The following is a 110,342-nucleotide window of genomic DNA, read 5'->3' as shown; positions in this document are numbered from 1 at the left end:
TCTTTTTATCACAGCAACCATCAAAAGCCCAGTGATGCAGACATCATTAAACATAATGGAGCACAATCGAATCTTGAAACTCTACACTACTCCATGGCAGTGTCCAATAGATGTCGTGAGTTGCTGCAATTCCCTCAAAAAATTAAAATGTCTTTTGGGCTGGGCACTATGACTCACACCTGTAATCCCAGCACTTTGGGAGGCCGATGCAGGCAGATCACTTGAGGTCAGGAGTTTGAGACCAGCCTGGCCAACATGGCGAAACACTGGCTCTACCAAAAATATAAAGATTAGCTAGGTGTGGCAGTGCATGCCTATAATCCCAGCTATTCAGGAGGCTGAGGCAGGAGAATCGCTTAAAACCAGAAGGAGGAGGATGCAGTGAGCGAGGTTGTCTTACGGCACTCCAGCCTGGGCAACAGAGCAAGACTCGTCTCCAAAAAACATAAAAAGATAAAATATCTTTTGGTAGCACTGTGAGTTCATTGTGGCACTCTGGGCTACCTCAGCACACAGTTTGGAGACTGAAGATTTGAGGAGTCTGCCTACTCTCTTTATGCAATGCGCCTCCTGGATTGTTCTTGGAAAGTTTGGGATAATTACACAGAGGCCAGCTGATTTAGCCAAAGGAAAAGCACTTGAATCTTCTCCGCAGTTTGGGGATCAGATATATGCAAAGGAAACTGACTGCCTAGGGGTTCAGAAATGAGACGCTGAAAAAAGATTATCACTGATGAGCAAATCTAGCAGGATGAACCAGACTCAGAAGACTTGAGTATTTAGAAAGCAATGCTGCCAGGTAGAGTGCAGAGTGATGTTTTACCTGACACCCATCACTGACCAGCATCACCATCCCACCCCCCTGTGCCTTGGAAAGAAGGTCATGAAAATGAAACTATATCACCAAGGCCAAGCAACACAACTGTGAGCCCACTCTCTAGGAACTGGACAACAGTATGGTGAAGACGTCTCCCTTCCAGCCTATCTTAAGTGATGGCAGCTTGGTACCAGTCCCAAGAAGCTGCAGATGTGAAAGGCAGGTCAGCCCCACAGGGAACTGCCAAAGGAAAGAGGCATTGGCTTGCGCAGGGAAACAGAAAAACAACAGACTTGGAGAGAGTGGCTCTGATTACACATGAGACACTCTCTCCAACACCCCATTCCCTGCATTGGAAACTCCTGGAGAGAAAAAAGAAAGGGGAGGGAGGAGCTGAGCTCTTCCTTCATCCTGATGGCTATAAAAACTAGGGGGCAAGCTTTACTTCCTCAGGGGACTTTTCAAGCTACACTACCCCCAAGTTTCTGATATGCCTCCCTGGGAGGACACGCTTCCCCATCCTCCAGGCTGAAAATCACTAAAGCTGTGAGCCATCATTTGTTGTGAAGATATCACATTTTTACATTTGTTGAGGTATAAAACAGACTGAGAACCACTGTGTCCGTGACCTTACCTGAGATCAATATGTGGGTGGGATTTAGGGCACTTTTGGATTCCTCATTCATTTATTCAGCAAGCAAGTATTGAGTACCTACTATGGATCAGGCACTATTGTAGATGCTGTGGGCATTTAAAAGTAAAGATATGAATTGGTGTTTATGAATGGGTATTTTTTTTTTGAGACAGTCTCCCTATATTGACCTAGTCTCCCTATATTGACCAGGCTGGTCTCTAAGTCCTGGGCTCACGGAATCCTTCCACCTTGGCCTCCCAAAGTGCTAGGATCACAGGTGTGAGCCACCACACCCAGCCAACAACGTGAATATAGTTAACATTATTTTGCACTTAAAAATGGCTAAGATGGTACATTTTGTGTCATGTGTTTTTTACTACAATTTTTAAAAGTAAAGATATGGTGACTGCCCTCAGTGGGGCTTTCATTTAAACTGGAAAGAAACATCTGTATAAAGCCAGTAATACAGGTTGTAATAAATACCAATCAGGGTGATTCCCAGCAATTGCACTTCTTTGGTTACAGCCCCAAAGTCAGAGGTAAACCTGAATGTCCAGTGTCCTTGCAACTTGACACTGACCCCTGGCCACCTCCTAGAGGTACACAACTGATCTAAGCTGTTCCAGTTTTTGAAACTTGGAGAAAGCTGAGACTGGAGCTGCTGCCCCCGTGGCAATGCCCACAAACTCCAGCTGTGGACACCCCAGCGCTGCCAGCTTCCTGTCCTTCCCAGCCCTTGTTGTTCAACTCCATCTCTAGGTCTAAAAACTATAGCAGAATCCTTCCAATATCTTCCCCTAGTTACTGAAGCTAGCCAAAATTATTTTGTTCGTTTCAATAAAATAATCTCAATTAAAACTCAGACCAAAGTGTTCCTTTTGGGAACCAAAAATTGTCAATTGATGAGGACTTGCTGGTGACAGAGGAGGGGAAGTCAGAAGGAAAATAACATAGCTGGGTTATTTATAGGTTAACATAGCAAACTCTTGCCCCATAAGCAAGCACTTCAGCCTGAAGGGGCTTCTCGTTTCTTTATTAAAGGCATGGGGTTATTTTCCTATTGGATGTGTGGGATGTGGAGTTGTGTGTGTAACCCAAGCTATGCAGGGTTCCTCCCGCCTTTTCAGGTCGTTATTCAGTTGCTAAACCTTGCTGGTCTGAGAAGACAGGAAGGAGGAAGGTTTGGGAGGCTGTGGCCTGGAGCTGGGGCTGCCTTTGTCTCTCTGGCAGCCTGAGCTGGGACTGGAGCCTAGGAGAGCCCCAGAGAGGGAAAAGATGTGTATAAAGGAAGAGAGAAGGGACATCTTAGGAAGCTCCCCTTTTTGGATGATACAGCTGGATTAAGTTTCCTCCACAATTCCTAGCCAACGGTTGTCCTTCACGCCTTTCTGGCACGCGCAGTGTCCCTGCAGGTGGGAGGGTAGCGTCTCTGTTCACCCAACCGTTCATTTCTACCCAATGTCGGCCACAGAGCCACAATTAAAGAGTTCAGCAAACGTTTACTGGGCTGTTAGGCGCAAGGGTGGAGAGAGGGAGAGGAGGAGGACGGCGCCAGAGAAAGAGCCAACAGCTTCAGAGGCAGCTGAAAAAATCCGATCTTGGGATCCAAGAGGAGAGTCCTCACGTGATTCCTCGAAAACCTCGCGGATTTCTGGGCAGGAAGTCAAAGGGCTGGCGCTAGGGAACTCGTGGGTTTCGAAATTGGAAAGGAGCGAGGGAGACTTGGAGGATTTAGCGGCGCAGGATCGAGGTCAGCGGGAAAGCGGATCTGAGACGTGGCTTCTAGACTCTGACCCGGAAGGTGAGCGGGGCTCGGGGCCTGAGGCATTAAAGCCGTTGCTCGGGAAGACGGGAAGGAGGCGGAGCCGAGCTTAGCTTTGACTGACAGGGAACCGCAGCAGGGGCGGGACTCTGCTTCTGACTGGCAATGTTCCAAGAAAGGCGTGGCTTATTTTTGACCGCGAGGTTTCGGGGGCGGGGCTTGAAATTGACAAACTTCGCTGGGAAGAAATGGGGCTTGGCTCTGACCTGCAGGGCACCGACCCAGCCAGACTAGGCTAGAGTCTGGCATAGCCCCACAGTGCCAGAGCTGAAGCTGGCCTTGACCACCTGTCCTTAGGAAGCCGACCTCATTGGTTCTGGTGATTCTGGAAACGAGTAGGATATGCCCATTTGAACCCCTCCCTATGGCCAGCCTAAACTTAGAACAGGGACAGAGGGAAGGTTGTGGTTTTTCCGGTCTTCATAATAGGCAGGATGAGGGCTCTGGAGCAGATGAGGCCAGGCAAGGGGAAGAAGTTGGAAGGGAAGGCCAAGGACACCAATGCAGGCTTCCAGAGAAGGTTCCTGGAGTCTAAGCTCTGGGAGGAAGACAGGAGGCCCACCCAAGAATGGGGCAGAGCACTTTCCAGTGAAAAACGTGCTGCTCCTCGACCCAAATGTTGACTTCTGAGGAAATTTCCAAGTATATGGAGGCAGTTTGGAAGGTATAAGTGGCTACGGTTTGTCCTTTGAAAGCCTGTGATGTGCCCTATAGCTAACTCTTTTGATGTATTTGAGAAACTGGTGTGGAATTAGGAAGGAAAGATAACAGAGAAGCCCACTAGTGCCCTGGCCAATCTTTTCTCTGACATGGTTTATTGTTATCTGTGGAGTAAAGATAACTATTATAAATGTTCTTAAGGGTTTTGTTTTGCAGAGATTTCTGTACCTCACTCCCCAGACAGGGTTATCTTACATAGATTTTTCTAGTAAAGTATTAGGTTGGTGCACAAGTGATTGCGGTTTTTGGCACCACAAGGCCTCTTTTCATGGGAATTGCCAAAGGCCAAAACTGTAACTGCAGACAGAGCTTCAAGAGTTGACCAAGAACTCCATTGGGCTTGGTGATTGACAGAACAGGATGAAATTTAAACTGGTTATCTAGGCGAGGCATGGTGGCTCATCCCTGTAATCCCAGAACTTTGGGAGGCCAAGGTGAGTGGATGGCTTGAGCCCAGGAGTTGGGCAACATGGCAAAAATCATCTCTACAAAAAAATACAGAAAATTAGCTGGGTGTGGTGGTGCGTTCGTGTAGTCCTAGCTGCTTGGGAGGCTGAGGTAGGAAGATCAATTCAACCCTTGAGGTCGAGGCTGCAGTGAGCTGTGATTGTGCTACTGCACTCCAACCTGGGTGATAAAGTGAAACTCTGTGTCAAAAAAAGAAAAGAAAAGAAATAAAGTAAAAATAAAAAAGAAAAGAAAGACATGGCAAAAGCATCTACATTCCCCCTCTACCTGAGTACATACTTGGGGTGCCAGTGTGAGGACCGATTTTCTAATCTTAGAGCTCCCTCTGCTGGGGGATGAGACTCCTACACAAAGGGAGGAATGAGACCTTGACTTAGAGGGAACAGATGGAAGTCTGCAACCAAAAGACCCTTTCTGGGCACTCAGGACATGGAATCAAGTGAAGGCCAAGAAGTAGACAACTTTGCAGTTTATTGAGTAACAGCTGGCTTCATAGATGTTATCACTGGAGCAGGTTGATGGGGGAAGCAGGAAAATGCTCTCAGAGGATCCCACTGGAGCCCTTTCATCTGCCCTGCCCCACCCACCACTGCAGTCAGAGGTCATGGGAGTTGGGATCTGACTACACTCTGTGAACTTACCACCACCCATTCCATCCCCAAGCCCATCTTTTATGTGGACTAGCCACTGAAGCCTGGGCCCTTCCTCTTCTGGGGGGGGGGGGGATGGAGGTAGGTACAGGACCAAGGCTCAAGAAAGAAAAGTTAAAGTGGGATGTTTTGCTGAATGTCTAACAAATGTTAGTGGAACAGGCTGGGCGTGGTGGCTCATGCCTGTAATCTCAGCACTTTGGGAGGCCAAGGCAGGTGGATCACCTGAGGTCAGGAGTTCGAGACCAGCCTGGCCAACATGGTGAAACCCCATTCCTACTAAAAATACAAAATTAGACAGATGTGGTGATGCTTGAATGTAATCCCAGCTACTTGGGAGGTTGAGGCAGGAGAATCACTTGAACCCAGGAGGCGAGGGATGCAGTGAGCCAAGATCACACCATTGCACTCCAGCCTGGGCAAAAAGAGTGAAATACCATCAAAAGAAAAAAAAAGACAAGACAATGGAACACTAAATTCCCTGTCTTAACATTGTACATTTGGGGCGTAGTTGCCTTTGAGAATGTGGTAGTTACACCCTCTCTGATACCTATGGAATTTAAGCACCATTCCTACAGCTGTGTCCTTCAGGAGGGGTGCAGTGGGAGCTCTTAAAGGGGAATGCTTGCTCTGCCTTTGTGGCTTTTTGGTTGGGGAAGGGAGTTGGGATTATAGGACTTAGATTTGAGGTCATGATGTCAGAACACACCAGGAGCTCCCAAGACTGTCCCTGAAGATACCCATGCTGCAGGGTGGGGTGGTGGGGGAGACAGCAAGGGCAGTACAGGACACAGACACTCCTTTGGTAGAGAGGAGGAGGGGAAATGGAGCTGTTCCAGGATACAAGCGATGGCACTAAGGAATGCCTAAGTCCCCTGCCTTGTCCCAACATGCCTTGTCCCAAGCCCAGTCGGCTTGGGGAGCTAGGTATCAGAAACCTGAAGGATTCAGCCCACTTTGTCCTGCTAATGTCTCCAAGTCTCTGTCCTGAGGTCCTGGGGCTCCTATGATGTCTAAAAGGGATGAGGTACCACCAAAAATAACTTGGCTGGTATAACAGTTTAGAGAAGGAAGTCCCACCTGTAGGCTGGCTTACAGGCAGGTGGATGTGAGGCTGAGAAGGGAAGTCAGATGTCAGAACATACCAGGATAGCATTCCTGCTCTTAGCTTTCAGGATCCAACGTTCACATACACACATGTATCATGTATGTATATGTGTGGACACTCAAGCACAGGAGGGAGGGGTTATGTGCTCTGCTCTTTGCAACCAGAGGAAAGGGGAGGAAAAGCCTTATGGAGGTATCTCCCCCAGCCTAATAGATAGCTACCCTCAATGGCCATCTGCTCACCAAGGCTCCTGCCCAGTGCGAGGCAGTTAGGCAAGTGGCAGGGGTGACATGACTCCACTAAAGCAATAGCCCAAGGAGGTGAGGGAGGGACAGAGGCTGACCCTCCTCAAAGCCCCTTGTTGTAGTAAACCACTTCAACACTGGGGTTTTGCTCATGGATCTGAGCTCTCAGCTCTGGTTCCAGCTTGCTCACGTGTATGGAGCTGCAATAGAACAGCACAGTCCAGTTAATGTCCCCTGAACCCAACCCCACTCAGGCCCAGGGGTTGCCATCCCACCTCCTCCCAGGCTGAAGAATCCTCTCTCCTCTCTACTGCCAGAAGGACTGGCTCACTGTCATTGCCCCACTCCCAGAATCCGCGGAGTGCCTGACAGGCCTCCTTCCTGAACACACTGGAGGATCCTAGGTCAGCTGGTCCAGAGATGCAGAGTCCAATCCAGAGCCCCCCGCCCAGCCCAGCGACAGCACTTACCTCTTCTGGGGGAATAGGGCACAGCACAGGGGGGTCGCAAACACCAGGCTGGGGGAGACAAGTGTTGAAGGTTTGTAAAGCTTTGGCCTTAGGGTGTTCCCTCCCTGTACCCCGCCCCATCCTTGGAGATAGCCCCTAGGGGTGGAGATTGATTAAAGCTGAAAGGACCTTTTAGGAATAGTAAACCCAACCTGGACATAAGGTTCTGAGGAAAGAGACCCCCACAGCCAGTCTAAGTGGCAGAATCTGGAATTAAATGGGCATGAAACTGCTGGATGGCACCAAAAGGTACATTTCCATGGTTTCCTCTTATAGGTGAAGACTGTAACCCCCTCAACTAAATGCCTGACCTTCAAGAACAGGGACCACCCCCTAACACACTCACAGACCCTTACAGGTGTCCAAGACATACACCTACTGAATGTATGAATGGATGATGTCTATAAACATCTTTTTTTTTTTTTTTTTTAAGACAGAGTTTCGCTCCTGTTGCTCAGGCTGGAATGCAATGCATGATCTTGGCTCACCACAACCTCTACCTCCCTGGTTCAAGCGATTCTCCTGCCTCAGCCTCCCAAGCAGCTGGGATTACAGGCATGTGCTACCATGCCTGGCTAATTTTGTATTTTTTTAGTAGAGACAGGGTTTCTTCATGTTAGTCAGGCTGGTCTCAAACTCCTGACCTCAGATGATCCACCTGCCTTGGCCTCCCAAAATGCTGGGATTACAAGTGTAAGCCACCGCACCCAGCTGTCTATAAACATCTTAAAGGCAATTCATACCCAGCCACATCCACCATGGATAAGGCACTCCCACACACCCCAGCTAACTCCTTGCATACTTACCAGAAGCCCACCAGTCCCACCTGCAGGGGTGCCCCCAGCCAGGGTCGGCGCTATGGAGAGAAAGAGAGACAATGGAATGGCTCGTGTCTCCTGCCTCACTAACTGTTACCCATTTCACCTGCCATGGCTCTATCCCATTAGCCTTTCCCTGGGGCCCTTGGAACTGTGGCCCTTTTATTTCCTCCAAGGCGATGACAGGGCTGGGACCTCCAGATCGTACCCTTCCACTCCAGCCAGGCCTGTCTGCTGATCACCCTCCCTGCCACCCCATGACACATTCCCACCTCTCAGAACTGGTTGCCATGTCACTCCCTGGCCTTCTTTTTTCTTCCCTCACTTCCTCCAGGAGCTGATTTCTTCAGGAAACCTCCTCTGAACCTCCAGTCACTTCTTTCCACCCCAGTGGCATGGATCTGACCCTTTCCAAGCACATCTCCTCCTCGGCACTCTTCTCAATTTGCTCTGGCCACAGGGACCACCAGTCTGTTCCTCAAATGTGCAAACCCTCCTGCTGCAGTGCCCCTGCACTGACTTTCCTCTATCCCAAACTCTTCTCTGCATTCCTTGGCTCTGTCTTTCTCATCCTTTGGGGCTTTAGAGACCCATTCTCTGTGTAGACCATCCTATCTACACAGCTCTCCCCCATGAATCTCAATTACACTGCCCTACTGCTTTCCTACAAAGCATGTATTATAATTTCCAAGAATGTATTGGCTGGGTGGTGGTGGCTCACGCCTGTAATCCCAGCACCTTGGGAGGCCGAGGCAGTTGGATTACAAAATCAGGAGTTCAAGACCATCCTGGCCAACATAGTGAAACCCTCTCTCTACTAAAATACAAAAAAAAATTAGCCGGGCGTGGTGGTGCATGCCTGTAGTCCCAGCTACTTGGGAGGCTGAGGCAGGAGAATTGCTTGTACCCAGGAGGTGGAGGTTGCATTGAGCTGAGATCACACCACTGTACTCCAGCCTGGTGACAGAGTGATACTGAATCTCAAAAAAAAAAAAAAAAGGAACGTATTTATCGGATGCCTCCATGTTTACTTGTTTCTGCATCAGACTACAAACTTCATGAGGACAGGGGCCATAACCATCTTGTTCAGTGCTGTCTCCTCAGCCCTAAAACATGCCTGGTGCAGAGTTGCTGCTCAGTCCATTTGTAAATAAATAATTCCGTGAATAAGCCAGAGCTTGTTCCTGTGCTTTGCTTCTGTGTCCTGTTTGTGTCTGTGTGTGCCTGTGCGGCCATGTGTACCTCTAAGTATGGAGGCACTCGGGGGTGAGAGAATGAGCATGAGATCCAGTGTGGCTGTGACAGAAGCCTGTGTGTGTGTCAGAAGCCTCTGAAGTAACACTGGGAAAGTTGGTTTCCTTCCCTCATCCTCTCCTCTCCTCCTGCCCCCGAAGTGTTCCTTTACCTCAGCCTGGTTCACTCTTGTGGAATGAATGAAGGGGGAGGGGGAGGTGCAGGGCTCAGGAGAAGGGCTGGCAAGTCTTAGAGAGTCAGGCCAGGCTGGAGAGAGGGTTGGGAACTGGTCACTTCTTCCAGTCACCACCACTTCCAGGACAGGAGAGGTAGAGTCACCTACCTTCAGAAAGTCTTTCTTCTCCAGAGTGTCCATGATCAGTGGGGGGATGGCTGTGGGAAGAGCAGGGCCAAGAAGGAGAGAGTTAGTAGTGGAGTCAAAGTCAGAAACTGTGAAGGGTGACCCCTCACATCTCCCACTCTCCCCAGAGTCCTCCAAAGCCCCTGACTGCACCTGCTTCTCTCAGAGCCTCCCATGCCCCACCCAGCCACTCCCACCTTACCCATGGCAGGAATCGCCATGCAGATTCTTGAAATCACCACCTGGAAAATTCCCTGCTTGGCTGCAGTCGCCGAGTAGCCAAGCCTCTGACCTGCCTCGTCAGTCACCGGGATGCCCACCTGCAGCTCCCTGCAAAAGGAAGGGGGTTGGCATCAGATCCCGTCTGCAATGCCCAAATGGGCAGCAGCTTCACAGCGTTCCCCTCCACACCCCAGACTCAAAGGCTGGTTCTCCCACCTGAGGATCCCAGGGTCAGACTGAGCCAGGACCCAGCAGCTCATGTCTAAGGAGGGAGAGGGACATCCCCATTCTGAGTCAGTCTGCATGGCTGGACAGTGTGCTACATTATACTGGGCATGCATATGCCAGGAGTCGGGGCCACTGACCTCTGCCTCATCAGGGGGATGTTGATGCAGTTGGCAGCTGCCACCGCTGCAAAGGGCACAAATCTGCCGACCAAGGGGGGCAGGTGCTGGGGAGGAAGGGTGTTGTTCAGTGGCCTGGAGGGCCATGGGGTGGTGAGGGACTCTGGGGAGATATGGGGACATATAGGTCAGGACTGGAGGTGTGATGAGGAAGGAGGAGGCAGACAGAGGATGAATGGGGGGCCAGGGGAGTGGAGGCCTTTACCTTGGTGAGGGATTTGAGTCCCAGGGCCGTGGCCACAGCTCCAGTGGTGGCACTCACATAGGCTGTCCCTAGCTGCCTGTGGATAGAAGAGCCAGGTCACAGGAGAGAGGTGAAGAGTCCAGCATGCAGCCCTTTCCTTTAGCAATATGCCAGATTCTCAACACATGAGGCGTAGAAGGGGAAGCTCATCTCAGAGCAAGCCCTCCCTCCATCTCCAGCCTGAACTTGTCTGGAAGCCCCAGTCGCACCCTTTGAAGAGGGCTGGGTCCCCCACAGCATACACAAGAGGACCTCATGCCTTCAGTTAGGCAGGGTAAGTTGAGGCAGGGCAGGCTGAGGAGAGGGTGCTGAGCACTGGCTGCATGAACCACAGGGGAACGGGAGAGAAAGGAGAAGGCACTTGTGGACTGGGAGAGGAGGGTCGGACAGGACTGTGCAACTGCTGCTGGGGGCTGACTCTCACCCCACGGTGATGGGAGCGTCGCCACTGCGGTTCGAGTAGTTAACAATGGCATTGAAGGACTGGTTCACCCACTGCCAGAACACCACAGTTGGGGTCTTCCTGAGGGAACAAAGACACTCACTTCTGATCCCTCGACAGTGGCCCTCATCTTTGGGCCCCTGTAATGAAACCAAAGGTTATTCTCCAAGCCTAAGAAGGGACCCAGGTGATAGCCCTGGAACCGGTTCTAGTAACTGCAGTGTGCCCCACCCCCTCCATTTATACAAACACACCTACTGTCTCTGGGGCAACTGAACTCCCAAGGCTGAGTTCTGATGAATGGAAGGGATTCTAACACAACCTTTCATTCACCCACTACTCTGCCCCAGTTGGCCCAGACAAGAGGCACCTAATCAAGCCTTGCTCTAGCTCAGGGCATTCAGAAAGGAGACATGCAACAAGACCTGCCTGTAGAATGTGAGCATGCAGCCGGTGATGGTCATGTTCATGGGCACCTGGGCTGACATGCGGCCAATCAGGACCACCTTCTCCCCTGTGTCCGGATGGAAGGCGGAGTCGTACACATACTTGGCCCTCCACAGCTGGTCCTCAGTGATCCCTGGGGTTACCACACCGGCCCTGCAGAAGTTGGCAAGGAGCAGATTTCGAGGATCAGTAACAGTGAAAAAGTGCCGGGTTCTGCCCAGGAAAGTACTTTGGTCCCAGCGAGGTTCCTGGGTTGTTGTCTTATAGGCAGTTCACCCATTTTCTGCAGGACAGAAACAACGGTTAGAGTGGGGGTCCAAGGGTCCAAGGGCTCCAGCTAGGGGAAGCTTTGGTGCCCCTGCCCTGGCCCCTAAGCTTACTGTCAGTCCCTTCAAGAGCTGTGTCAGAAGGCAGATCCACCCTCCCAGGCCCCACCTGCCCAGCGCAGGGTAACTGGACAGAGAACCAGGAACTTCAGCCCCCAATCTCAGCATAAGTGAGTTCCTTGTCTTTAGAGGAGGGCCAAAGTTTCCCAGAAATTGAGGCTCCTATTTCTATTTCCCTTCTAGCCACACAAAGAGGAGTACTCTTCTGTTTCTGCCAAAATGCTGGGCCATGGGTGATGGTTGTTTCCAGTGGGTCAAAAATGGCTGTGAGCATTGTAAGAATTTTTTCCTCCCAAAGATAAGGAGGATTCCCTCCTATCTTCCTGGGACTCCACTTTGAGCACCTCTATTCTTGCAGAGGGTGACCCAGCAACAGGATAGGTCCCTGTAGAGGTTTGTGAAACATAGAGCACCCCCTCCCATAAGTATTAATGCCATCTTCTCAATCGAAATGACCTAAAATCCTTTGAGTTAAAGCTCTGTACCTTAGTTATCTGTGATGCCAGCAGAGGGGGCCAGAGAGTGAAGGGGATTGAGGGACAGGCTCACTGTTAAGCTTGAGGAGGCAGGTAACAAACATACTAATCACAGAAAATGAGATCCTGACACACAGGGTCAGATGGTGGGGGGTTCACCTGTAGTTCTGCACGATGTTCCGAGAAGCTTCCAGCTGTGCCCCAGACAGCAGCAGATTTCGAGGATCAGTAACAGTGAAAAAGTGCCGGGCTCTGCCCAGGAAAGTACTTTGGTCCCAGCGAGGTTCCTGGATGTTGATGTCTAAAGGCAGTTCACCCATTTTCTGCAGGACAGAAACAAGGGTCAGAGTGAGGGTCCAAGGGTCCAAGGGCTCCAGCTAGGGGAAGCTTTGGTGCCCCTGCCCTGGCCCCTAAGCTTATCATCAGTCCCTTCAAGAGCTCAAGGTGACTCTAGATAGGTAAGCAAGAATGTGGGGAGGAGCTGTTTCCTGGGCAATGTCCGGGCTAAGGGACTTGCAGCGGCTGGAGGAGGGGGAAGGGAAGACCAGAAACAGGAAAACAGATCTCCTTGTGCTCTGTCCTGGTACAGATTTTCATGAGTGAGGATCCACATGTGTATGGTAGACACATGAGCAGCGACATCCCAGCTACGTGTGCTGCAGATGTACAAAAATATATAATGTATACATTACACACCCATGCTCAGGTTAGCTTTAGGCCCCAGCTGCCCTGAGACCTGGATACAAACCCCCAAGGCTTTTTTGAAAGATGGCATAAGACGTCCCACACTCCAGTCCCTGACTGGAGGAGAACAAGGCCTTACTGGCCACCCAGGGCTTATCTGTTCCAGATCTCAATCAGGGGACTCTGATGTCAGGCTGTGTGTGCATGTGAGCATGCACAAGTCCCCTTGACAGACCCATTTTCTCCAACTCACGCTGAATGACCCCAGGCTCTCCGTGGTCCCTGGCCAGGCAGAGCTGGCACAGACACTCATCCACCTCTCTCTGAGCCACCTGCCTCTGGATAAGAGCAGGATTCAGTGGTCGTTCCCTCCACCCAGCACAGAGAGGAAAGCCTGGCGCAGCCATCTGGCTGAGTTGGGCAGAATCCTACAGAATGACTAATCCTCTCCAGCCACACTTCCTCCCACGGAGGCAGACACGCCCTCCCCTCACACTCACATACCCACACACAATGACACCATCATGCACGCCCTACCTAGACATACAGACAGCACGGAGGTGCCCGGTATACATCAGTCCTCAAAGACTGTTACAGGCACACACGGGGCCCATCTGAAGACACTTGAATGTGTGGCTACACACAGCCCCACCCTGACATTCCTCCGCCAACCTCCCTTGTGCCCTGTGGACCTGCATAGAGGCAGATACTGACTGCACCAGGACAGTTTCAAGGCAGGCCCCCTTCTCTGACCCCCATTCTGTAACCCTGCCAGCCTGGGACAGCGAGCACTCACGCTTTCCAGGGCTCTCTGAAGCTCTCAGAACCGCCTTCCTCTCTGCCTCGGCTGTTGCCGCTGCCGCCGCCGGGCCCTCCCAGCCATCACACGGGACGTCACGCCTGACGCCGATCAGCAGGGAGGGGCGTGAGCTTCCCGGCCGCGCCCAAGCGGTGGGCCCGGGGATTGGCAGAGCCTGGGGGCGGTGGGTGTCATTTGAGGCAATGCCCCAAGTCCGGGCCACCGAGACTAGGCCCTAAGCCGCTTTCTAGAGCCAATCATACCTTGGGGATCAGTTCCGGCCCCCTCCCCAGCCAGAGAGAGGAATGGGTAGAGCCTCGGGGCGCTGTTTCCTTTGCATACAGCCCCCTGGCGGGCTTAGGAAGGCCCCAGGCCTGAAGCCAGGAGTCTAGGTGTCCAGAGAGAAAGCCCAGGGCACAGGTGGGCGGCATGGAGGGGCGGTCCTCTGCTGGTACGCCGGGAGGGACTCGGGTTACCGCCTGGCTTGTTTACTTGCTGGCTGCCTTGGCAATGGCCTCTGCCTGCTTGCCCCACTCGGCTCCTAACCCGGTACCCACAAGCTCTTCTTGCAGCAGCACGGCATTCGGCATTCGCATCACTTCAGAGCCCCGTTCCTGGCATGCCTGTGCCCCTTCCATGTCCCCAGCCCTCTCCCTGCTCCCCTTCTCTAGCCCCTAGCTCCACTGTGTCCCTGGTCTCCTTACACTCCCAACCCTTAGCCCTGCACCCCAGACGGTAGCCCCATCCCTGGGATGTGGAGGGGCAGACAACCCCAGTAACCCTGTGGTCTGCATCCGAGCAAGTGCATCAGAAGGATTCTTAGGATTCTTCCTGTCCTGGGACCAGCCGCCCCACCCTGCGACCATTCCACAACCGGGTGGCCAGAGACACCTTCTGACAGAGGAGGAGGATGCAAGTGAAGAAAGCACCCCGCAGCCATGCACACACTCACAACTTACCCAGTCACCACACAGAGCATGCCTGCAGCAAATGCAGGCTCACGTCCAGCTCTGCCCCGTGACATCACCCCATGGAGACCTCAAGGGTGCCCGCAGAGGGGTGGCAATTCCAGGAGCCCCGTTAGCTGGCTTGGCTCGGAGAAGAGGTAGTTCGAGCAGGAGGGGAACAAGCCAAGATCCAAGCCCTAAATTTACAGGATGCGATGGGGCGTTAGAACCAGAACTGGGGCGGGTAAAGAACTCTGCTACTGGGGACCAGGTAACGCGCGGCTGTATCCAGTGCCCATGGGAGGTGCCGGGAGGGAGTGACTGGCGGCCCTACCAGCCAATAGGAGCTGGGGGCGGCACAGGCCAGCCCAATTCCCGCAGCCTCCGCTGAGAGTGGGCGGGCTTGCCGGTTGCAGCGGTAGCTCTCGCCTGCGGGTGGTCCTGCCTGCAAGGCAAGCGGCGGCGCACCAGCGACCAGGTGAGGGGGCGCCAGACACAAAGGGGTGGCGGGCCTGAAGGGCTGAGTTGGGGTTGGGGTGCTGCATTCTGGGTCGCAGAGCTTCTCTGAGGGAATTGGCCCCAGGTTTTGCCCAGGATGTCATGGGACCCCTCTACAGCTGATCCTCCCCCTAAGCTTGGGAGAGGTCTATGCAACCTCTTTAGACCCAGAGTCGCAGCCTCGAGCCCAGGGGTGTCTGGGGGGCCTCCTCGGCCCCAGCTGTCTAAGGTCCACGCCCCCCCACCCCCACCACCTCAGGCCACCCCGTGCCAACATATGCATGAGAGAGGTGATGCCATGAACTGTTTGGACCTCTCTTTTGTCTCACACCGCTTGAAGTCCAAGGGCCCGCAGTAATCCCAACTCCACTCTCAACCTCTGTTGAGGACTGGGGACTAGAGTAGATGACTCAGCTGCGAGCAGTAATGAGGGATGAAAGGTTCCCACCGGCCTTGTGTAGTCAGCGACAGTCCACAATGGTGCCTGGACAGGGCAGTTCTCTGGCCTGGGGTGAGACAGGAGGGGAGCCTAAGGCATGGGAGGGCAGGTTGCTTAAACCAGCTGGGAGGGATGGAAGTTCTGGGGGCAGCAGGGGAAACATTTACACCCCTCCCTTGTCCTTGCTCTCCCTGTCCAGGCCTGGAGCTCACACTTCTGAGAGGCAGCGCAAGCGAGGTCCTCCGTTGCTTAGACCCCAGCCTTGCACAGAGGCTCATGGAGCTCGAAGCACGAGGGGCTGGCCTCTCCAGGGCTAGCAGATTCCTTCTGGACCCGTAGGGTGCCACCCCAGCCCAGCCACCATGGCGCATGGTTTCGCAGTGGGCTTCGATCCACTGGGCCTAGGAGACCTAAGCTCGGGCTCTCTAAGCTCCCTCTCCTCTCGAGGCCACCTAAGCAGGGACTCAGGCTCCACCGCAACGCGATACCTGCTAAAGAAGCAGCAGCGGTTGCTAAACGGGCCCCCCCGCGGAATCCGAGCCTCATCACCCATGGGACGAGTCATCCTCATCAACTCCCCCATCGAAGGTGGGGGCGGGGCCCAGCCACTGGCGTCAGTTGGGAAGGGTGGGGGTAGGGAACAGTGGGAACTCGGCAGGAGGAGGCAGAGCCAGTATGAGTAGGGGAATTAAAGAGATGGGAGTCACAGGGAGGTGGCAGGCCACCTGGGAACCCATATACTCTTTCTCACCTGCCCTTGAGCTCTCCCCAATCCAATCCTGCAGGGCCCCAGGGTCGGAGACAGGTTGGAGGAGGGAGATAAGGCCCTGGCAGCAGGGAAGGGCATGTGTGTGGTCTGCTAACCCCAGGTGGGCAAGGCAGGGGATTGAATTGGCCTCTTCCTCCAGATCCATTTGTGTACTTCGGAGGGATGGGGCAGAATGGAGGAGTACATCTTCCATCCACCAGTCGATTGTGTGACAAGCTCTGTGCTGGGTTTCCAGGAGTCAGTTCCAAGTGGGTAGACAGCATTCAGGGCTTCCGTGCAGGAGGGGAAAGAAGGCAGCAAAGCAAATGTTCAAAAAGGGAGGGTTGAGGGTGGGGAGGGAGCTCCCTCAGAGAGGGGGAGACCTAAGCTTATGTAGTTGCTTAATGCCGATTCAAGGAGCATCAATTCTATACCAGCTCTTGGGGGGTGTTACAGGGAACCTAGAGAGAGATCAGGCTCCATCTTCACCTTCCAGAAATCTCCAGTGTAGCAGGACAGAGCAATAAGAACAGCCGGTGGCAGGCGTGAGCTATCGCCAACAAAGGCTGGAAGTGAAAAGCATGGAGCACGGTGGGTGGGCACTTAGGAGCCAGCCTGGCTGCAGTGACAGATGTGAGGCGACCAAGAGCTGGTGAGCAAGACAGGACCTTGAATGCTAGGGGCGGAGCTAGGCCCCCTGGGCCTGGGCTTTCTGTGGGCAGGACCAGATAAATATCTCCAGCTCCTCTCCTCTTTCTCAGCCAGCAGCGCTCCCCTGGCTGGATCCCAGGCTGGACTCCAGGCCCTGCTCCTCCCTCTCTGACCCAGCAGGGCATCTCTGTTCCCCTCCCCAGGCCAACGGAGCAGGGCTGGGGGTGGGGGGGGGAACATGTTGCTCAGGCAGCTGCTTTCCTCCCCCAGTGGCCTGGCACACTCACCCCTGTCATCCACCGGTCTATGTCTCACCCTCTGATGAGCAGCAGGGTACTGTCATTGAATGTCAATGAATCACCACTGTCATTCTGGTCAGGGAGCAGAAGTCTCCAGAGGAGCTAGGAGACATTGGGGAAAAGGGAGGCAGGCATCGCATCGCTACCTTTATTAGCCCCATTCTATTGAAGGAACTACACTATACTCCTCCCCAATAGACTCTCTTTCTCTTTCTCTCTCTGTCTCCCCCCACCCCTTGCCCATGTATGATGCAAGGGCTGTTTATACTTTCCCTCTTTTTTTTTTTTAAGAGGGAAAGGGTCTTGCTCTGTTGCCCACCTAAGCTGAAGTGCAGTGCAGTGGTGTGATCACAGCTCACTGAAGGTTCAAACTCCTGGGCTCAGGTGATCCTCCAGCCTCAGCCTCCTGAGTAGCCAGAACTACAGGCATGCACCACCAAGCCTGGCTAATTTTATCTATTTTTTTTTGTAGACACAGGGTTTCACCATGTTGTCCAGGCTGGTCTGGAACTCCTAGGCTCAAGCGATTCTCTGGCCTCTGCCTCCCAAAGTGCTTGGATTATAGGCATGAGCCACTGTGCCTGGCCTATACCGTCCCTCTAAAGATGCTGTTCCAGGAGTTTCATGATTGCTTTCTCCCTCTGCCTCCTGCTAGTGCCGCTGTGCAGCCAAGGAGGCAACATCTCTTAGCAAGTGAGAGACTGGGGGGTTGCTCTGACCACTTGGCCTCTACTCTGACTAGGCTGAGACTCTCTGAGCTCAGAATTCTCCCCTTTGCCTGAGCACAGACAGCTCCCAAGTCCCCACAGCCTGGAACCCTGCCCCATGTTATTATTTAGATCACTCCCATGGAGTAAAGTAGATGATAAGGAATAAACAGTGAGAAGGGGGACATTGCCACCTACATCAGCCCAATGAGGTCCCACCAGCTCCTTAAACTCAACTGGTCCCAGAGAAAATGCGTTACCTTTAATCCAGGAAAGCAATACCCTTAATGCATTTCTCTTCATTCTCCTAGTTTGTCCATCCATCCATCCACCCACCATCCATCCATTTATTCTTTCACTTATTAAAAAAAAACTTATCAAATACCAAGCACTGTGCAACATATTGGAGATACACTAGAAGAGAATTACAAAGACCCTACCATGATTGAGCTTACAGTCTAGTGAAAACAGATGAATAAGTGAACAATGACAAAGGACGGGAAGAGTCAGAAGGTGGTCATTTGATGATATGATAGAATAGTGCTTCTCAAACTTTAGATGCCTCAGAATTGCTGGAAAGTTTCATTCAGGGATTGATTGCAGTGCTCAGTCCCAGAGCTTCTGGTTCAGAGGGTCTGTGGTAAAGCAAAACAATTTCCATTTTTTAGCAAGTTCTCAGACCACACTGACACTGCTGATCCAGCACTATGCTTTGAGAAGCCCTATAAGAGGTACTCACTGGCAGGAGGATTAGGACACTCCAGGAAGCCTTCTCTGAGAAAATGGTGCTTGAGCCAGGAGGGGAATGAGGAAAAGGAGCTGGCCTTCTAAAAGCCTTGGCAGGAGCACTGCAGGCAGAGGGGCGCTGGAGGGGCTTGGCCTCCATGAGGAACAGGAAGAAGGTCAGTGTGGCCAGAGCTCAGCGAGGGAGGGGAGGGCGGATGCACGGGGAGTGGGGAGCCCAGGCAGGGCCTTATAGCGCATAGAGAGGAGACTGGAGGGCTAGAAGTAGGATCAGGTGTTGAAGTTTTTAATCAGGGAAAAGACATGATCTAATGTAAAAGCTGACTCTGGGTACTATATTGAGAATAGCTAAAGGGGGCAAGAGTGGAAGCAGGCATAGAGCCGGGGCTGCTATGGGATGCCTGGGGGAGAGGCTGGGGCAGTGGAGGTAAAGAAGCTTCCCTCCTTGCAGGGCCCAAGCTCCTGGAAAACCTCAGATTTCACATCCCCTGACCCAGGGCCCTAGGGAGGCCCCAATGAGGCCCTGAGGAGAGAGGGTTGGTAGCAAGGAAGCAAAAGACTCCTTGGCTAAGGCTGAAAGGCTCCTGACATCTGTGTAATCTCATCAGCTGGGCCACCCAGGTCTGTCCTGTACCACCCCTGCCCACAGACTCCCCCTAGGGATTTCCTTCTGAGCTGCCCTGGCTGTGCACTGTAACCTGACTTCTCTTAGATCAAACTGAAGTGTGTGTGTGTGTGTGTGTGTGTGTGTGTGTGTGTGTGTGATTTCTCCCTGTCAAGAAACACCTCTAGAGTAACCCTTACCCAAGAAGAAATCTCAGTTTCTCCTCTGGGATCCAACTTACCTCTCCGGCCTTCTTGCTTTTCTGTAACTGGAAGGCCTCCTCAAGAGCTCACAGCTGAGCCTCGCTGGCTCCTTCCCCTTCGTCAGTGCCCCCACCCCCCAACCCATCCAAGTCCCACCCATCGGACTCCTTAAAGAAACCTTACCCAGGCCGGGCACAGTGGCTCACGCCTGTAATCCGAGCACTTTGGGAGTCTGAGGCAGGTGCATCACTTGAGGTCAAGAGTTTGAGAACAGCTTGGCCAGCACAGTGAAATCCCATCTCTACTAAAAATACAAAAATACCCCCCCAAAAAAAAATCCCGAAAAAATTGGCCGAGCATGGTGGTGGGCACCAGTAGTCCCAGCTACTCAGGAGGCCAAGACAGGAGAATCACTTGAACCCGGGAGGTGGAGGTTGCAGTGAGCTGAGATCACACCACTGCACTCCACCTGGGAGAGAGTGAGACTCCCATTTCAAAAAAGAAAAGAAAAGAAAAGAAAAGAAAAGAAAAGGAAGCTTACCTGACAGCTTCAGCCTCTAGGAACCCCCTTCCTCGCTACTTTCCCCAGTGTGATGGAGAGGGCCGCCTTGGGCACATACATACTGCAGTGTGATGTGGTTTGGGGTTTCTTTCTCCATGTAGCCAGGTAGTTCCTAGAACCCTGGCTTTCAGAATCAAAGAGACTAAGAGATGGAAGGGGCCTCAGGGATTCCAGACAGAGATTTGCTGGGTCTCAGCTTGCATGCCTCCAAAGATGGGAAGCTCACTATCTGTCCTAGAAAACCTCTTTCATTTCAAGGCCAGGGTGGTGACTCACTCCTATAATCCCAGAACTTTGGGAGGCCAAGGTAGGCGGATCACAAGGTTAGGAGTTCAAGACCAGCCTGGCCAACACGGTGAAAGCCCATCTCTACTAAAACTACAAAAATTAGCCTGGTGTGGTGGTGCACGCCTGTAATCCCAGCTACTCGGGAGGATGAGGCAGGAGAAACACTTGAACCCGGGAAGTGGAGGTTACAGTGAGCTGAGATGACACCACTGCACTCTAGCCTGGGTGACAGAGCAAGACTTTGTCTCCAGGAAAAAAAGAAAGAAAACCCATTTCATTTCCAACAGCTGAATGTTTTAGAGTTTTTTCTTACAAAATCTGCCTCTGTCTAATTCCACTGTGTGGGCAAGAGTACTGCAGGCAAGTTCTGTCTTCTGGCTCACACAGTCAAAAACATCTAATGCTTTCCACAAGGTAGCCCTACAACCATTGGAAGATAGAGCTAATACACTAATTTATGCTGCAAGCTGATGAGGCCAGACACCCTCAACTGTGCCCCATAGAACAGAATCTTGAAGCTTCTTGTTTGTCCATCTGACCCTCAAAGTAACAGAATTATTTATTAATTTGGCTTACCCCAGGCCCATGGGCATGTGAAGCTCAGTAAGCATTGATACACACACACACACACACACACACACACACACCCATATTAGGCAGGAAGGAGAACAGCATTTTTTTTTCACTCTGTCACCCACGCTGGAGTGCAGTGGTGTGAACACAGATTACTGCAGCCTCGACCTCCTGGGCTCCTGCCTCAGCCTTCCATGTAGCTGGGACCACAGGCATATACCACTACAGCCGGCTAGAGAATAGTGTCTTTAGCATAGAGTTCTGTCCCACTAACCTCATCTTCCATACCCTCCTGTCCCATGGTCTCAAAATCACTCAGAGGGGGCAAGACATGTGGCTCACACCTGTAATCCCAACACTTTGGGAGGCTGAAGTAGAAGAATTTCTTGAAGCCAGGGGTTTGAGGCTGATCTGGGCAACAACATGAGACCCTGCCTCTACAAAAAAATTAAAATGAATGCAGGCACAGTGGTGTACGCCTGTGGGCCTACTTGGAAAGCTGGGGCAGGAGGGTTACTTGAGCCCAGGAATTTGTGGCTGCAGTGAGCCATTATCACACGACTGTACTCCAGTTTGGATGACAGAGCAAGACCTTGTTTCTTTAAAAAAAAAAAAAAAAATCACCTGAGGGGACTTAGAAATTGACCGTCCTCACCCACTGCATTTAGGGCCCTATGTGCCTGTGTGACTGTGCCCAGCAACCCAGCCTTTGCAGGCCCCAAGTTGGGGAACGCAGGGGCCCTCTGCACCCAGAATGAATATGGGGGCATCCCTAAATCCCTGTCCCTGCAGCCAACAGTGATGAAAGTGACATCATCCATGCAGTCCGGGTGGAGAAGAGTCCAGCAGGGAGGCTGGGCTTCAGCGTTCGTGGGGGCTCAGAGCATGGCCTGGGCATTTTCGTCAGCAAAGTGGAGGAAGGCAGCAGGGCAGGTAAGCAGAAGCCCCAGGATGAAGTCCAGGCTTAGGATGTGACTCCAACCTCAGAATGGAAGGCAATGCTGCTGTCAGGGACAGAGGGAAGAGGGCCTGATTGATGGGGGGGACAGGGCCCACCCTCAGGGCAGAATGGTTTAAGGGACAGATCCCTAGGCACTGGGAACACTCAGCCCCTGCTCTGACGATCCCCACTCTGATCGAGGAGCTCAGTTTGACCCCAGGGAGCTTCATCTGATAGGGGAGGCTCAGCCCGATCCTGAGGACCCTTCTCCCAAGTGCCCCATGCCAGCCACTCCCATCCTGTGGTACAGAGCGGGCTGGCCTGTGTGTGGGAGACAAGATCACGGAGGTGAATGGGCTGAGCCTAGAGAGCACCACCATGGGTAGTGCGGTGAAGGTGCTGACCGGCAGCAGCTGCCTGCACATGATGGTTCGGCGCATGGGCCGTGTGCCGGGCATCAAGTTCTCCAAGGAGAAGACCACATGGTGAGCAGCAACTCCCTCATTCTGGCCCTGGCCTTGCCTCAGCCCACCCCAGCCCTACCACCACCCAAAACTCACTGGTGGGAGAGGCTTCTGCTCCTTCTGCTCACTGGTGCAGGAAATGCAGGATATCCCAAGGCCTGACCTCAAAATAAGAAGAGGCAAATCTCTCCCCTGCCCTCCTCCAATATCTCTGCTCTCCCAGATCCCAGTGGCCCTGTTCCCACATTTCTGCTGCTGCTGCTGCTGCTGTGAAACCCAGGGACAAATACTACCTCCCCACAGGGATGCTGGAAGGATTAGAAATGGGGCCTAGCCTGGGCAGCATAGTGAGACCCCTTCTCTAAAAAAAGCCGGCATGGTGGGTGTGTGCCTGTTGTCCCAGCCACTCAAGACACTGAAGTGGAAGGACTGCTTGAGCCCAGGAGGTTGAGACTGCAGTGAGCCATGATCACACCACTGCATTCCAGCCTGGGTGGACAGAGCAAGATCCTGTCTCAAAATAACAAAAACCAACACAAAAAGGAATGGGCCTGTAACATTGCAGCTGCTCAATAAAAAGAGGTGATTAGGCTGGTTTCCCAGCTAATGAACCTATGTCCCACTGAAGATCTCAGGCCTGGGGAGTCCCCCAAAGGCAAGCCCTACTTTCCCTGAAGTTGGCAGAGCTGTTGGGAGGGTGGTGGGCAGCAACAGATGGAGAACCCAGCCTGAGGGTCCCCTGCTGTCGTCCAGGGTGGATGTGGTGAATCGGCGCCTGGTAGTGGAGAAGTGCGGTTCGACACCATCCGACAGCAGCTCAGAGGATGGTGTCCGGCGCATCGTCCACCTCTACACAACCTCTGACGACTTCTGCCTGGGCTTCAACATCCGCGGGGGCAAGGAGTTTGGCCTGGGCATCTACGTATCCAAGTGAGGGCAAGGCAGGAAGTTTCTCAGGGTAGAACTGAGAATGCCCTCTGGAGTGGGGCCCAGGCGGGGACATGGGGATGGTCAGCAAGTGAGCCTGGCCAACCACCTGTCTCAATGAGGGTCTGGGAGTCGGGTGGGAGGCCCCAGTAGGAGGGTCAAGGAGCTTGACTGGGACAATCTTGTGTCAAGAGAAGGGGGTCTGGAGCAGGGTGAGGGAGGGCAGGCCAGGGGCCCATCAGACTAATCCCTGATCCCTATCTCGCCCCAGAGTGGACCATGGTGGGCTGGCCGAGGAGAATGGCATCAAGGTGGGGGACCAGGTCCTGGCAGCCAATGGCGTCAGGTTTGATGACATCAGCCACAGCCAGGCCGTGGAGGTGCTAAAGGGCCAAACACACATCATGCTGACCATCAAGGTGGGTGGAACTGTGGGGGTTGGGAGAGGCCAGGCTAGAGAAGGGGCTCCCCAGACCACCCTAGTTCTTAGTTGTGCCCACTGCTCTGCAATTGATGACATTCCCTCGGCCACTAGAAGGAAGACAGGCATTGTTCTCATCCCTATTTTGAAGAAGAAACTGAGGTTCAGAGACACACAGCAACTCACGAACAGGTCACTTCTTCAGCTGGTCAGTGACTGGGCCTGGTTCCAGTTCTACTCCCCACAGTGCTAGAGTAGTGCCCTTTCTTATGAAGGGTGGAGGCCTCCGATTGAAAGGAACAAATATCCAGCCCAGAAGGGAGGGGTGGTGGTTATGGCTTTGGGCAGAAGTTGGGTGGTGGGCATCCCCAGGGCATAGAGCAAGGAGGGCTGGGCTGGGGCCAGAGGTTGGATTTCACGGGAGTTGGCTGGATTCATTATTCATGTAGGTCTCACACTTCTCTGAAGATCAAGTCTTCTCACTCTGGCTCCTGGAGGAGTGCGGGCTCACTCTCCCCTGGTACCCAACCCCAGCCCCTGCTCTACCCTTCTGCTTCCCCAAGCCTTCACCTGTGTGGTCATTGGGTGCCTCCTCTGCCGCCCTCCCCCACCCATTTCCACCTCTCATCCATCCCATGTTTCCTTTTCCTTCCTCTCAGATTATCCCAAAACACATCTCCTCACTCCCACTCTGCCCCTCCTTCATTCAGCACTTTTTTTTTTTTTTTTTTTGAGCTGGAGTTTCCTTCTTGTTGCCCAGGCTGGAGTGCAATGGCGCAAACTCGGCTCACCGCAACCTCTGCCTCCTGGGTTCAAGCGATTCTCCTGCCTCAGCCTCCTGAGTAGCTGGGTTTATAGGCATGCACCACCACACCCAGCTAACTTTGTATTTTATTAGAGATGGGATTTCTCCATGTTGGTCAGGCTGGTCTCGAACTCCCAACCTCAGGTGATCCACCCACCTCACCCTCCCAAAGTGCTGGGATTACAGGCATGAGCCACTGCACCCGGACATTCAACAATATTTTTGAGCACCCGCTATATGCCAGCCATTGTTCCAGATACTGGGCCTACAATAGTGAACAGGACAGATGAGTTCTCTGCTACTGGAAGGAGACAGACAAATCAACTAGATGCTTGCAGATGGTGACAAATGCACTAAGGAAATTAACAGAGAGATGAAATGGAGTCATTCAGGAAGCCCCTGTATCTTGGGGTCAGGAGAGGCCTCCAGGCAGAGTGAACAGCAGGTGCAAAGGCCCTGAGGGACAAAGGAACTTGGCATGTTCACAAAGAAAGTGGCCTTCGTGGCCAGAGCATGATGAATTTGGAGGCAAGAAATGAAGTTGAAAGTTTACTCCCATCCTGTCACCCTGCTGCATTCTCACTGCTCCCCCTTCCCTCCTGTGCCCATCATGCCCTCCCCAGGACACCGGCCGGTACCCTGCCTACAAGGAGATGGTTTCTGAATACTGCTGGCTGGACCATTGTAAGTGGCTGAGATCGCCAAGATTGGAGAGAAAGGGCTGAGGCCTGAGGGTGGGGCCAGGATCTCTGAAGAAGAAAAGGGCCAGGTGCGGTGGCTCCCACCTGTAATCCCAGCACTTTGGGAGGCCAAGGTGGGAGGATTGCTTAAGCACAGGAGTTTGAGACCAGTCTGGGCAATATGGGGAGACCTCATCTCTACAAATAATAATTTTAAAATTAACTGGAATAGTGGTGAGGGCCTGTGGTCTGTGCTACTCGGGAGGCTGAGATGGGAGAACTGCCTGAGCCCAGGAGTTTGAGGCTGCAGTGAGCTGTTGTGCTACTGCACTCCAGCCTGGGCGACACCGTGAGAAACTGTCTCAAAAAAAACAACAACAACAACAAAACAAAGCCAGGTGCGGCGACTTATACCTGTCATCTCAACACTTTGGGAGGCTGAGGTGGGTGGATCACCTGAGGTCAGGTGTTCACGACCAGCCTGGCCAACATGATGAAACCTCCTCTCTACTGAAAATACAAAAATTAGCTGGGTGTGGTGGTACATACCTGTAATCCCAGCTATTTGGGAAGCTGAGACACAAGACTCACTTGAACCCAGGAAGTAGAGGTTGCAGTGAGCCAAGAATCACTTGAACCTGGGAGGTGGAGGCTGCGATGAGCCAAGATTACACCCTTGCACTCCAGCCTGGGCAACAAGAGCAAAACTCTGTCTCAAAAAAAGAAAAGAAAAGAAATAGGTATTATTACCCCCATTTTACTCATGAGGAAACTGAGGCTCTCAGGGATGACTGGGGACTCAGCAGGTAAGCTGTGGTGTGGGAATCACTGCACTCCAGCCTGGGCCATAGAATGAATGAGACTCTGACTCGAAAAAAAAAAAAAAAAAGTAAGAAAAGGACAGGAAACAAGACGCTTCACACAGTTCACACAGTCCAGAGCTATTTTTGGGCTCCCCTCTGAGAATCTGCGGATTCAATACAGGCTCTCCTAGAGTCTGGAGTCTCAGTGGATGATTGGAGAAGTGACATGCCCGAGGTCAGTGGCGGCATTTTGGAGCAGCGGGTTCCCTACCACTGAGGTTCTAACCCAGGCTGCTGCCTGACCCTGCCTCCTCCACCCCTAAGCCCAAGGGTGGTCTGCAAGCCCGGCAGGGCCCTGAAGCAAGCCCGCTGACCCCTGGCTTCCCCACTCCCTGCAGTGAGCAACGGGGTGCTGCAGCAGCTGTCCCCGGCCTCCGAGAGCAGCTCCAGCGTTTCCTCGTGCTCCTCTAGCGCCCCCTACAGCTCGGGCTCCCAACCGTCGGACCGCAAAGACGTCTGCCTGGGACCGGAGAAGCCCGGCGGCCGCGGCCCAGGCTGGGGGCGGGCAGACACAGCCATGCAAACCGAGCCTGATGCGGCAGGCCGGGTGGAGACCTGGTGCAGCGTGCGGCCCACCGTCATCCTCAGAGACACCGCCATCCGCTCAGAGGGACCCCCGCCCGGCCGCCGCCTTGATTCTGCGCTCTCTGAGTCCCCCAAGACGGCTTTGCTGCTGGCCCTCAGCCGACCCCGGCGCCCCATCACGCGCTCCCAGAGCCACCTGACTTTGTGGGGTACGTGGGGGATGGGTGGCTGCTGCTCTTTCTACAGCCTCTGCTCCAAAACCTGCCTCACACCCGGGCTCAAACCTCTGTTTGCCCCAGGCCTTAACCCAGCCCCTGCCCAATCCAAGCTCCAGGCTGCTCAGACCCTGCTCTGGCCTCCACTTTAAATTAGCTCTGGACCCCACACTCACCCTTAGTCTCAGCTCCTGGTCATATCAGTTTGTTCCCCCAACCAGTCCTAACCCCAGCCCCTGGATCCTGGAGTTCCCTGGCCTATTCACGCACACACTTGCTCACACACACATGCTTCTCCAGCTGGCCCTCAAGGGAAATTCCTTACATAGCGACAGCTGTGCGTGGGGGAAAAGGTCAGAAAGTCAGAAGAGGAACCCCACTCCCACTCCCCCACCACCCCCTCCTCTCCTTTCTGTCTGCCCCTCCCCACACCCCTGCCCCTTGTCCTTTCCTTCTGCCCACTCCTCCAGCCCCCCGATTGCTCCCTCGTGTCTGCAGAGGAGAAGAAGCTGCGGAAGAAGAAGTCAGGGTCCCCTGGGGAGAAGGGTGCCCTGCAGCGCTCCAAGACACTGATGAACCTCTTCTTCAAGGGAGGGCGGCCAGGGAGGCTAGCAGGGGACGGGTGCAGAGAGGCCTGGACACTGGACAGCAGGAGCCCGGCCAAAGCCTGCCCTCGCCTGGACACAGAGAAAGGTAAGTAATGGGTGGATCAGACAGGAAGACAGGGTCAAGTTCACTGGCTTCGGCATCCAGGAGTTCTGGGTTGAGATTCCCACACCACCTCTTACCTGCTGAGTCCCCACTCAACCCCTGAGAGCCTCAGTTTCCTCATGAGTAAAATGGGGGTAATACCTATTTTTTTTTCTTTTCTTTTTTGTTTTTTGATACAGTTTTGCTCTCGTTGCCCAGGCTGGAATGCAATTGTGCAATCTTGGCTCATTGCAACCTCCGCCTCCCAGGTTCAAGCGATTCTCCTGCCTCAGTGCTGGCATTACAGGTGTGCCTCACCATGCCCAGCTAATTACAGGCAAGTGCCACCATGCCAGACTAATTTTGTATTTTTAGTAGAGATGGGGTTTCACCATGTTGGTCAGACTAGCTGGTCTCGAACTCCTGACCTCTGGTGATGCACTTGCCTCAACCTCCCAACTTCTGGTGATCCACTTGCCTCAACCTCCCAAAGTGCTGGGATTATAGGTGTGAGCCACCACACCTGGCCAGTAATACCTATTTCTTTAAGAGTAGTGGGGAGTAAGTGAAATAGTGTATGCAAATCACTTAGTACATTGTCTGGCATACAGAAAGTGCTCAGAAAATGTAGTGGTCATTGTTATACTTCCTCATCTCCCCATTTTATAGAAAGGAAAACTGATGAATCATAGCATAGCGAGGACATGGGAGAGCTCCGATCAGATCCCTGTCCTCTTGGTGGTGGCAGCAGTAGGACACACTTTTCCTAGGGCATTTGGCTTCACCTCCCCTGGTCAGACTTCCATTGGCTCAATCCAGTTCTAGAAGCATCTTTGAGCAAAGCCATTTCTAGATTAGAGCTGGCAGAAAGGGCCTAGCCCAGGATGTACCCATGTCGGGGTCTGCCAAAGGATATTCACAAGAGGCCCTCTCATCTCTCTGGTGAATTTCAGAGACTAGACCAAGAATGGATGAGTTAAGACACTTGGAGTTGCACGTGACAGAATCTCAACTCATACTAGCTTTAGAAAGTATTTCTGCCAGGCTTAGTGGCATGTGCCCATAATCCCAACTTTTTTTTTTTTTTTTTTTTTTTTTTTGAGGCAGGGTCTCGCTCTGTCTCCCAGGCTGGAGTGCAGTGGTGTGATCGTGGCTCACTGCAACCTCCACTTCCCTGGCTCAAGTGATCCTTCCACCTCAGCCTCCCAAAGTGCTGGCATTACAGGTGTGCCTCACCATGCCCAGCTAATTTTTTGCATTTTTTGTAGAGATGGAGGTTTTACTATATTGTCCATCCTAGTCTCAAACTCTTGGACTCAAGCGACCTGCCCACCTCAGTCTCCAAAAGTGCTGGGATTACAGGCATGAGCTACCTCGCCTGGCCAATCCTAACTACTCTGAAAGCTGAAGCAGGAGGATCACTTGAGCTCAGGGGTTTAAGACCAGCCTGGGCAACATAGCAAGACCCTGTCTCTAAAGAAAAAAAAAGTAAAACTCTCTCCCATGAGTTGGCTTTGCTATTTTGTGGGCTTTGCTGACTTGGAGGTAAGATGGCCTCTATTGCATGGCAATCCAGGGGGAAAGCACTTCTCCTTAAATTTCAGTTCCAGCTGAAATCCCAGGGTAGGCTCGCCCTGGCCCAGCTAAGATCCTGTGCCATGCAGAATAAATCTCTCTGATGTGGGAGAGAACGTGCTTTTGTTCGCCAGTCTGGGTCATGTACCCACCCTGGAGTATATGGGCTAAGAACAGAGTTGGGTGGGTCCCTGGGGAAAATCAGTGTGCTGTTTTCAGAAGCGGGGTGGGTGTTGGGTCAACAAAACAACCAGAGGATGAGGAGCTGGACTCTGCTTCACCCAGGGGTGGGATGTTCTGGGGTCTCGAGGTGATGGTACCATGGGAGAGACAATCCCTTCCAATCAGGGCTGCCTGGCCCCTCTCTGGCAGCGCATCTCTCTTCCCACAGCTCCCAGGGCCCTGCCCTCTGCTGCTTCTCCTCCCACCTCTCTGGCCACTCCTCTGTCTCCTTCCAAGGCTCCTCTTTCTCCCTCTGTCCCCTGAAGGTAGGTATTCCCCCAAGCTCTGTCCCTGAGGTTCTTCCCTCCATACATTTGCTTCCAGATGAATTTGTATAAGCAGATCTCAGACTGCCCCCTTTCTTGATCCAAAACTGTCCATGACTCCCCACTGCCTGTGAAGGAAGTCCCTAACCTGAACATGGCCTTCAAGCCCCTAATGGCCAGCCTCTTGCCTCCGCATCCCAACTACTTCCAGCCTGAATTTTCCATTCCAGCTTGTCCTGAGCCCTCCTGACCCCCAATTTCAGACTGGGAGCCAGGGCCTACAGCTGAGCCTCTTTCTTCTTCATAGCAGGGGGCTTGAGGCCAGTGCAAAAGTTTGTCACCTGGAGACTGAGACGAGGTAATTCATGGATCCCTTTACTGAGGCCTGGTTTACGTAGAGCAGCAGATGAGGGTGCATGCTGGGGGCCAGCTAAGTGACTTCAGACTAAATTCAGTCAAAGTCACATGGGGATCAGGCAGCTGGACTGGTAGGTATTGGGGGCAGCTAAAAGAATGGGACCAAGCCTACTAGGAAAAATAGGGTGGCAGACAGATACTGGGGTGCATTTTAGGAGCTTGTGTTGGGACTCCCAAAGATAGATTCGGGGGTGATGAGGGAGCCTGTGCTGGGGCTCCAATGGGAATAGACTACTATGTTGGTGCATGTTCAGGGGCTCTGGGCTAAGACCCCACTAAGAGACAGACTGGTATAGGATCAGCAAGACAACCAGAGGATCCATGTTGGGGGCTCAGGGGCTGGGGTTGGTGCTTCGTTGGTGGGCAGGCTGCTGTGGGAAGCTATGGTGGGGTGCATATAGGCTAGGCTAGGATTCCGCCCCCAGCACCTGGCTCTCAGCTGGCCAGTTTTGGGGCCCAACCCTGCTGGGGAAGCCCCACTCCCTTCCTCTGATAGCTCTTGGCTCCTTATCACACCCTTTGGCTCCTGCCCCGCAGACCAGGAGAGGGGCCGGGCCCTGCTCTCTGCCAGGTCCTGGAGTCCCACCAGGCAGCTGCCCAGTGTGGATGAGCAGGTTCAGGCCTGGGAGAGCCGGCGGCCCCTCATTCAGGACCTGGCCCGAAGGCTGCTGACAGATGACGAGGTGCTGGCCGTCACCCGCCACTGTTCTCGGGTAAGCCTCCAGCCCATCCGCAGCCCTGACATATGCTCCCTCGGTCACCCAGCCCATCATTCAGGCCACTGTCCACTGACTGATTTCTGGGTTCAATGCCAGGAGGCTAGTGGTCAGTAAAATCAGAAGTCACCCCTGTTACACACAGACACATCTGCCAGCTCACAGGAAGAAAAGCTAGACAATCACTAGAACCTAAACGCCCATGGTAATGAGTCACACGAAGAGCTGTGAAAAAAAGAACATGAGGGGGTAACCCAGGAGACACACTTAGATGGTGTGGGTTGGGAGGCCATCCCAGAGGAGGTGATATTCAAGCTGAGAAGAGGAGCAGACAGGTGCCGAATGGGGGAAGTGAGTCCCTGCCTCTGCCCTCTCCCAGCCTTCATCATTCCCTGCATGCCACCCTCTGCTCCTGGGTGAGCCAGCAAGCCTGGCCTCATGCGAGGTGCCCTCCCCTGTTAATCAAGTTAGTAATCCTTTGCATCCCCTACACACCTCAACACTGCCCCCAATACCTAACTGTTGTTCTCTGCTCCCTTCCACTTCAAACAGAACCAGAGGCCCCCAGGTTGGGGAGGGAGTCAGATTTGAAGTTGTCCCTAGGGCCCACATGTTGGGGGGGGCATGGGGCACAGCTCACTCCTTCCAAGACTAACAGGTCCTCTGCTGTCCCTGTCTCACCAGAAGGCCAGGTGTGTGTGCTGGGCTTCATGTGAGGAGTCTGCACACTGTGTGTGAGGGCGAGCTGGGGGGTCTTAGAAAACTGTGGATTTCCTCACCCCTCACCTCTCTCAGAGTGGGGCTGTGTTGTATATCTGTGTGGTGTGTGCACTGGCATGTCTGTGGGGTACCTGGTTTGTATCGATCTGACTTCATGATTGTTGAGTGTGTGTGTGTGCAAGCACGTGTCTAGCTAGTGTGTGTGTGTGTCCATGCATTGTCACCTGGAGACTGAGACACAGTCACTTATGCATCCTGTTACCAAGTCCCATTCGCAGCAGAGCTGCAGATGGGGGTGTGTGCTGGGGGAAGCTAAGGGGCTTTGGGCTAAACTCTAGGTGTGACCCTCAGCTCTGAGCGCTAAGTGAGGCAGCGTGTACCAGCCTCCAGAGGGCCTGCAACGCCAGCTCTGACCACGAGGTGGAGCTCTGCATCTATCTCTTTGGCTGCTCTTTTCCCCTCATTTCTCCCCTCCCCTCTGCCCAAACCTCCCACTGGGCCCCCATACCACCTGCCAAGCTCAACCACTACCCAAACCTGACCCAAGCCCCCCACAGCAAGAGATCAGACCCTCTGCGATGGAGCCCTGGCTGGAGTGATGAATAAAGTTCTCCTAGTGACTGGGGCCCTGAACTCCAGGCTTCCCCTCTCCCCAAGTGAGCCATCTCTCTACAGCTGCCAGACCAGGAATCAGAAACCCCTCTCTGATTGGCCAGGCATGGTGACTCACGTCTGTAATCCCAGCACTTTGGGAGGCTGACACATGTGGATCTCCTGAGGTCAGGGGTTTGAGACCAGCCTGGCCAACATGGTGAAACCCCGTCTCTACTAAAATACAAAAGACAGCTAGGCATGGTGGCAGGTGCCTATAGTCCCAGCTACTGAGGAAGCTGAGGCAGGAGAATCACTTGATCCTGGGAGGTGGAGATTGCAGTGAGCTGAGATCATGCCACTGTGCTCCAGCCTGGGCAACGAGAGTGAAACTCTGTCTCAAAAAAATAAATAAAAATAAAAATAATAAAGAAGAAGAAAGAAATCCATCTCTGACTGCTGTCCACTCCCCAACTCACCTGGTGACCCCTTGTTTTTGGCAGAATAGAGTACAAGCTCCCGGCTCTCACATTAGAGGTCCTCCCCGATTCAACTCCCTAACCCACCAACCTCCACTTTCCCACGGCCACCACATAGGTTTATAAGAGCTATGACCTGCACAGCCTCAGGGACGCTACTCACATAGTCATGACCTGTGCAGCAGCCCTGCAGGAAGGCTCTTTATTGGACCCCATCGCCACATTTAAATCACTATCTGCTCATTTTTCCACACCATCTTTGCAACATTTTCTTCCCAACTTTTATGCTTTCCCTATGTCTATCCTCTAAGAGTCAGTGAAAATGCCACCACCTCCATGAAGCCCACTGGGGTCCTCCCGCCTTCCTCTGAAACTCCCTGTGCCCCATTGCCCGTGGTTTGTAGTTCATTGGGGTATGTGACTCAGCTGCCCCTCACTCCCACCAGACCCAGTTCCTGAAGAACTGAGACAGGGTCTTTATTGTTGTGCCCCCGCAGCCCAGTACAGGGCCTGGCACTTAGTGGGTGCCAAATCCAAGTCCATGGACTTAAAGCATGTGCACAGATGGGGCTGGTTCTGTACCATATGTGTCTCTCCAGACAAAAGGGAATGTATTGTTGATATGTGTATGTGTGAGTCGCTGTAACTGTGTGTGGCTTGGGGCCACACACATCGTTTGTATCTTATTTATTTCCAGAGGTTTATGAATGACTCACTCTGACCACCAGGGCATGCTCTGTCTCTGGGTCTGTGCCCAAAGAAAGTGTTCTATGCGTGCGTGTCCTCAACTCAGTCTCCCTCTCGCCACGAGGGGGCAGTGTGCCATCCAAGTAGGGTGGCTCCCAGTGTTTTCAGGTCTTCAGAGTCAGTGGGGTGTGGCTGGTGGCATCCGGGCAGTGCCAGGCAGAAAGGGCTCCACCCCCCGGGAACTGACTGGAGAGGCTTTCTGCAGAGCCACCCCTTCCCCAAGGCTCCCATTCCAGCCCCGAACAAAGCCTAATTTGTAGGTCTGTGTGCAGACACACGCTGGGACAACCAGGCACACAGCCTAGTGTTTGGCTCAAATGCCTTCCTTCTGCCTGGGATGTGGGGGTGGGGAGGAGAGTCCACTCCCTGCACATCCTTTTCCGGCACCAAGCAGGCAAGAGTTAGACTTCTCGGGTTCCAGTCCTTCCTTATCTGTGTGGCTTTGAGCTAAATCCTTCTCCTCTCTGAGCCTCAGTTTCTGCATCTGTAAAACAGGAATAACTAGTGCCATTTCTCAGGGTGGTTGTTGAGAGACCGTATGTAAAAGGCTTAGAAGAGTGTCTGTCCCAAACCTGTTACCGATGCCGTTGCCCTTGATTGCAGGTCTGTTATGACTACAGGCTTCTACCCCGTCACCAAGATCAGACCGAACTGTGTCCAGCTGGAGGTGGCGGGAGCCTTTCCCACGGGCTGGATGGGTCCCTACATGTGTAGGGGAAACACCTCCATGCCCTGGTGTTCCCCTCACCCGGCTCTGGAAGTCCCCACTGCTGTCTGACCTGTAGTGCCTCTGTCTGCAGTATGTGCACGAGGGAGGCGTGGAGGACCTGGTGAGGCCCCTGCTGGCCATCCTCGACAGGCCCGAGAAGCTGCTGCTGCTGCGGGACATCAGGTGGAGGAGGTTGCAGAGAGGGCTTGCGGGCAGGAAGGGGTCCCTGATTCCGCCCGCCCCCCCCACCCCGCCACCTCCTGAAGGCTGATTCACATCCTGGCACCTCCAGAACTGAAACCCTTCCTGCCCCTCCCACCCCTGCCATCTCACCGTCTTGCAGGAGTGTGGTAGCCCCCACAGACCTGGGCCGTTTCGACAGCATGGTGATGCCTGTGGAGCTGGAGGCTTTTGAGGCGCTCAAGAGCAGGGCAGGTCAGCAGTGGGGGGCAGGTTTTCTGGGTCCTGAGGCCTGCTGGGGGTGGGGATGGGACCTTGTGGTGGAGAGGACAGCAGAGATTGCCAGAGCCCTTTGAGCTTCGTCCATCCTGGAGCCTGGCGGGGTGCTTTGCTGCTGACCTGTTCATCTCTCCAACCAGTCCGGCCTCCTGCACTGAGACCAGCCCGGCAGGACACGCTGCCCAAGCGTCACCTCATCACCCCCGTGCCTGGTCAGTCAGAGTCCCCGAGCCCAGGGAGGGGCACGCCCTGGGAGATTAGGGAAGGGAGGATGGGCCTTCTACCCCTGTCCCCACAGGAGACAGTTGCGAGTTTGAGACACATTGTGTTTCCCTGAAGGAAAGCTCTTGTCCACCAGAGCCATTTTATCACACCTGCTGGTCACCACCTGTACTTTTATTTACTTAACAGTTGGTTTGAAACCCACTCACTTTTAAAATCTAGTCTCATTCTGTGCAGTAACCTCTGAGAAATCACATTTGGTATGCTAGTCATATTTTTTCTTAGACACTCTGAAATAGAACTGTAACGATTCCAATAGGAAGTATTAAAATGCAATTCTAGGCCGGGTGCGGTGGCTGACGCCTGTAATCCCAGCACTTTGGGAGGCTGAGGCAGTGGATTGCTTGAGGTCAAGAGTAGAGACCAACCTGGCCAACATGAAGAAACGCTGTCTCCACTAAAAATACAAAAATTAGCTGGGCTTGGTGGTGCACCCCTGTAATCCCAGCTACTCGGGAGGCTAAGGCAGGAGAAATGCTTGAATCTGGGAGGTGGAGGCTACGGTAGCCAAGATTGCGAGACCGCACTCCAGCCTGGGCAACAGAGAGAGACCCCAACTCAAAAAAAAAAAAAAAAAAAGAACATGTTTGTCGGCCTTCTGGTGGGTGGGCTGCACTGCAGTAGGGCCTAAGCAACCCCGGACCTGGCTCCCACAGGCCCCACACAAACCAAGGCAAGGCCTGGGTCCTGGAGAGGTGGCCTGGGTCCTGGAGAGGTGGCCTGGGTCCTAGAGAGGTGGTCCAAGCTGGGAGGGGAGGAGGGGGCAGCTGACCCTGGTGCTCTTCCTCAGACAGCCGCGGAGGCTTCTACCTGCTGCCGGTAAACGGCTACCCAGAGGAGGAAGATGACTGGGAGCTGAGGGAGCGGATGGGGGGCCTCAAGTTCTCTCCGAGTGCCTGTGCCCCCCGCCACCCTCATAAAGGGATACCCCCTCTCCAAGACGTGCCAGTAGATGCCTTTGCCCCCCACCAAAGTGCCTGCACACCCCCTCCCCAGCCACCCCCCGTGGCTCCCCAGCCCCCGCGGCATAACTGGCTGCTGACAGAGCCCCTGAGCCGAGCAGACCCTCTGCAGAGCCAGAGCCGGGGCCGGGCACAGAGCCGCAGCCGCAGCCGCAGCCACAGCCGCCGGGGTCAAGGCAAGTCTCCAGGTAGACGCTCCCCATCCCCAGCGCCAACCCCTGACCCCATCATGGTCAATGGGCGCTACCACAAGCCTCGGAAGGCCAGGCCCTCTCTGCCACGACCTCTGGATGGGGAGGCAGCCAAGGTGGGGGCCAACAAGCCAGGGCCCTCAGAGAATGGAACTGGGGGGATGGCAGAGGAGGCAGCCATGAAGACCCCTAGTGGCGAGCTGAAGACAGTGACACTGTCCAAGATGAAGCAGTCTTTAGGTGAGTCCAGGTGGTCCTGGGCCTGGCAGGGGACACTAGAAGTCTGGGCCTAGGAAAAGAATCTGCAAGGGGGATTGTCCAGGCACAGTGGCTCATGCCTGTAATCCCAGCAATTTGGGAGGCTGAGGGGGGCAGATCACTTGAGGTCAGGAATTCGAGACTAGTCTGGGCTACATAGCAAAACCCTGTTTCCATTAAAAATGCAAAACAATTATCTGGGTGTGGTGTCGGGCACCTATAATCCCAGCTACTCAGGAGCCGAACTGAGATTGCACCACTGCATTCTAGCCTGGGCAACAGAGTAAGACTCCTTCTCAAAAAAAAAGGAATCTGGGGTATTGGAGTGTAGTTGAACGGGGTCTAGATTTGAGGAGCTAGGATGTGGAGGATTTTGGAATCAGTTGAGATTTGAGTAGTAACCGAATATAGGGGTTTGGGGGAAGTTGGGGCCTTGGATTTGGGGATGGGATTCTAGGTTTTTTCAGGGAGCTTGCATTGTGGGGTCTGGCTGTCCTCTCACACAGTGGTTCTCCCTGTCACTAGGCATCAGCATTTCTGGGGGCATCGAGTCCAAGGTGCAGCCCATGGTGAAGATAGAGAAGATCTTCCCTGGGGGTGCTGCCTTCCTCAGCGGGGCTTTGCAGGTGGGTGGAGCTCAGCCCACAGCTGGAACTGGGCAGGAGGTGAGGCTGGCCATGCTCAGCTTCCAGCCAGATATGTTTAGCCCAGGCTGTGGGAGGAGGCTTGGCGTGAGGGGGTTCAGGTGAGCAGGATCAGCAGGCCTGGGGAAAACTCTGTCCCCTCATGCTAGCCTCAGCCTGAGCCCCAGTGGACAAAGAGCCCTTGTCTATGCCCCACCCTGCCCCCAACGACTCCAGGCACAAAAGTCTCATTGTCCATCCCCTCCACCCAGATGGCGGAGGAGTGTGCTCGCGGGTGGAGGTGAGAAGATTCTGTCTTCAGGTTGGGCGCTGGTGGGGGCTGACATGAGGAGGGAGGGATGTGACTCTCCCTCCCCATCCTAGGCTGGCTTCGAGCTTGTGGCAGTGGATGGAGAGAGTCTGGAGCAGGTGACCCACCAGCGGGCAGTAGACACCATCCGTCGGGCTTATCGAAACAAGGCCCGGGAGCCCATGGAGCTTGTGGTCAGGGTCCCAGGGCCCAGCCCACAGCCCTCACCCTCTGACTCATCAGCCCTTACTGATGGGGGCCTTCCTGCTGACCACTCCCCTGCCCACCCACCCCTTGATGCTGCTCCAGTTCCTGCCCACTGGCTCCCAGAACCTCCCACCAATCCCCAGACCCCTCCCACTGATGCCAGACTCCTCCAGCCAACTCCCAGCCCAGCCCCCCAGACTCGTAGTTCTAAGCCCACATCCTCCCCACGCATCCCATGACCCTTCCCCTAACCTCACATTCTCCCACTGACTCCAGCACTGTGCAATCCCCAGGACCTCTCCCACCAACTTCCTCAGGACTCTCCTCTTGCTCCTGCCCACCCTGCCTCCTCCCAGTGCCACACTGGTAGCTCCCATCTTTCCACTTTCTTCCCTCCTCAGCTCTCACTAAGGCTTTGCCTTAGTGTCCAAGGACAAGGTGCTAGTGGGCAGCCTGTGTCACCCGCATTCACTGCTCCCCCATCTCTCAGGCCAGGAATGGGGTCAAGTAACCCAAGGTCTGGAGCTTGGGATTGGTGGGCACTTTCTCACACCCTGGCCCTTACTTTATGAGTCGCCCAAGCCTTCAGGGACGCAGACTCTCAGATAGGGCCCTCAAGGGGTCAGTGCATCCATTCCCCAGCCCCAAGCAGCATTCTGTGCAAGGAAAAGGGTGAAAGGTTTCTAGTCCTTCAAACCCTGAGAGGTCATTTCATATTGCAGTCCACTAAGACCTCAGACTTTCCACTGGACATGTCCTTCCTCCATCATCTTTTCTCCCCGAGAGCTCTATGAGGGGTAGGGGAATAGCCAGCAAATAGACGGGGTGGGGGTCAAACAAGTTCCTATACTCTTTATCCAGCACATTCACATTTTTTTAAACAAAAACTTTTTTTTTAATTTTTTCTTTGGGTTTGTACAAGAAATTTACAGTGTGAAAAATACACAAGTGAAAATGAGGCCATAAATCTAGATGAAGGGAGAGGCTGCTTGGTCACAAACACAAATAAACAAGACATTTCTGAGTTCTTCCTTTGGTCTGACTTCAGCCCCCTCACTCCAGGAGGGAGGCTGCAGAGCTCGAACATGGGAACTGAGCCCAGGCCCGGCCCTGTCCCCCAATGTGGGCAGGCACATCTGGAGCAGCTGGTACCATCTGGCTTTCTCTGGCTTTAGGGTTGGGGGGAATGTGGAGAGGAGGGAACCCCTTCTTCCCAGCTCCCCTGGCTGGAGTGGGCTGGAAGCGCCTGTGAGCAGGGTTGGCAGTGGCACTGGCAGCAGCAGGAAGTGAAATGGACAGAGTGACAGGAGCCTCTGGGTGACAGTGAACATGGGGACCTTCGAGTGGTCTGATCTTGATCCTCCAAGTCACAGGGCCACCCCGAGTTCTTGGCAGAAGCCCAGAGGCCTGGATCCTAGGAGACAAGTGGCTCTGGGGCTCTCAGCTTTTGGGGTCCTCCGTGGACCCCAGGGCCTGAGTGGACCTGCAGCTGTTGCCCTCTGGCAGAGCTCCCTACAGAGCTGGGTGCTGAGGGCCCTAGATCTCTGTAGCGGTGATCTCCTCTAGGCAGATGCAGGGTGCCTGCTCGGCCAGGCCCAGGTCAGCGAGCTCCCGGGCCTCCAGCTCCAGGCTGAGCTGCTGCAGCTCCTGCTCTAGCTGCCGGTTGCGCCGGTACATCTGGATGTAGTTGTGCTGCAGCTGCTTCTGGTAGCGGATCACCTGCTCCTTCTCCGCCTGCCAGGCCAGCCGCTCCCCCTCAAAGCTGTCCCGCTGCTCCTCACCCCGCTGTCGCTCCCGCTGCAGCTCCACCCGCAACCGCTCCACCTGGGCCCGCAAGCTGCCCCCTACCCCGGCTGCTGCCCGCTGCACCTTGGCCTCATCACTCTCTGCCAGGAGGAACGGGTCAGCAGTGGCAGGTGGCATAGGGGGCTCCCGGAGTCCAGCCGCCTCAGCATCCAACTGCCCAGCTTTCTCCCGAAGCCGCTCAGCTTCTTGGCGGTGTCGCTGCAGCTCCTGGGAACAGGCTTCCAGCTCCAGCTCCCGAGCTCTGGCTGCCTCCTGTAGGCCCCGTGCACGGCCCTCACTGACCCGCAGCGTAGCCCGGGCCTCCCGCAGCGCCACCCGCAGGGCCACCAGCTCGCTGCCCTTCTGCACCAGCTCTGCTTGAGACTCCTTCAGCTGCTGCTTCAGCAGGGAGATCTCGCCTGATTTCTGGCACACCTGGGGGTGGGAGGCAGTGGGAAAGTATGGTGAGATGGGTTCTCCTGGGGGTGGAGGGACAGGCCCTGTGCATCATGCTGGGCATTCAGGAGAGGAGCTTCCATCTTTATCCCCATTTTACAGATGGAGACATTAAGGCAAGTCTAGTGATATGTCCAAGGTCATACAGTTAATATGTAGCCTAAGTGGAAAGCAGACCTAGATCTTTTTGCTTCAAAGCTGGTGTCTTCAAAGCATCATGAGACAATGTGGAAGCAGCACTGAGCCCTGGGGACTGGGTGCTGGCAGGTGCTGCAGGAGTGGGAGCAGCAGAGGGCAGTGTCCACATGTCTACTCAAGAGGTACTGCAGTTTCTTGGTTAAGAGCTCAGATGTTGGAGCCAGACTGCCTGGGTTCAGATTTTGGGCTTCAGTCTTTCTGGGCCTCAGTTTACTCATCTCTAAAATGGGAGGAGGGGAGACTAACAGTAGCCCCTCAGTGTTGTTAGGAGGATGAAACGATCTGCTCCATGTAACTAACATGCTTAGAATAATGCCTTCACACCACAAGCACCATGTTCTTACTACTGGCTGGCTGCAAGTGGGGCTACATGCCACCAGACCAGACCAACAAGGAGACCTCCCTCGCAGAAAGGGGCAGAGGGGAACCACATCTTACGGAGGTGAGGAAGGGAAGGCCCTCTGGGGGTGGCAGGCTGAGGGAGGGTGTAGCCGGGCCCCTTTTTCCAGGGTCTCTCCCTGGATGACCAGGCTCCCTCCCCCTCATGGTCTGGCCCACCTCCCACTTGGTCTCCTCAAGCCTTGGCCCGAGCTCCCGCTGTTCCCGCTCCAAGGTGGCACAGCGCCGCTCCAGCTGTTCACGCTCCTGCAGCAGCTGTGCGAAGTCGTCCTGCAATTGCCGCTTCTCCTGCTGCAGCTGGAACACCTGCAGCTGCAGCAGCTGTTGGGCCCGCTGTGCCCGCTGTGCCTGGGCCGCGCAGTCCTCTCGCAGGGCCTCGCGCTCTCGCTGCCAGTGCCGCTGCCGCTCCTCATATGCCTGCAGGTGAGAAGACAGACCCGGCTCCTGGGCAGTTCTCCCAACTCCCCACTCACCGTCTGCTCTGGCGGCCCACTTCTGAGGGCTCAGGAAGGGTGGATTCCATTAAACAACAATAATAATGGCAACAACAATACTAACTGCTCTTATGATTATCACAGAATCAAAAACAAGAGTAGGCAGACTGGGGGCGGTGGCTCGTGCCTGTTATCCCAGCACTTTGGGAAGCTGAGGCGGGTGGATCACTTGAGGCCAGGAGTTCAAGGCCAGCCTAGGCAACACAGAGAAACCCTGCCTCTACAAAGAACAAAAATTAGCCTGGTGTGGTGGCATGTGCCTGTAGTCTCGGCTACTTGGGAGGCTGGGTTGGGAGGATTACTTGAGCCCAGAGGGTTGAGGCTATAAGGAGCTGAAATCACGCCACTGCACTCTAGCCTTGGTGACAAAATGAGACCATGTCTCAAACAAACAAACAAAAAAAGCAGTGGCTCACGCCTGTGTAATCCCAGCACTTTGGGAGGCCTAGGCGGGTGAATCACTTGAGGCCAGGAGTTCAAGACCAGCTTGGCCAACACAGTGGAAACCTGTCTCTACTAAAAATTAAATTTAATTTAATTTAAAAAAAGCAATCACCTATATAGTACTTCCCAGGCACCAGGCATTAGTCTAAGCACTTTATAACTTTTGTCTTATTTAATCCTCATAATAATCCTATGGAGCTAAAAATATCCCTATTACAGATGAAGAAATGGAGGCTGAGTAAAGTTAGGCAACTTGCTCAAGCCCAAAAGACAGTATTGGGCAGTGAAGGTTTGAATCCCTGCGCTCTGACTCCTTTCCATCCCACAGGTTTCTGTTTTGTTTTGTTTTGAAATAGAGTCTTGCATTGTCACCCCTGCTGGAGTGCAATGGCGTGATCTCAGCTCACTGTAACCCCTCCTCCTGGGCTCAAGTGATCCACCTCAGCTTCCCAAGTAGCTGGGACTACAGGTACATGCCACCACACCCAGCTAATTTTTGTATTTTTAGTAGAGACGGGGTTTCCCTGTATTGCCCAGGCTGGTCTCAAACTCCCAAGCTTAAGCAATCCACCTGCCCTGGCCTCCCAAAGTGCTGGGATTACAAATGTGAGCCACCACGCCTCATGGTGGAAGCGGGTAGAGGGGCTACTCCACAAATTAAGCCAGATAACTGGTGGGAGGGCAGGGGGCTCACAACCACAACTACCCAACCCCCTTCCCTGCCAAAATGGAAATGCCCCTTGCATTCCCAGGGACATGGGATGTCCTGGCATGCCCCTTCCCCATCATTGCCTCTGACCACACCTGGCACAGGGTCGCCTCGTTCTCTTCCAGACCGTCCCGCAGCTGCTGAAACTCTGCCTCCCGGTCTCGGAGCTTTCCTTCCAGGACACAGTGTAGCAAGGCCTCGTCCGAAGGGGGTGGAGGGGGAGGTGGTGGTGAGCGCTCCCCACAAGAGCTGCTGTCAGGGGAGACCCGGGTACCACTGCCCAAAAGCCCCCCAGCCACACGGCCCCCCAGGGAGCCTGTGCTCTTGCTGGAGGAAGATCGGCCACTGTCTGAGTGGGAGGGCCCAGTAGGGGCCCCTCGGGCTGGCCCAGGCAGTGCCCCTCGCCCGGAGCCATGGGAAGGCAGGTGCCCGCCTGGGGAGCTGGTGGCTGGCTCGGCACCTCCAGTGCTGTAGGTGGGCAGGCTGGACAGTGAGTTTCGGCCAGAGTCAGACAGTGTCCCTGATGGGCAGCCACTGGCCCAGCCACTTAATGCCAGGGGTTTGTCAGCAGCAGAAGAGGAAGAGGAAGAAGAGGAGGAGGAGGCAGGGCCCCCAAACAGCTGCGTCAGGCTGCCCTGGCTCCCAGACAGCCCGGTGGCCCGAGGACCCATGAAGCTAGGCAGGGACGGAGCCCCTCGAGGTCTGGGCAGCACTGGCTTGAAGGCTGTTGGGCGGATCAGGATCTTCTCCATGTTCTGAAATGAGGTGCCATGTGACACTGGGGATAAGCTGCCCAATCTTGCAGAGCCCTTATGACACTCCCTGCCCTCCCATCTAGGGTCCCTAATGCCATATAGTCATAACAATTGCAGCCATGGGCGGAAAGCCTCCTGAGTGTCAGCTTTGTGTCAAGCAATTGAAAGGTTCATCCCCATTATCTAAATATTATCACTATCCCCATATCACAGATGAGGAAATGGAGGTTCAGCAAGGTGAAAGGCCTTGCCCAAAGTCAAATGTATAGCTGGTGCAGAATAACCAGAATGTAAGCAACTAGCACGTACTGCACACATGCTACATGCCAGGCACTATACTATACGTTATTTGACCTTCATTTCAGTTATAGAAACTGAGGCTCAGGTTAAGTGACTTCCCTGAGGTCACACAGCCAGAATGAGAGACAGCTGGGACTAGGACCCAGTCTGGTGACTCTGGAGCCCACACTCTTTCCTCGATATAGGCTTCTAAATTCCAGTTTCCCAAGGGGAGCTCCCGATGTTACCCAGGCACACAAGGAAAAGCCAGTCCTCACCTTTTCCAGCTTTCCAGAGACAGGGATGAGCTTTGGTGGTGGGCCACGGAGGTGGGCATTGCGTGCCCGCTGCTCCCGGGGATCCTCCACATCACTGCTTGGGCTGGGGGGTGACTCTGTCCGGAAGTCCTCGTTGACATAGGTGAAGCTGGTGACAGGGACAGCCTTCCTGGGGGGCACAGCTGGGCATAGCGGCTCCTGTGCCTCATAGCCACCCCGAAGCAGGCCATCCTGCTGGCGGAAGAAGGTGGGCCCAGGAGGGCCATGGTGGCGGGGAGGAGCTGGTCCCCCAGGGCAGGGCCGGCCTGAGATTAGGCTGCTCACACTGCCCATGGCTGGTGCTTGTGGGGCAGTGGCAGCTTCAGGAGCAGGTTCCAGTGGCACTGGCAGAGTCTGCACGATGGCCATGGTGGCAGAGGCTCAGGCCTGGCCAGCGGCCTCGCAGGTGACCTGTAAGCAGGGCAGTGGTGTCAGAGTCCCTCTACCTTGAGACCCCTCCTGACCCAGTAACAAGCCCAAGTAACTGATGCCTCCTTGACATCAGTAACAAGCCCTGATCCCCACCGAGACTCCCCCTTCAAGTGCTGGCATGAACCTCAATTCCCCCTGGGCCCCAGACCACAGTGCCCAATGTAGGTCTAAACAGGGCTAAGGATTGAGTTCACTCAGCAGAGATGCTGAGGTAATGACCACAAGGCCACTTGGCAGCAAAGACCCAGGCCCAAGCCCAATCCTGCATCCTCCCCAGAGGCCAGGACTCAGGTGAGGGAGGGGCCCTCTCTAGCAGCTCCCAGCACAGGTCTCTGGCCCTCTGAGCCAGGTGGCCTCATTACAGGGTAGTCTGGGCAGAGGCACCTCAAGGTTGCAATCAGCACCTGAGATGGTAATTAGGGAATAAAGAGCCAAGGCCAGGCAGTGCCCTGCCTCCCCCTGCTGGGCCTCAGTTTCTCCCAGAGAGGCGGCTAAACTGCCTCTCTGTGGATCTGGCTAAATAAGAAACCCATGGCTCTTAGGGAGTCCACAGGTGTCCTTCAGGGTCTCCTGCCTCCCAGAGGTGGATGCAGGCTCATACCAGTTTCCATGACAACTCCTAGCCTCTGCACATCCAATCAGGCCTAAAGGAGCCTCCACAGGCTCTGCCCCACTACCAACCTCTGTGAAACCCTACGGCTTTAGAAGGTCCCCAGAGAAACCCTGAGGGGAGGAAGGTAGATGCCCCGCCTTCACCTTTGTCGGCTGCTCCAAAGCCTCACTTCCAGGGAGCCCAGGCAAGAGGGCTCCACCTCCCCAGGCCCTGCTCCTTCCAGGAAGCAGATGTGAGCCTCCACCCGGAACCCCCTCCCTACTCCCAGTCCTGAGGCCACTGATGACCAGGACTTAGGCATCTGCTGAAGTCATCATGCAGAGCGGGGCCAAGAAGTGGACAGAGAATTGCACTGGGAGTAGGAGTGTGTGCATTTAGTTATTTGTTGTGTGACTACATGCACAGGAGCATGGAAATGAACACCATGTGTATATACGAAAATGTGTGTGAAAATATGAATGTGAGTCTATGCATGTTTGATGTTATCAGCACATTCACACACGAGTTCCCGTGTGAATTCACATGTGTATATCTTACAAAAGTACATGGGTAAGGGGTCATTCTTAGAAAGCCTGTGAAAGTTATAAATGTGAATTTGTGGTGTGTGGATGAGACGGTGCCTGGACAGATGCGTCAGCATATGAGTTTATGTGTGAGCTCCTAAGTGTTTGAGTGTGTGACTAGAAAGGTGAGTGCACCAGGGTGTGCAGGTGAGCCTGTAAATGTGGGCAGGTAGGTACCAGAGTGGTGGGAGCCTGGGTGGCTTGAGGACCAGCTGGTGAAGGGAGCCTCTTTCCTTCCCCCTCTGGCATGTGGGGAGAGGTGGGACATTAACTCCTTTGCCTGATCTGTTCCCCTTCTTTCTCGTATGCGCTCCATTAAATCCACTGCCCTCCTTCCCACCCAAGTCAAAAGACACTGCGAACCAGGAAGAGGTGTTCAGGCTGGGGCCAGAGCTGTGGGGAGCTGGGGGAGGGGTGAGCCAGGCCCAGGGAGCAATCACAGGCCTCTATGCAGGGCTGCAGCTCAGACCACCCCACCGGTCTCAGCCCCGAGCAGAGCAGATAGAGAACCCCTTCCCCTCCCCTCCCGTCTCTGGGTCCACTCCAGGGTATGGAAAGAACAGTGGGGAAGGGACTTAGGGGGCCCAGGGGGCTGGCACCTCTGCTGTATTTCCCCACTTCATCGAGCAGGGAGAAAGTGAAAACTGAAGGAAGGAGACAGACTCAGAGAAAGACAGGAACCCAAAAGAGACAAAGACTCGGAGAGGCCCGAGGGTCAGGCTGACAAGGAGAAAGCCAGGCAGACCCAGTGAGCCAGGGCCCCCCAACCCCATGGAGCCGAGGGCCCCTAAGTCCAAAGTGCCACAGAGCTGGGCCCTGAGAGCCACACACCCAGGGAGCCAGAGCCAGGAGTCTGGAAAGCCAGGCCCAGCCGGCCCGGCTCCCGCTCTTGGAGCCCGAGAGAGAAGGAGGGGCAAGTGGCGGCTCCATTTTGAGAAATGCGTTTGTGGCTGTGGGAGATGGGAACCCCTCATTCTCCTCAGCACTCCCTAAGCAATCACTCTGACCCAGGAGCATCCCCCTTTTAGCGGGCTGTGGGGAGCGGAGGGCTGGAGCTCGTCCAGGGCCGGCGAGGGGTCTGAAGAGTTGGGCAAAGTCTCCCTCCCACCCAAACTCCAAGAACCAGTCAAGCGGGGTCAAGTCTGCGATCACGAGTTCCCGCTCCGCGGCGGGAAGCGGGGAGCCCCCAACCCATTCTCCAGGGGCCAGACCCGCTTCAAGAAAGTGGGGGCGGCTGGGCAATGCCCTCTCCCCGCTGGACTCCACCGCGCAGAAGTTGGGGGCGCCCCAGGCCGCCTCCCAGCCCCGGCCCCCCCTCACCTCCGCCGCGCTGCTCCATGCTCAGCCCCAGGCCGCCCCCAGCGCTCCACAGGCGCGCCGCCCGGCTCCGGCCCCGATCCCGGCCCGCGCGCCGCCACTCCGAGCGGCCCGGGCCGGCCCCGCCTCCGCCTCCGCGGCGCCCCCCGGCCCAGGCCAGCCCCCGCCCAGTGCGAGTGGGCGGCGCTGCGCAAGGGAGGGTCCGAGGGCCGTCCCCGCCCCGGGCCGCGGACACGCTCCGGCACCCGCGTCACGCGAGTCCGCCGGGGCGCACGTAGGGGCTGCTCGGCGGCAGTCGGGAGCCCTCCTTCCGACGCCCTGTGACTGCGTGTCCGGGGACTTGGCTCGGCTCGGCGGCGGCGGTCACCCTCCGCCCCAGCCCGGGCCCGGGGGCCGGCGGCAGCTGGTCATTGTTACAGCACAAAGAGCCCCGGCGAGGCGGCGGCGGCCGCCCCTCCCCCTCGGCTTCTCCAGGCGAAAATTCCCTGACACGCTCTCAGCCTCAGGGTCCCAAGCAGGAGGCCGAGGGCCGGCCGCCCCCCACTCTCCGGTCCGGGGGCCCCGCGCCCTAGCGTGAGACGGTGGCCAAAGCTCGGTCCGCGCCTGCCCCACCCGCGGCGGGTTGCAGGCGGCAACCTGGGCTTCGCGGAGGCGGCGCCACCTGGCGGCCGACTCGAAGAACACACTCAGCCTCCCCCCACCACACTGGCCCTGTCCCACTCCCCGGCACGGTGTCCTTTCCCCCGCGAACCCAGGCCGGCCTCCCCTTGGGATCACTTTTTAAAAAGAGAGGCCATTTCTCAGAGAGGGGCAGTCCTGGCTCCCCAATATCACTGGGCGAGCCGGTTCCAGCCTACAGCCCAAACCTACACCAGCCTCACGGCAAACAACATTCCACTTTCTCAGGATCGCAGACATTTTCACCTTCTCGCGCACAACACAGTCCCTAACACCCACACGACCTTTCCCATAGGCAGCCTCACCACGCAGCCACAAGCAGTCTCAGCTGTCACGTGGGACCGCGTTCCTTCTTTCCATAATCTTCCAGTCCATGTCACACACAGACACGGTGTCACAGGCCTGTTGTGGAGAGGCTTCCACAATTCGCAGTCCTTCGCACCCAGTCACAGTCTCAAATGCACTTAGTCTCCTGGCCATCTTTCACACATTGACAGCCTCTATTGACATTCACTCACACGGACAACTTCTTACACACACGCCGTGCTTCACAAATATCCTATAGCACAGCCTTTCCCTTAAGGGTCTCGGTGACCCGGTCAGGTCAGCTGATGCCTGCATCCCTGGGCAAAGACAGCCTTTCTCCCCTAAGGACTCCCTCCCCCCCAGGGCCAAGGCCTGCCAGAGCTCGTCCGGGCCCCAGGAAGGAGCATCCCCCCCTTCCAGGCCACAGCCCTGGCCCGCTCTCAGCTCTATTTTTAGCTCTATGGATAGGGTTGTTTTTCTTTCTTTTTCCCTGGAAAGGGAAACACAGCCCAGCCACCCTCAGACTCACCCCAGACCCTCAGCCTCACAAGAACAGACTGAGCCCCTCTCCCCAGCAAAGCCCCCTCCTCTGGCCTTGCCCTGATCCCTGCCTCCTGGGGCACAGAGAGCCTCCTCCTCTTTCTGGCAGCCTGCCCATCTCAGGCAGCAGCTGGGCTCAGCGTGTGTGTGTAGGGGTGGGGGGGTGGGGCGGGGAAAAGGAATCAAGCTACTGCCCACTCCCTCATTCCCTGGGGGGAGGAGCTCGCCCTCCTTTTGCTAGGGGGGTAGGCCCACTCCAGTATTGAGGGGGCGTTTACACTCATGAATTTTCTCGGGGGAGGAGACTCGGAATCCCACAAAGAGTGGAAGTGAGGGTAGGAAGGGGACCCTCAGGCGCTCAGACAGCTGCTCTCTGGGCTGGGGTTAATAGGCGGGGGCAGCTGTCCACTGTCATCAAGGGCCTGTCTCCGAAACTTTCCGGGATGTAGACACCAAGAATGTGCTGGGAAGAAGGACGTCCAGGAGCCCGAGTTACCCCGGCCCTGCCCAGCAGCCCGGCCCTCCTGCTCCGCCCCGGCTCCAGGGGGCGCTGTGCTCCGGTGCCTGGGAGAGGGTTTATCCCGGCTCCAGGCGGAGAATGGAACGCCGTCCGGCCTGGGACCAGGCAAACGCGCCCGGGACTGGGGTTGGGGTCCCCGCCCCGTGGTGGGGTTGGGAGCACTGGCCACTGATCTGCGGAGCGATCACGTGCGCCACGCCTGTTTACGTCTTGGTCTTCACCTGCGGGCGGCCAGGAAGCAGGAACCTCTGGGTGCGTCCCACCCGGCCCGCCTCCATTGCGGGCACGGGGCTGCCCCTTTCCCCCACCCAATACGCGACCGCAGAGTGTCCTGGCCGCTGGGGGTACGCGCGCGCCGGCTGGCGCTGTCCCTGGGAGTGCAAGGGTAGCCAACTGGGCGCGTCCTTTCCGAGTGCTTGTGTATTCGCATGTCCCAAGTGCGGGCGTGGGTCTGTGCACGCGTGTGTGGGGACCCGTTGGCATGCGTTTCCGTGTCGCTTCCCTGTTCTGACTCTTCGCCTGCGCCCGACCCCACTCCTCATCCCCACCCCCAGCTTCTCCAGAAGCGGAAAGTTCGCTCTGGAGCGGGGATGTGCAGGAGGCGGGAGTTCCTGCACCTCCGCCGCCCACCACTCACCCAGCGCCAGCTGCGCCTCGGCTACAGCTCCGGCGCCGCTCCTGCTCCAACGCGCTCGCCTCCTCGCTGCGACAACGCCGGCTCCCTAGCTCGCTCCGAACTCTGGGCTCCGGGCTCCGGGCTCCCGGCTCCCGGCTCCCGGCGCCCGCCTGGCAGGACCTGGTGGAGCAGAGCGGGGCGGGGCAGGGCGGCTCAGGCCGCGCCCCCCACCCGGGGAGGGGAGTGGTCTGCCCCGCACCCCACCAACAGCCGACCCAGTGCCCAGCCCAACAGTGGCTAGACAGTGGCGGAGGATGCCTCTCTGGCCTCTGACTTCACAGCTTACCGGACTTGGTTTTCCACCTGGGGAAAAGGGGCGATCATCACGTGACCGAGAATTCTGCTACCTGGCTGCCTTAACTAAGCTGCCTATAGAGCCTGACTCCGCCACTCTCCCCCCTGCTCGGTTGGGAGCCCAACCAGTCCACTCTGGGCCCAATACCCAAGTACAAGGAAAACCCCTGGGAAGCACACAAAGAAGACTTGAGTTTCACCAGAGCAGCTCCCACCTACCCCCACCATGCACACACCTCACTTGGGGCCGCCCAAGCAGAACCAGCACAGCCCCCTCCCTGGAGTAGGTGTCTGCCCAGGTGAGCAGGCCTGCCGGTTTTGACCTCCCAGGGGGCATGGCTGGGCTTCTTTTAGACTCATAAAGTCCCACCCACAGGCACAAACAGGAAGTTGGCCTGTATTGCAAGGAGGCCCCAAGGGCTCCCTCCCACCATGTCACTCAAGGCAGCATGTGGGTAGGTCTACAGGTACTTGGGCCATATGAGCTGCAGGAGACCTCGGTGAGTTGTGGCTTCTGAAATCCATCCACTGCAGAGAATAAGCTGCTGGAGGACCAAAGCTGACCCCTCACAGCCAAGTATGACACACACTGTCCATCACAGGACAGGGCTGCAGATGCAACTGAACCTGACTCAGCCAGGCCTTTCCTGAATTCTCAGGGAGATTTTTTTGAAATGTTTTTTTCTTCCCAATCCACCGAACCTGCGAGTCAGGGAGATTCTTACCATCCAGTTGGCTGTAGGCAGACCAGTCCTGTCCCAGGAAATCTGCATAGGCCCTAGGGACACCGCACTGCTTTCTAGAATCCAGGGATCTGAATAGACTAGGCCTGATCATGACATGGGGTGTTTAAGGCAGGCATGGAGTAGAATGTGTCTGTGCAGGCAGTGGGGCTGGGGGGTTATTGGCTTCCCCTCCCCATCATTCTGGTTTGTGCTGTGTGGGGGTGTATACTAGAAGGGTGGGGCAAGACAAACAGGCAAGTCTGTATCTATCCCTCTATTCCCAGTTCACAGAGACCTAACAAAGGTCCCCTACTGAAAACTTCTAAAGGATCTCCTGAGAACCCACCAGGCATTCCAAGGAGACAGGAATGTGGAACCCACATCTTCCCAGGTAGGACACATCTGGTATTGTGCCTCTGGAAGACATGGCTGGGCTGCTGTTCAATAGTACAGGCTCTGGATGAGGCCTAGAACAGCCAACGGCTGGGAATGATTACTGTGGGATTAGGGAGGCCTGGCTCCAGCCAGTCTGGGAGAGACCCCCAAGAAGGGAGGCCCTAGAGGAGCTCTCCCAACCCACAGGTTCTTCCTCACAGACAGCAGCTTTCCAGCAGCCTTGCTCCCCATGTTTCAGGAGACATTTGTGGCCACAGTTCTCACTCCAGAGACCACAGACCCCTCCACCAGTCCCAGAAGCCCCTTCTTAGGTTGAAAGGAAGACCTTCACAAGGCAGCCCTGCTTCCAAAGGGAGCAAGAAACCTTCCCCCAAACCTTACAAAAGGATTCTCCCCAGCCCTCTCAGAACATCTTGCATTCTCACGACTCTTTCAGGCAAATCCAAAGGGAAACTGGGACTTCTGGATATCAGAGGACGAGAGATGAGAAGGTGTCATCATTTAGGCATATTTCTGACAGTGCCTCTGGATCACTTATTTTACAGTCTCCTCCAGGGCTTGCTAGATATGAGGATTACTGTATCCCTCCTCAAATTTCCAGAATGACAAATGTATGTGGTGGAGGATGGGAGAATGGGGCCCAGGTTCTACATTTTTCACAGATCTCCAGGAGTTCTGGCACACATGAACGTAAAAGAATCAAGGAGAGGGTACGGGAGATGGAGGGGGGTAGAGAGAATATGTTGAGTCTAAGTCCACTAGGGAGGTGAGTGGCTCACATCACAGAGGAATGGCCAGTCAGGGAGGGCCCGGGCATGTGGCCCAGGAATGAGCACCTGTGCAGGAGTCACTCAAGATCCTCAGGGAAGTTAGGCATGAGGACAGACCATCTTGCTTTCCCTAGGCCAAGAAGAGATGGAAAGGGGAGGTGGGGTGTGAAGGCCCCTTAATGTCCCTGCTTCCTCGGAAGCCCACCGCTCAAAGGCTGCAAGCAGTGGGAGGGAACCCATTTATTCCCAGTCCTGAGAGGGAAATTCAGCTACGGACTGGGGAGACACCTGGTGGATGAATAAGAAAAAGCACAGAAACAGAGGCAATGAAAAAATATTTTAGTAAAACTGGAAAAGGCTCTACAAAACGTCCTAACTCCAGGTGTCTGAGGCAGCACACAATGGCATCAGTATGTAGGTGGCAGGCACTGTGGGCTGACAGCTTCCTTCTACGGCTCTATGGCCAAGCAACCCAGCGGGTGGCAGCTCCCCCCCACCACCCCATGAAGCCCTGATATTGCAGGCTAAGCACCTAGAATCCGATTCTAGTCATTGCTACCTCGTGCCAGGCTCTACAAAGTGGGGAGCAGAGGGGCTTGGGACCCACCATATTACCCTTAGGCTCTTAAAGCCTGGGCTGGGGTTTTTGCATGAAGTCGCCTATGCCTCCCAGGTTCAGGGGGCCTGACCTCACTGCCTGGGTTCTGACCTGCTCATTCCTACCTCAGCGCTTGCTATTTCCTTTCCCTCTCCTGGATCCCCTTCTCTGGATGTTCATGTGGCTCTCTCCTTCTAGTTGTTTAGGCCCCAGCTCACATGCCCTCAGCTCAGAGACACCTTTTCAGACCACTTATCCACAATACCCTGCCAGCATGCTATCGAATTTCTATTTTCTTTTCCTTTTTTTTTTTTTTTCTGGAGACAGAGTCTTGCTCTGCTGCCCAGGCTGGAGTGCAGTGGCGTGATCTCAGCTCACCACAACCTCCGCCTCCTGGGCTCAAGTGATTCTCCCGCCTCAGCCTCCTGAGTAGCTGGGATTACAGGTGCGCGAAACCAGACCCAACTAATTTTTGTATCTTTAGTAGAGATGGGGTTTCACCATGTTGATCAAGCTGGTCTCGAAATCCTGACCTCGCGATCTGCCCGCCCAAAGTGCTGGGATTACAGGTGCGAGCCACTGCACCCAGCCCGCATTTCTATTTTCTTTACAACATTTTTCATGAACTAAAACTAGGTTTTCTGCTTATTTGCTCGTTGCTTGCTTGTCTCTTCCACTAGAATGCATGGGAGCAGAGACCTTATCTCTCTTTTCAGTGCTGTATATACAGGACCTTGAACAAAGCCCGGCACACAGTGGTTTCTAAGTAGTCTGCTACGTTGAATTTTCTCACTTCGGAAGTCTGCCCTAGGTTAGGCCCCTCAGACACACAGCTCATGATCACAGGATACAGAAGCCCTGTGTTTTACGCCCCAGCCTGCCTGTCCTATCAGACTTATTTCAGTGACTAGCTCTGCACCGCCCTCACTTTGAAGGCTTGGAGGTATCAGGCTGGTCAAGAATGGGGGCCTTGCCTGAGCAACTCTCAGATTTCTGTGGTGTAGCCCCCTTTTTGCCAGAAGAGGGCTTTTTGGCCACTGGTCCAGCTTCATCCTTGATCTTCTTGAGCCGAGTCTTGTTCTTTGGTGGAGTGGAGAAGGTGAGGGAGCTCTTGTTGAACTCAAGTGGGAAGATACCTACATCCCCATCAAAGCGGTTCTTGGACACCTGCAGATACCGTTTCCCTGGCCCCGTGACCAGCTTCCTGTCCTGCAGGATCAGAACGTTGTCTGCTTCCTGGCTTGCCTGGGGAACAGAGGGCAGAAAGAGGAAAGTGGGAGTAAGAAGACATGAACAAAGCAGAAAGGAAGGCTGACAGGGCAGGGAGGAGTGATAAGAATGGGAAGAGGGAAAAGTACTTCCCCTCATCACAAAGCTCTTTGAACTACTGACCATGATACTGGGGCCAATAAAAATCTTTCAGTTCCCTGACAAGCTTGCTGCTCACACACTGCCCATGCTGTTCCCTCTCCTGCTCCACAGTGGGCCACCCCATTCGACCTCAGCTTCTTCTCATTTACGTCTCAGTCTAAATGTCACATCTCACGAAGGAGACGATTCTCCTTTTTTTTTTAGAAGACAGGGTTTTGCTCTGCTGCCCAGGCTGGAGTGGAGTGCACTGGCGTTGAGCACAGCTCACTGTAGCCTCAACCTCCCAGGCTCAAGCAGTCCTCCCACCTCAGCCTCCTGAGTAGCTGGGACTATAGGTGCATGCTACCATGCCCAGCTAATTTTCAAAAGTTTTTGTAGAGACGAGGTGTCACTACATTGCCCAGGTTGGTCTCAAACTCCTGGGCCCCAGCGATCCTCCTGCTTCGGCCTCCCAAAGTGTTGGGATTACAGGCATGAGCCAGAGTACCCTGCCATTTCCCCCTTCTGCATTACTCTTTTTCCCAGCTCCATGTTTGCTACATCATGGCACATGATTTGTGCTCCTTGCCCTGAATTCCCTGTGTCCAGCCCAGGCCTGGTATGTAACGCATTCAGTGTATCACTAGAAGCTCCAGGATTGTGCTAGGCCTCATGCCCAAAAGGCCCTCCCATTTACCTGACTGTCTAATACCCACTGTCTACCAAACCTCAAACCAACCTTTGTTGTCACCCCCTCTGGGAAGTCTCCCAGATGTTCCAGGCTGACTCGGACATCTTTTCTCTTTGCTCTCCAAATACTTGTGCTGCCCTGTCATGGCTCTTATCACACTGAGCTGCAGTCTCTGTCTCACTGTTTCCCACATGAGAGGATGTGAGCTTTTGGAGGGCAAGGAGAGCAAAGAACCAGCTACTATCAGCCTTTGTATTCCCAGCACACACATTCCTCATGTCATGGCCCCAGAGGCACTGCCTCCTGCCTGCTCCAGACGGACAGTCAGGATGATTAAGGCCGAATGAGGGCTGTCCCTGGTCACACCTGCCCACGCTACTTTCCAAAGCTTGAGCTCCTCTAAAGGCCACTCACTTTGGCTGAGCCAAAAATGGATGCTGTCTGCAGTTCCTTGTCATCATCCTCTTTCCGGGGGTGAATGACCAGCGTCACATGACAGTTATTGTCTGTCGCAAACTTCCGAAAGACCCCAACAATGTAGTCTTGAGCTGCAATCCTGCCCCCATCCCAGCAACACAAAGAGCTTATTAGACAGAGAAGGGCAAGAGCGTACCCAGACTCTCGATTCATTCACAACTCCCCACAAACTACCACAACCCGCTCTACCTCCCTCTACCCAAGGACTCACTCAGATCCCTGTCCATACATCCTGCTGCCACACCCCACACCTCCATATGATGCACATGGGGGTGGTACGTGCCTGCACACATTTCAGAAAATAAGAGAGCACACCGTGTGTGCCTAGAGGCCAGCTGCCTGAGAAGGGTGTGTTGTATGTCCAAGCGGGCTCAAGCTAGACAAGAGAGGATGTCACCTGTCTGTGGACAGCTGCTCGTGACCCATCATGAACTGCAGGTTGTCGATGACCACGTGACAAATGTCGTAGACGTAGACCGCATGTTGCATTGTATCTACCACAGTCCTGAGAAGAGGAGAGGCAAGAAGGTAGACAAGCTGTCTCTAGACCACCCCAAGCAGAAGAATGGGCATCCTGAAAACTCTCCTGGCTGCCTCTTCTGCCCTTCTATTGTTATGATGATTTGAGATAGGGTCTTGCTCTCTAGCCCAGGCTGGAGTGCAGCGATGCAATCACGGCTCACTGCAGCCCCAGCCTTCTGGGCTCAAGCAGTCCTCCTACTTCAGTCTCCCGAGTAGCTGGGACCACAGGTGTGTGCCACCACCATGCCCAGCCTAATTAAAAAAAAGAAATTTATGGGGGGGGTGGCGGGTCTCCCTACATTGCCCAGGTTGGTCTCAAATTCCTGGGCTCAAGTGATCCATTCACCTCAGCCTCCCAAAGTGCTGGGATTACAGGCATGAGCCACATGTGCCCAGGCCTGCCCTATCATTCGTTGAAAAACTCCAAACCTAAGGAGCTGAAGGAATTCCTGCTGGAGCTGGAAAAGAAACCAGAGGTTCCTGAGTGCTGGAATCTGTCTGGGAAAGCGAGGTGCCTGAAACCTGGGAGCCTCACCTGATGCCCTGCTGCCCATGGAAAGTCATGAAATAGAGGGGCAGGTCCTCAAAGCGGTCGGCCCAGTGATCATATTTGTCCAGTTGATCTTCCAGCCGCCTCTCTGCAAACTGTGTCAGCATGACCCGGGCTAGTCTCACATTGCTGATCTCGAAGCTACCCCACAGTGTGTTCACCCCCTGGGAACACAAATCCAGGGCATACTCACTGATGAATGTTGTCTTTCCACTGCCTGTTGGCCCTGCATCGGGGTGGAACAGAGCTGGGTGAGGAGGAAGTCCTACCCGTGAAACCAAGACACAGCTCAGAGCTTTAACACTGGAGGGAAGCGGCAAACTTTCTGTTCAACATTGTCAGTGGCCCAAACCCACATGCTTTTGTCTCCTGATCCTCTGCCCCTTTACCCTAAGTAGTGATTTCTCAAAGGGTTACCTGTGAAGACCGTCAGCTCGCCCTTTCGATGTCCCTTCAAGATACGATTGAGGTCTGGGAAGCGGCTCCAAGGGAGGCCAGCTGCTTGCTCCACATTTGACAGTTCTCCTAGCACCTCCTCCCGAAGCTGCCGGAAAGACACAATAGACTTGTGCCAGGCAGGCAGGGCGGTGCGAAGAATACGAGAAAGATTTAAGCCTCTGTTCAGGGCCTCCAGGGGACGAGGCTGCTGATCACCTGGCCGCACCAAGGAGCATCGTTTGGGGTTCAGTTTTCGTGCAAACAACTTGGCCGCTTCCCAGGACCGAAGGTCATCCCCTAACCAGAATACAATCCGCCGGAACTGTTCCAGGTAAGGGAGTAAGGCGGGGGGTAAGCAGCTTGTTCCTTGGGGTAGAGTAAGGGTAGGCAGCCCCGTGGACTGGTTCAAGGCCAGGCTGTCAAGCTCACGACTCGTCAGAACCACCTCAGCATCTCGACGACTAATCAGTGGTAATCCAAACAGATTGTGGTAGGCACTGGGCTGGGGAATGGTGGTTTCCTCGTAGCTCACTCCATCCCCCTGGCATTTAGCCTGTAGTAGCTTCAGGCCTCGTAATCCTGAGCCCCCAGGGGAGAACCAAGGGAAGACAAGACTGCGGGCAGGTCGCAGATATCGCACACTGAAACGCTTGAGTGTGTCATCTGTAATGTTGGTAAGGCCAAACATTGTGTAAGCCAGCTGAACCTCCTCCGGATCAGGCAGCTCCGAGAGAGGTACTGCTCGGTTCCAGATCCTCCGGACCTCCTCACTGTCCTCAACTTCTGGAGCCTTACTAAGCAGAAGCCCCTCACTGGCTCCATCCCCTCCCCCCTCCACGCTAGCCTGGAAGTCTTCCCAGCTCCCCTCTGCTAGGCTGGTCATGCAGAGAAAGCGGCCTGTGGTCTTGTCAATGTAGAGGCTGAAAGAAGTGGTAACAGCAGTCTGGTCTTTGAGCTGCGAAGACTCTACAAAGGGGCTCGGTGTCCGCAGGCAACTGTGGCCATTCTGGAAGGGGATCCCACGCCCCCGCAAATACTGGCGGATTTCGGTTACAGTTACAGGCAACACTGGTATCTCCAACGCTGGGAGAGCCTTCTTCCTGTACCGTCTGCGAGGAGGCCCTGGGGCCAAGCCTCGGGGAAGGCCCCTCCGACCCATCCACTCCCCACGCTGGGGTAGGAAGATACGGAGGGGGTTCCCACCTCGGAGGAGGACCCACATTCCTAGCCAAATGTGGGAATGCACTACTTAAAATGCCTTAGGGGCCTGGTTAGCGTGCCTTCAATAGACCAGACTCTAAGTATACCCCACGCAGCACTCTGAGGAGCTCACTCTAGGCGCCTTCTTTCTCTCCATGAATTTCTCCTCTTCAGACCCTCTACGTTGCTACTTCACACATATGCCCAGCTACATGACCCTTTCACGTCCATGTCCTTCTACAATGGCTCCCTCACCTCTATGATCCGTTCCAGTTTCTCTCCACCCCCTCAGCTCTCCGACCCTCTATACAGTTCCTCACTGATACGCTTTCTCTGCATCATCTCCTCACCTCTACTACCCCTCCACAGCATCTCCTCGTCGTCCTCATCTCTGTAGCCATCGGCATCCTTTTTGTAGTCCCTTTGCCCTAGGCGCCAACTAGAGACCCTCTTCCGCTGCTCCTTCCCCTCACTGGGACGTCAACGCGGCGAGAGCGCCCTACACGACTCCTGCCAAGTCCCGAGCCCAAAGGAATACCCGTCTCTCTCGTTCTCCGTGTCTTCACTCTGCCCTACTACTCTGAGCTCCTCCGTGGCGACCCCCGGCCCCGGGTGACCACTCTCGTCTCTTCCACTTCGCCAGCAGCGTGAGTCTCCGGCACACGCTACTCGCCTTGACCTCGGAAGCACAACTCCGTGACGTGAGTCGTCGTCCCGGCACCGGAAGTCTCGACGTTTAGTCCCGCCCTCTCTCGCCGCTTGGACTCCGCTGCCTCTTAGCACTAGCTATGACTGCGCGCGGGACTCCGAGCCGCTTCTTGGCCAGTGTTCTCCACAACGGACTGGGTCGCTACGTGCAGCAGCTGCAGCGTCTGAGCTTCAGTGTCAGCCGTGACGGCCCCTCGTCTCGCGGCGCCAGGTGAGCCAAGGGAAGTACGCGGGCGCGGGCGGGGCCGGGGCCGGGGCTGGGGCTGGGGGTGGGGGTGGGGGTGGGGGTGGCGACGACTCCCGGGTAGGTCGACCCGGGTTAGGAGTCTTACTGCTCACTCTCCCGGGTCCCTTAGGGAGTTCGTGGAACGGGAGGTGATCGACTTCGCCCGACGGAACCCAGGGGTCGTAATATATGTGAACTCGCGTCCGTGCTGCGTGCCCAGAATAGTGGCGGAATACCGTGAGTGGGGCCACGCTCAAGCTGGAGAGCGGGATCGGGAGCTCGGCCGGCTAGCTTCCCTCTCGCCTGGCCGCACCGGCCAGCTTTCCGCTCACTCACCCGCTTTCGCCTGTCTCCTGCCAGTTAACGGGGCTGTGCGCGAGGAGAGCATCCACTGCAAGTCGGTCGAGGAGATCTCGACGCTGGTGCAGAAGCTGGCCAACCAGTCGGGCTTGGATGTGATCCGCATCCGCAAGCCCTTCCACACCGACAACCCTAGCATCCAGGGCCAGTGGCACCCCTTTACCAACAAATCGACCACGTTCCACGGGCGACGCCCCCGAGAGGTCCAGGATCCTGCCTCAGCCCAGCTGCAAGCACAGTGAAGAGTTGCCCACCAACTCCAACCCCAGGTAGACAAATGGAACCCATCAGTGGGGAAGCTGACACAGGTTCTGCTTGGGATAAAGAAGAGCTGCCTATCTATTTCCAGGGCCTGCTTCTGGGGGCAGTGACCTTTGTGAACCCTTAATTTTTATCCAAGTGACATCGCTAAAACCTGAGATGAGGAAGACTTCAAGGGTTTTACAGGGCCCTTGTTTTTGAAGTCCAAATTGATAATAATGATCTCAAAACACAATGAGAAGTTTCAAGGCTGGCTTCTGAAGAATCCCTGATATCTTATTGGTACAAGTGACCTACACAGAGCTCTTCTCTGCTCTGATGGGCTAGGCACTTTATATCTGTGTGAATGTTTGTTTAAGGATTTATAAAACCTAGGTTAATAAACTTACCCAAGGTCATTTCAGGTCTTACTTCAAAATGTGTGCATATGTTAAGCCCAGGCCCCAAATTTCATTGTTTAAAAATCCACGCAGAACATATAACAACCCTCAGGGTGGTTAGTTTCAAAGGCCATGTGTTTAATATAGGCCTGACCCTGAATGGGAGAAGGGAGTGATTCTCAGCCCAAGCCCTGGGTAACAAGCTCTCTCTGGTCTTAGCTATACACCTCCTTCCCCCAGGGCCCCTCTCTGTGCAGAAATAACATCTGTGTCCCTTGAGCCAGCTGGTGGGGGTGCTGAGAACCATGGGGAAGGGCAGGAAGGCTGACTAGTGAGTATTTTCTAGGCTTAGTTTTATTGTGTTTTGTTTTTAAAGAGGAAGATGGTGGAGAAATGAGAGGAAATAAAAATCTAGAAACCCTTGTAAGAATTCTTGAACTGCTTTTCTTGCCATGTCCTAATACCATAATTAATGAATAGTGTGAATCTTAATAAAAGGGCCTGTGTGCCTGCCAAGGAGTCAAGATGGAAACTGAATATCCCAGTTTCCTCTGCAAATAGTTGTATTAGGGGAGCAGGGCCAACCCTGGAGGCAGACATCACTGTAGCACCTTCTGTATAGGCTTGAGCCTGTCCCTGGTGATCAGGGGTGGGCCCATCTAGATGAAGCAGACTGCTCCTAGCTGTGGGGAAAGAGGGTGTTTATTAACCAACAGCAGGGGGAGGAGCTCCCCACTCTGTCACATGCCTGTTCCACCCAGGTAAGTGGGGGCATTCCTAAAGAAGTGTAGCCATTCTCACAATAAATACATTCATTGTGGGGTGGAGGTGGGAGAGGCTGGGTGACGGGCAGTAAAAACCCATGGGATTCCATGTTCTCAGCTACAAAAATAACAGTCATCCTCACCTGAGGGGCATGGGGGAGCTCAGTCAGGATTGATTGTCCCATATGGGCCTAGAGACTTCAGAAATCCTTGGACCCGGAAAGTGCCCCGGTGAGGTAGGACAGGGGTAGGAGCTAAGCATCCAAACTCCCAGCCTCTGCCCTTTGCATAGTTCCAAAAACGGGCTTCATGTGCCAGTTGAGACATCAGATTTATCAGATTTCTCCTCCCTTTCTCTGCTGTAGTCTAGGGGAAGAAAAAGCTTGATTCCCCCAAAAGAGAGGCTGGTTAATTGAGTGCAGTGTTGGTCATCCATCCTAGGGAAGGGCCTGTGAGGACAGCTAAGTGGGAAAGGAAATCTCCCTCTGAAATGTCCATGGGCCAAATCCAACAGACATAGGTCTGAGGCAGCAAGGGGAGGCTCAAAGGTATGTGTGAGTAGAAATGTAAGCACATGTGTGACACAGGTATGTGTTAAACCACATGTGCACGGGGATGGGACATGCCTGGGGCTCTGTCTCTTAACACTTGAGAATGACCAAGGAGAGTGGGGAGGCTGATTCACAAGGGCTGCACTGGAAGGGAGAGGAGGGGAGTGATGCAGTCTTACCTCCCTAGGCTGGCCCGTTCCCAAGCTCTTGCCAAAGAGGTCACCACATGGAGCTGGAGTTGGGGAAGAGGACCAGATAGGATGTGGCAATTGGGAGGGTACCCCAAGTCCAGAAGCAGGGATGAAACAAGAATGCACTAGGAGAAAGTGAGGGTGGGGGCACTGCAGCCCAGCTGATAAACATTCTTCCACGTGTGCCTGTGAATGTATACAGGGCTTAGGTGGCTGGCAGAGGTCTTGTCTGGTTTCAGGACCATCCAGCACACAGGGCCATGCAGAGCGTGGTGACATTCAGGCCATATGGAGCTGCAGAGCCTTGCCTGGGAGAAAGAGAAAGGGTTTGGGCAGATGAATGGAACAGGAGGATGGAGTCCTCTCCTCTAAGTGTTTAGGTTAAGGGGCTAGGAACTGGCTCTGGGTCTGCAGGGCACCTGGTCCTGAGGGAACACCTACCTCTGAGGAGCACCGATGGGCCTGGGCTGCTCACATGTGGGTCTGTGGAAACTGAGGAGGGGGCTTTGGCTGGGCCTGACTGGCCAGCCCTACAAGGACATCAAAAAGTTGGGAGGAGGGCATGGAGTGGGGGGAATGAAGTTCTGGTGGCTGTGTTAGGGACGCAGTGGCCCAGCCTGGGACAGGCGGGCTGGCTTGGAAGAGCATTTGTTCTGGAGGCTGGGCTCAGATGGAGCTCTCATCTAGCTGCTCTATGAGCTGCATGTGCTTCCTTTTCTCCAGGATGCGACTGAGTTCCTCGGCGAAGGAGCAGGGCCCTGCTGGTACTCCACTGTTGCTCTGCCTCAGGAGCATGTAGCTATTGCTATTCGCCCTTTGCAGCCAGCTGGGCAGTGCCACCAGGCCATTGGTCAGCTCAGCAGGTGGCGGTGGGGGCGGTGGAGGCCGTGGAACTGGGCCTCAGGCTCCCTCTCCAGGGATGATCTGGAGACAGCTGCCTTCCAGGCCCTCAGCCCCCTCCTCATCATCACCCTCATCTTCCTCTCCAGGACACTGGCCTGAGACTGTCTTTAGCTGCACAGCAGATCCTCCTGCCCGGCTGGCCCTACCCAGTGAGTATTTCCGTCGGCGCCCTCGTCTGCCTTCCCGCAGACAGGCCACATAGAGGAGGGAAGAGGCCAGGAATGAGGCAGAGGCCACCAAGTGCGGCAATGGTGAGCACATAGAGCAGTCACAGCTGCCAGCTCTGCCCCAGCTGTGGCAGGGATTTGCGGAGCTGGGGCAGGAGTGGCTGGCCGGACTGTGAGGCTATAGGAGGCCAGCAGGGTGTGGAGGCCATTTTCCTCAGCATAGCAGCCATACATGCCACTGTGCTCAGGCTGTGCATCTGTCACCAGCAGCCCATCCACGCCCACACGGTAGCCACCCTGCCCGTCGCTCAGGCCCATGCTCCCATTGAACAGCCACAAGGCTCGGGCCAGGTTTGATGGCTGGTCACAGGGCAAGAGGACATCATCATCCCGGAGCACAGAGCGGGTCTTCAGTGGTGGTGGTGGCCCTGTGGGGGATGGGGAGAGGTCAGTACCGGCCCAGCCCAGGAAGGGATTGGAGATGGCAACCCAGACTGTGTGTGCACTGCCAAGTCCCCGGCACCAAGCACAGAACCCAGAATCACAGTGACAGCTGACCAAGGCTCTGTGCTCATGCTTCCACATAAGGTTCACGCTGGCCCTTCCCAGGAAGCAGGCAGTGCCTTGGGCCCTTTTCCATGCTCTCTCCATGTTCTCATCCTCTCCTGTGGTTTCAGTTTCTGCCATCTGCCAGTAACTCCTAATCTCTACCTCAGACTTCTCTCGTGAGTGCCAGACTTGGATATCTACCAGGTGCTGGGCATCTCCACATGAGGTCTCTTGGGCGCCTGAAAGGCCAAAGCTTTTCTCCCAAACTACACTGGGTCCTTTCCTTGAGTTGCTACCACTATGAATGGCACCACCAGCCACACAGTTGCTTAAGTCAGAAACTCCTGGGAGTCTCCCTTCTCTTTTTCCTTTGGTTTTTTTTTTTTTTTTTTTTTTTTTGAGATGGAGTCTCATTCTGTTGCCCAGGCTGGAGTGCAGTGACATGATCGTGGCTCACTACAATCTCTGCCTGCCTGGTCCAAGCGATTCTCCTGCCTCAGCCTCCTGAGTAGCTGGGATTACAGGCATGTGCCACCATGCCCGGCTAGTTTTTGTATTTTTAGTAAAAATGGGGTTTCACCATGTCGGCCAGGCTGGTCTCGAACTCCTGACCTCAAGTGACCCACCCACCTCAGCCTCCCAAAGTGCTGGGATTATAGGTGTGAGCCACTGTGTGCAGCCCTTCTTCATCTTTGTATCTAACTCTCACTATGATTCCATTTCCTGCATCTGTCTTAGACCTGTTGATTTCTCTCCTTGCATGACTGCTAGCCCATTCTGGTCTCATGTAATTTATTCTGCATGTGAGGTATTTTATTTTATTTATTTATTTGAGATGGAGACTCACTCTGTCGCCCAGGATGGAGTGCAGTGTTGCAGTCTCAGCTTGCTGCAACCTCCACTTCCTGGGTTCAAGCGATGCTCCTTCCTCAGCCTCCCAAGTAGCTTGGACTACACGTGTGTGTCACCATGCCTGGCTAATTTTTGTCTTTTTGTAGAGACACGGTTTCACAGTATTGGCCAGGCTGGTCTTGAACTCCTTACCTTGTGATCTGCCCAACTCGGCCTCCCAAAGTGCTGGGATTACAGGCGTGAGCCACCGGCGCCTGGCCTGAGAGGTATTTTAAAAACACAGATCTGATCTTGCTACTCTCCAGCCTAGAACTCTTCAGAGGTTTCCTATTGCTTTTTGGATAAAGAGTAAAACCTTCAACATGGTCTCTGCCCGCTTGTCCAGCCTATTCTCCTGCCATTAAAACATGTCAGGCTCCCTCTGCCTGCTGTTCCCTCTGCTTGCATGTCACCCCACTACCATATGTCCTCTTCTTGCCTGGCTAACTTGTGGGAGATAGCATAGTATAGTGACCAGAAGCACAAAGTCAAGTCAGACTGCTTGGGGTCAGGTTTGAATTCTTTTTTTTTTTTTTTTTTTTTTGAGATGAGGTCTCACTCTGTCACCCAGGCTGGTGTGCAATGGTGCGATTTCAGCTCACTGCAACCTCCACCTCCCAGGCTCAAGCAATCCTCCCACCTCAGCTTTTCAAGTAGCTGGGACTATAGACCTGTGTCTCACACCTAGCTAGTTTTTGTACTTTTGGCAGAGATAGGGTTTTGCCATGTTGCCCAGGCTGGTCTCTAATTCCTGGGCTCAAGCAATCCGCCCATCTCGGTCTCCCAAAGTACTAGGATTACAGGTGTGAGCCACCGTACCTGGCCAGGTTTGAATTCTGGCCCAGTTTCTTAACAGCTGAATAAGTTTGAGCAATTTACTTATACTCAGTGGGCCTCAGGGAGGACCCTCATGGGGATAATAATAATGGCACCTTTCTCATAAGAATGCGGTGCGGTGGCTCACGCCTGTAATCCCAGCACCTTGGGAGGCTGAGGTAGGTGGATCACGAGGTCAAGAGATCGAGACCATCCTGGTCAACATGGTGAAACCCCGTCTCTACTAAACATACAAAAAATTAACTGGGCGTGGTGGCTCGTGCCTATAATCCCAGCTCCTCAGGAGCCTGAGGCAGGAGAATTGCCTGAACCCAGGAGGCGGAGGTTGCATTGAGCCAAGATCGTGTCATTGCACTCCAGTTTGGGTAACAAGAGCGAAACTCCGTCTCAAAAAAAAAAAAAAAAAAATGCTGTGAGGGTAAATGACATCATGCATAGAAGTATTTAGACCAGTTCCTAGCACACAGTAAACATTTTTTTTTTATTGCATTTTAGGTTTTGGGGTACATGTGCAGAACATGCAAGACAGTTGCATAGGTACACACATGGCAGTGTGTTTTGCTGCCTTCCTCCCCTTCACCCACATTTGGCATTTCTCCCCAGGCTATCCCTCCCCGGCTCCCCCACCCCACTGTCCCTCCCCTATTCCACCCAATAGACCCCAGTGTGTAGTACTCCCTTCCCTGTGTCCATGTGTTCTCATTTTCATCACCCGCCTATGAGTGAGAATATGCGGTATTTCATTTTCTGTTCTTGTGTCAGTTTGCTGAGAATGATGTTCTCCAGATTCATCCATGTCCCTACAAAGAACAAGAACTCATCATTTTTGATTGCTGCATAATATTTTATGGTGTATATGTGCCACATTTTCCCAATCCAGTCTATCATCGATGGGCATTTGGGCTGGTTCCAGGTCTTTGCTATTGTAAACAGTGCTGCAATGAACATTCGTGTGCATGTGTCCTTATAGTAGAATGATTTATAGTCCTTTGGATATATACCCAGTAATGGGATTGCTGGGTCAAATGGAATTTCTATTTCTAAGGCCTTGAGGAATCGCCACGCTGTCTTCCACAATGGTTGAACTAATTTACACTCCCACCAACAGTGTAAAAGTGTTCCTATTTCTCCACATCCTCTCCAGCATCTGTTGTCTCCAGATTTTTTAATGATCGCCATTCTAACTGGCATGAGATGGTATCTCAATGTGGTTTTGATTTGCATTTCTCTAATGACCAGTGATGATGAGCATTTTTTCATATGTTTGTTGGCTTCACGTATGTCTTCTTTTGTAAAGTGTGTGTTCATATCCTTTGCCCATTTTTGAATGGGCTTGTTTGTTTTTTTCCTGTAAATCTGTTTGAGTTCTTTGTAAATTCTGGATATCAGCCCTTTGTCAGATGGGTAAACTGCAAAAATTTTTTCCCATTCTGTTGGTTGCCGATTCACTCTAGTGACTGTTTCTTTTGCCGTGCAGAAACTGGAGTTTGATTAGGTCCCATTTGTCTATTTTGGCTTTTGTTGCCAATGCTTTTGGTGTTTTGGTCATGAAGTCCTTTGCCTACTCCTATGTCCTGAATGGTTTTGCCTAGATTTTCTTCTAGGGTTTTTATGGTGCCAGGTCTTATGTTTAAGTCTTTAATCCATCTGGAGTTAATTTTAGTGTAAGGTGTCAGGAAGGGGTCCAGTTTCTGCTTTCTGCACATGGCTAGCCAGTTTTCCCAACACCATTTATTGAACAGGGAATCCTTTCCCCATTGCTTGTTTTTGTCAGGTTTATCAAAGATTGTATGGTTGTAGATATGTTGTGTTGCCTCCGATGCCTCTGTTCTATTCCATTGGTCTATATCTCTGTTTTGGTACCAGTACCATGCTGTTTTGATTACTGTAGCCTTGTAGTATAGTTTGAAGTCCAGAAGTGTGATGCCTCCTGCTGTATTCTTTTGCTTAGAATTGACTTGGCTATGCGGGCTCTCTTTTGGTTCCATATGAAGTTCATGGTGGTTTTGTCCAGTTCTGTGAAGAAAATCAATGGTAGCTTGATGGGGATAGCGTTGATTCTGTAAATTACTTTGGGCAGTTTAGCCATTTTCACGATATTGATTCTTCCTAACCATGAACATGGAATGTTTCTCCATCTGTTTGTCTCCTCTCTTATTTCGTTGAGCAGTGGTTTGTAGTTTTCCTTGAAGAGGTCCCTTACGTTCCTTGTAAGTTGTATTCCTAGGTATTTTATTCTCTTTGTAGCAATTGTGAATGCCAGTTTGTTCTTGATTTGGCTCTCTTTAAATCTGTTATTGGTGTATAGGAATGCTTGTGATTTTTGCACATTGATTTTATATCCTGAGACTGCTGAAGTTGCTTATCAGTTTCAGGAGTTTTTGGGCTGAGGTGGTGGGGTCTTCTAGGTATACTATCATGTCATCTGCAAATAGAGAAAATTTGGCTTCCACCTTTCCTATTTGAATACCCTTTATTTCTTTTTCTTGCCTGATTGCTCTGGCTAGAACTTCCAGTACTATATTGAATAGGAGTGGTGAAAGAGGGCATCCTTGTCTAGTGCCGGATTTCAAAGGGAATGCTTCCAGTTTTTGCCCATTCAGTATGATATTGGCTGTTGGTTTGTCATAAATAGCTTTTATTACTTTGAGATATGTTTTGTCAATACCGAGTTTATTGAGGGTTTTTAGCATAAAGGGCTGTTGAATTTTGTCAAATGCCTTCTCTGCGTCAATTGAGATAATCATGTGGTTTTTGGTTTTGGTTCTGTTTATGTGGTGAATTACGTTTATAGACTTGCGTATGTTGAACCAGCCTTGCATCCCCGGGATGAATCCTACTTGATCATGATGGATAAGTTTTTTGATGTGCTGTTGCAATCGGCTTGCCTGTATTTTATTGAAGATTTTTGCATCTGTGTTCATCACGGATATTGGTCTGAAGTTTTCTTTTCATATTGAGTCTCTGCCGGGTTTTGGTATCAGGATGATGTTGGTCTCATAAAATGATTTGGGAAGGATTCCCTTTTAATGGATTATTTGGAATTGTTTCAGAAGGAATGGTACCAGCTCCTCTTTGTGTGTCTGGTAGAATTCGGCTGTGAACCCATCTGGACCTGGGCTTTTTTTGTGTGGTAGGCTCTTAATTGCTGCCTTGACTTCAGACCTTGTTATTGGTCTATTTATAGTTTTGACTTCCTGCTTTAGGCTTGGGAGGACACGGGTGTCCAGGAATTTATCCATTTCTTCCAGGTTTACTAGTCTATGTGCATAGAGTTTTTTGTAATATTCTCTGATGATGGTTTGAATTTCTCTGGAATCTGTGGTGATTTCCCCTTTATCATTTTTTATTGCATCTATTTGGTTGTTCTCTCTTTTCTTTTTAATCAATCTGGCTAGTGGTCTGTCTATTTTGTTGATCTTTTCAAAAAACCAGCTCTTGGATTTATTGATTTTTTGAAGTGTTTTTCATGTCTCTTTCAATTTTGACGATAGGGTGTCAATTTTGGATCTCTCCACTCTTCTCATAGGGGCACTTATTGCTATATATTTTCCTCTGGAGACTGCTTTAAATGTGTCCAGAGATTCTGGTATGTTGTGTCTTTGTTCTCGTTGGTTTCAAAGAACTTTATTTCTGCCTTTATTTCATTGTTTATCCAGTCAACATTCAAGAGCCAGTTGTTCAGTTTCCATGAAGCTGTGCAGTTCTGAGTTAGTTTCTGAATTCTGAGTTCTAACTTGATTGCACTATGGTTTGAGAGACTGTTTGTTATGATTTCAGTTGTTTTACATTTGCTGAGGAGCGCTTTACTTCCAATTATGTGGTCAATTTTAGAGTAGATGTGATGTGGTACTGAGAAGAATGTATATTCTGTGGTTTTGGGGTGGAGAGTTCTGTAAATGTCTATCAGGTTTGCTTGTTCCAGGTCTGAATTCAAGCCCTGGATATCCTTGTTAATTTTCTGTCTGGTTGATCTGTCTAATATTGACAGTGGAGTGTTAAAGTCTCCCACTATTATTGTGTGGGAGTCTAAGTCTCTTTGTAAGTCATTAAGAACTTGCCTTATATATCTGGGTGCTCCTGTATTGGGTCCATATATATTTAGGATCATTAGCTCTTCTTGTTGTATCGATCCTTTTACCATATCCCTTTACCATAATGTCCTTCTTTGTCTCTTTTGATCTTTGTTGCTTTAAAGTCTATTTTATCAGAGATGAGAATTGCGACTTCTGCTTTTTTTTTTTTTTTTTTGCTCTCCATTTGCTTGGTAAATCTTCCTCCATCCCTTTATTTTGAGCCTTTGTGTATCCTTGCATGTGAGATGGGTTTCCTGGGTACAGTACACCGATGGGTTTTGGTTTTTTATCCAATTTACCAGCCTGTGTCTTTTGATTGGTGCATTCAGCCGATTTACATTTAGGGTTAATATTGTTATGTGTGAGTTTGATACTGCCATTTTGATGCTAGCTGGCTGTTTTGCCTGTTAGTTGATGCAGATTCTTCATTTTGTTTATGCTCTTTAGCATTTGGTATGTTTTTGGAATGGCTGGTGCTGGTTGTTCCTTTCTATGTGTAGTGCCTCTTTCAGGAGCTCTTGTAAAGCAGGCCTGGTGGTGACAAAATCTGAGTACTTGCTTCTTCGCAAAGGATTTTATTTTTCCTTTACTTATGAAGCTCAGTTTGGCTGGATAGGAAATTCTGGGTTGAAAGCTCTTTTCTTTAAGGATGTTGAATATTGGCCCCCACTCTCTTCTGGCTTGCAGAGTTTCTGCCGAGAGATCTGCTGTGAGTCTGATGGGCTTCCCTTTGTGGGTGACCCGACCTTTCTCTCTGGCTGCCCTTAGTATTTTCTCCTTCATTTCAACCCTGGTGAATCTGACGATTATGTGCCTTGGGGTTGCTCTTCTTGCGGAATATCTTTGTGGTGTTCTCTGTATTTCCTGGACTTGAATATTGGCCTGCCTTGCTAGGTTGGGGAAATTTTCCTGGATAATATCCTGAAGAGTATTTTCCAGCTTGTATTCATTCTCTTCGTCACATTCTGGTACACCTATCAAACGTAGGTTAGGTCTCTTCACATAGTCCCACATTTCTTGGAGACTTTGTTCATTCCTTTTTGCGCTTTTTTCTCTAATCTTGGTTTCTCGTTTTATTTCATTGAGTTGATCTTCAACTTCTGATATTCTTTCTTCTGCTTGGTTAATTCGGCTGTTAAAACTTGTGCATGCTTCGCGTGTGTGTTTTTCAGCTCCTTCAATTCATTCATATTCCTCTCTAAGTTGTCCATTCTTGTTATCATTTCCTCAAATCTTTTTTCAAGGTTCTTAGTTTCTTGGCATTGATTTAGAACATGTTCTTTTAGCTCATGGAAGTTTCTCATTACCCACCTTCTGAAGTCTGATTCCGTCATTTCATCAGACACATTCCCCATCCAGCTTTGTTTTCTTGCTGGTGAGGAGTTTTGGTCCTTTGTAGGAGGCGAGGTGTTTTGGTTTCGGGTGTTTTCCTTCTTTTTGTGCTGGTTTCTTCCCATCTTTATGGGTTTATCCACCTGTCATCTGAGTAGTTGCTGACTTTTCGGTTGGGTCTCTGAGTGGATGCCCAGATTGTTGATGATGAAGTATTTCTGTTACTTAGTTTTTCTTCTAACAGTCTAGCCCCTCTGCTGTAGGACTGCTGAGGTCCACTCCAGGCCCTGCTTGTCCGGGGTACACCTGTAGCAGCTGCGGAACAGTGAGGGATGCTACCAGTTTCTTCTTCCGCTATCTTTGTCCCAGAATGATGCCCACCAAATGTCATTCTGATCAGTCCTTTTTGAGGTGACTATTTGGATATACAGAGGTCAGTGAGCTGCTTGAGGTGGCGGTCTGTACTTTATAGGAGCTCAAGAGACCGATCCAAGATGGCCGATCACTAACAGCTCGGGATTGTAGCTCCCAGTGAAAGCTCACAGAACGAACGACGCCACACTTTTAGACGAATTTTCGTCACTCACGGATCAGCTGATTCCCAGTGGAGGAGCCCCACGGGTCGCCAGCGCGACTCTTGTGGCCACCGCAGTGGTTTTGCCAGCGTCTCGGCGCAGCAGCTCTTCATGCAGAGCAAATGGGACTGCTTCCCCTACTGACCGGAGTTCGAAGCTCCGGGAAGTCAGAGCCGCTTGTTGCGGACTCAAGAGGGAAGCCAGACCAGAGATTCCCGGGCAGAAGAGCACCATCAGTCTTATCGCTGCTATTTAGGCTGCCACAGTGGGTTGCTCAGATCCCAGCACTGGGAATCAATAAATTGGATGTCGACTCAGAAACCTAATTAGAAAGGCGGTTCATCTACAATGAAGGGAAAAAAACAGCCTAAGAAGGCCGAGTATACTCGAAATCAGAACCCATCAGCAACGGAACAAGCCCTGATGGAAAAGGACTCATCAGCAACGGAACAAGCTCTGATGGAAAAGGACTCATCAGCAACAGAACAAGTCCTGATGGAAAAGGACTGTGTTCCATTATCTGAAGTAGGCTTTAAAAGGTGGATGATAAGAAACTTCTGGGAGTTAAAGGAACTTGTTCTAACCCAATGTAAAGAAACTAAGAACTTTGAAAAAAGGTTCGATGAAATGATGAAAAGAATAGACAATATAGAGAGGAATACAAATGAACTTATGGAGTTGAAAAATACAACACGAGAACTTAGTGAAATATGTACAAGCTTAAATAGCCGAATGGACCAAGCAGAAGAAAGGATATCAGAGGTCGAAGACCAACTTAATGAAATAAAACGACAAGACAAGAATAGAGAAAAAAGGATAAAAAGGAATGAGCAAAGTCTCCAAGCAATATGGGACTATGTGAAAAGACCTAATATACGTTTGATCGGTGTACATGAATGTGACGGAGAGAATGAATTCAAGCTGGAAAATACTTTTCAGGACACTATCCAGGAAAATTTTCCCAACTTAGCAAAGCAGGACACTATTCAACCCCAGGCATACAGAGAACACCACAAAGATATTCCTCAAGAAGACCAACCCCAAGGCACATAATCGTTAGATTCACCAGGATCGAAACGAAGGAGAAAATTTTAAGGGCAGCCAGAGGGAAAGATCAGGTTACCCATAAAGGGAAGCCTATTAGGCTTACAGCAGATCTCTCAGTGGAAACCCTACAAGCTAGAAGAGAGTGGGGGCCAATATTCAATATACTTAAAGAACAGAACTTGCAGCCCAGAATTTCATATCCTGCCAATTTAAGCTTTACAATTGAAGGAAAAATAAAATCTTTCAGGAACAAGCAAGTACTTAGAGATTTTACTACCACCAGGCCTGCTTTACAAGAACTTCTAAAAGAAGTATTATACATAGAAAGGAACAACCCGTATTCTAAAATATACCAAAAAGTAAAGAGCGTTAACATAAAGAAGAATTTACATCAATGAAAGGATAAAATAGCCAGTTAATATCAAATGGCAGTAACCCTAAATTTAAATCGACTAAATCCCCCAATCAAAAGATACAGACAAAATCTAACAGTATATCTAAAGATATACAAAGACTTAAAGGGTTGGAAAAAAACTTACCAACCAAATGGAGAGCAAAAACAAATAAATAAAAAGCAGGAGTTGCAATTCTCACAATTAATAAAATAGATTTCAAAGCTACAAGGATACAAGGGTAAGAGATCTTAACACCCAGATACATAAGACCCATAATGAGATTTAGATTCAACAAGACAGAAAATTGATAACGATATCCAGGACTTGAACTCAGAACCAGAACAAATAAACTCAATAGAGCTCTCCATTTTAAATCCACAAAATATACATTATCCCCTTTAAACACACAAAATATTGATTGGCCATTATTGATACCCATTTTAGGAATGAAGTAATATTTCTTTTTCCCTCTTTTTCTCTTTTTCCCTCTTTTTTCCTCCTTTTTCCCTCTTTTTCTTTCTCTTTCTCCCTTAAAAAAAAAAAAAAAAGAAACCTCAGTCCCTGAAGCTTTTAATCATTTTTCATCTTGCTAATGTAATTAGTGTGAGAAACATCTCTATTTCATTTCATTATGGAACCATATGTTTCTACTGCTGACATTAATGTGTGGAGTACTTGAATTTCATTCATATATCTATCAAGTCTAAATATCAATTCACTGACAATCCAAACGTATCACCAAACATGCAACATCTCACCTCCCCAGACGGCAGCATCCTCGCTCAGTTTACTTTACATTAGCCTTCTCACCTAGAATATTACAGAAATGCTCTATAAGAAATGCTCAAAGAAAAAATAAAAAAGAAACAGGTGGGTCTGAGGAATGCTCTCCATTTGCCCCTGACCTCTGCCTCACTATTCCAAAAAAAAAAAAAAAAAAGGAGCTCAAGTGCTGAGCTGTGAGCTCCATTGATCATTCAGGTCTGTTAGGCAGGTACGTTTAAGTCTGCTGCAGCAGAACTCATAAAACCCCTTTTTTTCCTCAGATGCTCTGTCTCGGGGAGTTAGGGCTTTCTTTATGAGTATCCGTTGCACTGTCCTGCCCAGCTAGGAGGCAGTCTAGTCACTATTTGCCTGCCAGGCTCCGCCCTGTTGCCATGGGCTCCGCCCTGTTGCTGTGGGCTCCGCCCTGTTGCCGTGGGCTCCGCCCTGTTGGTGGAGTCTCTCTCTCATGGCGGGTTACCTTGGCAACGGCAGGCTGCTCAATAGGGGCAGAATGCCTTGGTAATGGCGGACGCCCCTCCCCCACTGAGCTGCATTGTCCTGGGTTCAGCTGTGCCCGCAGTGAAACTCTCAATCCCGAGCGTTTTGAATTGTCGTTTTGTTTGTCCCTGTGGGTGTGGGAACCACCTAGCCTGATCACCTGGCTCCCTGCCTCAGAGCCCTTTTTATTTTTTTTAAGTTGAACGCTTGACTCTCTCCCAGGTGTTTCAGTCACCTGCTAATAGGGCACTGGGATCTGGTGCAGCGACCCACTGCACCGCCTCAAATGTCACTTCCTGGGAATCTCCTGGGAATCAGGAGAGAAGGGGAGTCTCGTTTAATCAGATGGATATGCTAATCTGCCCTCCCAAATCTCAGATTGCCGGTTTAACAGGGCACCCAGACCAGTGTGTTTTGTGCGGAGTGCCGCTGTGCTGTGGCGCCGGCCGAAACGGCCATGCCAGCCAAAACAGCTGCACTGGCATCCCGTCTCTCTTCTACATCTGGGAATTTCCCCATTCTGTGGGCAACAAAGATCCGTCTGGAAATGCAGCTTGCACTCACCCTCTGCGTCTTCACTGAGAGCTGCAATCATCAGTTGCTCCTGCTGCGCCATCTTCTTTTTCCTCCTCAACGTTTTTTTTTGAGACGGAGTTTCGCTGTTGTTACCCAGACTGGAGTGCAGTGACATGATCTTGGCTTACCACAACCTCTGCCTCCTGGGTTCAAGCAATTCTCCTGCCTCAGCCTCCCGAGTAGCTGGGACTACAGGTGCGCACCACCATGCCCAGCTAATTTTTGTATTTTTATTAGAGACGGGGTTTCACCTTGTTGACCAGGATAGTCGCGATCTCTTGACCTTGTGAGCCACCACGCCTGGCCCACAGTAAGCATTTAATACATCTTAGCTATGCTGATCAACTTTTGTTCTTTCTTCAGGTATCAGCTCAGTCATCTGAACTTCCATGGGGAAATACCCATTACCCTCCTGAACCCTTGTCATCCGCCACTTGGCTGAAAGCTCCAGAGGTGACAAGACATGTCACATCTTGAATGTGTTTCCTCATTTATAATTCATTTGGGCAGCAAATGTTTGTTGAGCATCGCTCTGTGCCAGGATCTGTGTTTGGGTCATCCTTACCAAATGCACATAGCCACAGCCATTCAGATACAAACATGCACATACAAAGGACAGTGAATGGCAAAAAGGACAGGCTGCTCGACTAGACCCACACTTGTGTGTGAGTCACTTACCTGTATCCCTGCTGCTCTCACAGCCTCGATTTCCTCTCTCTATGTCCTGTATCAGTGGTGTCCTGGGGACAGAAGATCAGCTTTCATGAATAAGGAGCACTGGGTTTCAGTTTCCCAGTGAAAGGGTGGTTAGGTCTGTTAGCAATAACTAGCCCCCGTTCTCCCCCAGTAGCCGTCAGGCCTTCTCTCCTCCACTCAGGCCACATGTGGTTCTCACCCCTCACCACTTCCCACCTGCTACCCTGGGACCTGTTAGCTGCGGTGGTGGCTGTCACACAGGCCTGAGTGCCAGGGTCCCAGCCACAGTAGGGGTCCCGGGCCAAGATGCAGTCATAGAAGGATCGGTAGCAGATGCAGCTGGAGAGTGGTAGTTGGATGACTCCGCTAGGAGCCCCCACGTAGAGGCTGTGCTGGGAGCCAGATAGGACAGTTGATTGGCCACGCCCCCTACTCATACTTACAGACCCCCAGCCTCTGCCCAACCTCCCCACTCCCTCCTCCTGTTTCAGCAAGGCTATATTAAGGGGATTATATGTTGCACTTCAGCAGCAGGGGCCGTCCACATGTGGGCACAATGGGCCGAGCCATCAGTGGATGCAACTTTACAAAGTCCAGGACCAGGGATGGGAAGGCTTGCGATGAGTTGTAGCCTTGGTTGCGCAATGAATCTGATGCGCTGGGGTGGGGATGGGGGTGATGAACCTCGGGACCCTACCACCTGCCTGCCCTCTCCACAAGCCCAGACCCTGTGGCCCTTCCCTGGGCTCTGTCTACTCAGCACTGGCCCCAGGCCTGGACTCACCGAGCCAGGCCGGGGCTCAGGCACCCCACCCTCATAGCGACCCCAACGCCGGGAACCATCCTGGTATTCCATATAGGGTCCTGCAAAGACAGCCTGCATCTCGGCCAGGTCATAGCGGCAAATGGCTGAGGCCTCCAGGGTCTTCCTAGGAATGGGACATAGGGTAGGGGGGCGAATTACATGGAGTCAAGCCGGCCCCCTGACCCATGCTCAGCCTGAAGCTTGCTGTTACCCCGGCCAACCCCAGCTGTAGTCCCAAGGGCCTCTCCTGTAGAGTCAGTGGACCACTGTATTCGTTCCCTGGTTCTAGCCTAGCTTGATGTGCTTAAAATTCTCACTTTGCAGCTGGACCTCCCCACAGTGGATCCTCTCTCATCCTCATTGACCTCTGCTCCAGCGCCTATGCTGTCCCCAGTTCCCTGCCTCCCCATGGTCCCTGCACTGACCACTGTGTGCTCAGCGTGAAGACTGCATAGAAGTGTGTACGGCTTGAGGTATCAGCATCCAGACTGCAGACCCCACGCAGCGTCTCATACAGTGGAATATGGCAGATGAGACGGGCTTTCAGGAAGGATGTCCACTTTTTCTACAGGATCTTCTTCCCTCCCAGGTCTCCCTGGGGAGGTAGAGGCATGGGATAAGGGACCAGGGTCAGAGATCCAGCCTCCATACCCATGCCCCGACGTCAGCCCTCTCCACCTTGCAGACGCGAGCCACACGGGCCACACGGTGGCTGCTGCGGCTCTGAGGGAAGCTGCCAGAGCCCTCCTCGGTGGCACGCTCCGTGAAGAAGTAATAAACCTTGTCATCGTCACCCACTGCACTGGCCTTGCTCTCCCGCACGAGGACAGAGAACACAAACTCAGCATCTGTGGGTCAGGCATTTGAGAGGCTTTTGAGACAGGCTGAGGACCCCTTTCCCCCACTGTGTCCCACATGAGGATGGAGAACACGAAATCAGCATCTGTGGGTCAGGCATTTGAGAGGCTTTTGAGACAGGCTGAGGACCCCTTTCCCCCACTGTGTCCCACATGAGGATGGAGAACACGAAATCAGCATCTGTGGGTCAGGCATTTGAGAGGCTTTTGAGACAGGCTGAGGACCCCTTTCCCCCACTGTGTCCCACATGAGGATGGAGAACACGAAATCAGCATCTGTGGGTCAGGCATTTGAGAGGCTTTTGAGACAGGCTGAGGACCCCTTTCTCCCACTGTGTCCCACACGATGATGGAGAACACGAAATCAGCATCTGTGGGTCAGGCATTTGAAAGGCTTTTTGTTTGTTTTTGACTCAGAGTCACGCACTGTCAACCAGGCTGTAGTGCAGTGGCATGATCTGGGCTCACTGCAACGCTGCCTCCTGGGTTCAAGCAATTCTGCCTCAGCCTGCTGAATAGCTGGGACTACAGATGTGTACCCCCATGCCCAGCCTTTTTTTTTTTTTTTTTTTTGTATTTTTAGTAGAAACAGGGTTTCACCATGTTGGTCAGGATGGTCTCGATCTCCTGACCTCGTGATTCGCCCACCTCGGCCTACCAGAGTGCTGAGATTACAGGCATGAGTCACCATGCGTGGCCTTGAGAGGCTTTTAGACAGGCTGGGGACCCCTTTCCCTCACTCCAAGGCCGACCCTACCCTTGACAACACACAAGAATGGAATGGATAGTTTCACCTTGGCATTCAGGGTTGGATAGGCAGCTGCCCAAGGAAGTAAACATGAAGAAATAGTCTCCTACCCCCCTGCCACTCTGTGCCTCAGCCCCCTAACCATTGAGCCAGTGCATTGGTGTCTCCTTGGTTCTCAGGGAGTGTGGGTGTTGGCTCCGGCGGATGTCGGGAATGCTCCAGAATTCGTACCTAGTGGCTGTGTAGAGGCCTCCATCTGGGGTGGGGACATTCCAGGAGAGACGTGTCATATACAACGGGACACATGACATATATATGGTGGCAAGTTCTAAAGATGAGATCCACATCCTAAAAACCCCATGCTTGTGCCAGGGAAGAGGGCCTGCTCACCAATGATGAGGCCTGTGAAGCCGCGGGCTGGGTCATAAGGACACTTCTCCTTCCCCTCCTCAAAGCTAGTTGGCAAGGTGAAGGCCTCAGCATCCTAGGGAACAAGGGACCAGCAGTAAGTGGTTCAGAAGACAGGCAAGGACAGTGACTCAAAGTCACATCGGTCTGGGGTCAGGGATCAGCAATCAGGGCTAGGGGCAGTTTGTATGGCAGATATACCAGGCAGCGATAACTTAGACATCCCCTGAGAACAACCTTATGGCCTAAAAACAATGTGTGTCTGGAGTTCCAATCCAGAGATTCATTCCTTGTCTCTGAAGAACATCTGAGCCCCCATTCCATTCTGGGACACATGCTGTACAGGGGATCAAGGCCTTTTGTTTTGGGTTAAATGAAGTCTGCCAGGTGGAGGTAATGAGGGGGAGGATGCTAAGTTAAAATGCTTTATAAACTACAAGCTTTTTATAAAGGGGAGTGGTGCTCCAGTGCAGCCTGCTGCCACTGGACTGCCCTGTATGTAAGTTCCCTTAATAAACCATACATCTCGGCTGTGGCTCATGCCTGTAATCCCAGCACTTTGGGAGGCTGTGGTGGGTGGATTATCCGAGGTCAGGAGTTTGAAAGCAGCCTGTCCAACATAGCAAAACCCTGTCTCTACTAAAAATATAAAAATTACCTGGTCATGGTGGCGTGTGCCTATAATCCCGGCTACTCAGGAGGCTGAGTCAGGAGAATTGCTTGAACCCAGGGAGTGGAGGTTGCACTCCAGCCTGGGTGACAGCAAGACTCCATCTCAAAACAAAAAACAATACATCTCTTTTGCCGGTTCTGAGTCTCTTCTGTGGCATCTCAAACATGATGCCATCCCTATTGAAGTCAGCAGGGATCTGGCACAGCACAGTTATACTCACAATGGCTGCACAGAGGGGCTGGAAGGTGTGAGTCCCACATGCATAGAGGTGGGTGCAACTGAGCCTCTGCAGGAACCGCACATGGTTAAATTAGCACTCTTGTCTGTGGGATGAGGTGGGGGAGGGCTGTGAGGCGGGGCGGGTTGGGGTGGAGGTGGAACCGGGGCGGAGGCCTGGAAGGCAGGGCAGACTGGGTGGAGTGCGGGGAAGGTCGCTGCTCTCTTAGCGCCCCCTACTCTAACACAATAGAGACAGTTTGAGGCGAGGCTCACACACAGCCGTCCGTCATCGGGCGACCCCCACACCCACCCCGCCTCTAGTATCTACGGCCCTGATAATCGCCCCCTGGTGGTGGCCTCTCCACCCCGTGCACCTTTCCACATGCTTATAGACGCGCACCATCCCCTGTAACCCTAGGACCCCTCCGACTTGTCTACTGCTGGGGACATGCAAACCTGTCCTGACATTGGGGGTTGGCGGACTCTCTCGGAGGGCCTTCTGGCCTGTCCTCTATCCTGGACCTCACTCCCTGCGTTCTTGCCACCCGCTTCTGCTCTCGGCCTAGAGCATGGAAGGAGGGCTGCCTTAGGTGGAGACTGGGCGTTGGGGGAAGCTCTGAACACAAGGCAGAGGCTCGATTCCCAGCTTCAGGGGCTGTTCAGCTTGAGGTGTGTGTGGGGGAAATGGGGTCAGGCCTGAAGGGGTTGAAGTAACAGCTTGACCTGAAAGGCACACAGAAAATGCTTTTTCTGGATAAATGAGCCACAAGCATTTATAGACGTTCACTCACCGAATCTTAACCCTAACCCAGGCTCACCTCAGGGACTGGGTCATTCAAACACCTGCCTTCCTCCAGCTCATCCTGGGCACCATTCTGTTTTTTTTTTTTTTTTGAGACGGAATTTTGCTCTTGTTACCCAGGCTGGAGTGCAATGGCGTGATGTCGGCTCACTGCAACCACTGCCTTCTGGGTTCAAGCACTTCTCCTGCCTCAGCCTCCCGAGTAGCTGGAATTACAGGCGTGCGCCACCATCCCCAGCTAATTTTTGTATTTTTAGTAGAGACGGGGTTGCACCATGTTGACCAGGATGGTCTCGATCTCTTGACCTCGTGATCCACCCATCTCTGCCTCCCAAAGTGCTGGGATTATAGCCTTGAGCCACTGCATCCGGCCCGGGCACCATTCTTATTCAGAACTTACAGTGCACCCTTCTAAGCAATCGAATACTCCGTCCTTCCCAGATTCAATCACCTTACCCAGCAGCCATCTAGGAAACCCCTCACGATCAAATCCCCAACTCCTTTGACTTGACTAGGATGGTCCTTCTTTCTGTGCGAACTTGAGTCCTGCCTCCTTTCATAGGTCACAGCCTATTTGAAATTAGCTCCCATAGTTCAAACAAAACCTGCGTTCAGGCCCTGAGCCAGCGTGGTCCTTCCTCTTCCATCCATGACAGTATTAATGTGGACCCAAGAGATGGACCAAAATTATAAAGGCCACAGGAACGTATGTGACTGACTCTGGCACGTGCCTAGGAGTCAGAACAGGATCCAAGTGGCTCATTTAACAAAAGGAACCTTGCGAAAGACACTTCATCCTTCTTTCTGGATTCCCCAAAGCTCACAGTTTGGCACTGAATCATATACAATCCCGTAGTTTGGATGGCTGTGACTGCAGACTGCTAGACAGCAGGGCCCACATCACAGTTCCACCTCCCCCAACACTCTGCAAATAGGATGTGTGTGGCAGGGAGAGGGAAGGTAGCTGGGGAGAAACACAATAAAAAGTGCATAAACACTTTTACAAAGAATATCCTGCTTCATTTTTTTATTTGTACCCTTATCCCATCCTGAGGAATTAATAGCCCCATTTTACGGATGAGGAAACAGGCTGTAAGACATTATGTAACTTGCCTTGAAATTCATTCTTGTGTTTACAGAGAGGACAATCAAGACGGGAAAAGTCTGGGAAGGAGGAAGCAGGTTAAGCCTGAAGGGGAAACACCACCGGCAAAGACAGTAATGTGTAAGCTTATGCACAGGCTTGTGTTGGGCACTAGGGAAGGGGCATGGAAGAGGGTAGTGAGTTTGATTTGATGAAGTGGGAGGGTTCCAAGTGGGAAATAAAAGGGAAAAGTGAGCTAGTAGTTTGAAAAAGACCACAGAAGAAAATCCTGAAAGAGTTGATGGACTGACTAAGGAAGTCTGAGCTGGGAAGACCAGTAAAGGCAGGGCTAAGAAAGAGGAATCAGGAGTTCCTACCAGAAAGTGGGTTGGTGGTAACAGCAGAGGCAGGGCAGGAAGACTGCTAGCCCCTCAGTGCCAGACAGGGGAAGCAGTTAAACTGGAGGGGCCCAGGTGATCCACCCGACCTGGCATGCCTGTTTTCTGAGGGCTGTTTTCTACAGAGAAAATGGGGATGAAAACGGCTCTTTGATCTGTATGTGGGTGGAAGATGGATGGCATTACCCAGACTTCAGGGGGCACTGAGGGAAGGAGGCCTGGCATCCACAGAACTCCCACAGCAGGATCCACTCACAACCATTCTGTCTATCCCTTAGCTCTGATGCAGGAGGCTGGGTTGAAACTTATCTTCTTTATAAGACCCAGATGCCGCACAACTCAAAACCCAAGGTAATGGCCCTTTTGTGGCCAACCCAGAAGCTCCGCTAGGCCCTCATGTCAGAGCTGGGGCTCTCTGAGAGAATGCCTGCTTCTCCCAACAATGAGATGCAACTGGGTCAGCAGCTGCCCATGCTGCCTGTGGGGGTGCCTTACGCAGGAAGGCCTGACCAGAGAGGTTTAATGGGCCTGCATTTTGTCCTGCTTTCCCTTTGTTCTTTCTAGGCATTCCAGGGAGACAGGAATGTGGAACCCACATCTTCCCAGGTAGGACACATCTGGTATTGTGCCTCTGGAAGACATGGCTGGGCTGCTGTTCAATAGTACAGGCTCTGGATGAGGCCTAGAACAGCCAACGGCTGGGAATGATTACTGTGGGATTAGGGAGGCCTGGCTCCAGCCAGTCTGGGAGAGACCCCCAAGAAGGGAGGCCCTAGAGGAGCTCTCCCAACCCACAGGTTCTTCCTCACAGACAGCAGCTTTCCAGCAGCCTTGCTCCCCATGTTTCAGGAGACATTTGTGGCCACAGTTCTCACTCCAGAGACCACAGACCCCTCCACCAGTCCCAGAAGCCCCTTCTTAGGTTGAAAGGAAGACCTTCACAAGGCAGCCCTGCTTCCAAAGGGAGCAAGAAACCTTCCCCCAAACCTTACAAAAGGATTCTCCCCAGCCCTCTCAGAACATCTTGCATTCTCACGACTCTTTCAGGCAAATCCAAAGGGAAACTGGGACTTCTGGATATCAGAGGACGAGAGATGAGAAGGTGTCATCATTTAGGCATATTTCTGACAGTGCCTCTGGATCACTTATTTTACAGTCTCCTCCAGGGCTTGCTAGATATGAGGATTACTGTATCCCTCCTCAAATTTCCAGAATGACAAATGTATGTGGTGGAGGATGGGAGAATGGGGCCCAGGTTCTACATTTTTCACAGATCTCCAGGAGTTCTGGCACACATGAACGTAAAAGAATCAAGGAGAGGGTACGGGAGATGGAGGGGGGTAGAGAGAATATGTTGAGTCTAAGTCCACTAGGGAGGTGAGTGGCTCACATCACAGAGGAATGGCCAGTCAGGGAGGGCCCGGGCATGTGGCCCAGGAATGAGCACCTGTGCAGGAGTCACTCAAGATCCTCAGGGAAGTTAGGCATGAGGACAGACCATCTTGCTTTCCCTAGGCCAAGAAGAGATGGAAAGGGGAGGTGGGGTGTGAAGGCCCCTTAATGTCCCTGCTTCCTCGGAAGCCCACCGCTCAAAGGCTGCAAGCAGTGGGAGGGAACCCATTTATTCCCAGTCCTGAGAGGGAAATTCAGCTACGGACTGGGGAGACACCTGGTGGATGAATAAGAAAAAGCACAGAAACAGAGGCAATGAAAAAATATTTTAGTAAAACTGGAAAAGGCTCTACAAAACGTCCTAACTCCAGGTGTCTGAGGCAGCACACAATGGCATCAGTATGTAGGTGGCAGGCACTGTGGGCTGACAGCTTCCTTCTACGGCTCTATGGCCAAGCAACCCAGCGGGTGGCAGCTCCCCCCCACCACCCCATGAAGCCCTGATATTGCAGGCTAAGCACCTAGAATCCGATTCTAGTCATTGCTACCTCGTGCCAGGCTCTACAAAGTGGGGAGCAGAGGGGCTTGGGACCCACCATATTACCCTTAGGCTCTTAAAGCCTGGGCTGGGGTTTTTGCATGAAGTCGCCTATGCCTCCCAGGTTCAGGGGGCCTGACCTCACTGCCTGGGTTCTGACCTGCTCATTCCTACCTCAGCGCTTGCTATTTCCTTTCCCTCTCCTGGATCCCCTTCTCTGGATGTTCATGTGGCTCTCTCCTTCTAGTTGTTTAGGCCCCAGCTCACATGCCCTCAGCTCAGAGACACCTTTTCAGACCACTTATCCACAATACCCTGCCAGCATGCTATCGAATTTCTATTTTCTTTTCCTTTTTTTTTTTTTTTCTGGAGACAGAGTCTTGCTCTGCTGCCCAGGCTGGAGTGCAGTGGCGTGATCTCAGCTCACCACAACCTCCGCCTCCTGGGCTCAAGTGATTCTCCCGCCTCAGCCTCCTGAGTAGCTGGGATTACAGGTGCGCGAAACCAGACCCAACTAATTTTTGTATCTTTAGTAGAGATGGGGTTTCACCATGTTGATCAAGCTGGTCTCGAAATCCTGACCTCGCGATCTGCCCGCCCAAAGTGCTGGGATTACAGGTGCGAGCCACTGCACCCAGCCCGCATTTCTATTTTCTTTACAACATTTTTCATGAACTAAAACTAGGTTTTCTGCTTATTTGCTCGTTGCTTGCTTGTCTCTTCCACTAGAATGCATGGGAGCAGAGACCTTATCTCTCTTTTCAGTGCTGTATATACAGGACCTTGAACAAAGCCCGGCACACAGTGGTTTCTAAGTAGTCTGCTACGTTGAATTTTCTCACTTCGGAAGTCTGCCCTAGGTTAGGCCCCTCAGACACACAGCTCATGATCACAGGATACAGAAGCCCTGTGTTTTACGCCCCAGCCTGCCTGTCCTATCAGACTTATTTCAGTGACTAGCTCTGCACCGCCCTCACTTTGAAGGCTTGGAGGTATCAGGCTGGTCAAGAATGGGGGCCTTGCCTGAGCAACTCTCAGATTTCTGTGGTGTAGCCCCCTTTTTGCCAGAAGAGGGCTTTTTGGCCACTGGTCCAGCTTCATCCTTGATCTTCTTGAGCCGAGTCTTGTTCTTTGGTGGAGTGGAGAAGGTGAGGGAGCTCTTGTTGAACTCAAGTGGGAAGATACCTACATCCCCATCAAAGCGGTTCTTGGACACCTGCAGATACCGTTTCCCTGGCCCCGTGACCAGCTTCCTGTCCTGCAGGATCAGAACGTTGTCTGCTTCCTGGCTTGCCTGGGGAACAGAGGGCAGAAAGAGGAAAGTGGGAGTAAGAAGACATGAACAAAGCAGAAAGGAAGGCTGACAGGGCAGGGAGGAGTGATAAGAATGGGAAGAGGGAAAAGTACTTCCCCTCATCACAAAGCTCTTTGAACTACTGACCATGATACTGGGGCCAATAAAAATCTTTCAGTTCCCTGACAAGCTTGCTGCTCACACACTGCCCATGCTGTTCCCTCTCCTGCTCCACAGTGGGCCACCCCATTCGACCTCAGCTTCTTCTCATTTACGTCTCAGTCTAAATGTCACATCTCACGAAGGAGACGATTCTCCTTTTTTTTTTAGAAGACAGGGTTTTGCTCTGCTGCCCAGGCTGGAGTGGAGTGCACTGGCGTTGAGCACAGCTCACTGTAGCCTCAACCTCCCAGGCTCAAGCAGTCCTCCCACCTCAGCCTCCTGAGTAGCTGGGACTATAGGTGCATGCTACCATGCCCAGCTAATTTTCAAAAGTTTTTGTAGAGACGAGGTGTCACTACATTGCCCAGGTTGGTCTCAAACTCCTGGGCCCCAGCGATCCTCCTGCTTCGGCCTCCCAAAGTGTTGGGATTACAGGCATGAGCCAGAGTACCCTGCCATTTCCCCCTTCTGCATTACTCTTTTTCCCAGCTCCATGTTTGCTACATCATGGCACATGATTTGTGCTCCTTGCCCTGAATTCCCTGTGTCCAGCCCAGGCCTGGTATGTAACGCATTCAGTGTATCACTAGAAGCTCCAGGATTGTGCTAGGCCTCATGCCCAAAAGGCCCTCCCATTTACCTGACTGTCTAATACCCACTGTCTACCAAACCTCAAACCAACCTTTGTTGTCACCCCCTCTGGGAAGTCTCCCAGATGTTCCAGGCTGACTCGGACATCTTTTCTCTTTGCTCTCCAAATACTTGTGCTGCCCTGTCATGGCTCTTATCACACTGAGCTGCAGTCTCTGTCTCACTGTTTCCCACATGAGAGGATGTGAGCTTTTGGAGGGCAAGGAGAGCAAAGAACCAGCTACTATCAGCCTTTGTATTCCCAGCACACACATTCCTCATGTCATGGCCCCAGAGGCACTGCCTCCTGCCTGCTCCAGACGGACAGTCAGGATGATTAAGGCCGAATGAGGGCTGTCCCTGGTCACACCTGCCCACGCTACTTTCCAAAGCTTGAGCTCCTCTAAAGGCCACTCACTTTGGCTGAGCCAAAAATGGATGCTGTCTGCAGTTCCTTGTCATCATCCTCTTTCCGGGGGTGAATGACCAGCGTCACATGACAGTTATTGTCTGTCGCAAACTTCCGAAAGACCCCAACAATGTAGTCTTGAGCTGCAATCCTGCCCCCATCCCAGCAACACAAAGAGCTTATTAGACAGAGAAGGGCAAGAGCGTACCCAGACTCTCGATTCATTCACAACTCCCCACAAACTACCACAACCCGCTCTACCTCCCTCTACCCAAGGACTCACTCAGATCCCTGTCCATACATCCTGCTGCCACACCCCACACCTCCATATGATGCACATGGGGGTGGTACGTGCCTGCACACATTTCAGAAAATAAGAGAGCACACCGTGTGTGCCTAGAGGCCAGCTGCCTGAGAAGGGTGTGTTGTATGTCCAAGCGGGCTCAAGCTAGACAAGAGAGGATGTCACCTGTCTGTGGACAGCTGCTCGTGACCCATCATGAACTGCAGGTTGTCGATGACCACGTGACAAATGTCGTAGACGTAGACCGCATGTTGCATTGTATCTACCACAGTCCTGAGAAGAGGAGAGGCAAGAAGGTAGACAAGCTGTCTCTAGACCACCCCAAGCAGAAGAATGGGCATCCTGAAAACTCTCCTGGCTGCCTCTTCTGCCCTTCTATTGTTATGATGATTTGAGATAGGGTCTTGCTCTCTAGCCCAGGCTGGAGTGCAGCGATGCAATCACGGCTCACTGCAGCCCCAGCCTTCTGGGCTCAAGCAGTCCTCCTACTTCAGTCTCCCGAGTAGCTGGGACCACAGGTGTGTGCCACCACCATGCCCAGCCTAATTAAAAAAAAGAAATTTATGGGGGGGGTGGCGGGTCTCCCTACATTGCCCAGGTTGGTCTCAAATTCCTGGGCTCAAGTGATCCATTCACCTCAGCCTCCCAAAGTGCTGGGATTACAGGCATGAGCCACATGTGCCCAGGCCTGCCCTATCATTCGTTGAAAAACTCCAAACCTAAGGAGCTGAAGGAATTCCTGCTGGAGCTGGAAAAGAAACCAGAGGTTCCTGAGTGCTGGAATCTGTCTGGGAAAGCGAGGTGCCTGAAACCTGGGAGCCTCACCTGATGCCCTGCTGCCCATGGAAAGTCATGAAATAGAGGGGCAGGTCCTCAAAGCGGTCGGCCCAGTGATCATATTTGTCCAGTTGATCTTCCAGCCGCCTCTCTGCAAACTGTGTCAGCATGACCCGGGCTAGTCTCACATTGCTGATCTCGAAGCTACCCCACAGTGTGTTCACCCCCTGGGAACACAAATCCAGGGCATACTCACTGATGAATGTTGTCTTTCCACTGCCTGTTGGCCCTGCATCGGGGTGGAACAGAGCTGGGTGAGGAGGAAGTCCTACCGGTGAAACCAAGACACAGCTCAGAGCTTTAACACTGGAGGGAAGCGGCAAACTTTCTGTTCAACATTGTCAGTGGCCCAAACCCACATGCTTTTGTCTCCTGATCCTCTGCCCCTTTACCCTAAGTAGTGATTTCTCAAAGGGTTACCTGTGAAGACCGTCAGCTCGCCCTTTCGATGTCCCTTCAAGATACGATTGAGGTCTGGGAAGCGGCTCCAAGGGAGGCCAGCTGCTTGCTCCACATTTGACAGTTCTCCTAGCACCTCCTCCCGAAGCTGCCGGAAAGACACAATAGACTTGTGCCAGGCAGGCAGGGCGGTGCGAAGAATACGAGAAAGATTTAAGCCTCTGTTCAGGGCCTCCAGGGGACGAGGCTGCTGATCACCTGGCCGCACCAAGGAGCATCGTTTGGGGTTCAGTTTTCGTGCAAACAACTTGGCCGCTTCCCAGGACCGAAGGTCATCCCCTAACCAGAATACAATCCGCCGGAACTGTTCCAGGTAAGGGAGTAAGGCGGGGGGTAAGCAGCTTGTTCCTTGGGGTAGAGTAAGGGTAGGCAGCCCCGTGGACTGGTTCAAGGCCAGGCTGTCAAGCTCACGACTCGTCAGAACCACCTCAGCATCTCGACGACTAATCAGTGGTAATCCAAACAGATTGTGGTAGGCACTGGGCTGGGGAATGGTGGTTTCCTCGTAGCTCACTCCATCCCCCTGGCATTTAGCCTGTAGTAGCTTCAGGCCTCGTAATCCTGAGCCCCCAGGGGAGAACCAAGGGAAGACAAGACTGCGGGCAGGTCGCAGATATCGCACACTGAAACGCTTGAGTGTGTCATCTGTAATGTTGGTAAGGCCAAACATTGTGTAAGCCAGCTGAACCTCCTCCGGATCAGGCAGCTCCGAGAGAGGTACTGCTCGGTTCCAGATCCTCCGGACCTCCTCACTGTCCTCAACTTCTGGAGCCTTACTAAGCAGAAGCCCCTCACTGGCTCCATCCCCTCCCCCCTCCACGCTAGCCTGGAAGTCTTCCCAGCTCCCCTCTGCTAGGCTGGTCATGCAGAGAAAGCGGCCTGTGGTCTTGTCAATGTAGAGGCTGAAAGAAGTGGTAACAGCAGTCTGGTCTTTGAGCTGCGAAGACTCTACAAAGGGGCTCGGTGTCCGCAGGCAACTGTGGCCATTCTGGAAGGGGATCCCACGCCCCCGCAAATACTGGCGGATTTCGGTTACAGTTACAGGCAACACTGGTATCTCCAACGCTGGGAGAGCCTTCTTCCTGTACCGTCTGCGAGGAGGCCCTGGGGCCAAGCCTCGGGGAAGGCCCCTCCGACCCATCCACTCCCCACGCTGGGGTAGGAAGATACGGAGGGGGTTCCCACCTCGGAGGAGGACCCACATTCCTAGCCAAATGTGGGAATGCACTACTTAAAATGCCTTAGGGGCCTGGTTAGCGTGCCTTCAATAGACCAGACTCTAAGTATACCCCACGCAGCACTCTGAGGAGCTCACTCTAGGCGCCTTCTTTCTCTCCATGAATTTCTCCTCTTCAGACCCTCTACGTTGCTACTTCACACATATGCCCAGCTACATGACCCTTTCACGTCCATGTCCTTCTACAATGGCTCCCTCACCTCTATGATCCGTTCCAGTTTCTCTCCACCCCCTCAGCTCTCTGACCCTCTATACAGTTCCTCACTGATACGCTTTCTCTGCATCATCTCCTCACCTCTACTACCCCTCCACAGCATCTCCTCGTCGTCCTCATCTCTGTAGCCATCGGCATCCTTTTTGTAGTCCCTTTGCCCTAGGCGCCAACTAGAGACCCTCTTCCGCTGCTCCTTCCCCTCACTGGGACGTCAACGCGGCGAGAGCGCCCTACACGACTCCTGCCAAGTCCCGAGCCCAAAGGAATACCCGTCTCTCTCGTTCTCCGTGTCTTCACTCTGCCCTACTACTCTGAGCTCCTCCGTGGCGACCCCCGGCCCCGGGTGACCACTCTCGTCTCTTCCACTTCGCCAGCAGCGTGAGTCTCCGGCACACGCTACTCGCCTTGACCTCGGAAGCACAACTCCGTGACGTGAGTCGTCGTCCCGGCACCGGAAGTCTCGACGTTTAGTCCCGCCCTCTCTCGCCGCTTGGACTCCGCTGCCTCTTAGCACTAGCTATGACTGCGCGCGGGACTCCGAGCCGCTTCTTGGCCAGTGTTCTCCACAACGGACTGGGTCGCTACGTGCAGCAGCTGCAGCGTCTGAGCTTCAGTGTCAGCCGTGACGGCCCCTCGTCTCGCGGCGCCAGGTGAGCCAAGGGAAGTACGCGGGCGCGGGCGGGGCCGGGGCCGGGGCTGGGGCTGGGGGTGGGGGTGGGGGTGGGGGTGGCGACGACTCCCGGGTAGGTCGACCCGGGTTAGGAGTCTTACTGCTCACTCTCCCGGGTCCCTTAGGGAGTTCGTGGAACGGGAGGTGATCGACTTCGCCCGACGGAACCCAGGGGTCGTAATATATGTGAACTCGCGTCCGTGCTGCGTGCCCAGAATAGTGGCGGAATACCGTGAGTGGGGCCACGCTCAAGCTGGAGGGCGGGATCGGGAGCTCGGCCGGCTAGCTTCCCTCTCGCCTGGCCGCACCGGCCAGCTTTCCGCTCACTCACCCGCTTTCGCCTGTCTCCTGCCAGTTAACGGGGCTGTGCGCGAGGAGAGCATCCACTGCAAGTCGGTCGAGGAGATCTCGACGCTGGTGCAGAAGCTGGCCAACCAGTCGGGCTTGGATGTGATCCGCATCCGCAAGCCCTTCCACACCGACAACCCTAGCATCCAGGGCCAGTGGCACCCCTTTACCAACAAATCGACCACGTTCCACGGGCGACGCCCCCGAGAGGTCCAGGATCCTGCCTCAGCCCAGCTGCAAGCACAGTGAAGAGTTGCCCACCAACTCCAACCCCAGGTAGACAAATGGAACCCATCAGTGGGGAAGCTGACACAGGTTCTGCTTGGGATAAAGAAGAGCTGCCTATCTATTTCCAGGGCCTGCTTCTGGGGGCAGTGACCTTTGTGAACCCTTAATTTTTATCCAAGTGACATCGCTAAAACCTGAGATGAGGAAGACTTCAAGGGTTTTACAGGGCCCTTGTTTTTGAAGTCCAAATTGATAATAATGATCTCAAAACACAATGAGAAGTTTCAAGGCTGGCTTCTGAAGAATCCCTGATATCTTATTGGTACAAGTGACCTACACAGAGCTCTTCTCTGCTCTGATGGGCTAGGCACTTTATATCTGTGTGAATGTTTGTTTAAGGATTTATAAAACCTAGGTTAATAAACTTACCCAAGGTCATTTCAGGTCTTACTTCAAAATGTGTGCATATGTTAAGCCCAGGCCCCAAATTTCATTGTTTAAAAATCCACGCAGAACATATAACAACCCTCAGGGTGGTTAGTTTCAAAGGCCATGTGTTTAATATAGGCCTGACCCTGAATGGGAGAAGGGAGTGATTCTCAGCCCAAGCCCTGGGTAACAAGCTCTCTCTGGTCTTAGCTATACACCTCCTTCCCCCAGGGCCCCTCTCTGTGCAGAAATAACATCTGTGTCCCTTGAGCCAGCTGGTGGGGGTGCTGAGAACCATGGGGAAGGGCAGGAAGGCTGACTAGTGAGTATTTTCTAGGCTTAGTTTTATTGTGTTTTGTTTTTAAAGAGGAAGATGGTGGAGAAATGAGAGGAAATAAAAATCTAGAAACCCTTGTAAGAATTCTTGAACTGCTTTTCTTGCCATGTCCTAATACCATAATTAATGAATAGTGTGAATCTTAATAAAAGGGCCTGTGTGCCTGCCAAGGAGTCAAGATGGAAGCTGAATATCCCAGTTTCCTCTGCAAATAGTTGTATTAGGGGAGCAGGGCCAACCCTGGAGGCAGACATCACTGTAGCACCTTCTGTATAGGCTTGAGCCTGTCCCTGGTGATCAGGGGTGGGCCCATCTAGATGAAGCAGACTACTCATAGCTGTGGGGAAAGAGGGTGTTTATTAACCAACAGCAGGGGGAGGAGCTGAGCCCAAGCTCCCCACTCTGTCACATGCCTGTTCCACCCACCTGGTGGTAAGTGGGGGCATTCCTAAAGAAGTGTAGCCATTCTCACAATAAATACATTCATTGTGGGGTGGAGGTGGGAGAGGCTGGGTGAAGGGCAGTAAAAACCCGTGGGATTCCACGTTCTCAGCTACAAAAATAACAGTCATCCTCACCTGAGGGGGATGGGGGAGCTCAGTCAGGATTGATTGTCCCATATGGGCCTAGAGACTTCAGAAATCCTTGGACCCGGAAAGTGCCCCGGTGAGGTAGGACAGGGGTAGGAGCTAAGCATCCAAACTCCCAGCCTCTGCCCTTTGCATAGTTCCAAGAATGGGCTTCATGTGCCAGTTGAGACATCAGATTTCTCCTCCCTTTCTCTGCTGTAGTCTAGGGGAAGCAAAAGCTTGATTCCCCCAAAAGAGAGGCTGGCTAATTGAGTGCAGTGTTGGTCATCCATCCTAGGGAAGGGCCTGTGAGGACAGCTAAGTGGGAAAGGAAATCTCCCTCTGAAATGTCCATGGGCCAAATCCAACAGACACAGGTCTGAGGCAGCAAGGGGAGGCTCAGAAGGTATGTGTGAATGGAAATATAAGCACATGTGTGACACAGGTGTGTGTTAAACCACATGTGCACGGGGATGGGACATGCCTGGGGCTCTGTCTCTTAACACTCTTGAGAATGACCAAGGATAGTGGGGAGGCTGATTCACAAGGGGTGCACAGGAAGGGAGAGGAGGGGAGTGATGCAGTCTTACCTCCCTAGGCTGGCCCGTTCCCAAGCTCTTGCCAAAGAGGTCACCAGATGGAGCTGGAGCTGGGGAAGAGGACCAGATAGGATGTGGCAATTGGGAGGGTACCCCAAGTCCAGAAGCAAGGATGAAATAAGAATGCACTAGGAGAAGGTCAGGGTGGGGGCACTGCAGCCCAGCTGATAAACATTCTTCCACGTGTGCCTGTGAATGTACACAGGGCTTAGGTGGCTGGCAGAGGTCTTGTCTGGTTTCAGGACCATCCAGCACACAGGGCCATGCAGAGGGTGGTGACATTCAGGCCATATGGACCTGCAGAGCCTTGCCTGGGAGAAAGAGAAAGGGTTTGGGCAGATGAATGGAACAGGAGGATGGAGTCCTCTCCTCTAAGTGTTTAGGTTAAGGGGCTAGGAACTGGCTCTGGGTCTGCAGGGCACCTGGTCCTGAGGGAGAACCTACCTCTGAGGAGCACCGATGGGCCTGGGCTGCTCACATGTGGGTCTGTGGAAACTGAGGAGGGGGCTTTGGCTGGGCCTGACTGGCCAGCCCTACAAGGACATCAAAAAGTTGGGAAGAGGGCATGGAGTTGGGGGAATGAAGGTCTGGTGGCTGTGTTAGGGACGCAGTGGCCCAGCCTGGGACAGGCAGGCTGGCTTGGAAGAGCATTTGTTCTGGAGGTTGGGCTCAGACGGAGCTCTCATCTAGCTGCTCTACGAGCTGCGTGTGCTTCCTTTTCTCCAGGATGCGACTGAGTTCCTCGGCGAAGGAGCAGGGCCCTGCTGGTACTCCATTGTTGCTCTGCCTCAGGAGCACATAGCTATTGCCATTCATCCTTCGCAGCCGGCTGGGCAGTGCCACCAGGCCATTGGTCAGCTCAGCCGGTGGCGGTGGCGGAGGTGGGGGCGGTGGGGCTGGGGCTCCCTCTCCAGGGATGATCTGGAGACAGCTGCCTTCCAGGCCCTCAGCCCCCTCCTCATCATCACCCTCATCTTCCTCTCCAGGACACTGGCCTGAGACTGTCTGTAGTTGCACAGCAGATCCTCCTGCCCGGCTGGCCCGACCCAGCGAGTATTTCCGTCGGCGCCCTCGTCTGCCTTCCCGCAGACAGGCCACATAGAGGAGGGAGGAGGCCAGGATGAGGCAGAGGCCACCAAGTGCAGCAATAGCGAGCACATACAGCAGTCTCACATCAGCTGTCAGCTGTGCTCCAGCTGTGGCAGGGGCTTGCGGAGCTGGGGCAGGAGTGGCTGGCCGAACCTTGAGGCTATAGGAGGCCAGCAGGGTGCGGAGGCCATTTTCCTCAGCATAGCAGCTGTAGTTGCCACTGTGCTCAGGCTGTGCATCTGTCACCAGCAGCCCATCCACGCCCACACGGTAGCCACCCTGCCCATCGCTCAGGCCCATGCTCCCATTGAACAGCCACAAGGCCCGGGCCAGGTTGGACGGCTGGTCACAGGGCAAGAGGACATCATCACCCCGGAGCACAGAGCGGGTCTTCAGTGGTGGTGGTGGCCCTGTGGGGGATGGGGAGAGGTCAGTACCGGCCCAGCCCAGGAAGGGATTGGAGATGGCAACCCAGACTGTGTGTGCACTGCCAAGTCCCCGGCACCAAGCACAGAACCCAGAATCACAGTGACAGCTGACCAAGGCTCTGTGCTCATGCTTCCACATAAGGTTCACGCTGGCCCTTCCCAGGAAGCAGGCAGTGACTTGGGCCCTTTTCCATGCTCTCTCCATGTTCTCATCCTCTCCTGTGGTTTCAGTTTCTGCCATCTGCCAGTAACTCCTAATCTCTACCTCAGACTTCTCTCGTGAGTGCCAGACTTGGATATCTACCATGTGCTGGGCATCTCCACATGAGGTCTCTTGGGCGCCTGAAAGGCCAAAGCTTTTCTCCCAAACTACACTGGGTCCTTTCCTTGAGTTGCTACCACTATGAATGGCACCACCAGCCACACAGTTGCTTAAGTCAGAAACTCCTGGGAGTCTCCCTTCTCTTTTTCCTTTGTTTTTTTTTTTTTTTTTTTTTTTGAGATGGAGTCTGATTCTGTTGCCCAGGCCGGAGTGCAATGACATAATCGTGGCTCACTACAATCTCTGCCTGCCTGGTCCAAGCGATTCTCCTGCCTCAGCCTCCTGAGTAGCTGGGATTACAGGCATTTGGCACTATGCCCAGCTAGTTTTTGTATTTTTAGTAGAAATGGGGTTTCACCATGTCGGCCAGGCTGGTCTCGAACTCCTGACCTTAAGTGATCCACCCACCTCAGCCTCCCAAAGTGCTGGGATTATAGGTGTGAGCCACTGCCCAGCCCTTCTTCATCTTTGTATCTAACTCTCACTATGATTCCATTTCCTGCATCTGTCTTAGACCTGTTGATTTCTCTCCTTGCATGACTGCTAGCCCATTCTGGTTCCATGTAATTCATTCTCCATGTGAGGTATTTTATTTTATTTATTTATTTGAGATGGAGTCTCACTCTGTTGCCCAGGATGGAGTGCAGTGTTGCAGTCTCAGCTTGCTGCAACCTCCACTTCCTGGGTTCAAGCGATGCTCCTTCCTCAGCCTCCCAAGTAGCTGGGACTACACGTGTGTGTCACCATGCCTGGCTAATTTGTCTTTTTGTAGAGACACGGTTTCACAGTATTGGCCAGGCTGGTCTTGAACTCCTGACCTCGTGATCCTCCCGACTCAGTCTCCCAAAGTGCTGGGATTACAGGCGTGAGCCACCGGCACCTGGCCTGAGAGGTATTTTAAAAACACAAATCTGATCTTGCTACTCTCCAGCCTAGAACTCTTCAGAGGTTTCCTCTTGCTTTTTGGATAAAGAGCAAAATCTTCAACATGGTCTCTGCCTGCTTGTCCAGCCTATTCTCCTGCCATTAAAACATGTCAGGCTCCCTCTGCCTGCTGTTCCCTTTGCTTGCATGTCACCCCATTACCCTATGTCCTCTGCTTGTCTGGCTAACTTGTGGGAGATAGCATAGTATAGTGACCAGAAGCACAAAGTCAAGTCAGACTGCTTGGAGTCAGGTTTGCTTTTTTTTTTTTTTTTGAGATGAGGTCTCACTCTGTCACCCAGGCTGGTGTGCAATGGTGCGATTTCAGCTCACTGCATCCTCCACCTCCCAGGCTCAAGCAATCCTCCCACCTCAGCTTTTCAAGTAGCTGGGACTACAGACCTGTGCCTCACACCTAGCTAGTTTTTGTACTTTTGGCAGAGATGGGGTTATGCCATGTTGCCCAGGCTGGTCTCCAATTTCTGGGCTCAAGGAATCTGCTCACCTCAGTCTCCCAAAGTACTAGGATTACAGGTGTGAGCCACCGTACCTGGCCAGGTTTGAATTCTGGCCCAGTTTCTTAACAGCTGAATAAGTTTGAGCAATTTACTTATACTCCATGGGCCTCAGGGAGGTCCCTCTTGGGGATAATAATGGCACTTTCCTCATAAGAATGCTGTAAGAATAAATGACATCATGCATAGAAGTATTTAGATCAATGCCTAGCACACAGTAAACACTTAATACATCTTAGCTATGCTGATCAACTTTTGTTCTTTCTTCAGGTATCAGCTCAGTCATCTGAACTTCCATGGGGAAATACCCATTACCCTCCTGAACCCTTGTCATCCGCCACTTGGCTGAAAGCTCCAGAGGTGACAAGACATGTCACATCTTGAATGTGTTTCCTCATTTATAATTCATTTGGGCAGCAAATGTTTGTTGAGCATCGCTCTGTGCCAGGATCTGTGTTTGGGTCATCCTTACCAAATGCACATAGCCACAGCCATTCAGATACAAACATGCACATACAAAGGACAGTGAATGGCAAAAAGGACAGGCTGCTCGACTAGACCCACACTTGTGTATGAGTCACTTACCTGTATCCCTGCTGCTCTCACAGCCTCGATTTCCTCTCTCTATGTCCTGTATCAGTGGTGTCCTGGGGACAGAAGATCAGCTTTCATGAATAAGGAGCACTGGGTTTCAGTTTCCCAGTGAAAGGGTGGTTAGGTCTGTTAGCAATAACTAGCCCCCGTTCTCCCCCAGTAGCCGTCAGGCCTTCTCTCCTCCACTCAGGCCACATGTGATTCTCACCCCTCACCACTTCCCACCTGCTACCCTGGGACCTGTTAGCTGCGGTGGTGGCTGTCACACAGGCCTGGGTGCCAGGGTCCCAGCCACAGTAGGGGTCCCGGGCCAAGATGCAGTCATAGCAGGATCGGTAGCGGAAGCAGCTGGAGAGTGGTAGTTGGATGACTCCGCTAGGAGCCCCCACGTAGAGGCTGTGCTGGGAGCCAGATAGGACAGTTGATTGGCCACGCCCCCTATACTCATACTTACAGACCCCCAGCCTCTGCCCAACCTCCCCACTCCCTCCTCCTGTTTCAGCAAGGCTATATTAAGGGTCACAGAGAGGGGCTACCTGCAATAGAGAGATGACTAGATTTTCCACAGACTGGAGCTCCCTGAATACTTGTGTCTCCTCAATAATGTGCATCCCAGAGACCAGGACTACGGCCTTGTGGATCCAGCCATCAGCTGGCATGGAAAGAGCAGAGAGTCAGATCGCAACAATGGGATCTGCTGGCAGCACCCTGCAAGAGGCCTAATCGGAACAGCTCAGGAGTCATGAGGTCCAGAACAAGGATTCAGCCAGGACACTGGGACCTCCCGACTAGTCATAGCAGGAATGAATGGATTCAGAAGCGTTAGTGATCAGGGCCAACAGGGATCAGGGCTTGGGATCAGAAGCACCTGTGCCCAGAAAGAGCAGGTCATAGGTGGGTCCAGCAGGCGTGGTGACAGGCGTCCCTGTAAGGTGTGTGTAGCGTACGTTGCGCTTGAGCAGCAGGGGCCGTCCACGTGTGGGCACAATGGGCCGAGCCATCAGTGGATGCAACTTTACGAAGTCCAGGACCAGGGACGGCAAGTCTTGGGATGAGTTGTAGCCTTGGTTGCGCAACGAATCTGTGATGCACTGGGGTGGGGATGGGGGTGATGAACCTCGGGACCCTACCACCTGCCTGCCCTCTCCATAAGCCCAGACCCTCTGGCCCTTCCCTGGGCTCTGTCTACTCAGCACTGGCCCCAGGCCTGGACTCACCGAGCCAGGCCGGGGCTCAGGCACCCCACCCTCATAGCGACCCCAACGCCGGGAACCATCCTGGTATTCCATATAGGGTCCTGCAAAGACAGCCTGCATCTCGGCCAGGTCATAGCGGCAAATGGCTGAGGCCTCCAGGGTCTTCCTAGGAATGGGACATAGGGTAGGGAGGTGAATTACATGGAGTCAAGCTGGCCCCCTGACCCATGCTCAGCCTGAAGCTTGCTGTTACCCCGGCCAACCCCAGCTGTAGTCCCAAGGGCCTCTCCTGTAGAGTCAGTGGACCACTGTATTCGTTCCCTAGTTCTAGCCTAGCTTGATGTGCTTAAAATTCTCACTTTGCAGCTGGACCTCCCCACAGTGGATCCTCTCTCATCCTCATTGACCTCTGCTCCAGCGCCTATGCTGTCCCCAGTTCCCTGCCTCCCCATGGTCCCTGCACTGACCACTGTGTGCTCAGCGTGAAGACTGCATAGAAGTGTGTACGGCTTGAGGTATCAGCATCCAGACTGCAGACCCCACGCAGCGTCTCATACAGTGGAATATGGCAGATGAGACGGGCTTTCAGGAAGGATGTCCACTTTTTCTGCAGGATCTTCTTCCCTCCCAGGTCTCCCTGGGGAGGTAGAGGCATGGGATAAGGGACCAGGGTCAGAGATCCAGCCTCCATACCCATGCCCCGACGTCAGCCCTCTCCACCTTGCAGACGCGAGCCACACGGGCCACACGGTGGCTGCTGCGGCTCTGAGGGAAGCTGCCAGAGCCCTCCTCGGTGGCACGCTCCGTGAAGAAGTAATAAACCTTGTCATCGTCACCCACTGCACTGGCCTTGCTCTCCCGCACGAGGACAGAGAACACAAACTCAGCATCTGTGGGTCAGGCATTTGAGAGGCTTTTGAGACAGGCTGAGGACCCCTTTCCCCCACTGTGTCCCACATGAGGATGGAGAACACGAAATCAGCATCTGTGGGTCAGGCATTTGAGAGGCTTTTGAGACAGGCTGAGGACCCCTTTCCCCCACTGCATCCCACATGATGATGGAGAACACAAACTCAGCATCTGTGGGTCAGGCATTTGAGAGGCTTTTTGTTTGTTTGTTTTTGACTCAGACAGAGTCTCGCACTGTCAACCAGGCTGTAGTGCAGTGGCATGATCTGGGCTCACTGCAATCGCTGCCTCCTGGGTTCTACAATTCTCCTGCCTCAGCCTGCTGAATAGCTGGGACTACAGGTGTGCGCCCCCATGCCCAGCTTTTTTTTTTTTTTTCTATTTCTAGTAGAGATGGGGTTTCATCATGTTGGTCAGGATGGTCTCGATCTCCTGACCTCGTGATTCGCCCACCTCGGTCTCCCAGAGTGCTGAGATTACAGGCGTGAGGCACCATGCGTGGCCTTGAGAGGCTTTTGAGACAGACTGGGGACCTTTTTTCCCCACTCCAAGGCCAACCCTACCCTTGACAACACACAAGAATGGAATGGATAGGCTCACCAGGGAATTCAGGGTTGGATAGGCAGCTGCCCAAGGAAGTAAACATGAAGAAATAGCCTCCTACCCCCCGCCACCCTGTGCCCCATCCCCCTAACCATTGAGCCAGTGCATTGGCGTCTCCTCGGTTCTCAGGGAGTGTGGGTGTCGGCTCCGGCGGATGTCGGGAATGCTCCGGAATTCGTACCTAGTGGCTGTGTAAAGGCCTCCATCTGGGGTGGGGACATTCCAGGAGAGATGTGTCATATACAACGGGACATGTGACATATATATGGTGGCAAGTTCTAGAGATGAGATCCACATCCTAAAAACCCCATGCTTATGCCAGGGAAGAGGGCCTGCTCACCAATGATGAGGCCTGTGAAGCCGCGGGCTGGGTCATAAGGACACTTCTCCTTCCCCTCCTCAAAGCTAGTTGGCAAGGTGAAGGCCTCAGCATCCTAGGGAACAAGGGACCAGCAGTAAGTGGTTCAGAAGACAGGCAAGGACAGTGACTCAAAGTCACATCGGTCTGGGGTCAGGGATCAGCAATCAGGGCTAGGGGCAGGTTGTATGGCAGATATACCAGGCAGCGATAACTTAGACATCCCCTGAGAACAACCTTATGGCCTAAAAACAATGTGTGTCTGGAGTTCCAACCCAGAGATTCATTCCTTGTCTCTGAAGAACATCTGAGCCCCCATTCCATTCTGGGACACATGCTGTACAGGGGATCAAGGCCTTTTGTTTTGGGTTAAATGAAGTCTGCCAGGTGGAGGTAATGAGGGGGAGGATGCTAAGTGAAAATGCTTTATAAACTACAAGCTTTTTATAAAGGGGAGTGGTGCTCCAGTGCAGCCTGCTGCCACTGGACTGCCCTGTATGTAAGTTCCCTTAATAAACCATACATCTCGGCTGTGGCTCATGCCTGTAAACCCAGCACTTTGGGAGGCTAAGGTGGGTGGATCACCTGAGGTCAGGAGTTTGAGAGCAGCCTGTCCAACATGGCAAAACCCCATCTCTACTAAAAATACAAAAATTACCTGGCCATGGTGGTGTGTGCCTATAATCCCGGCTACTCAGGAGGCTGAGTCAGGAGAATTGCTTGAACCCAGGGGGTAAAGGTTGCACTCCAGCCTGGGTGACAGAGCAAGACTCCGTCTCAAAACAATAAACAACAACAACAACAATACGTCTCTTTCGCTGGTTCTGAGTCTCTTCTGTGGCATCTCAAACATGATGCCATCCCTATTGAAGTCAACAGGGATCTGGCACAGTACAGTTATACTCACAATGGCTGCACAGAGGGGCTGGAAGGCGTGAGTCCCACATGCATAGAGGTGGGTGGAATTAAGCCGCTGCAGGAACCGCACATGGTTAAAGCACTCCGTCTGTGGGATGAGGTAGGGGAGGGCTGTGAGCCCCCTGCCTGACTAGAGGCCTCCTCCATTAGTCTAGCTTTGTAGTTTGGCTTTTGCCCTCACCCGCAGGACAAACGGTTCTTTCTAAGATACCTGTGATCATTTTCACTGCTCCAGAATATTTCCCAGAACTCACTGTCCTTGGCCTCCCAGTAACATGACCCTATTTCTCTCTTCTGTCCCTCAGATTATCTGACACCACTCTGCCAATATCTCCTGTGTCTCTTGCAGTTCCCTCCATCCCTGGATCAAGAGCCCCCAGGGATTCCACCACCCCAAGGTGCTTCTCCTCTCCCATCCGGCTCCTTCTCAGCAACTCTTTCTAATCTTGGAACTCCTGCCCTCCCTGTTGGGGCGATACAACCAAATCTATCCCTAGGTGCCAGCTCACTCTCCACCTGATATCCCAGAGATGCTTCAAACTCACCTTGTCAGGAACCAATCTCATCCTCCTCCGTAACCTACATCTGTCCTAAACCTGTTTACCCAGTCTTCCCACCTCACTTCATCCTACGACTCAACCTAGAAGCCAGGAATCATCCTTGCATCCTCACATCCACATTCAGTTCCTCTCCACAATTAATTCATTGTCCTAAACGTCTTTGATTTGGTCCACTTTTACTCCCACAGGCACCCAGTCCTAATTACCATAACCTCTTCCACAGACAACTGCAGTTGCTACCTGGAAGCTCCTCCCAACCTTCTCTTTTATAAGAATGACTTTTGTAAAAGTTATTTATTCAGCCAATGATGAATGCATGTACATAGCATAAAACTTAGAGAGTACAAAGGGGTATGTTATAAACAGGGAGTTTCCCATTTATCCCTGTCCTCCAGGTTGCCTGCAAAGAAGACTGCTGTTACTATTGCCTGAAGTTTCCTTCCAGAAATATTCTACCAAACAACACACTTTTGCTACTCTCCAACCACTTCCCAAGGGATAGTCTAAAAATGTAAACCTAGCCAGGTGTAGTAGCTCACACCTGTAATCCCAGCATTTTGGGAGGCTGACGTGGGAGGATCACTGGAGCCCAGGAGCCCAAGCCCAGCCTAGACAACACAGCAAGACCTCATCTCTATGTAATGACAGGTGCCTGTGGTCTTAACTACTTGGGAGGCTTAGGTATGAGAATTGTTTGAGCCCAGGAGGTCGAGGCTACAGTGAACCATGATTGTCGCACTGCACTCAGGCCTGGGCAACCAAGTGAGACGATGCCTGAGAAAAGAAAATGAAGGGGATCACACCACTGTATTGGCTCGTCAGTGACCTTAACACAGAGCCCCACATGCTCCTAGCTCTGTGTGATGGGGCTCTGCCCCTTCCTCTGGCCTCACTCGCTCTACTCCAGCCACACTGGTCTTTTCTGCCTGTCAAACACCTTCAGCTGCCACCCTCTTGACTTCTTTGCCTTGTTAATGATTCCTCCTCTTGCCTGTCACCCAAGGTTTAGGTCCATCCTGGGGTGACCTCCTGGTGTCTCCTCCTGCTCCCTCACCTGGCATCTGTTCCTCCTCTCCACAAGCCTGCTCAGGCCCCTTCCTCTGATGCAAATGATGCCCCCAACCTTCTCACTGCTTTTCCTGCCTCCAGATTCACGAAATTTTAATCCATCTAGAGCCCGGGGCCAGATAAATATTCCTATAGTGATGTTTCTCCAAGATGTTTACATTTTTTAAAGGGGAGTAGGGAGGAATTCTCTGGTCAAATAACTTTGAAAAGCACAGGTGAAACCTATCTTTACTGGGGTTGCTTCCTAGAGCCTGATGGATGTTGCCATGCATTGTGGGACTGGGCATGCAGCATTTCTCAAACTCATTTCACATTTAAACCCCTCCTTTGAAAATTAATGTTCCTCATAACATATTTTGGGAATTGTTCCTTTTTTTTGTATTTATAGTAGAGACAGGGTTTCACTATGTTGGCCAGGCTGGTCTCGAACTGACCTCGTGATCCGCCCCCCTTGGCCTCCCAAAGTGCTGGGATTACAGGCGTGAACCCCCGCACCCAGCTGCTTTGGGAACTGTTCTATAAAGCCTCACTATCCAAAGTGTGGTCTGGGGACCAGCAGCATCAACTTCACTTGGGAGCTTGTTAGAATTGCAGGCTCTTGGGCCTTTCCCGAGACCTAATGAGTTAGCATCTGCATTTATAATACACCTGGGTGATACATTAAAGTTTAAGAGCTTCTGAAGTATCAAATTGTGAGGGTGTTTGCTGTCACAGAATAAAATCCAAACTCCCAGCTGGGGATCTGTGGCCTTCTAGGACCTGGTTCCACCTGCCTCCCCAGCCCCGTTTTCTACCCATGTTGCACCAAGAGGCAGCCTTTGATGGAATCTCTTGGAGATGCCTTTTTAAACACAGCTGTCCCAACACTATCCCCCACCCACTGAATCAGAGTCCTTGGCCCAGTGGACCTTAGGAATTTTGTTGTTGTTGTTTTGTTTTGTTTTTTGAGACAGAGTTTCACTGTTGCCCAGGCTGGAGTGCAATGGCGTGATCTCGGCTCAACGCAACCTCTGCCTCATGAGTTCAAGCGACTCTCCTGCCTCAGTCTCCAGAGCAGCTGGGATTACAGGCATGTGCCACCATGCATGGCTAATTTTGTATTTTCAGTAGAGACAGGGTTTCTCTATGTTGGTCAAGCTGGTCTTGAACTCCTGACCTCAGGTCATCCATTAGCCTCGGCCTCCCAATACTACTGAGATTACAGGCGTGAGCCACCACTCCCGACCGGGAATTTTTTTTTTAAATTTTTTATTAGAGATGGTGTCTCATTATATTGTCCAGGCTGGTCTGAAACTCTTGGGCTCAAGTGATCCTCCTGCCTTGACCTCCCAAAGTGTTGAGATTACAAGCGTGACCCACCATGGCCAGCCTAGGACTGTTAATTTTTTAAAAGCTCTCCAGATGGAGCCAGACACGGGACTCCTGCAGACACTCTATTCTTTAGCTGGAAAGGCTGATAATTCACTAATGCCACTCCATGGAATACTGGGTACTTGAACTATTCCTTAACCAAAGCCTCATTTTTCTCAGCTGCAAATGGAGGACAATGCTATTTCATAGGGCTATTTTAGAGTTAACTGAGATAATAGCTAAATCAGCACGTTCTCTAGATGGTTTCTGACTTCATAGTGGTTCAATTTATTATGATGGCTTTATTGGGAAATAACTCCATCGTAACTAAGCATCTGTCGAGGTTACTTACTGTTTTTTGTTGGTTTGCTTTTGCTTTTTGAGACAAGGCTTTGCTCTGTTGTCCAAGCTGGAATGTAGTGACTTGGTTATAGCTCATGCAGCCTCAGCCTCCCATGCCCAAGTGGTACTCCCACTCAGCCTCCCAAGTAGCTGGGACGACAGGTGCATGCCACCATACCTGGCGAATTTTTGTATTTTTTTGTAGATAGGTCTTGCTATGTTGCCAGGGCTGGTCTTGAACTCCTGGACTCAAGCTATCTTCCCACCCTCAGCCTCCCAAAGTGTTGCGATTACAGATGTGAGCCGTCACGTCCAGCCTACTTACTGCTATCATGATTATTTGGGATCCCAGAGGAGACTAAGATGCCACTGCAGGACAAGCTAGTAGGCCACCAGATGTTTGAATTAGAAGTACTGTGTCCAGATGCTGGGTGCAATGGCTTACATGTATAATCCCATCACTTTGGGAAGCCAAGGTAGGAGGATTGCTTGAGGCCAAGAGTTCAAGACCAGCCTGGGTAACGTAGCAAGACACTGTCTCTACAAAAAATTAAAAATGTAGCTGGGCATGGCATGTGCCTATGGTCCTAGCTACTCAGGAGGCTGAGATGGAAGGATCCCCTGGGCCCAGCAGTTTAAGGCCACAGTGAGCTATGATCATGTCACTGTACTCCAATCTGGATGACAGAGTGAGGCCCCACCTCCAAAAAAAAAAAGTGCTGTGCTCATGGCTTGCCACTCTGGCAATACTTACAGGGTTTATTGTGGTTGCTGAGATTGACTGGCAGGTCTGTACCTACCTATCATTGTCCCCAACAACCCTGGCATCCCTGACTGAGGAAGAAGAGGAGCAAAGGAGCTGGGGACAGGGCAGACCACATACCTGGTTGTTTTTCCCTTTTTGATGACATTTGCTTTGCATCTCTGGGGAGGCTTCCCAGTGGATCTAGTGGGGGCAAAGGGAATAGGCTGATGCATTGACCTCAATACCTATTACTCATAGGACCAGGCAATAGGATCCCACAGAGCTGGGGAAATTGGGGTGAGGATCGATTTCAGGAGGAACATTGAATGCAAGGGACACCGGGGCTTGGAATGGCAGTGCTGTCTGACCAGGAGGCTATGGAAGCTAGCAGGGTTTCGGGAAGTCGAGGTCCCAGGGAGCTGGATAAGGATGGAGAGCCTCTGGAGTGGTCCAGGTTCCAGGGTCTGACCTCTTTGTGAGCCCCATCTCCTATGTCGTTGGCACTGAGAGAGTACAGGGCACCTCGGGCTCCCACCAGCAGCCTTGCTGAGGCCTCCTCCAGCAGCAGTGTTGAGTAGTTCTGGGCTTGGCCCTTGAAGTGCCGGATCCCAGAGAGCTCTAGGGAGAGTAGGAGCAGTGAGCCTAGTCCTGGGGTGCCTCCCCACCCCTAGCCCTGACTCCTACTGCCTTTTGAGGTTGAGGGTCTAACCTTCATAGGGTATGGTCATCCGAGGGGTGGCATCTAGTTCTCTGGATGGTCTCCGCAGTGAGGGTCCGGGGACTGCAGTTGCTGCAAGGAAGCTCAGGAGGAGGGGCCAGAGCCTCCCCAACATCTTCCTGGGGAGGCCCCAACTAACAAGACCCCCAAAGGGAGCCAGAGTCACAGGTTGTGGGGTTGGGGAATGGGAAGCACAGTCACAGGGGTCAAAGTCCAAGGAAGTCACTTGGAAGGTCAGGGGTCATAAGGCCATGGGGGTCAAGGAATCATGGGGCCATGGGGGGTCCTGGAATCGGGGTGACATGGAGTCACAGGGTTGTATGGCCATGGAATCCCAGCTAAGAGGTCAGGCGGAGGGAGGGACCACATGCCTTTCTGCATCAAATGCAAACTCCATTGTGAGAGGGAGTCGTGAAGTTATAGAGGGGTTGCAGGTTACTGATGGGGTCACCCTGCCCCTGACAGTAGAGCTAGTCCTGGTTTTCTGAGGTCCGTTTTCTAAAGAAAAAACAGGGGGAAGAAAAAGGCTCTTTGATCTGTATGTGGGTGGAAGATGGATGGCATTACCCAGACTTCAGGGGGCACTGAGGGAAGGAGGCCCGGCATCCACAGAACTCCCACGCCAGGATTCACTCACAACGATTCTATCTATCCCTTAGCTCTGATGCAGGAGGCTGGGGTGAAACTTACCTTCTTTACAAGACCTTAGACGCCCCACAACTCAAAACCCAAGATAATGGTCCTTTTCTGGCCAACCCAGAAGCTCCGCTAGGCCCTCATGTCAGAGCTGGGGCTCTCTGAGAGAATGCCTGCTTCACCCAACAATGAGATGCAACTCGGTCAGCAGCTGCCCCTGCTGCCTGCAGGCGTGCCTTATGCAGGAAGGCCTGACCAGAGAGGTTTAATGGGCCTTTGTTTATTTTGTCCTGCTTTCCCTTAGTTTTTTCATTTCCCTGGCCGGAGATGTCCCTCTGGAATTTCTCTTTAATTATAACATCTCCTTGATATTCCTCTCCAAGGGGGTATACATCTCTGCCCATGCCAGTCTGTACTGCACCCTCTGGGTAGGCATCCACACGTGTTCCTACCTGCAAGTAGACACAGGCAACATGGTGGGTCCCTGGGGGGTCCCCCTGGTTGCACAGGTGTAATGTCTGTGCAGGAGGCTGTAGTGTGCAAGGCCAGTGAACTGAGACACAAGCAATACGAAGAAGGTAAATGATGGGATCCATGAGCTCTTGGCCCCTCCCCTGACACATCTTGGACCCTCCCTCAAACCAGCCAGTTGGGGATGGGATGGGGTGGGTGGCAGCCCTCTCCCAACCACTGTAACAGGCCTCTTAATCACCATGGGGGCCCTTGAAGGGTTCCTGGGCTGGGTGAGGTGTGGAGAGACCTAACCCATTCCATCTCATAGTCATCCACAGGCAGGGCCAGAGGGTGACACTGGTGCCTCCTCTCCCAGGTCAAATATTAACTATCTGGCCTTGGAAAGAGGGGAGGAATCAGGAACTGGCCAGAGGGATAACAGGAGCATTTATTCAAGAGGTAAAGGTCAGCACTGCAGGGGCAGAGCCCTGAGGGGGAAAGTGGGAGAGTCAAATATGAAAGGGAGAGAAGAGGGTTCCCTGACCCTGAAAGGGCACAGACTTTCTGTTTGGGAGCAGGAGCAGCAGAGAGCTCCAGGCAAGCTGCCCATGCCCCACCCCTCCCCATGGAGGCACACCTATTTACCTTTAGGACCTCCTATTTGCTCAGTGCAATAGGTGTGTGTGTGGGGGAGCACTGTGGCTAGGAGGAACACACCCCAGGGTGGAGGAGCCACTCAGTGTGGTGCACATCACACTTATACAGTTTAAGAGTCACGTGGGTCCAGAGGAAGGTGAGGTACATGCACATGGGTGCACACACACACACATTCGAAAGGAGGTCTGTGAATGCATGGATTCACTGAGGTCATTCACACATACAATCACAGGGACGTCTGTGCACACATATGCTCACACAGAGGGCCACAGCCACAGGTAATCATACATATTCACAGGGAAAGTTGAATTTACATGCCCATCCATTCAGCAGGTCACACAGCCTCAGAGGTTGAGGAGAGATAAACCCACACTGGTGGGTTTCCGTGAAGGACTGTGCACATATCCAGCAAGAGGGTCCTACACATGTATGTGTAGGGACATGCACACAAACCCATTGATATAGTGGGTCATGTTCACAGAAGGGTCAAGTACATGTGTGTTCACACAGAGTCCTTAAACACACAACTACATCTACGCAGAGACAAACACACATGCATACAGGGGTCCAGTTTTTGCCGTAGGCTTGGAGCCTGCTAGTGTCCACTGGGGTGAGATGCAGAGCAGAACCCTGCCTCCCTTCCTGAAAGTCCCAATTCTAAGACCCAATCTTGTGTGTGTGTGTGTGTGTGTGTGTGTGCGTGCGTGTGTGGTGATGGGGGAGGCTTCCAACCTTGGATGGGCAGATGGGATGGGTGCATGGGTCAAGGCCACTCTTCAAGGGAGGGAAAGGGAAACTAACCCAGGTAGGAGGAGGCCCCTGGCTTTAGCAAAGGAAAGATGGAATGGAACACATAACTTAGTACTCCTCCACCCCGATGTATACTGCAATTCTAGAGGTGGGAGATGGGCTGGAGCTCTCAGCCCCCATTGAACCTGTTGGGAGGGGGCGGGGCTGTGGGCGGGGCGGAGCATACCACCCCTCTTCAGTGGCGAAGCGGGTTTAAGGTCTTCATTCCACGCCCCACACTCCACCCCAAGTTCCACAGTTCAGGTTCTTCCCCCTGAGCCAGCCCCTTGAACTCTGACGACCTTACTCTATTAGATCCTGGGGTGGAGGGAACTGGGAGGAGAGACCCTTCAAAAAGGATCAATGGAGGATCAGCAGGCTCTCGACCTTCATCCCAGATGTCCACCTGCCTAGTGTAGGCGGTATCTCCCTCGGCCTAGTAGGATGGCGGTCTCTCCAGGCTTGAGAGAGCCCCTCCTCCGGCATCCCCTCCCTCCAACATCATGGACAGTAGGTGGTCCTCTCCTTTCGTCAGGTCTAACCTCAATCTCTACTGCTGCAGCTCGAGGACAAGCTCTCCTTCGATCCCGCCGGACGCCGAGACGTGACCCAGATCCTGGGAACCCTGTTCGCCACGCGGCCCCCTCCCCGCGCCGGTCCCCGACCCCGTGGTGGCCGGTCTGCACCCCGCGCAGCCCGAGGCCAGGCCCGCTCCCTTGTAGAGGCTTCATGCAGGACCGGGGTACTTGGCGGTGAGAAAGGCCTGGCCCAGCTTGGAGGGTAGAATGGACGTGGGGAAGGCCTTGCCCGACCCCCGGCCCGCAGCCCCTGGCTCAGGCCAGGCCGCCGCCCGCACTCTCCGCCCTGCTCACCTTTGCGCTCGGATCCGGGGCCATAGAGACAGCGACGCGCGGCTCAGCGGCCCCACAGCACCAGCTGCGAGAGGAAGGGGCCGCGGCCAGAGGCGGGGCGGGGGGTGGAGGCGGAGCCGGGGGTGGGGCGGGGTCCTGGAAGGCGGGGCCGACTGGGTGGGGTGCGGGGAAGGTCGCCGCTCTCTTCTTTGCGCCCCCTACTCTAGCACAATAGAGACAGTTTGAGGCGAGGCTCACACAAAGCTTTCGGTCACCGGGCGAATCCCCCTCCCCGCCCATCCCGCCTCTAGGCGCTGCGGCCCTGATAATCGCCCCCTGGTGGTGGCCTCTCCACCCCGTGCACCCTCCACATGCTTATAGACGCGCACCATCCCCTGTAACCCTAGGACCCCTCCGACTTGCCTACTGCTGGGGACGTGCAAACCTGTCCTGACATTGGGGGTTGGCGGACTCTCTCGGAGGGCCTTCTGGCCTGTCCTCTAACCTGGACCTCACTCCCTGCGCTCCTGCCACCCCCTTCTGCTCTTGGCCTAGAGCATGGAGGGAGGGCTGCCTTAGGTGGAGACTGGGCGTTGGGGGAAGCTCTGAACACAAGGCAGAGGCTTGATTCCCAGCTTCAGGGGCTGTTCAGCTTGAGGTGTGGGGGAGATGGGGTCAGGCCTGAAGGGGTTGAAGTAACAGCTTGACCTGAAAGGCACACAGAAAATGCTTTTTCTGGATAAATGAGCCACAAGCATTTATACCTGTTCACTCACCAAATCTTAACCCTAACCCAGGCTCACCGCAGGGACTGGGTCATTCAAACACCTGCCTTCCTCCAGCTCACCCTGGGCACCATTCTTTTTTTTTTTTGAGACGGAGTTTCGCTCTTGTTACCCAAGCTGGAGCGCAATGGTGCGATCTCAGCTCACTGCAACTTCCACTTCCTGGGTTCAAGCACTTCTCCTGCCTCAGCCTCCCGAGTAGCTGGGACTACAGGCGTGTGCCACCATCCCCAGCTAATTTTTGTATTTTTAGTAGCGACAGGGTTGCACCATGTTGACCAGGATGGTCTCGATCTCTTGACCTCGTGATCCACCCACCTCTGCCTCCCAAAGTGCTGGGATTATAGGCGTGAGCCAACGCACCCAGCCCGGGCACCATTCTTATTCAGAACTTACAGTGCACCCTTCTAAGCAATCGAATACTCCGTCCTTCCCAGATTCAACCACCTTACCCAGCAGCCATCTAGGAAACCCCTCACGATCAAATCCCCAACTCCTTTGACTTGACTAGGATGGTCCTTCTTTCTGTGCGAACTTGAGTCCTGCCTCCTTTCATAGGTCACAGCCTATTTGAAATTAGCTCCCATAGTTCAAACAAAACCTGCGTTCAGGCCCTGAGCCGGTGTGGTCCTTCCTCTTCCATCCATGACAGTATTAATGTGGGCCCAAGAGATGGACCAAAATTATAAAGGCCACAGGAACGTATGTGACTGACTCTGGCACGTGCCTAGGAGTCAGAACAGGATCCAAGTGGCTCATTTAACAAAAGGAACCTTGTGAAAGACACTTCATCCTTCTTTCTGGATTCCCCAAAGCTCACAGTTTGGCACTGAATCATATACAATCCCGTAGTTTGGATGGCTGTGACTGCAGACTGCTAGACAGCAGGGCCCACATCACAGTTCCACCTCCCCCAACACTCTGCAAATAGGATGTGTGTGGCAGGGAGAGGGAAGGTAGCTGGGGAGAAACACAATAAAAAGTGCATAAACACTTTTACAAAGAATATCCTGCTTCATTTTTTTATTTGTACCCTTATCCCATCCTGAGGAATTAATAGCCCCATTTTACGGATGAGGAAACAGGCTGTAAGACATTATGTAACTTGCCTTGAAATTCATTCTTGTGTTTACAGAGAGGACAATCAAGACGGGAAAAGTCTGGGAAGGAGGAAGCAGGTTAAGCCTGAAGGGGAAACACCACCGGCAAAGACAGTAATGTGTAAGCTTATGCACAGGCTTGTGTTGGGCACTAGGGAAGGGGCATGGAAGAGGGTAGTGAGTTTGATTTGATGAAGTGGGAGGGTTCCAAGTGGGAAATAAAAGGGAAAAGTGAGCTAGTAGTTTGAAAAAGACCACAGAAGAAAATCCTGAAAGAGTTGATGGACTGACTAAGGAAGTCTGAGCTGGGAAGACCAGTAAAGGCAGGGCTAAGAAAGAGGAATCAGGAGTTCTTACCAGAAAGTGGGTTGGTGGTAACAGCAGAGGCAGGGCAGGAAGACTGCTAGCCCCTCAGTGCCAGACAGGGGAAGCAGTTAAACTGGAGGGGCCCAGGTGATCCGCCCGACTTCAGGTGATCCGCCTGCCTCAGCCTCCGAAAGTGCTGGGATTACAGGTGCCCCTTCTTGACTCCAGCCTAGGGAATGGTTAGCACAGCTTCCCAAATGTTCACAGAACCTGCAGTGCTGACTTCAGATACCTCTGGAGGTGGGAAGTAAGCCAATGTGGTAGGTTCAGTATCTCACTCACTTTATGAGCCAAACTTTGCTCCTCTGAGGTGCTGATGGCAAACTCCGACATTGTTAAATGAGCAAAATGTGTGATTTCAACCATCACTGGGCAGTTACTACAGTACTTTTGATACCAGACCACAATCCATTTCCTTCTGATATCCTCCCAGTGAAATCTCTGAATCTAATGAGTATGAGATGTAAAGGCAATTAATGGAGCTGTCTATAGGAAGCCCTTTTGATTGACAGTACATCTCTCTGCAAATTCAGCTGATAAAATATGAACAGGGGAATACTGACAGTGTATATCAAATAAATTAATCCTAACCCAGCTATAAATTTGCACCCTGGGACACAGGCAGGTCATTCTTTGAACAGGCTGTTACTCATCCATAAAGTCACTACCCTGGCTGCTTCACAGGGTGGCTGTGAGAGGATCCCATTTGGAAACCTTCTAGAGGTTTTTTTTCATACACACAGAAACGTATGGGGTTTGTTTTTGCTAGGCTATTTTTCCCAACTTTGCTGTAAGAAAGTGGCTGAAGGTAGTGCTGGCTGATTCTCAGCCACCTACACAGCAGACTGCACAGAACAGTTACTCACTGTAGCAGGGATCCTAGGTGAAGGGGGTGGGTATGAATTTCTGAAACTGGAGCAGGTTCCCGGAGGTACGAGAACTGTGGCCTAGTCAAACTGTCCTGCTTCCAGTTCAGTGTGGCAGCATTTGTGTTCCTGCTTCACCATCTCCATCTCTGGTTTGCCCAGCACTTTCCCTTTAGGTGTTGTGATCTTTATTTTGGCCACATCAACAGCTGAGGTGCTTCTTCTATAGGGGCTGTCACCAGTGAAGCAATACGGAAGTCTCACAGTTCCACTGTACCTCAAAAGCCTGCTTTGCCTGTTACATTTTCCTCCCAGCCTGTCGTTTTGTAGTCAGACCCAAAGCTGGGCCTTCTGGTTTGCCCTCTTTTGGCTTCAGTCTAGGGAATGGTTAATAAGGGAAGGAAGTGTCAGGACATTTCTACAAATGCTGGAAAACCACCACCCACCACCAATTTTCAGCTTTACCATGCTGGCTTTTAAAAAGTGAAAAAAAAAATTTTTTTTCTTTTTGAGATGGAGCTTCATTCTTGTTGCCCAGGCTGGAGTGCAATAGTGGAATTATGGCTCACCACAACCTCCGTCTCCTAGGTTCAAGCAATTATCCTGCCTCAGCCTCCCGAGTAGCTGAGATTACAGGCATGCACCACCACACCTGGTTGATTTTGTATTTTTAGTAGACACGGGCTTTTTCCATGTTGGTCAGGCTGGTCTTGAACTCCCGACCTCAGGTGATCTGCCCACCTCAGCCTCCCAAAGTGCTGGGATTACAGGTGTGAGCCACCACGCCCGGCCTGAAAATTTTAATTTAAAAGAAAAAAATCAGCAGACAGCTGGACAGAGAAGCCGCTGGAGCTCCCTGTGTCCAAAGGAATAGGGCACACTTACAACTATAATTTTTGGAGATATGGTTTGCTCAAATGTCAGTACACCCTGAGGTTTCTGCTTAAGATCAATTCTGTCATCAGAGAAAAGCCTCAAGTTAGAGCATTTGTTGAGTTCTTGCTCTATGCCAGGCACTGCACTAAGCACTTTTTTTGCACTACTTAGTTCTCACAAACCCTGAGTTAGACACCGTTATTATTCCTTTTAACAGATGAGGAAACAGGCTAAGCCAGTTTAAGTAATTTGCCAAAGATCAAAAGGCTATTGTAGTGAATCAGGGATCTGAGATCAGGCCTTGGGGCAAGGTCAAGGTCCTTAACTTGCATAAGGTTGTGCTGCCTGCCCTCTAGAAAGTACTTACTGCAATGTCTGCTTCTGCCGGGGTTGTCATCCCCTCAGCCCTCCGACCCAC

At 52.8% G+C, this 110,342-nt stretch overlaps 8 protein-coding genes, 1 long non-coding RNA gene and 1 other non-coding gene across 66 annotated transcripts; 4 read left to right on the top strand and 6 right to left on the bottom strand.

The window, feature by feature from the left end:
• Window positions 1–4,915: 4,915 nt before the first annotated feature.
• Window positions 4,916–14,714, bottom strand: SFXN3 (sideroflexin 3). 2 transcript variants are annotated; one of them, XM_054243248.2, is made up of 11 exons: window positions 14,449–14,714; window positions 12,166–12,329; window positions 11,123–11,297; window positions 10,680–10,774; window positions 10,217–10,292; window positions 9,973–10,058; window positions 9,588–9,715; window positions 9,368–9,417; window positions 7,780–7,829; window positions 6,935–6,982; window positions 4,916–6,664 (listed from the first exon to the last, which is right to left on the bottom strand). In XM_054243248.2, exons 2-11 carry the CDS (start codon window positions 12,324–12,326, stop codon window positions 6,568–6,570), a joined length of 966 nt encoding a protein of 321 aa, XP_054099223.1. In that variant the 5' UTR covers window positions 12,327–12,329; window positions 14,449–14,714; the 3' UTR covers window positions 4,916–6,567. The 2 variants fall into 2 exon arrangements, with proteins under 2 accessions (XP_054099223.1, XP_078202421.1); XM_078346295.1 differs by lacking the exon at window positions 14,449–14,714 and adding an exon at window positions 13,487–13,567.
• A 111-nt stretch (window positions 14,715–14,825) lies between these two features.
• Window positions 14,826–38,043, top strand: PDZD7 (PDZ domain containing 7). 21 transcript variants are annotated; one of them, XR_013525079.1, is made up of 18 exons: window positions 14,826–14,914; window positions 15,573–15,961; window positions 21,545–21,685; window positions 22,003–22,177; window positions 22,910–23,086; window positions 23,355–23,502; window positions 24,933–24,993; window positions 26,191–26,586; window positions 27,091–27,285; window positions 29,249–29,345; window positions 29,656–29,703; window positions 30,300–30,475; window positions 33,816–33,907; window positions 34,068–34,159; window positions 34,324–34,395; window positions 35,256–35,858; window positions 36,402–36,502; window positions 36,884–38,043. XR_013525079.1 is itself a non-coding variant. In XM_035268797.3 (18 exons), exons 2-18 carry the CDS (start codon window positions 15,736–15,738, stop codon window positions 36,930–36,932), a joined length of 2,784 nt encoding a protein of 927 aa, XP_035124688.2. In that variant the 5' UTR covers window positions 14,826–14,914; window positions 15,573–15,735; the 3' UTR covers window positions 36,933–38,043. The 21 variants fall into 21 exon arrangements, 4 of the variants coding, with proteins under 4 accessions (XP_035124688.2, XP_035124687.3, XP_035124686.3 ...); XR_013525080.1 differs by having other exon boundaries at window positions 33,619–33,907; XR_013525077.1 differs by having other exon boundaries at window positions 29,653–29,703.
• Window positions 37,888–48,619, bottom strand: LZTS2 (leucine zipper tumor suppressor 2). 4 transcript variants are annotated; one of them, XM_035268811.3, is made up of 5 exons: window positions 48,459–48,619; window positions 42,814–43,263; window positions 41,597–42,256; window positions 40,014–40,271; window positions 37,888–39,236 (listed from the first exon to the last, which is right to left on the bottom strand). In XM_035268811.3, the coding sequence occupies exons 2-5, from the start codon at window positions 43,219–43,221 to the stop codon at window positions 38,553–38,555; spliced, it is 2,010 nt and encodes a 669-aa protein (XP_035124702.3). In that variant the 5' UTR covers window positions 43,222–43,263; window positions 48,459–48,619; the 3' UTR covers window positions 37,888–38,552. The 4 variants fall into 4 exon arrangements, with proteins under 4 accessions (XP_035124702.3, XP_054099221.2, XP_017834746.4 ...); XM_054243246.2 differs by lacking the exon at window positions 48,459–48,619 and adding an exon at window positions 47,291–47,422; XM_017979257.4 differs by lacking the exon at window positions 48,459–48,619 and adding an exon at window positions 46,761–47,122.
• A 3,276-nt stretch (window positions 48,620–51,895) lies between these two features.
• Window positions 51,896–57,190, bottom strand: LOC118142804 (twinkle mtDNA helicase). 6 transcript variants are annotated; one of them, XM_078346291.1, is made up of 6 exons: window positions 56,859–57,190; window positions 55,288–55,971; window positions 54,856–55,135; window positions 54,196–54,303; window positions 53,736–53,877; window positions 51,896–52,525 (listed from the first exon to the last, which is right to left on the bottom strand). In XM_078346291.1, the coding sequence occupies exons 1-6, from the start codon at window positions 56,878–56,880 to the stop codon at window positions 52,205–52,207; spliced, it is 1,557 nt and encodes a 518-aa protein (XP_078202417.1). In that variant the 5' UTR covers window positions 56,881–57,190; the 3' UTR covers window positions 51,896–52,204. The 6 variants fall into 6 exon arrangements, with proteins under 6 accessions (XP_078202417.1, XP_078202418.1, XP_078202420.1 ...); XM_078346292.1 differs by having other exon boundaries at window positions 54,856–55,096; XM_078346294.1 differs by having other exon boundaries at window positions 54,856–55,034.
• Window positions 57,191–57,242: 52 nt separating this feature from the next.
• LOC103791261 (large ribosomal subunit protein mL43) lies at window positions 57,243–74,459 on the top strand. Of its 6 annotated transcripts, XR_013525085.1 has the most exons (6): window positions 57,243–57,427; window positions 57,573–57,679; window positions 57,803–58,071; window positions 60,939–61,001; window positions 62,567–62,686; window positions 72,924–73,072. XR_013525085.1 is itself a non-coding variant. In XM_078346296.1 (4 exons), the coding sequence occupies exons 1-3, from the start codon at window positions 57,297–57,299 to the stop codon at window positions 58,042–58,044; spliced, it is 480 nt and encodes a 159-aa protein (XP_078202422.1). In that variant the 5' UTR covers window positions 57,243–57,296; the 3' UTR covers window positions 58,045–58,071; window positions 72,924–73,072. The 6 variants fall into 6 exon arrangements, 2 of the variants coding, with proteins under 2 accessions (XP_078202422.1, XP_035124709.2); XR_013525083.1 differs by lacking the exons at window positions 62,567–62,686; window positions 72,924–73,072 and adding an exon at window positions 74,386–74,459; XR_013525084.1 differs by lacking the exon at window positions 62,567–62,686.
• Window positions 60,960–106,064, bottom strand: SEMA4G (semaphorin 4G). Of its 14 annotated transcripts, none has more exons than XR_004732120.3 (17): window positions 105,953–106,064; window positions 103,634–103,734; window positions 102,537–103,043; window positions 102,297–102,445; window positions 101,966–102,028; window positions 97,752–97,850; window positions 96,827–96,920; window positions 96,579–96,692; window positions 95,695–95,864; window positions 95,442–95,611; window positions 94,996–95,140; window positions 94,647–94,869; window positions 94,315–94,430; window positions 94,004–94,179; window positions 93,770–93,831; window positions 90,351–91,405; window positions 89,077–90,217 (listed from the first exon to the last, which is right to left on the bottom strand). XR_004732120.3 is itself a non-coding variant. In XM_035268789.3 (16 exons), exons 3-16 carry the CDS (start codon window positions 102,658–102,660, stop codon window positions 90,576–90,578), a joined length of 2,535 nt encoding a protein of 844 aa, XP_035124680.3. In that variant the 5' UTR covers window positions 102,661–103,043; window positions 103,634–103,734; window positions 105,953–106,064; the 3' UTR covers window positions 89,077–90,575. The 14 variants fall into 14 exon arrangements, 9 of the variants coding, with proteins under 9 accessions (XP_078202409.1, XP_035124680.3, XP_078202405.1 ...); XR_008475640.2 differs by having other exon boundaries at window positions 94,019–94,179; XR_004732121.3 differs by lacking the exon at window positions 103,634–103,734.
• On the bottom strand, window positions 74,739–75,923 carry LOC100406840 (uncharacterized). Its single transcript, XR_013525087.1, has 2 exons — window positions 75,809–75,923; window positions 74,739–74,909 (listed from the first exon to the last, which is right to left on the bottom strand). It is a non-coding gene; the product is annotated as an uncharacterized LOC100406840 (transcript).
• LOC144578729 (uncharacterized) lies at window positions 78,906–82,660 on the top strand. Its single transcript, XR_013525086.1, has 2 exons — window positions 78,906–78,993; window positions 79,815–82,660. It is a non-coding gene; the product is annotated as an uncharacterized LOC144578729 (long non-coding RNA).
• Window positions 81,521–87,139, bottom strand: TWNK (twinkle mtDNA helicase). 7 transcript variants are annotated; one of them, XM_078346285.1, is made up of 6 exons: window positions 86,808–87,139; window positions 85,237–85,920; window positions 84,805–85,084; window positions 84,145–84,252; window positions 83,685–83,826; window positions 81,521–82,474 (listed from the first exon to the last, which is right to left on the bottom strand). In XM_078346285.1, exons 1-6 carry the CDS (start codon window positions 86,827–86,829, stop codon window positions 82,154–82,156), a joined length of 1,557 nt encoding a protein of 518 aa, XP_078202411.1. In that variant the 5' UTR covers window positions 86,830–87,139; the 3' UTR covers window positions 81,521–82,153. The 7 variants fall into 7 exon arrangements, with proteins under 7 accessions (XP_078202411.1, XP_078202412.1, XP_078202415.1 ...); XM_078346286.1 differs by having other exon boundaries at window positions 84,805–85,045; XM_078346289.1 differs by having other exon boundaries at window positions 84,805–84,983.
• On the top strand, window positions 87,192–95,457 carry MRPL43 (mitochondrial ribosomal protein L43). Of its 4 annotated transcripts, none has more exons than XM_009010175.5 (4): window positions 87,192–87,376; window positions 87,522–87,628; window positions 87,752–88,020; window positions 95,341–95,457. In XM_009010175.5, exons 1-3 carry the CDS (start codon window positions 87,246–87,248, stop codon window positions 87,991–87,993), a joined length of 480 nt encoding a protein of 159 aa, XP_009008423.1. In that variant the 5' UTR covers window positions 87,192–87,245; the 3' UTR covers window positions 87,994–88,020; window positions 95,341–95,457. The 4 variants fall into 4 exon arrangements, with proteins under 4 accessions (XP_009008423.1, XP_009008422.1, XP_078202423.1 ...); XM_009010174.5 differs by lacking the exon at window positions 95,341–95,457 and adding an exon at window positions 93,455–93,634; XM_078346297.1 differs by lacking the exon at window positions 95,341–95,457 and adding an exon at window positions 90,893–90,958.
• Window positions 106,065–110,342: the final 4,278 nt, after the last annotated feature.

This window comes from Callithrix jacchus, chromosome 12 (assembly GCF_049354715.1).
Source record: "Callithrix jacchus isolate 240 chromosome 12, calJac240_pri, whole genome shotgun sequence".
In the NCBI taxonomy this organism is placed as follows: Eukaryota; Metazoa; Chordata; class Mammalia; order Primates; family Cebidae; genus Callithrix; species Callithrix jacchus.
The sequence above is the reverse complement of the archived record's forward strand: the minus strand, read 5'-3'. Positions and strand labels throughout refer to the sequence as shown.

What these genes read in the sequence shown, in the direction of transcription:
- SFXN3 (XM_054243248.2), bottom strand. Translation starts at nt 12,326, where the DNA reads ATGGGTGAACTGCCTTTAGACATCAACATCCAGGAACCTCGCTGGGAC. An exon ending in GACGCTCCCATCACCGTGGG is followed by an intron (nt 10,293 to 10,679) that starts GTGAGAGTCAGC and finishes TTCTATCCACAG; the next exon opens with GCAGCTAGGGACAGCCTATG. An exon ending in GTGGGACTGGTGGGCTTCTG is followed by an intron (nt 6,983 to 7,779) that starts GTAAGTATGCAA and finishes TGTCTCCCCCAG; the next exon opens with CCTGGTGTTTGCGACCCCCC.
- PDZD7 (XM_035268795.3), top strand. Translation starts at nt 15,736, where the DNA reads ATGGCGCATGGTTTCGCAGTGGGCTTCGATCCACTGGGCCTAGGAGAC. An exon ending in TCGCCTGGACACAGAGAAAG is followed by an intron (nt 27,286 to 29,652) that starts GTAAGTAATGGG and finishes TCTTCTTCATAG; the next exon opens with CAGGGGGCTTGAGGCCAGTG. An exon ending in CAAGATGAAGCAGTCTTTAG is followed by an intron (nt 35,859 to 36,401) that starts GTGAGTCCAGGT and finishes CCCTGTCACTAG; the next exon opens with GCATCAGCATTTCTGGGGGC.
- LZTS2 (XM_035268811.3), bottom strand. Translation starts at nt 43,221, where the DNA reads ATGGCCATCGTGCAGACTCTGCCAGTGCCACTGGAACCTGCTCCTGAA. An exon ending in TCTCTGGAAAGCTGGAAAAG is followed by an intron (nt 42,257 to 42,813) that starts GTGAGGACTGGC and finishes ACCTCATTTCAG; the next exon opens with AACATGGAGAAGATCCTGAT. An exon ending in TTGAGGAGACCAAGTGGGAG is followed by an intron (nt 39,237 to 40,013) that starts GTGGGCCAGACC and finishes TCCCACCCCCAG; the next exon opens with GTGTGCCAGAAATCAGGCGA.
- LOC118142804 (XM_078346290.1), bottom strand. Translation starts at nt 56,530, where the DNA reads ATGTGGGTCCTCCTCCGAGGTGGGAACCCCCTCCGTATCTTCCTACCC. An exon ending in CGAGCTGACGGTCTTCACAG is followed by an intron (nt 55,136 to 55,287) that starts GTAACCCTTTGA and finishes TTTCACGGGTAG; the next exon opens with GACTTCCTCCTCACCCAGCT. An exon ending in CATGGGCAGCAGGGCATCAG is followed by an intron (nt 54,304 to 54,855) that starts GTGAGGCTCCCA and finishes TCCTCTTCTCAG; the next exon opens with GACTGTGGTAGATACAATGC.
- LOC103791261 (XM_078346296.1), top strand. Translation starts at nt 57,297, where the DNA reads ATGACTGCGCGCGGGACTCCGAGCCGCTTCTTGGCCAGTGTTCTCCAC. An exon ending in CCCTCGTCTCGCGGCGCCAG is followed by an intron (nt 57,428 to 57,572) that starts GTGAGCCAAGGG and finishes CGGGTCCCTTAG; the next exon opens with GGAGTTCGTGGAACGGGAGG. An exon ending in CAGAATAGTGGCGGAATACC is followed by an intron (nt 57,680 to 57,802) that starts GTGAGTGGGGCC and finishes GTCTCCTGCCAG; the next exon opens with TTAACGGGGCTGTGCGCGAG.
- TWNK (XM_017979253.4), bottom strand. Translation starts at nt 86,479, where the DNA reads ATGTGGGTCCTCCTCCGAGGTGGGAACCCCCTCCGTATCTTCCTACCC. An exon ending in CATGGGCAGCAGGGCATCAG is followed by an intron (nt 84,253 to 84,804) that starts GTGAGGCTCCCA and finishes TCCTCTTCTCAG; the next exon opens with GACTGTGGTAGATACAATGC. An exon ending in CCATTTTTGGCTCAGCCAAA is followed by an intron (nt 82,475 to 83,684) that starts GTGAGTGGCCTT and finishes TCTGTTCCCCAG; the next exon opens with GCAAGCCAGGAAGCAGACAA.
- MRPL43 (XM_009010175.5), top strand. Translation starts at nt 87,246, where the DNA reads ATGACTGCGCGCGGGACTCCGAGCCGCTTCTTGGCCAGTGTTCTCCAC. An exon ending in CCCTCGTCTCGCGGCGCCAG is followed by an intron (nt 87,377 to 87,521) that starts GTGAGCCAAGGG and finishes CGGGTCCCTTAG; the next exon opens with GGAGTTCGTGGAACGGGAGG. An exon ending in CAGAATAGTGGCGGAATACC is followed by an intron (nt 87,629 to 87,751) that starts GTGAGTGGGGCC and finishes GTCTCCTGCCAG; the next exon opens with TTAACGGGGCTGTGCGCGAG.
- SEMA4G (XM_035268789.3), bottom strand. Translation starts at nt 102,660, where the DNA reads ATGTTGGGGAGGCTCTGGCCCCTCCTCCTGAGCTTCCTTGCAGCAACT. An exon ending in GAGATGGGGCTCACAAAGAG is followed by an intron (nt 102,029 to 102,296) that starts GTCAGACCCTGG and finishes TGCCCCCACTAG; the next exon opens with ATCCACTGGGAAGCCTCCCC. An exon ending in GTGTGGCTCGCGTCTGCAAG is followed by an intron (nt 95,612 to 95,694) that starts GTGGAGAGGGCT and finishes CTACCTCCCCAG; the next exon opens with GGAGACCTGGGAGGGAAGAA.